Here is a 126,765-nt window from a genome sequence, read left to right as displayed (position 1 = left end):
CAGGAAAGAATAAGGGAACAGATGGCAGAAATTTCCCAAGGGAGAAAAGAGAATTACTAGAGAAGATCAGGATCAGACCTGCACAGGTGATCATGAAATCGAAATGCCTGAAAACTCAATTTCTCAAGGTCGATATAATCCATGCCTAGGTAACCAGCTTCTCTGAATTCTGAGGCAGTTGGGACAACATGAGAAAACTGGGAGGTGCTGGAGGACTGGCAAGAGTGTGCAATGTCAGGGATGACCTAGGGAGAATCCAAGTACATCAGAGTCTTGTCAGCTGGGTGGTTTCTATTTAATTTGTGTTTCTGCATCACATTCATTGCTGGAGTATCTGAGCACCTTCAGTAAAAACAGTCATAGTGTCTCTCTCAGCTTCTCCTCCCAGGAGAGCCAATGTTTCTTGGAGGGGCTTGTTTTAGTAGAATCTTTTTGTTGTTGTTAGTGTATGTATTTTAGTATATTTGTTGCAACAGGATGAATTGAGAGAGGTGTCTTGTGTCTGAACTGGAAAATAGTAGGTTATTGAGGAGACTGCATTTCTCAGTAGCAGTTGCTCCTGGACTAGGCCTAGTTAGACTGGGATTGCTGGAGATTTAACAAAATAAGGACAGGAGTTCCTCTGCCCTTGCATAGCTGTTGACATTGTGTTCAGCTGATTTGTGCCTGCTTTCTCTCCGCTTTGGTGATAAAGAGTGTTTTCAAACAGGACCATCAGACTCCAGCTGCATAGAGGAATGCAGTTTTGTTCCAGTCCCACTCTAACAACCAGATTTTGTGAGATGTCTTGTTCCTAATGTCAGGGGAGCTAAATGCCTAAACATCTTTAAAATCTGTGTTGACTTTATTCCAGTTTTGTCCAGTGTACCCCTGTGCTTTTGCATGATTTAGGTAAATATTGTAGTATGAAAAGAGGAAATATCCACATGGAGGAGGCTGGAAAACCTGAGGAGGAGTACAGTGAGAGAGCTTAAACAGCATGATTTGATTATCCATAGTCAGCATGATTGCCTGAGAAATACTGTGTCTACCAAAGAGAAGTTGTTTTGTTTTGACTTCTCTGAGGAAATGGAAAGAATTTTGGTGGATTGATATTGGGATTAAAATTAAATTTACAAATCCTATGGAATAAGTGGATATTATAAATGTAACACAGGATGACCAAGTTTATCCAGTGCTGAGGAGCAGGTTTCTAGTTTTAGGGAACCTCTTCCAGACCAACATCCAGAGTGTTATGTTCAGAACAGATCCTTTTCCTCTCGTTTTAGTGCATGTCTTAGAGACTTCCCAAGGAAGGCATGAACTCAAGGAGTTGCTCAGAAAGTGCTTATTTTCACATCTTGTAGGTAATGACTCTTCCTATTATATCAAATCCTTTTGTCTGGCAACTATTGAACCAATGCCATGCTTGACAATCATCTTGCTGGTTGGACTGCTCTGGAAGAGTTAATGGCCAAAGTAAGGACAATTTTGGGGCAACTAAGAAAAAGACAGATGATATTTTGAGCTGGAACTAACAAGTTACTAGCACTGACCAATGAAGTGTGTTAGAGTCACATAGACACTCCTAGATTTCATACAGCCTCACTTCTGTCTCTTAGAATTAGTGATTTTCTTGAACAAAGAACATTTTTTCTGGTATTAAGCAACCACTTGGAATTTATGTTGTCCCTTACTCTTATGTTCTTACTAAGCCTAACTTGTAAATATTTGGGATATAATAAGCAAGTTACCCTCATTTAAAAGGTGCAAGCACTGATGCAAAAAGTCATTTGCCCTGCAAGTATGCCTGCTCTTGCCTGCAATAAATACCTCATTGAAGGAAAGAATAGATGGAGAAGAGGTCACGCATGGCTGATGTTGATAAGTTTGTGCCTGGTACAGTAAAGATATTGTTCAGTACTTATCTTCCTTGTGAAAATATTACTGTTGTAACAGTACCAACATATCCATGTGTGTTAGTTGTCTCTCATTCAAGCACCAGCTGGGCAGGTTTGTTCTACCCCATCACATGTTGTAAGCCATCCACCTGTATTCTGCACAGGTGTCAGCCCTCCCTGCATCACACTGCTGATGCTTCTAGCCTGACCTGTGTGCGTTTTGCTAATGTTCCTTACCAGACAGTGCTTCTGGATGAAGCTTTGCCCAAAGGTACTCCCACACTCATGGCTAGGTGGGGGAATTGGGCCCAGCTGTGAGCAATGTGATAGGGAAGGCTCACAAGCCTGGAGTGGCCTTTGCAAGTTTTGCCTTGCACTTGAGAAGCTCCTTCCTGCCACCACATTGCTCACCACGCTTGGTGGTTTAGTGCCACCATTTGCACAGGCCTCCCCCTTCCCGGCAGCACTGGGGTGGTAAATTTGTGCTCACACAGCGTCTCAGTCCAGATCAGAGGTGTAGCTTGCTTGTAGGATGCAGGTGGTGGGAGTGGGAGTGTGCAGCTGCTTGCAGTCGTGCTGGGTGACAGCTAACCAAGGCGGCTTCCTCCTCCCACGCACCGGGCCCAGCGCAGGGCTTTTTTCCTGTTCTCGCCTGCTGTCAAGATGTGCAGCGGGCTCTCGGTCGGAGCGGGTGGGATGAGGTCACGTCCTCTGTACCATGTCAGAATGGGAGTGATGAGCATCTCCCACCCCAGCACATGAGCAGTCAGCTTCCAGAGAAGTTGGTGGCACTGGCAGTTCCTGGTGTGCTGTCATTCTCTGAGGAGGAAGTTCCCATTGTTCAGACTTATTTCTTAAACCAAATACTGATCAAAGTTATATGCTAGTCTATACCAGCAGCAAATTTGTCCCTGGGGTTTTTATCCTTCAGTTGTTTAAACCATACTCTTGTGAATGATCAGTGAAGTGAGCCATGAAGAAGAAAATTAATTCTATCTTAGTTCAATGCTCAGTACTTGGTATACTTTAAATCAGCCGTATATAAAATGGTCAACATCTTTCCCATCCGATTGCAGGACTTTAGTTTTTTCTTGATTAGATATGGTGTCTGGCTTAATGTGGGCTGAGGCTGGGTGAGTAGACCTGGTTATTGTATTTGCTTGTGTGGTAATTGAGATTGATACACACTGAAATTTGAGCTGGAGCCAAATTAAATTTAATTCTATTGCAGTCCAAGGTGCTTCTTTGTATGCTGGCCAGAACAGTGGTTCATCACTGGGACTCCTCAGAGTACTTGTAATAAAAGTAATAAAGCTACAGTTGGTAATAGTTTAGTGAGGGCGTGTTGTTTGAATTTGGGTTTACAAGAAAAGATCCTTACCACAGCACCACATCTCTTGTCTACTCTTTCAAAGATGTCTTAAAGACATTTTTCTTTTTTCTTTCTCTTAAGTCTATGTTCTCTTTATACCTGTATCACTGTGCATGATGAGCATCAAGTATGCAACTCTTTCCAAGCTGAAAACTTCTACTATGGGTAGAATACCAGAAGGGATAATAAATAGAAACGGATTTTTTTTTTTTTTTGGGAAGCAATTTGCATGTTATGCTTCTGGATCCTAAAGAAAAGGAAATGTACTTGATGTTAAAATTGGCTTCATGGCTCCAGTTTTCTCAGCTCTGCACCAACTGCCTCTAATCAAACTGTCCAATTACAGGAAACAATTGTTTTCTTGCTTTCTATTAAGTGCAGAAATTAATTCACTAAAGGACTTTTTACCAAATGTTGCTTTAACAAAACTACCCTCACAATTTGTTTGAAAATAATGTGCTGATGTTTATGTCCAGTTTGTATGTTAGAATTCAAACATATGGTCACCAGGATCCACAGAAGGTCATTTACAAAATTGTAATATTTATCTTAGCTGATTGCAGGGTTTGGAAATCTCTATTGTATTGGGAGAAACTCAGTGGACATTAATAGTTTCACAATTGTTGTGGTAAGCTGAGAATCAGGCCCTGACCTATAATTATCAGTTACATGAAGAGCACTGATAATACAAAAGAGAAATTGGTCTCCCTAGATATGCTGCTTTAAATGTGAGACAATGACTTCAGGCTGTTTCTGAGCTGCAATTCTCCCAGGTGGAGTCTTGCTGAAGTAGAATAAACTAGAATAAAAACAAGAGTGAGAGGATCCAGCTTTGGTTAATAATGCTTTCCTTGCAAAACTGGATCTCAAACCAAACCATAACCTTAACACACTCAATCAGCCCTACAGAATTACATGAGATCACATGGAGAAAGCGAATACACAACATCCACTCTCATTTTAGCAATGATGTTTGCATGTCTTCACCTAACAACTGCTTTTTATCTGCAAAGAAACAGACTGATAAGGAAAATATTAACAATATACTCTTTATACAATTATATATATATAATTTTTAACAATATACAGTTTAGGAGCTTACTAATTATACTGTAAGTATTTGATCTCCTCACAAACTTTGTATGAAACTAAATAGACTAAATAAGAGTGTAATGATCCTAGTTAGGAGGCCTGTATAAAAACACATATAATAAACTGTAAAATTTCCTTGAGAAGCATAAGGCAGTTATTGGAAACTACTGAATAGAGGAAAGATGAGGAGCTACTATTCACTGTCTCATAACAAGAGAAGGTGGGGATTATTCTATGACATTGACAGACAATAAATGCAAAACAGATAAATGAGTGACTCACAGGCATTAACCAGTAAGCCTTCAGCATGTGGAATTAATTTCCATAGGAAATCTATATTAAACTGCAGCACAATTGGCAGCATTGCTACAGCCATGTTGAGAGGGGTGATGTACTAAAAACTGCTTTTTGTTTCCAAAATGTGTTTAATATGTGTCTGTGTACTCACATATGACTTGCAGCGATGCTCACTGGATCAATAGACTGCTATTTCCTCTGTTAGTTGAATCAATGAGGAGGTATTTGGTATACACCAGAAAAAGCTTTGGAAATTTGTTACAATGCCCTACCTAAGAATTTCTTTTTGTCCTTATAGCTGTACTTGTCTATGCTTTTTATTTTCCTCTCCCACATTTTCCAATTTTTTGCTTTTTTAATCAAGATTGAGAAGAGAACAATGCTGGAGATTTTCATGTTGGCTGGCTTGTACTGTTTAGCAACTTTTGTTTGTTGCTGTTTGCTGAAGGAAGGGTTGAGGAATATATCGCTTTATTCCTGTTATTTCCAAGTTTGCTTTAGGTGCACTTGACTGGTTGATCTTGCTGCATTTATGTGGATAGTGGAGTGGTATATAAGATAAGAACAAAAATTTGGTAACTGAAGAAAAAATCTCCATTGCTTTTAAAGGAGAATAAAAGAGAAGAGCAACCTAACACAAAGCAAATGTTGCTTGCAGTGCAGTAAAACACAGACAAAATCTGAAATGCTCTATAAAAAGGGAGACAGCATGTTTACCAATTGTTATTCCTATGACATGGGTCATTGTTTTGTTTTATTGTGTAACCTGTAATTTATTACAGTGCCCATCAACACAGTAACATTCATTCTTCATATGATAGATGCATATATATTTTATATGTTAGCCAAACAAGGATGAACAAATACAGCCTTACCTCTCTGGAGCACAGAGAAGCCAAGCTACTACCCTGACTGACAAGTGCTCAGGTCTAGTGGAAAGTAGGTATGGAGAGATGCAATTCCCAGCACTCTTAACATTGTAGTTTGTGCCTTTATCTGTTTCTGAAAGGTTTTGTCCTAAATCTTGGGCAATGCAGAGAAGAGGATTTGAAGAACACAGGAGGTTCAGGGAATTGGAAAGTGTTGCCTAAAGCTCTTTATATGCCTGAAAATGAATATAGGTATGTATGTTCTGTATGTTCCAGGTATGTAGGACTGTATGGAGTTTTTACAGCCATAAGAAGCTGGAGTGGTGGATATGAAGGTACTGGGGAAAGAGTAAGTTTAGTGGATTGCAATGCAAGGATGAGGGGTATGGGCATAGAAGATCTCCTCACATAGGCAGTGGAAATTCTGGGAATTACCAGAAAAAAAGTGGCCAATGATAATTCCATCATTATAAAACTTTGTCCCTTGTTATAAATTGACTGTTTTTCCTGCTGAAACAGGGAAAAGTTCTCCTCCAATTTTCACATTTCCTTTTCTATATTCCACTTGAATTGTCATCCACTGTTGGTGTCTTGCTTGAAACATGGTCATCCTGCCAGGCGTGTGCGTGCACAAGTCTGCAGGCACTGAGGGACACTGCCAGCCCAGCCCTGCCCCAGTGACCTGATGATCCCTGTGTGTCTGAGTGCATAGTCAAGGTGAGAAAACAAAAAAGAAATGTTATGCTTGAAGAAAGAAGGAAGGATAAAAGCAGAATTTCAAAGCACTGGAGATTCTGCAGGTCCCATAGTGACACTGCCCACCTGGAAACACGTGCTGCAAGTCCTGCATGTCCGCTGGCTGTTCAGCCCTTCCCTGTGTCAACGTGGGCAGTGGCAATGTGCGAGCTGAGACAGAGAATAGTGAAAGCCTCAGACTGCTGTCAGGACTCCCTGAAGGGGAAGGAGATCTCTGCACACCAGAAAAAGCTTTTCTCCAGGATTTCTGCTATTTCCAGTTGTTTCAGGTCCTGGTGCATAAACCTTCCAGTGTGCTGCACTGGAAGGATCTGAAGTACACAGGTCTACCTAGGCAAAAGGAATATATGTATTATGATGGTTTCACATCAGCTCACTCTGGGATTGTCCCTGGGCAATAAATTTTTTGTTTGGAAAACACAGGCACACATGAATCACCCAAATACCATCTTTGCTTCCTGTCCTTCACACCCTATCTTACTGCATATTTCCCACATTTGTCACTAACCATGCTCATATTTTGGTGTGGGTCTTGTAACTCATTTAGCCCTATAGAAATAAAAGCCTTTAGTTTAAATATGCATGTCTAACTTTCCACATAGGAAGAAAATGTTAACAAAAAGACTTTTAATGTATATGTCACATTACTTAGCTCTATAAGAATGTCCATCATTTTGCAAGAACTGGCCCAGAGTCCAGCAAGTCCAACAGCCAACAGGTGCCCCCAGATGGCTTCAGAAGAAGATGCAAGAAACATGACCTTTGAGGCAGTGCAGAGCACAGGCTGGGTTATCACCATGTTACCAAAGTTTGGCTGTGTGGTTTTAATGGGGTAATGGCCACGCTGTCACTGCCAATTACACCACCTTGGGAGAGACTGTCAAAGAAACCAGAGAGTCTAATTTGGAACTAAAAGCAAGAACAACTGGCCAGCCATCCCTGTAGCAATTCCTTTGTTGGTCAGAATGATATTTGGGTTTGTATTTCACTGTATTCGTTAAAAATGTAATGAACAAATTTAGGTTTTTTATTATGGACACTGTGCAAATAGTTTCTAGAAAGAGACAGAGCCTGCAAGATTACGATAGTGCTCACGTGGATTTTGAGTGGGCAGCTGAAACATTTTAAGTAACCAAAAATAATAGTAGGGGACATATGATAGCTTTTTGTTATGTTTTCTATTTTGTAGGACAGTCTTTAGATAGTTATTCATTACTTTGACGACTCACAAATACATTTTATGACTATCTAACAGCTTGTCTGCATATTGGAACACAATCTTACAAACAGCAGCACACAAGCATTTGTAAAATTAATTTAATTAGTATTCTATCAGCTCTGGAGCTTAACTACTGTGAATAGGTGTTGCACAGGCAGTATAGTTTAATGGTTCCTGGAGTATTTTAGCTCAGGACTCCATAACATACTTTTTCAATTTCTATGCTTGTGGAAAGAGGGTCACAAAATCTTTCAGGCTGCCCAGCTGTTAAATGGTATGCTTATATTTAGGTAGCTTGGCTAAAATTGGTAGGATGCATTGAAGTATTTGGATGAAAGCTGCTTTACAGTGTAAGCATAAAGCATTATTATTAGAAACATTTTTACATTATCAGCAGTGTGACTTACAATGAAAACTCAGGAACTTCTGTCTTTAGAAGAGAATTTTTTGTTTTTTAACATAAGTATTCAAGAAATATAAAACAGAGAAATAAAGACATAGATGTAAAACAAATAACAGTGATGTTAACTTTATTAAAAAGCTTCATTGTGGTATCAGGCAGGAAGTGAAACTGCTTTCAAACTGCAAATATTTCTCAATCATTTCATGCACCAGCAATCTTTGTAATAGGTTTTCTGTTGTTTTTTGCAAAATGTTCAGATGAGCAGATAAAAGTTCAGACACAAGGGGAAAGACAGTAATTTTTCTTGCATTCACTAGCCATGTATTTAATTCTGTGATTCAAAGTGACCTTAGAGTCTGTCTCAAAGAGCAGATGTGCATGCTGAAGGTTTGAGCCTTAACTATTTTTATAGGGCCATTCCTTTTTATAAACCAGCAGAGCTGTATGCTGGCAGCCCGCTAACCGGCTTTGGGTGTTGACTCATGCTTGGTGAGACTTCAGTCAGAGGCAGCTGAAGTAGAAACGGCTCCAGCTCCTTTCCCTCCCCACCCTGTGTCTTGCCATGGGCCAGCGGGGTGTGATGTGTGCCTGCACCCTGGCCAGGGAGCTGAGAGCCTGCTGTCCTCCTGTGAGTTCCTGCTGACTTCAGGCTGTAAACCCTGCTGACTCAAGAGGGGATACTTGTTCTGCTAAAGCCTCCCTGGTATGGAACTTCCAAAAGAGGGACAGAGGCAACAGCTGATAATGGTGAATGCTTCATCAATCCCAGTTAAATCTGACAGGGAATGTGCATCATCACTTTTAGGTTTTGTGCTACTTGGAACTACTTTTCTGCCTCTGAGTATCATGTTATGTTGATCCCAGAGGGTCAAGTACAAAAGTATTGAGAACTTAGAGACTCTAAATGCCCTTACTGGGTAAATGAATGGCCTTGAGAACACTTGGCAATGGGACTGCTCAAAAAAACTTCCATTAAACTCTTGCTTGACAGAAAAACTGTTTTTTCATTAAAAACAGAAAGCTAGAAAACTGAAACTTCAGCTAGCATATTCATTTCTGCACCTGGGTCAGATGCAGAAGGTTAGATGCAGACTAAGTGCTAATTAGGTATCTCTTGACTCAGTAATTCTTGCTAAAAGTGCTGCGTGTGGGGCATCTAGAAGAGCAGCAGGTGTTGTGGTAGATTTTACTTGTCTAATCTTGTAGTTTCTAGACACCACGACCCCAGTCTTTGCATCTTTTCAACCAGCAATGGTTTATTCTTGTACAAAAATAGAAATAAAAAGGTAGGAAAAGCACATGCAATAAAAAATTTCCAAGGTAATCCCATTTCACAGTGTTCAAAAGTGATCTAATTTGAACACTTATTGTGTTATATTTCAGTCAAATGTTTGTCTAAATTTTGAAAAATTTAAATCTTGGTAAATTGAGAGAAGATTAAGTGTTTTAGAAAATCTTTGCAGACCCGTTCTGAGGAAGAAAACACCTTAATTTTGTAAGAAATTATATGTTAACAATGGCTACCAGGTCTAGGTAATGGCCTGGGGTTTAGGAGACCTGGATTCAGTTCTCTCTTCATTGTATGGTTTTCAACATATCACTTAGTTTTCCAGTGCCTCACTTCCGAATCTGTAAAACAGGAGTGCTGTATTTACCTTGCAGAGGTGTTGCAGAGATCAGTACTTTGAAGAGTGTGATGTTACCGTGTTATAGGACAGTGAAAAGTTTGAAGCCTACACTTTTGCTGTTCCCTGGATTCCTATTCTTAACATTTTGCTTTGCCAAACAGGGGAATCACAAAGCTCTCCAAAATCACAGCAATCTGCTGTTCCTGCTCCATTTGCTTGTTCCAAAGCCTGTAAAGTTTTATTAGAATCTTTGCAGTGACTTCATATACTTTGTGTTGGACTTTAATGACCTTGGGACCCATATGGACCACTGCATTTATTGTTGTGTGCTGAACGTCCTCACATTTCAGAGGCTGATCTCAAGACTGCTGAGAATTTGTCAAAGTCCTTCATTAGATACCATATGCTTGTTTGATATTGACAGATTTCACAAGTGTGACATTAACAGGAAGAAAAGCATTAGTACCTAAACCAGATTGCTCCATTTGCTCAGCCTGCTCCTCCAAACTTTTAGATAGGTAATGATAGTAAAGCCTAATGATACCGTGCTGGAGGGCAAACAGGCCCCTCAGTATCACAGGTGATATAATTCATAAAGACACACAACTAAAACAGATAAAAGGATGGGATAGAGCCTCTCCAAGCCTTGCAGGAAATTGGTGGCTGCAGGGTGTGCTCTGGATGTTCCAGGAGCCTTGATTCATTATTGTTAGTGCACTGTTTGCATAGCATTTGTGAATGCTGTAGAAAGGTTTATAAACAAGTGTCAGATAACAGAAGTACTTGATGAGCTCTCTAGTCAAACAAACTGCAGTTAGATGGGCACTGATGATGATGAGAAGCTGAATGATTTCTAACATAATTTCAAGGAGATGCAAGGGGATGGTGTGGTTTGCACCTGAATGAGGTCATCTGCTCCAAGTGGTTCAGTTTTAAATCTGTATTTGGTGGAGCAGGCAGGGAGTTTTAAGATCATAAAATCATTCTGATTAGAAGGGACCTTAGAAAGCCTCATGTGAAACCTTTTACTCAAAATTGGGTCAGCTAAAAGATCAGACCAGGTTGCTCCGGGCTTTGTCCAGTCAGGTATTGAAAACCCCCAGGAATGAAGGTTGTGTAACCTCTTTGGACATCCTGTTCCCCTGCTTGATTTCAAAGGCTTTTATTGTGAAAAAATATTTTCCTCAGATCCAGTCTGAACCCTACTTGCAATTTTTGCTTGCTGCCCTCCCACTATGTACTGCTGTGAAGAACCTGCCTCCATCTCCTTGTTGGTTATCCTCAAAAGCACTGGGGGCTGCTGTTTTTCTAAAGCCATCTCTTCTTCAAGCTGGACAAGCCCACCTACCTGAGCCCCTGCACTTTGGGCAAGTGCTCCAGTGCTTGTGGACTTCTGCTGAACTCACTCTGGTTTATTGATAAGCTGCAGTCATACAGATTTACAGGAAGACACCTAATTCCTTCAGAATCAAAAACTTCCATTGGAAATTTCTGTTTTCCATGTAGAAAACTGTTTCCAGTTCAGATGTGGCCCCAGCAGTCAGCCGATGGGCTGCGGAGCTCCTGGCCTCACCAGCTCTGCAGTGCTGCAGCCACAGTTGGGGCAGATTGTCAGCTGGCATTACCAAGGGTCTCACTCTGTTCCAGGACTGCTGAAACATTACTCTGGAGTTTCCAAAGTGAGGTACTGTATAATTTTAGGGAGGAGAATTTCCAAAAACACAACATTTTCTTCTCTGAATTGACTTCTCTGTCAGTTCCCCTTTTTCCTTCCCCCTCCAAGTAATTTTCTTCAGAACTGACTTTATGTAAGGCACAGGCTGAACCTACAGATCATTTTTTTTTTCTTTTTAATTATCCAGAGGATTGTGGGAAATGGGCAGGCGACCCTGTCATTAGTAAGGTGTTTGTTTAACAGAACAAAACTATTTCCCTCTTTACTGTAGACTTCAGCTTCTGAACAATTATTAACTTGTTGCCTTCCCTCTTCCTTCCTTCCTTCCTTTTCTCTTTATAGTTGGACTTGAGGTTTTGCGTTTCTCTCTTATCTGCTGCTTTCAACATGTTAAAAGTAAATTTTTGTGGGATTGCAGAGGCAGAAAGCAGAGGGGATGTTCTAGAAGGGAGACTGAAGTAACTATAATATAATGAATTATTGTTTTTTATTAATAATTGTACCATTATGGATATAATCCTAATTTTGCACATGCAGGCAAACTCAGAGTGTCCTAGATAAGCTTGAGAAGGGCTTGTGTTCCTGGTCCTGGTGCACCTTTTCAATTACTTCCTTTTCTCCTCAACCTCCCTGCTCTATCACCTGGCCAACATCCGTGTGGACTTGGAGGTGACTGCCTTTTTGACAGCATCAAAAAACTGTAGATTTCTGCCTGGCATGGCGTTGTATTAAGAAAATGAGGCAAAAGGGCCAGTAAATTTCATTCATCCACAGAAGGTGCCTCACAGCATGAAGCTGAGCTGGTGGACTTCTGAGCCACAGGAGGCTGTAAATGTGAATGCCATGCTGGATTGAAAAGGGCCTAGAAAACATTATGAACAGTTGTAACATTTGAAGTAATAATACAGGCTTAATTAAATCTCATATATGAGCACATTGGCTAGTCTCTGTAGGGATCAGGAAGGATTTTCCCTTATCCATATACAGCATTTTGTAATTGATCAGGTGCATTATGGGGTTATTGTCTTTCTCTAAATCTGAGGCAGTGATTAAATGCTTCTGCTAGGAGTGGGATGCTGAACATGAGCAGTGGGCCTGGTGTGGCATGGAAGATTTGGTCTTCCTTTAGATTGTTCGTTGTTTTCCCCTGTGATTTGTATTTTGATTCTTGTGACATTTTTTCTAGCTCCTGAATGAAGGTAATGGCAATGAGAATCTTGGCTTTCACTATGACACTAATTTTTTAGCCTATCAGTATAATAAGGTTGGAAGCACGACCCAAACCTCTGAAGTACAAGAAACCCCAGGCCATCTTTTACTGCATTGTATAATGCATTGGCTGCTGATAATGTCTTTGCATGTTCCAACTCAGAGCAACTACGTAATACATAAATTTGTCCTGTAGTGAAAACAATCAGGTGGGAAAATGCTTCTGACCTTTGAAGTGCTCTGGGAGATGGATAAGAAGGTATTTTTTATGCCTGTGTTTTTGTTATCACTGCAGTAGTTGTGACTACAAAACTATTTCTATACAGACATATTTGTGTAGATGGGAGCCTGGAAAACTTTAGTCTTTTGAGAGGGGTTGAGAGGATCTAAGCCCAAAGCTAGATGTTTATGTGTGCCTCCTAACTCCTGCCTGATATGTGACCTAGCTTCCTGGAGACTGAAGTAGCTGCACAGGTCTCCCACAATCTTGAAGTCCTGATGTGATCATGCAAAGGGCAGAGGCACCCGAAGTGGTGGTGCAGGGCAGATGTGAGACATCGGACCTCGGCCAGGATGTGCCTGTTATCCTGGTGGGAAGGGCCGGGGGTAGCAGCTGAGGGCTTATCTACCACTGAGTACAAAATGCTGATAGCAGGCATGCCACGTGTTTCTGACTGCTGTGTGCAGATGCACAACCTTGTAGAGTTTTGTAATGGGAGAGCATCCACCACTTGTATCCATCTGCTGGCTGCTCATGGTACCATGGAGTAGGAAAGGTCGATTTACTGGGGCAGGAGAGTGTGGAAGAGGGTCAGAGAAAGCTTGATCAGTCTGTTCTGTCTTGCCTGATTGAAGGAGGCCCATTAAAAACAATCCAATTCCTATGCTATATTTCTACAGAGAGGCCAAGATTACTTTAATTAAAAGACATCTCTCTAAAATCCTTTTAAAGGATTTATAAATCATTAAGATTGTTATTAATTGTCACTGATCATTGTTTACAGTGAAGTAGGAGTGAAATTATATATGGCACTGACAATTTCTTAAACAAGGAGAGGCCATCCCTACCCTGAATTTCTTACAGTTATTGCCCAGCATATGTATTGAGGGATGCAAGGAGTATGAAATTGATGCCCAGTGAGTTTAGTGTGGAAGCTTCTGATAATGTTTTAATAATACTCATGCAAGAATTTAGCTTTCTTCCCAATAACTGATGCTTGTGAAAAGTTTAATATGTATTTATTTGGTGTGTTGTGATACTGGCACATGAGCAGAATAATAAGGAGTTATGTATGCTTGAAAGGGTTTTCACCTGCATGTTGACTTTTAAATTATTTTTTAAAATGCTGAACAATAAGGTTTATTATAATTAAAAGAAGAAGATGGGTTATTCCTCCAGAGTGATTTTGGTTAAAAATTTAATTTGTCTTGTGTTAATTTCCTCTTAACTTTGCAAGAAATTGACATGGTGAAACATGGTTCCCCATGCAGAAAAGAAAAGTAAAGTATGTTTGCAGTATATGAAAAAATTCTTTGCAAAATTTGCAGAAGCTTCTCTGGTGAGCATATGCATCTGTGTATTGGTTGAATTATATGCTTTTAAGTGAAAGTAAGTGGAGAAAAATTACTAATGACACCCAGAGCAAATGCAAAATGGTTTCAGTTTCTTGAACAGGGGCACCAAGATGTGAATCATCATATTTTCACTGTCAGAAAAACCTGAGTGGTTTTTCCTCAGGGTAACAAAGGTACATGTCAACTGTCTGAATAAGAAATCTCAGCAAAGGCAACACACATTAGTTTTACCATGAAGTAAACTCCCTCAGGTCAACCCCAGGCAGGATACAACAATCATCTTGGCAAGTCACCTCATGGTAAAACTTGTAGTGCCTCATTGTCACTGTTATTTTACCTCGAGGTAGCTGACATGCATGTTGGCTACCCTGAGGTAAAAATGCTGCCTCTTTATCAGCAAGCACCAGCCCTTGGTGTACGTGCAGGCCAACATCGTGCTCCTTGGCTGTCCCCAGGTGTGACAGTCAGCCTGTACCTGCCTATCCGATCTCTTTCTACCTCTCCAGTGCTCTTCACAACTCAGAGGACGTCCAGCATCTCTTGTGAATTAATTTCAATCCACTTTACCAAATCCGTCTCATAAAAAGTTCTCAGGCTGTCAGAGGGACCCTGTTAACTAGTTCCAGAAAACTGTAATATTGAAAATCACCATATGGTGTGTATTCTACAGCCCTGAATACGGCGCTGAGACCTCCCTGCACCATGTTGTTCCCCTGTGGGCTCTCTCTCAGCTCCTCTCCCATCTACTGCTACTTGAAACATTCCTGCTGGCTGCAGGTTTGCCTTCTTGTGCTTGGCGTATCCCCACTTTCATCTCTACCAGAAAATAGGAGCCTCTTTATCTCTCTCTCTCATCTCTCTCTCATTTGCTGAAGGTCCCTTATGTGTTCCTGTGCTAGGAGCTGGGAATATAATTTTCCTTCCCACCAGTCTTATCTCCCAGGCAGAGCAAAAAGAAGTAAATTATTCAGCTGACCACATTTTAGCTGCAATGGTGAGAAGCAGATGGTTAATAGCCATTGTTATTTTTCTTTTCAGTATATAAACCGTTGCAGGGGGAAATAAAGGTATTGGTTTTACTGGGGAGAGGCAAGGGATTGCATGCATCCTGCACTTTTCTCTTTGGGTGAGCGGGTTGTCATCAAAATCATATGGTCTGTGCTTTGATTTGTAGAACTTTTCCTGAACATTGGGCTTGCCTGGAGATGACATTGAAAAGTTCCCATATTACAGGCAGACAGCTGAATGCCCTCGAGCTGAAAGTAAGACCTTGCTTGACTTAGAAAATGAATGTCATTTTTCTGGTGTTGTTATTGAAGGTAGTATTATACTCCTGTGTATCTGAACATGACAGCAGTTACAGCATGGGTAAGTGCTTATAATCAGCTGTGATAGTGTTTATTTTAGAAGTTGAGTGAATCATTAGAAACATGCTTGCTGAATGATTTTATTGGGGAAAATGATTGCTTTGCAGCTATGTAAACTCACAGACAACCAGAAAATTATGTGGTACCAAATTATCACAACACCTTAGATATATTCTCTGTTATAGGTATCCCCTCAGATTAGCAGGTTGTATTTGAGAGTGCTGTTTGTCAACTACTCTTTTTAATTTCTGTCCTAATTTTCCTTCCTCTGGTGAGAAATTCTGTTTTCCCATTGCCTCTTCCCTACAACTTAAAATATATAGTATTCCAGTATACCTCTGTCAACACTCTACATTCCTGCAACTGACTTATTCTTCAGCATTGATTATTGTTCTTCTATCAGGAAGCTGTAGCAGCAAAGGGCCACAGTATTCATGTCTGTTTGACTCCCTAGATTTGATTCTAAGCTCTGCGAAACATACCCAAGTTCAAACTCTCGATTTATTTGAGAATTCAGACTTCTTATCCCAGGTCCTGTGAGTGATCTCTTCATGTGGGTGGCCTGTGTGCTAAAAGGTTGGGCCTTGCATTTTTCTATCCAAGTCACGTGTGGGCCTCTGGAATCTCAGAAATTTTCCACTTGACAGAAGAAGGGGACTTCAGAAGCACTGCTATAAGTACTTAGAAAGATAGGCTAAGAAAATGTTTCAGTGTGCTGATACCATATTCTCCTCACTTTTGAAAAATGGTGGCATATTTCTTTGAATCTGCAGTTTGGCGTATTTGTGGGTATAGGCTGGTTTTGACCAGGATTTTCTTGTCTGTCTGCAGAAATGGCACAAGGGCTTAGAAAGCTGCAAGATCCAACTTTAACTTGCATCAGTTACCCAGTATGTTCTGTCTTCATTGAATTTTGAATTGGCCCTGATGTCATGAGGAGAGCTTACTGAGTTCCAGGATGCTGTGAAAAAACACTGTACTTTAGAAATCAGTATGTTAAAGCTTCAGCAGATGTGCCGAAGGAATATCTTTGGGGTTCCTGGGCTTAAGATGCAAGTCACTGGTTTTGACTAAGTACAGGCTTATTATTAGAGAATGGTCTCAGCAGAGGCAAATTACCATTTACAGGTGAGAGAAGTGGCCCATTTCCTTTGTCTTTAAGGAGAACATTGTCTTTTTTTCCCAAGTAGATATGAGTTTACAGTTCTTTCACACAAATGACTTACTGTGAAGTCTTCTGTAAGCAATATGGTGGGTCATTAATGGCCCACAGAGGAGGCAGTAAGTGGCGACAAGTATCTGCAGGTGAAAGCTGAGTAGATAAATATAAGGTACTTTGGAACCTGTTCCCTTATCTAACCTTTTAAGGTTGCCATTAACAGTTTCCTGCTTATCCTTCAGTTGAAATCTCTGCTCACCTTGAAGAAGCCGATTGTTCAGTGGGAAGACTCATTAGGAACTCTATCTTGCTCCATCTCAGCAATTGGGCGTACAGCTCTGAGGTTTTATTCCCACTTCAGGATGGGAAGGCTGCTTTAAGTTACAAAATGTTGCTGAAGTCTATTGTCTTTGGCTGTCAGGAGTTGCTTGCTTTAAAGAGAAAGACTGTGTAGTTATAATTTTTTTTTTTTCTTTTGGTGTGTATATCCTTTTTTGGGCCCATTTTGAGACTAAAACCAAGAGGTATCTCAGGGGGGTTATGGTTAGCAGAATTACACACAGTAGGAAATCTGGGGATTTCTCGCTCTTGCTTCAGTGACTCTAGCAGCTTGCCCAGCAATCCTAAGTGACATGTTGTAAGGGTCATGGGTTTGGAGCAAAGCCAGCACTAGTATTAGCAAGCAGAATTCCTTATGACTCCACCTTTTTTTTTTTTTTTTTTTTTTTTTTTTTTTTTTTTTTTTTTTTGTTATTGGCCCAACACAAGCAGCAAAAGTAACATGTCTGAACCTGTTTCCTTGTCTGCTCTGGTGGTTACCCATTTTCTTCTCCCCCAGTTCAGGGAAAGTGGGAAAAAAAGGTTTGCCTTTGCCCAGCAGCACTGCAGGTGTCTGTCCCTCTGAAAGAGTCCCAGCGGTGTGGGCGTGCTGGAAAGAAAAATCCCCAGTGACTTCACCCAGCTTGGCTTGTGGTGGTTACTCACAATGAGGTAATTTTTTTCTAATTTTTTTTTCTGCATGTTTAATGCTTCATCTGCGTTTTTGCATATAAGTGAAACTGCAGGTCTGGGACTGATTCAGGGAGTTTTCTCTGCAGAGTAATTTTGGTGAGTAAACACAGATAAGAGGAAGCTGGGTTAATCCAATAACTCCTCCTTCAAGGGCAGGTGCAGCATGTGGCTCAAGGTACAGAACAGAGGAAATGCCTTGTTGACACAGGTGATCAGAGCAAAGTGGCCAAAATTGATATAATGATATGAGTTTGCAATGCAAAGCCCTGCTTTCTCAAGGCTGCTATTTGCAGCCCTTCGTAGCACATAGAGGTCTTTCACCTCTGTTTGGTCAGGCATCCTGTTGTGAGTGACTTCCCAGCTCCTCTTCATGATCTCTTGGTAGCTGCATTGCTACAGTGTAGCTTGGACTGTGCTGTGTTAACCTGAGAGGATTATTAAAATAAACTCTGAGTCATATTTGAGCTGTATGTGGGATAAGATGGTTATCAAGGTTTATTTTTTCTTATAATTAGGTCTCTTAAATATTGCCTCATTAGATATCTTCAGTGACTGTTGGAAAAGTCCTCAGGGGACTAGTGGTTGTTTGTTTTCAAGGCAAGTTCACATGATAAATACAGAAGCTTGCAACTCTGTTTAGGTTTTTTTATTAATGACAATTAACCAGGCATTTTTCTTTAATCCTAGGTTCTTGTCCTGATTTCTCTCCAGCCTTTTTCCACTGCTATTACAGCTCGGGTATCCTATAGCAAGTAAGAACATAACATTACAACTGTTCACACGTGGGAGATGGAGGAACTGCATTAAGAGCCAATCAGATAGGAAGGTAAGAGGCTGCTTAGGTTTGTAGGGAGTCACTTCCAAGTTTGGCAAGCCGGGCTGGTGTGCCTTGGCCTAGGCTGAACTCATCAGTGCTGGGTTTGTAATGGCTCTAAGCAATTCTTTTCTACCTTGTCCTTAAATGTTTATCACCCCGGGGTTCAGACATGGCCTGCTTTGTTTCTGTGGTATTCCTCTCTCCATGCTTAAGGGGCTGCCTGGGAAATAGCAGCATATGCTTTCCCCTGCTCTGCAGTAGCCTGAGCTTTCATGTTGCCTGTCCCTTGCCCTCTGCTCACATGGCTGTCAGCTGGCTCACCTCCATCTCTCAGCTCCTCTATCTGATAAGACCAGTGCTGTTCAGATACATTTTGGGAAGTGTCAGAAAATATCCAAGGAGACATAGTTCTTTTTTCAGTCATCTTTTCTTCTAATCTCAGTTGGGAAATCTTGGTCTTCAAATTCTGCTTCTCCAGCAGTCACCACCATTTTTGCCTCCTCCTGCCTCTCCTCTCACTTCCCCTTCAAAAACAGGAATAACTGGCCTGGTGCTCCCACTTAGAGCTCTTGCTCCAATGGGCATGTGGGACACCACACATGAAGTAGAACTGCTCTGAGAGAAAAAAAAGGATGTTGCTGGCCTTTTGAGGCAGACCTCTGCCTTTCTCCTTTCCACTGCTGAATTATCTCTAACTGCCACAGGTTTTAGGTGAGGTGGTTAGATAGAACTAACTGCATAATATGATCTTTCCAACGATAGCTTTTACAGTCAAACGTTGCAAGGTTTTTTCCATTTCTTTCTTCATTATTTTTTTCTTTGTATTCTCCAATTGTTTTTTGTCTGCTAATACTGGCATATCTGAGATGTATTTTTAGAAAAACTGATGAATCTGGAATGCTCACAAATTTTAGTAAAAATGCCTTTTATTTTCTGTAATGCTTCAAAGGTGGATACATTATTGGATACTTATCAATATTCTCCTCAATTCAAGAATTTCAGCCAAGTAGTCGGGGACAAGGAGGAAATAACATGTGGTAGAAATGGTCAGTCTTGTATTAGGAGCAAGTTGTGAGCAAAGACTATGAGGCTGGGACTTGTTTCTCTGCACGTTTTGATGGATTGATCTGTGATTAATCTGCAAACAGGAAGAAAAAGCGGGTAATTAATGACAAACATAAAATTTGGAATGAATAATCTGATGAGTCAGAGACATAGATTAACTGTATTTTACATTTAGGGACTATTTGGAAAGGTTAAAGCTAGGAGGAATTCTGGAATAGGCTGCATCAGCAAACTGGTACATTATTTACTCTGGCAAGGTTTTCAGCGGTAGGGAAGGCTATTCCAGGAGGTGTTAGTCTGGGCATGGTCAGCACTGGCTCAGAGTTTGTGTAAAATGCAGATTCAGGAGATTACTGGGGATAGAAGCAGACTTTAGGAGTTGTAAGGCGCCTCAGAACATCAGCCCGGTAGACTATTGGATCTGCTGAGACATTCTGTTCCCCCCTCTGGAAAAGAGGAATTGGCCCATGCTGTGGAATGACTAACAAATTGTCCCTGAGGACTGGCCAGTTAGGTAGGAAAATGTTATTTACCTTAAAAAACCCACGTTTTTTACGCATATTCAGGATGCTAATAATAATCTGCCAGTGGAGCTCTGCCCTTTGCTCATAACTGTGGTCGTCTCTTCTCCACAGTGTGACTGAGGGCTAGCATTTGTCATTTCACCCAAACTACTCATACACTAAAACTAACAATCTGGCCATCACATCTCTCCTGGGAGGCTTGGACGTGAATCATGGAAGAGGTGTTGGGCCTGTGCCACAAGTCATGGGAATTGTGGAAGGAAATTATTATATGCTAGATTTGTTTTATAGTAAGCCATATACTGTCCTAGAATTAGACCCCTGTTTTATATTTTCAGGAGCCAAGTCAAGGAATCCTAACTCAGATGAAATTCCTCTTGTAGTTGGAAAGTTTGTCCCAAACATAATTTAAGTTTTCACTTTTCTTCTTGTTTACAGTCTTTTTCTTTCTTACATATTTTCTCTTTGGATTCAGGCTTATTTTTTTCACCTGAAAAATCTGCCTTGATTCCTAGAGTGTCTGGTCAGTACTTTTCTTTTTTTTACTTATTTCTCTTCTCTTTTATATAGTTAAAAATATTTGGCAGAACATCCTCACTTGAATTCTGGTCCATACATTTTTTTTTCTCCTGCATAAACTCACAGCTGAGGCGAGGGTTATGATTGTTCTTTCTGGAGATGGCAGATAGCTGGGTTAGACCCTGTTTAAGCCTGGGGTTTAGTATATACTGCCCCAGGAGCTAAGGGCATTCAGTACAACACACACATAAGCCAGCCAAAGGGCCAGTGAACTCAGCTGCAGCAGAACATCCATTTGCTACCTGGTTGTCCACTCTGAGTAACTCAGTGGTGGAAAAAGTACACTGATAAACTTGGTGCACAGAAGGTAGTAATTTCATAGCATGTCTTAAAAAGCAATCAGACACTTCCACCCCTCAAATGTCTAACCTTCCCAAAAAACCCCAAACTCCAACCATAACCCCCAAACACTACAGAAAGGAATGTAAAACTTCCAAAGAGATACTGGGTTCATTCTGCCAGAATTGTATTGTCTACAGTATCTCAGGTCAGGTCTTCTGCAGGAAACTAAAATAGTGCGTGGGAAGAACTCTTAAACCAGCCCCATAGAATTCACATGACATTTCATTATTTTGTAGAACTTGTTTTTAAATATGAAAAATAATTAAAAGGAGAATACAATTAAACTGAAATTAACTAAGGCTAGATAGATTTACCATAGGCAGTGATGATATCTGGAGCTTTACAAAAACCAACCTGTAATACACATCTAAATGGTATTTTGAGATGCGTACTGAGCTTAAAAGAACTAATATTCCATTTGAAAAGAATAAAAGATACTATTTTGGAACTTATTCTTTTCTGAGGCACAGCTGAAGGGTGAAACCAAGCTTTTCCATACAGCTGTATGAGACAGAATTCATACTCCACCAAATGAGACCTTTATGCTTCCACCTGCGTATTATGGCTCTAATAAACACGTTATCAGCTCATGAAAATGATGGCAAACAGGTGACTGGAGGATTTGATAAGTCAGCAGCAAAGATTAACAGATTTTTCTCAGGGAAAAGGTACTAGAGATTCCTTTATTTAAAACAATTGCAGCATGTGAATTGACTGCACTTAAATCATTACTGGCAATTAGTGTGTGTCAGAAAGGTTGCAGCTGGTTCCAATTACAGGTAGAACTTTAAGAAGCTGAACTTAATTGTATGTGTGATAGTGAGAGGCTGAGCAAATGCATACCAATACAAATGTGATCCCAGTGCATAAAGGAGGGCAAGATCCTATGAGCTGGGACCTGATTATTGTAGCTAGGCCTAGTTCCTGCCTTCTGGGAAATAGATATTGTAGGGGGAAATTGATGGGAACACAGAAGTTCACCTTGCTGAGCTTCTTCAGGTGGTGGGGAGAGCTTAAGTACTGCGTAATACAGGCAATACTTCTTTGTCTTTCTGTGGTAGGTTTGCCCATTTTAAAGTCTTGCCAGTCACATCCAACTTAGGCTGTATAATCAATCCATCCAGCTCAAGGCCAGCAACCTGGTGCTTCAAAGGCCCTGCAGATGTAGCTGGGGAGTGATTTGCAGACTGCGTGGGTATTTTGATGGGGCACTCCTTCTTGTGCAATTGTCCTATGTGAAAAACTCTTTCCTTGTATGATGGCAGTGTGTTGGACTCTGTGGTGTAAAGGCTTTTGGATTTACAGCTGTGTGCTTGGGGTGTTTCTGCTGTAGTCATTATCAGGTCTCTCTTAGTTGTGTTCCCAGCTATGGCCATGTGCCTTCACCCTGGTCATGAACCAAGGTGACTTTTTTGTCATTCCACTTCTCTGTCTGGTTGTGTGAGTGTGTTTCTTGTCAGGTGGCAAAATACTGGTGTTTTGAATAGAAGACTAGTATGTGTCTGATCATATGTTAGGAATTGGGATTATAGTATGTTGACTGCTTTTCATACCTCCATAGAAGCAATATGATCCACTTTGCCAGAGAAATTTATCTTTAGGCTCTTGAAGTTCCAGTTACACCAGTGATTGGTATCTCCTGATGAGCCATATTGCTTTGCCCAGGTCCTGTGCCCTGTTACAGGAGCTTTCAAGAACAGAAGGTAAGTACTAATATTCCCATTTAGGGCTTCAGTACTGCATATAAACCTGATGTCTGTCCTTGTGTCAAGATGATGCCCTCAGGTGGAGCCCAGGCTTACTGCTGGCTTTTGGAGAGGCTTGTGTGCATTTAGTGGAAGAAGGGAGAGCATAGAAAGCATTCTATCTTTTTGTCTCTTTCATTCCATCTCTTGTACGTCTGCTGGAGGAGAGAGGCTTAACCTTTGTCATGAGTCTTAGCTTCTGTTTTCTAATAAAAAGGTGTATCCAGATTACTACGTTTTTGAAAGATTTGGTTGAACAATTTCACAAGGTTGTTACTACTTCATTGGAACTGAGTAACGAACTGCAGTGTGACTGTATTCATGTCTCCCTGTTCATTAGCCAGCAAACGGTGTCTGTGCGGGCAGCAGCCATTCTGCAGTTTGCCTGCACTTGGGCTGATGCATGGGCACAGGCACCTTATTGGTTCCTTGTATTGCTCATAAACCCATGTTTGATCAGCGGGACAGCTACCACGAAACTCATTAGAGATGCTATCTTGGGAAAGCAGGGTGATGTTTCATATAACATGCGCTAATGTGCAAAGGCTGCCATGCTTGTAAAACTAAACTGGAACTTTGTTGGAGAAGCATTAAGCGTTCCAGCGGTGCACACAGACCAAGTTTCAAGTAATTCCTCCAAAGTTTTCCCTATGACCACTTTCCTACTTACATCCAAGTTCCACGAATGTTGCTATAATGGTGATAATATGTTTTAAATCCCTAGCTCTTCCTCCAGGATTTTGAGATGAAAATACTAGTCAAGTAGGAACTGGGAGCTGGGGAAAGAGAGTCTGGGATTCCCAAACTCTCCCTATGTTTATGTACTTTTTTTTGTATCAGCATCAACAAAGGTGCTTGCTGTGTAGTCAGCTGAGGTAGTTCTGTGGAGGTAATGTTAGTTTGGTGTGCGAGGCCTTTGCAAACAGAAACACTGCTGTCTCTGTCCATGTGATTTGTTCAAAAGCAGCACACCCATTTTTGATACAAGTATATCCTGCCTTTACAAGAAATGATCTGTCATAGGTCTGGTAGTTAATGATCTGTTCTGTCACATTTATTACAGTTCACAGGGTGCCCACAGTGCTGTGGGGCCTGTGGATGCAGCTCCTAAGCACCACTGTATTGCAAATTTGTAGTTTTCACAATGCAAGGGCCCATCCAGCATCACTTCAGCTAAGCTGTGTGTTTTTTGTTGCTGTAAGTTCCTGAGCACAGAACTGCCAACACAGGAGGTGACCTTCTGAAAGAAACTTTGAATATGTTAAAGCAACACATGGTACATCCCGTTCCTGGCTTTGTCTCAGTGTCTCAAGACAAAGGCCTGTTGTGTGAGTGAGAGGGATGTCATCACGTTCAGGGCTGTGCAGCTTGGTGGGAGATTTGGAGGTGAGGGTCTTAGCCATTATTGATGCTAAACCTGATATTTTATTCTGTTTAATTGTGATCAGAGAGATGAACTTCAACATGACCAGGCTCGGAGCAGAGCTGTAGAATATGGGAAAAGTAAGGAATAATGCTTGTTGGGACTGTATCCCTTCTCACAGACTCTTTGGAGACCACCAGAGGCTAAGGGCAGGGCTGTCTGAGATATTGCAGGGCCATGTGGCTGTTCTGTTGTCACTTCCCTGTGAGTGCCCTGCTGGCATTGTCTAAGGCCTGTGAGCTGCCTTGAACGTCTTTGGTAGATTGAGTGTCACAAGCTCCATGTAGTCCCTGAAGCTCTTGACACACACCAGAGACAGCTCCTTTTATTTTTTAAAATGAAAGCAGAGATGATCATCTAGTAAAGTAATTGCTGGGAGGATTTTGCCTTCTAAGAAACAAAGTATTTCTGTTCTTAATGCAAATTTAAACAAATGAAATACTGCTCTTAGTGGAAACTGCCATGGAATATGCAAGAAAGTTCATGTAATGAGAGAACCAGGATGCTAATGGACTGTCCTGGGTCTTGCTGGCCACATCTTCTCTTTGAGGACTCCAAGAACTGCACAGATGTCTTTTAATTATACTTCCACAGCTGAATACTCTGCTTACTTTGTGGGAAAAACCTCCATGTTAGGCAGTTCATTGTGAAAAATGGACGTTGCAAAGAGATTCCTCTCCCTTAGTGCATTTATTTCATGTAAGAAGATTCATGGGGAGTAAAGTTTTGGAGAAGTAAATCCAATATCACAGATGGGACATATTCTTTCATGTGCAGGCCTCTCATGATTTGTTCTCTCACTGCGCGTGTATTAGAATTTAAGAGCTGAACAAGGCACTTAGAGATACAACATTAGAGTACTTAATAAGGAAAGTATGTTGTTACAGTGGGGATACTGCAACACGCCTATATCAAACCAGGAGTCCCGTGGAAAACAAATATATACGGACGGATTCTTGCTAGATGTTTCAGAGATGTTTATTTCCCCAGCCGCATGGCCGGGCTCTGCCCAGGAACTCTTACAGTCAGGACCCGAGCTGCTTTGCCCGCGCAGGGGAACACAAACCAACCCATGGGGAACGAGGCTGACCAGGGGCAGGGAAACCCCGTGCCTCCCTCAGGGCTCCCAGGGCTACATGGCAGGGGGAGGAGACCCCAACAGTATGTGTCTTTTTTTAGTGTTGAATTGTTCTTCAATGTTTTCTTTTGTCTTTAGTCGTTATAGTCATATCACTTACCAGCATTGCCTGTATAGGTATCTTAGGGACTTTTGGTGAGACCTGGGGCTTGGGAGGAGGGATTTTGTGGTGCTTTAGCTGCTCTGACTGTGTCCTGGGGCATAGAATTTTGGCTTTCAGGACTCCTGTACAGTATGCCATGAAACAGCTGTAGGAGTAACTGCAAAGAGAGGTGTAGCGACATATGAGAACTACAAATATGTAAAATTACCTGTAAGTTCTTTTAAATCACTCTCTGCCTATTATTATTATTTTCAATTATAATCCAGTTATGGCTCTGGGCAGTGTAAACCAACAAGAGAGCTCTGCTTCCCTTCAACAACCCTCATTTTGTGAAGTTACTCTCAGTTTCAGAGACTCTAACTTCCTTACATGCCTCCTCTGCCTCTCTCTCACCCACTCCCAACTGAGATGTCTAAAATGACTATTTCTGACAGTTTGCATTACATTCATGGCTATAGCTTGTGTGTGGAAAAACAAAAAAAAAAGCTTTAAAACATGATTTCATTGAACTGCAATCCTCTGAGAAATGAGAGCTCTGGTGACAAGGCCTGAGGATGCTGGTGCTCCAGGAACAACACTGGCTGTTGCAGAACTTGGGAAGAAAATGGGAAGTCAGCAATACTTGAGGTCACCTTATTATTTTTTTTGCCCTCTCTGAAGATAGCAGCAATTGAGTTGATTCTTACTTGAAAAGAACTCTCCTTGTATTTCTGGCTTACTTTTAATAACCTGCCTTGTCTCCCCCCATGCCTCAAGCTGTGGTAGCATGCAGTTCACTGATGGCCCAGGCAGTATTTCGAAAGCCATGGGACATGTCTTTCTTCCTTAAAAATCTGTCTAGTGAAAAAGCACTTTCTTATTTTCACAGGTTTGTTATTCCCCTGTGTGGAGGCAGTCCCTATTTTGTTTCCTCCACTGCCATTCTCATCCCCCATATTTCCTTCACAATGTCTTCTCTGTGTTTGGCCATCAATAGCTGGGCTTCACTCTCCTCAGGGCTCTGACTGGTGGGGATTTGCCTTAACAGCCAGTCCTTTGGTAGCAGGGCTTTTTCTAAGACCTCTCACTCTCTTGGGACAAGCTGTCAGCCCACACAACTTGTCATGAACAAGGGAATATTTGAAGGTTTTTCTTAACTCGCTTTCACTTTTTTTCACATATTAGTATTTTTTTAGACCCTGTTATGTTGTTTTAATTGAATCTTGCCACCAAACAAATGAACATTGTGTCGCCACTTCTCAGTTCCTTTATACAGACATGGCTAAGAGAGTTTGGAGACCGTGCTACCTGCAGAAATGTTGAAGTCAATGCTGTGTATAATCATGATGAATTACTTTCAAGCTACTCCATACATAAATCTGGTCACACCAGAACAAGAACTGTGGAAAGTATATAACATTAATATATACTCATTACATTCGTCCTTTCACAGGCTCCAAGGCTGTCAGGCTGGCCATGGGGTGGGGAACTTGAAGTAATGAGGAGTTAGATTTAGGCATTTTACTAGAAAGCATTGCAGTTCTCCATTGAAAGGGTGATGCCCTTTAAGAAACTGTGCTTCTGTGATACAATGTCTGCTAAGGAGTAATGAGTTCTATGTTTGTTTTTGTTTTTTATTGGTGGCAAAGAAGCTTGTCCCATTTTGCAAGTTTTTTGAAAAAGGCAGGAGTTAAAAAAACCTGCAACACCTTGAAAACTCAGTTTTAAATTTATAGTGCAGCTTTCTACTCTCTTTGAAACCAAAGTCAAATTTCCTACTGATTTTATCAGGAGCAACATAAAAGCCTGAAAAGAAAAGTAATGCTCTTTCTCCCTCATATGAAAACATGTCATTGGGTTCCTCCCTGGATAGTTTTGGCTGTGTCATTACAAACATACACCAAGGACTGAATTTGGCCTCACAATGAATAATATTTTGTTTATTCAGTTTGCAAACCTCTACTCAGAATGAAGGCCCCACTAGCCCCAAAATGGGGAGGAGGAATACAGAGAAGGCAGCCATGCAAGGTAGGGTTACTCCTTCAGTGAATAGGGGCTGTCCAGAGCAGGAAGTCAGTACCCAGACAGATAATTTTGAGCTTCAGTGCCTCACGTTTGCCCTTACATCTGTCATATTGCTCATCCTCAGAGCTGCTGAGTGATCAGTGCCCCTAAAAATTCTTCTCTCTATTGCAGGGGAGCTAGTGTGGATTCAGTCATCTGCTTTAAGTCCCAGAACGGAAACTTTTGCTGAGGAGTTTTGCTGGTTTGGGTGGAGGATGTCGTGTCACATCAGGTGATTTTCAGAGAAGAGTAGCACTTTAACAGCCAGCTCAAAAGGAGGGAATTTCCTTTCCAGACAGAATGAGAAGGCAGGTCTTTTGTTGATCACCAAGTCTGTGGTTTATTTAATTGTTTTTTTTTTTTTTTTTTTTTTTTTTGTGTGCTGAAGGCCCTAGCTGGTGATAGGGCTGCCAGGCTCCATTGCCAGCAGCATACTGTGGCACTAGGGCTTATATCTGACTTCCTACAGCTGCAAATGCTGACAGCACTATATTTCACAATGCCTGGGACACAACCACTGGGATGAAGGACAGAGTCTTCTAACTGAATTCATGCAGTGAGAGAGGCTAAGGAAGAGTGGCTTTCTGCAGCTGTTCCTTGGAGAACTACCCCCTGCTTTTAAGTTACAAAGCCCGCTGCCATTGCTGAGTCTATTCTTGGTTTCTTATGCCTCAATGTGTTTTGTTCCTATTTTTTTACTTTGTGTCTTCCATTTGGATATGATTTGGCAGAATGATTCAGGTATCTGTTACCTTCAGACTGAATTCCTGCAATGGAGGATTAGGATGGAGACAAGTTTGAGACTTAGCTTGTGCAAAGAGCCGTGTGTTAGTTAACACCATTCTTGATTCACTAGAGCTAAGCCTTCAAGGTCAGGTCCTGCTCACGAAGGCTCCTGTTGAATCCCTTTTATCCTGTGGTTCATACAGCTGTACTGGCATGCGGTTACCTTCCTGCCTCTGACTTCAGTCGTGGTTTGCTGGTCGGCCTGCTCTCGTTATGTTAATTGTAGACGCTGGGCCCCTCCGTGTTGGGTATAGTTCTGCTGAGGTTTGGTATTGAGAAATGTGGCACACCCATCACTGGAGCTAAAGCAAAGAGCATTTTTGTACACAAAGAGAGAGGATTTTTAGTCCTGTATAGATATAAATAATATTTTCAGTTATGAACAAACATGGAAAATTCTAATATATCGATAAGCTTCAGCTTTTAATACTATTTTGTTCCTTGGCATTTAAGTTTTGTCTCCAGTCACGATCAGGTATTTTCACTGCTGAGAGCCTCAGGGGCTGCTTTCTGCTGTGAGCTCTATCTCGGTGATTCACTTCTCTGGTCTCCTAAGTAGTTGGTTTGCTCAAGGTGGTGTAGCTGTTGTTATCCTTGAGAAAAACACACAGGTCATGGCTGATATAGATAACAAAACAGACACTGTTTAAAAAAACCCTCAGTTCTGAGAGCCGATGTTGTTAATAATCCTTGATCTCCACTAGCTGCTTGTAAACTTGACAGTCTGCTTCAAGGGTAGACTTGGTATTTTCAGTTTTAACTAACAGGCAGCAGTGCTGTGGGATGCATTTTGGGATATCACTAGGATCAGAAGTATTAAACAGGGTTATAATCTAAACTGGGATCACATCTGAGATTTCCCAGTCAGCACAGGACTCCCTCAGATCGGGTAGCTGTTGAAGCTGTAGTTGGCAGTCACACAAAAAACTAAGAATTTGAAATTGAGGTCAAAGTTGGTGACATAACTCTGTCTGTAATGATGATATGTTAGGGATTTACAGACTTTTTGTACTTTTTTAAAGGTGGGCCTAGATAGGAAGACTTTCTGAGTTTTTGTGATTCCTCATGGTAATTGTATTCAACTCAGTTCTACAAGGGTAAATTGGCATGGGAGAACCCAGGCAGATGAGAAACATAAGCAGTACAAAGCAAATACACACCATGATACAAGACCATATGGGCAGATTAAGCCCTACCTAAATGTGGGGTCTGCACCCTTGCTGAATTCTCCCACAGCCCAACCAGTGCACAGTGCTGGATCCTAAGTGCTGGGGAGTAAAAAAGTCCTCTTGTGCACTTTAGTGAAACTGTATCTGTAGGACAGGCTGTATTTATTATGTGCATGTTGGAAAAATGAGGTAAAGAAAGGAAAAACGGTATAAACATTAAAAAATGTATACATTTATTTTCAATACAACATGCTACATGTAGCACAGTCAGTGTACTGCATGACTCCAGGCTCAGTTCAAATCCTGAAATTCCAAAACAGGAGAGTTTCTTTTGAACTCGCTAAGAGAGAGAGAGTGAATTTTGTGTGCATTTGAAGTTGATTTCAGATATGATCCTTGCAATAAAAACACTTGATGGACATCTGATTTGTGATGTGCCCAGGGCTATGTCATTCTGTGCCATGTTGATAATGGGCCCAGCCAGCACACACAATGCTTGTTGTTCCTAAATCAGAGCACATATGCAAGGATGGGAATGAAGGTTCAATGTGGAGAAGTCAAACACAGTCTCAGGCTTTTCCTATAGGCATGAACAAATCTCTTGATGCCTCTCCCTTTCTAATTTTAGTGATAGAGTTGTTGCTTTTGCAGGAATTTATAATTGCTGTTGGTTTCTTCACTTAGAACTTTCATGGCTTGTTTAAACAGCATTGCAGTTCTGGAGTTCTTTTGCAACATCTTAGGAGGGCACTAAAGCAATATAAAACAGACTAGGCCTGACCCCAGGGAAGTTAAGGCACAGGTTCAAAGAGTCTTACTTGCTCATTGTTTCTGCAATCCAAGGACAGCAATCGTGTTTTGCACCTGGAGTACTAGTTTGTCTGAGGCACAAATTACCCCCAAATTTTGCTTTCTGTCTTCATGCCTTTCTACAGCTCTTAAAGGATCTACAGGGTTTTTTCACAACTCTTCTCTGAAAAGATGCCTTTGTTTTTCCTGTCACTGCCATAAATGCTTCCCTGTGGGTCCTGGGATAAAGACAAGGATTGTACTTCTGAAAGTGGAATATCTAAATACTTCCCTTACAGCACACTAGGTTAAAGATAACATGATGTTAATTGCCTGTTGCTGTAATATCCTTGTGGAAAAACTGGTGTATTTCTGAATTTTTCTGAAGCATATTGCAAAAAGTCAGTACAGGTTTAATCTCCTGGTCTGCCCAGACTGTCAGTGTGCCCTTGAGCAGGTTATTTTTTCTTTGGGTGACTCAATTTCTTATAACTGAAATAAGAATATTTGCCTAATTTTTTTTTTTATGCTGGTGTAAGGAGTACATTAAAGACTGTAAAATCCTTGTAGTCTGCAATGGTCAAGCCACATAAGTCATTAAGGCAGATGTTAAAATATCTCAATGCACAATATGGCCAGAAGAGCCTGGGTTCTCCATGAGGTATTGCAGCCCTTGCTTTGCCTGCCTGTGCCAGAATGCTGTACCGCCTTGCGTGTCACTGTTAAACAGCATTTTCCTTCTTGAGAGGATTTGTTGGAGAGCACCATTTTACTCCATCCCAGACAATGCAGGCTGACTGAAATCTCTGGGAATGCTTACTGCAGACAGTAAGCTTTGAGGTGATGCTAATACCTCGTAAAGGACCCTCTAGCTAGAGGGATCCTGCTGGTGCCTGAGTGTTAACTGGTCAGGGTTTCTGTAGTGTCCTAGATCAACACACTTCATTGTAGTTCTCTGCATACTGTATCTTGCATCAGATCTGTCCCGTTAAATCAATGGTATTATTTAAATAAATTATTTTTATTAATTTATTATATGAAAAATTTTAGAGCAAATTCCTTTGATGTGTGATATCCTAATCACACCCGTAGGGCATTAGCAAGCACAAGGCACATCTGAATGTCTCTAATTCCCTAGTGGTGTGATTATATCTCATAATATTTGCAACCCCCTGGAGCTTCTTTACTGGTATAAATAAATCAATTATTTAAGTCAAATACTTTGATCATTAGAAGCTGCCAGTGAGTGCTTGAATGCCTGAGCTGTGCAATTCACCAGGAATGATCTTGCTTCTCAAAATGCTGAGCAGCCAAGCTGAGCGCTACCAGCACTTCATTTCAATCTGCTTTATAAATTAGATTAGAAGTCAGTTTCCAATACTTCATCCTGGATAGCAAGGAAGGGAGAACTTTACAGGAGTGGAAATATGAGATATTGCTGCCAACAGATCCTTTTATCATTTAACACTGCTGTCATAGGTTAAGTGTGAACTACTGTTCATATTAACTAATAGCTATTATACTGAAAACTGACACAGGGATTCCAGCTAATGCACCATGAACCTGATTCACACACACTGCATCATATTAACTATTATTTGCACATATGGATGGAAAGGAGTTTTGAGTCACTTGGGATATATAGCAAATTAGCATTTTATATCATATTAATGAAGTGCTAATTGCTCCTTGCAACCTTTTTTTGTGCAAATTGAATGGGTCCTATTTGCATTGTCATGTAACTGCTGTATTATCTTGCAGCACTTTCATTAGGATGAGGCAGCACAGAGTTCATCAAGGAAAAATATTAGTAATTGTGAGATAATTAGTTATGAAACCAGTATTATTTAAAGTAGACCAGAGTTAGCTGCAGTTAACTTTGTTTTAGCTTGGGAATATTTTTATTAATAGGTTATATAAAATATCTTTCATTTTGCATATATTAAACTGACACCTTTATGAAAAGAGGTTCCTGCTTCAATATTTTATTTTTCAGTTCCTGTTTGTCAAGGTGTTTTGCATCATCTAATGAAACATGAAATATAGCAAAAAATATTAAATAAGGGAGTAGTTTATTGCTGGTCATTTGCCTCTAAAATTAATTACAAGTCTGGAGCTCTTTGAAATTGCAAAATAAGGAAATATCTCTAAAGATTTTGAATTTACACGTGTCTGTGAGTCTGATCAAACAACAGTCAAGTCTGTAAAACAATTTAAGAAATCTTGAAGATGTTACAGTTCTAATCATTTGCAGAATATTGTTGATGATCACAGATACAATTCTCCATAGGTGTAAAATAAAGCATTTGATATTTTCAGCCAGTACAGGTATTTTGGAGAAGAGAGACAGGTGGAAAAAATGAGGTAAAAAAAATTGAAAGGTAATTTCATGCTAACTTGGGGAATGTTTCCATGATTGTGGAGGAAGCATGATTAATTTCTGAAGCCTCTGTGGGAAACGCACCCAGACAAAATGACATAAATCTCCATTAGAGGATTTAAATGCTTTTGCCAAGAAAAAAGTGAGTTGAACTTTTGGTACACAGCCCTTTGCCAGTCAATTTATCCAGATTTAGGGCCTGCACCTTTTCTTTTTCAGTGAAGTATCGGATATGGACAGATTGCAAGTTACAGCTGAAGGCGGTGTGACAACTTTATGGCTGTTGCATGGGCGACATGTTGTCTTTGATTGGGAAATAGGCTGTGGACTTCCAGAAAGGTATGTACAAAGAAATGCTTTCAGATATTTGTAGTATTAAAACAAAGGTTGTTAATACTGATTGACTAATACTTTCATTCTCTCTCTTTTGGCTGTGTATGCTATGCCTGTCTGTAAATTTAGACCTATGTGTTTATTGAAAAGGGAACCTCATCTTAAAAGACAACTGAATGAAGAAACTGTGCATAGTACAGTCTGTCAGAGTATATTCTCAAGAGTCTGCAGGGGAGGGCACTTAAGATTCACACCTCAGACATCCTGAGTACAGAAATAATTGCACAGGACCTTGTCCCAGGCAGGCATGAAGCAACGCAGCAAGGAAAGACCTTCTTGCTGATCTAGGCTTAAGACTTTTTCAAAACAAGCACATGCAGCTCAGCAGATTTTTCAGACCTGAAGTCTAGATAGGGACATTTGCAAACTGCTTTGTTTTGCCCTGTATGTCATCCTGGCTTACCTGATGAAAAAAATGTGGATCATCTGGATTTCAGTTGTATTCTGCCCACTCAAGGACCAAACTAGAAATACTTGATTATGGTACTACTTGCATCCAATTTGTACTCAACCAAAGGAACTGTATAAATGAGCAGAACAAAACTATCTTTATACCTTTGCAAAATGCTTTCTGCCTTGTCTACATAATCTTGAACTTGCTGAAGTCTCTATGGTGAAAAATATTTTCTCAATCTCTTTTTTTTTTTTTCCTTAAAAATACTTTGTAGCTCTTGCTATGGCATTCTGGGAAACTTCAGTAGATGGTTTTGAGAACACAAATATTATTTTATTGGTAAGTCTGAGTGCATCAGCAAAGTCTTACCTGACAGTACTGCACAAGCTTGCTGCATTGTGTGCGTCAGAGTTAAAGTTTTAATGGGCTGGTGAGTTATCACAACAAATGTGGACCCTGTGGAGAATTGTTTACTGTGTGTAAGAAGATGAGGAGATCCTGGGTGTGGACAGGAGAAAAGGGCGATGTGGCAACCTCAAGAATTTTGTGGGTTTATGTTAAACAAATAGCTGCAGTAATATAGGAGGTTATCAGGAGCCACAGGAGATCCAAGAGCAAAGCTCTGGTAGAGAGATAGAGGAATCAGATGCACAAACATTCTTCCCTGCTGACAGGTAGGACTGCACTGGTATATTCCTCTGCTAATCCAAATGAGTCTGGAAGAGGAGCTGAGCAGAAAAGGGAACTTTTGGTAAATGAGGAAGGCTGCTTCTTGCTTCACGGGCCACTTCCTATTACATGCTCATCTCTTTTTCCAGGCAGAGCTGACAGGAGTCCTTGCTGAGTTCCTGAAGCTGACACTGGGCTATGCAGCTGCTAAGCTCTACTTAGAGTGTAAGCTTAACTTAAGCTCGTGGCTACCAAAAGTCAGTAACGTTTGACTCAGTGTTTGGTGACCTGTGGGGAATGAATTCAACTTCAGTACCATTCCCTACAGTTACTTTGCCTGGTTAGAAAAGCACTCCTGATTTGCTCACCTGACACAGATGTTTTTTTTTTTTTTGCTGTGCCCAAGGAAGCAAAGGGCTCTGATCATGAAGCAAAGCCAGCAAGTGCGTGTCAAGGACGGGAGACTTCAAGTCAGGCTTGGAGACGCCTTGTTGCAATGGCTTGGAAGAGACTTAATTTCTGTTGCTGAGATCTGTATCTCTTATTTGTCTTAAAAAGGGAAAAAAAAAAAGAACACTTCCTTCTATGGGCTGATGAGTAAGAAGCTTTTCAGACACCTAAAATGAGTAATGTGAAAAATTAATAGTTTGGAGTCCAAAGCAAAGTTTGTGTGACCTCGGAAAGGGAGGGAGAGAGAGTCTTCAAGGGAATGACAAGAATCTAAAAATATTGATTTCAATTTGCCATGGGAGGGAGCAGGAGAAACAAGCCATTGGAACAAGTTCCTGAAGCTTCCCACTAGCTGGAATGTTGAACAGCAGAGTGAAAACAAACATTTCTGTAAGGTTTACCTTCTCAGAAAAGATTAAGTCCAGTCCCTCTTGTCTTGCACTCTGTCACTGGCAGCTTCTGGTCCTGTTTGAAACATCAAAGAAGGCAGAACTTTCAGTGCTGGTGGTTTGTGGAAAAAAACCCAAAAAAACTATGGAGGATGTTTTACTTTGGGCAGGGGTTTCAGGTTGCAGAAGGATCCAGCCTGTACACTTGTGAAGGGCTATCCTCAGCCTCTGGGACTGGAGGAAGATGAGGGTACAGTCATGCTCCATGTTCATCAGTGGTCTTCTAGGAGTGCCTGCATCAGGTAGCCCTCTGCCTTTCCTCAAATTCAGAGTCCTCAACTCGGATTTTGTGAGGCATCCTGAGCCCACATGATTCGATTGTGTATTTGGTGTGATTTAAGACCAATCACTGTCTCAGGAATGCTTCTCCTGGGTCAGTAGCCCCATAAACCCTGCCTCAGGTGGCCCACCTTTCCCTTGAGAGGGAAGAGCACAGTGTGCACATGTGTCTCCAAAAGGCTGGGAAAGAAGGAAGCTTTGATATTTGACATGACTTTTTCCTCTTTGATACAGTCCAAGCAAAATCAGTCTCTGTTGCTTTGCATCTTTGAGAATAATGCAATAACTAAAACAAGATGATAAATTGAAATTTGGAAATGGAAATGGCTTAAAATCTATGTATCTGAAGGTGACTGGGCTATTAACATGAGATGAACTTTCTTGTGACCTATATGCATACAAAGATTGACACCTATACAGGATCAAAGGAGCTTATGAAAGGCTACAGTACATGAGAGGAAATTGAAAGTGTGTAGGTTGTCGATCTCAATAGTGGCTTTTATTAGTTATTGTACATAATAAGTATTGTGTCAGAAATGAAAGGGATTAACTCTCACCCAAGGTACTGCACCTGAGCAAATATTGTCTTGCCTGGGTGAAATTTGTGCCAACACAAAGAAGACTTGGTATGAGGCTATGTACTGCTTAAGTCTCATTTAAGTCTTCAAAATGAGGATTACTCAGGATTTGAGTGGTACGAAATTATAAGGACAAATTTCAGCCCTTATATTGCTACAGTGTATATCCCCGGGGCTTCTGGAGTAATGTAGAGTCTCACCAGGAGACATCAAAGCTGTTGGAAAGTGCTTTCTGTGCAGACTGACCACTTTACAGATTTGGGGGGTTTTCAGTCACTGAACTGAAGCTCTGAAAGGCTGTTAGAGAGAAACTAAATGGATAAGTGAGTTTTAATGGCTGAATGTTTTATTCTTTGCTGTGTTTTCCAATGGCTCAAGTTCTTTTGTCTATGTGAGCCAGCAGAAGAGTATTTTGCTGAGGTCAGTAGTTTTTTTTGTGAAACACTGTAAATTTTGGAACAGCAGCTGACAGTTTGTTGTTGGAAGTATGAATAGAAAACTCAAAGTTTCAGAATTAAAGTAACAAGTATTTTCAGCCAGAAGAAGAAAATTCTATGTCTTGAGACCTAAGGAAATATTTTTCATGCTGAATCCTTCTGTCTAGATCTGCTTCCAGCACACGATATTCACCTTTCAGTTGCATTCTTGCACCTGTGCCCAGTTTGGACACCTCTTGCTAAATATTTTCTGGTTTATGGAAGAATGGTGAAATGGTTTCACAAGAACGCAGACCATTTACGTGACATCCATTCCCATATTTAATTGCCTGTCTTTAGTGATAAGGCATGCCCATGTAAGGCATAACTGTAACCACCAGAGGGGAAAGGAGTAGGATATAGTCTTGTACACACAGTATTTTCAGGAAAATGCTTCCTAGGTTTTTTTGGTGGTTCCCATATTTGTTATGTCTGCCCTTTGTCCTGCTGCGACATAGACTGAGAGGAAAAGAAATGGGGAACCTCACAGTGTCTGTGTAAAGCTGCCTCTCCTGTGTATTGACCTGTTTCCAGGGATGTATTGCAGCGATGCCTCTGTTTTTTCCATATATGTTCTGAGACACAGAGACCACTGATGGGGTGTGAGAGACTCTGGGACACTTTCATATGAAGCTGTTCCTTCTGAGAAGATGTTGCTGCATTGACAATGCAATATTTTTGAGGGGCTTGTGTCACCTGCCGCTGTCATTACAGCGTACACATCATGAGAATGCTTCCCTTCCCTACCAAGCTGGTCCCTAAGCCCTTGCTGTATGTCTGGCTTACTAGAGTTGCTGGTTAGTCTGAAGGATCATTTTGCACAGTTTTGGGGTTTTCTCCCCCCTTTCTTTTTTTTCTTACATCCTTTGCAACTCAAATATATTCTGATCTGATATTATTAGATTCATTTATTCTGTTTCTCTATTAATTTGATCTTACACATATAATTGTAAGCACTGCATTTTTATCTTGCATTGGTGTAGTAGTTGTGTTCTGAAGGCCATTAATGATCTGAGGAATCCAGGCCAATGCTGGTTTAGGTAAAATGATCACACGTGAAGAGATCTGCTGTGCATATCAGGAGCCCCATACTGCTTCTCTGGCATTTGTGAAGGCCATAGGGTGGTGGCTTTTCTGTCCTTCATCTAATATTTTCCCAGTGTAAGAACACTGGAAACATGTCATTGCCCTCACAGGATCCCTGTGAGGTTGACAATACTGCTGTCACCATGATGCCTTAAGGGGCCTCCTAGAAAGAGAGACTGGATAGGAGTAAAGGAATAAAAGTAGGTATTTATTTGAAGGGCCTTCTAAGGTACCCCCTGGGGAGCCAGAGGCTTTTGCCAAGATGGACCCCAAGATGGACGACAGGTCACGAGTTCTTCACACTTTTATAGGTTTGGTTCATTTGCATATCAGGGTTAATTCTCCAATTAAAGCTTCACTTTAATAATGTAATTTCCCCTCCACTTGCCCCCCTTAGAGGCTCTTTGGTTTATACTTTTTGGGCCTAGGAAGGTCTGGTGTCCTTGAAGAGCAGGCGCAGAGAGGCTTTGTTATTTCTACCTAGCATGAGAGAGCAGAAATTAACAGGTTACAAGAAACTAAGCAGAATTTGAAAAATATAAAAGTTAAAACCTAAGGTGTCAACCATTTTTCAGATGAGGAAATTTTTGACAGAAGAGAATCACACGACATAACCAGCATTCCTCTAACATACATCAGATAGTGATCTATAGAGGCACAAATTCGGTGTTGTAGTACCTTTTCCCTCCTTCACAAGTTTGGCAGAAGACTTTGTATTCTTCCTGACTTCTGTCCTAGTCAGAATTGTTCTGTCACCTGCTCCAAATTAATTTCTGTAACTTTCCATGATTTCCCAAATAAAAATGTTGTAAACCCCATGTTTACAATGTACATGGAATTGAGGAGAAATGTCAGAGGAGTCATATCATGGATGTTCAAGCTTGCATCTGCCTTGTTGTGACCGAGCTGTGAGTAAGCACAGAGCAAGCAAGAGCCTTTCTGTGCTAGGTGAATTTCTAGGGAGTCTTTCCTTTGCATGGTCAACCAAAAGTTTTGGAAAGCAGGATGATTTTGCCTTGGTATGTTTTTGATACATCAAGGCAAAAGTAAGGAAATATCAATTTCTTTATTATTAGGGGGAAAAGTGCATTTAGATTTTTGGTTTGACCAACTTGATCCCACATTGAAGAGAGAGAGAAGGGGAGACAGAGAAGTCAGAAGGTTTTTCTGTCTTACTAATTTCTAGAAAAACATCACTAGTGAGCTTATTAGTATGGCATTTTCAGTGGAAATACAGTATTTCTGCTGGACAAAATGCAAGAATGTTTTATCTCATGGAATTTCCCACTCAGGAATGGAACAATTCTTCATACTGCCATGGCTGCCTCAGCTCCTAATACGGATTTAGCAAGCAGCTCAAAAATACCCATCAGAACCTAAGGACGCAGTTGCTATGGTGGTTTTTCAAAACCTTAAAGGGCTATACCAAAAAAGTCAGGAAAAAACATTTGCTGTAAAAATTGTTGGCTGCAAAATAGGAGGGATCCTGCATTTTGCCAGATTTACTAGCCATTTGTTTTGATTTCTCCCACAGCAGGTTCTGCCTTGAATACACTACAAAATTTGATTCTGTTGTGTTTTATGTGCACTGAGCCCAAGCAAAAGCCTTCTGTGATAATGTCAGTGCCATTTTGCTCTTAGAGATTGTAGCTTTCAGCTTGATGCTTTCTTGTAATGACACTACTCTTGGTTCATCCTTGTTTTGATGTTCTTTTGATGTAAAATGTGTTTTCTGGATGAATGGGTTTGCTCCTTGTTTATAATTCAAATTGCTGAAGCCTGTTTTCACTGGATTTTTAATTATATGGCATTTAAATCCAGAGTTCATTTTCTTTGAGAAGAATCCTCATAAGGTTTTTAAATACCAGGGTACCACTTTTTGTTTAGGAAGTCTCTGAGTCACAAAGTGCTGCAGGAGACTGTGCTGAGGAGGTATCACTGTGTGCTTACCCTGATATCACACTGTTTCCTAAGTTCGTGTAATTGGTTAGTGATGGAGGCATGACAGATGTGTGCTCTTTTATATCCCCATACACAAAATGTGTGTATGTCTTCATTCCTCATGTCTTTTTAGAATCTCACTTTCTGCATTTCTTGTTATATAACTGGAAGTCAGAAAAGGGTAAACATTTAGGGTAATATCCTAGCAGAAGTCCCAGACTGTGGCTGTGTCAGTACACTGGCAGGGCCAGGAGCAGTAGTGTTGGTGACCTGTGGAGTTTGGGTGTTAGTACACTCCGGGGCATAGTTCTGCCAGTGCTCTCTGCAGTTGGGCTTCGAGATGGGTCAGGGCAGCAGCGTGAGCCAGGGACTATTCCAAGCAGGCAGATATGGATGAGAACTCCTCTTTGGGGAGTGAGCAGAAGGGCAGAGTTTAGCCATATGGACACAGGCTGTGCCATAAAACTTGTGTTCAGGGGCAGGGAATTGGCCCTGAACTGCTGTATTTTCTATTCCAAGGCAGGCCTGTTGATTTCTGTGCTGCAGTGCCAGGCTCTAAGACAGAATGCATTTACAGCTCTCTGTATACAGGACGTAATTTTAATGCTTGGCTCCTGCTGCAGATAATGTCACAGTGAACTTCAAGAGGATTGTTTTTGTCCCCAGAACCTTAAGCTGGAATAATGACTCTAATTTATTTATGCACATTTTGACAGCTTGTTATGTTTTATTCCATAAAGCTAAATGTGGTCTCAGCACCTTGGAGTTATTTCTACCAAGTAATGATGCCAGGGAGAGATAGGAATTTTTGTCTCTGAGCAGGGAAGATCTTTTCCATTCTGTAAGGATTTAAAACTACTGTCCTTGTGTCTGCCTATGTGTTTGAGAACATACAGTGAAGCTGAAGGGTGATGTGTCCTAGCTGCATAACTGAGTGGGAACACATCGACTCTACATCAACACTGAATTCTTGAATAACCCAGAAACCAGTGACCTTAGCGTGGGAGCTGTCACATTCATACAAGAGATGGGGAGCTCTGTCCTAGAGTAGAGACCTGTAAATGCTTGCTCTGTAATGTGATTCAGTTTGTTTCGGTTCTGCTGAATGATACATATCAGGTAGCCCCTTAAGAGAGACTCAGTATCTCTCTATGGAGGTCTGAAAGACAGACACTTTCTGGTCTGAAAGGGTTGTATCATTACTGGGTGTGTTTTATGTACCCATAGTGTTTCCAGGGTCTAATATAATGCTTTAAGTTTGTTAATATATTGACAGCTAATCAAGGTGTTCATAGGAGCATTGAATAGTTTTTTAAATGAGTAGAATATGATATTAGTGGGTAGAGGGCAGTTTTGATGAGGAATTTAAATGAAAACAAAAGAAAACAACTGTAAAACCAGAACACTGGTCACTGGATTCTGTATGATTTTGAGTTTCTTTTCCCGTTATCTACAGCAATATCTATTAAAGAAAACTATGAGGAAGCATCCCCAAGCACCACATTGTCTACAACTGAGTGTTAGAAGAGTCCCTGGCAGGCTTTAGACCTAGAACAACTAGATTTCTCTCAAATAATTTACAGGTACCATTCAGGGATGAGCTCCAACCCAGCACCTATTCTGAATAGGTACCTGACCATCTTGTTTTGGAGGTTAAGAAGGTTAAATAGTATGAATGGGAAATGTTTGCAGACAGTAGCTGTAATCCCAAAGAAACATCCCAGACTTGTTCAGTTGTCTAGTGCAGATACAGCTAATGCAAACTTACTTCTATAGCATATACATTGGGAAGCCCTGTTGAAATGGGGAAAGGGAGAAAGAATATGCTCAACCTAATCCAAGATATATGGGGATGACAGAAATCACATTAACACAGACTCTTAATTCCTTCCTGAATATCTTCTATTGGCTCGTAACAGTAGTAGCACAAGAAAAATAACATTAGTGACGGGCCAGTGTGGATCCCTGGAGTCTCAGTAGGGGCTGCTGAGAGACAGAGCTGTAAATATGTCATGAAGGACTGAAAAGGAAAAGGTACCACTCTAGGGGGGAGCTCAAAGTGTAAGTGTTGGCTCATGTCCACTAACCTGGGTGATGGAGCAGACCGATCATTGCCTTTGGGCTTTAGTCTGTGTTTTAATGCATTTTTTTTTATACTTTCTCTTAATCGACTACTCCAACAGCATAGTTTCCAGGGCCAAGTTTATTTATAGTCCACATGGAGAACGTGAGTAGTTACTGCTTCAGAAACAATAGGAGGATGTTGCTCTGCTGCTGATACAGATGCACTGATGAGAATGATCCTATTACCATTCAGTTACTAACTCCTTTATCAAAGCTTTAACTAGGTTTATAATCCAAGAGAAAGAGCTGTGGCCACACTGGGATTCATCAAATTCTAGTGGTAGAAGTTTGATTTTCTCACTCCTGCCCTGAGGGAACGATCAAAGTCTGTCTAACAACTGACCGTCTTTGCAGTCCAAGGAAGGAGATCTGCTTGAACGTGGAGAGTGAGCTGAATTCCCACCTTTTTTGGGTTGGCATTTCATATCAGGGTTTGGATCTCATATTGTGTGTGTCTCACAGGGATGGTGAGTTTATCAGGATGGCACTTGTGTGTAGGTCTGTGGTCACTGTGACAGTTTCCTGGTCTCTAAAGTAATTTCCTGGAAAAATAATATCAAAATTATGAGTGTTAGTCAGTGACTTTTAAGTAATCAAATGCAGCTGAAAAGATAGATATACAAGAACTTGGGCCAAATCTTGGTTATAACCTTATATCTGAACTATGTACAGTATGGCATGCTCCACTATCCTTTTTGTGAGAAGGTAGAAACTGGTTCCATTTCCTGAGACGGTTGCCATTCCTGTTAGCAGAGGCAGAACTTGAAGATCATTGAAGAAATGGCTCATTGGGAGTCTGATGTAAGTTCTACCATCAGTGAAGTGTGCTGTTGTCATCCACAGGCATTTTTCACCGTAGTATTTTAACCTTGGCTTCTAGTCCTAGCCTAAAATATCTGGTTTCTTTTCAGAAATGGCTGGTCCTGTCACATAGTGAATAATGCACAGCCTATATCTTTTTAGGGCCTTGCCCTGGACTCTGGTTCATCTTGCAAAATGCACATAGTTAATCTCTGTTGTGTCCTCTTTTCAGACAAAAGACCCTGGCAACAAGGAGTAGCTGATGGAATTCCTGACAGCAGGTGTTTCTTTTAATTTGGCTGCTATAGGTGTTTTTGATATACTAGCATGATTTTTTTGTCTGTTAATTCATGTGAAAATGAATTATGGAGCTGAGGCCTGGACTGTCGTACTTTAAATTAATTCCCTCTACAGTCAAATGGGACCTTTGGATGTTTGGAAAGGCCAGCCACTGAATGCTTTCCTATTTTCATATACTGTGGAAGGGAGTTCTCATCTTCATTCCTGCTCCAGAGAAATTGACCCTGCAGGACAAGGGGGTGATTAGTTTTCTGTCAGATAAGTAAATATATTGTGGCAAACTTGAAAGCTCATCTTCTTTTCTAACTTTTCCATTAATTTTGTGGCTAGACAGCTAAAAATAAACTGCTTTCTAGATACCCTAGTCTCCAGCCCATCAAATTGTGTACTTGCGTATATTGAGCTACAGCCCACAATAACTTTTAGCATTTTGCAGTGTATGGACAAATGGAAGTAGGAGATTGTGACTTTTATAAGGAGTTGGCACAAGGTTATATAGTTTAATTCAGGCTATATTTTGCTAGCTTTGGCGCATATGGAATAGCATTTTTCTCTGCAGTAATCTTACCTATATAATGCTGTCAGAATCTGTCCTACCAGCTGGAGTGAGCTATTTCACACTGTATCTGATATTGTTTCCTTTTTATCTATTGAGGCAGAGTGCTTTGCTGTATATCCTGATATCCCATGGCTCCCCTTTTGGAGCTCTGTTCACACATCTTGATTCCATCTGTACTCTTGAAGAGGCCTGCTAGGTAGAAGATGTATCTGTCAAACACATGTCCACTCTGGACAGCAGCCCTTTACGGGTCACGCCTTGAAACATCGCTAATTTGATTTCAAAGGGAGCTATTACAAAATGCCTTTTGTGTTGTAAGGCCTCAGGAGAAGGACCTCAGTTGGACACAGCGAAATGCTGCAACTGCTATAGTCATGGAGTTCCTTGTTGGAACAGATATAAGAATCAGTCATGTCTTTGTCTTGGAGATCTGTACCTCTTCAGGAGAAGTCCCCTGATGTGAGAGGGGGATGGCTGAATGTGTGTTAAAAGGTCCAGGGGACAGAATATTAGTGATCCACAGCATCCATCAGATGCTGTCCAAAGCTGTTGAACAACCTCAGGAAATGAGTGGTAATCTGACTCTTGTTTGACTATCCTGAGTCCTGAGAATGGCGCAGTGGGTGCAGAGGGTTGACGTACACATCTGTGCACTCCCCGGCAGCGCTTTGAAGATCTGTGTTGCAGCCTGTGGCTTTTTATGATGCAGTCATGTGCATTTTTAAGACTTAGAGTTAGACACCTTTGTGCTTGAAGTTAAGCATGACTGTGACACATTCAGCTGTCACTCTTACAGACTTGGTGCGAGAACCATATGGAAGGGAAGAAGTATCCTAGACCCAAGATGCAAGTTTATGGATTGCATGATAGGAGGCCAAACACTGAAACAGCCTCTAACAAAAGTGAGTACTTGGTCAAAATTTCCACTTCTATTTGGTCAAACTTCCAACATAAATAAAACCATTGTCTTGAAGTAGTGGCTTTTCCTACTGGTAAGCTGTGAATCTTCCCCCACATCTAATTCACTATTTTCAGTTAGTTACAGTTGCTCATAGGCTGCTCAATCTCTGAGCACATTAGAGCCATAGTAGTAGCCTGTCTGGCATTTGTAAACAGGCAACACTTGGGACTTCATAATACTCTAACTCAGTGCAGTACTGTGCCAAAATAAAGGTCATTTCAATTTCATATTATGTCACGCAGTTTTGAAGTGACGTGTTTAATGATTTTTCTCCAGTAAATGAATGATAGCAAGTATTAAACTAATATGCTTTGATGATATGCCCACAAAAAAGGCAAAATCTTTTCAAAAACATTAAACTAATATTTCACCAGAAAAAAACCCCACAGCACATAACAAGGATTCCAGCTCCTGCCCAAAGCTTCTGCAATGAAGAAAATCAGACTTCTTGGCCCTTTCCAGATGACAGTTTCCAGAAGTCTCACTGTAATTTATTTTGTGTGTCCATCACTACAGAGTGAGGCTGATGCCTAGGTTTTAACTTTTATATTTTTCTGATTCTGTACTGCTTAGAGTGTAACTCTGAGGTTTCTTGTAGCTTGCTAATTTCTGCTCACTTGTGCTAGGTAGACATAACAAAACCTCTCTAAGCCTGCACTCCAAGGTCACCCAGACCTTCCTAGGCCCAAAAAGTATAAGCCAAAGAGCTTCTAAGGGGGGGCAAGTGGAGGGGAAATTTCATCATTGAACTGAAGCTTTAATTGGAGAATTAACCCTGATATGCAAATGAACCAAACCTATAAAAGTGTGAAGAACTCGTGACCTGTCGTCCATCTTGGGGTCCATCTTGGCAATAGCCTGTGGCTCCCCAGGGGGCACCTTTGAAGGCCTTTCAAATAAACACCTATTTTATTCCTTTACTCCTGTCCAGTCTCTGTGTCTAGGAGGCCTGATAAGGCATCAAGGCTGATCTTCTGATAGAGACAGAAGAGCATAAAGGGTGCAAGTGGAACTTGTCACAGAATCTGTATCACAAACCTCATAACAGGACCACTAAAGGAGTGAAAAACTGGTCCTTATGTGTATGAAGCCTATAATTGTGCATAGATATGTTTAAAGTCTTCTCATTTAGCAAAGCCTTCCTGTCTTCCAACTCTGCCTAGTACTCCAGGTAGTTTTTCTCTTCCATCTTTCTAGCAGGCCATGGGCTCAAACAGGCACAAATTGGAGCACAGAAGGTGCTATCAGAACATTAGGAAACACTTTTACATGGTGAGTGTGTGGTCACTCACAGGTTGCCCAGGAAGGCTATGAAGCCTCCATCCTTGGAGGTTTTCAAAAGCCATCTTGACATGGTCCTGGCAACTTGCTTCATGTAGCCCTTCTAAAGCAAGGTGGTTGGGTCAGATGACCTCCCAGAGGTCCTTTCTAATGCCAACCATTCTATGACTGATTCTGTGGCTGCTTGATCAGGGCTGCTGACATCTTGTTATTCAAAGACATATAGGCATTGAACAAAATCTGTTACCCAGTCTTGGTTTTGAGAATGTTGCTTTTGGTGTTAGCAGCTGGTTGTGTGCCCCATTTAAGAAACTATCAGTTCCTTCAGCACAGAATAGGCCAGAGAGCTGTTTTGATTCTTGGTGGTGTAGCTTTTGAGTGTGCAGGAGGAATGGTGGTATTGAGGCTGCCTCTTCTAGGAGGAAGTGTGAAGATTCCAGGAGGTAGGATGAACACTAGTAAATGGCTGGTAGTGTGAACACTGGGGATGTACACCTCACAGCAGTTTGCAACAAAGCCTGTATCAGCTGGTCCTTGCAAAATTTGTTCTTAATATTCTACTTTATGTTTAGTTGACAGAGGTTGAGCTGTCTCTTGAGCTGGTCACACACCAAGTTGTGTCTTCTGTTTGGTCACTACTCCCATTGAAATAAAACTGATGATAAACTGTAGCTCAAGAAGTCAATACTGAATGCATTACCTGTCCCCTTGCACCTCCTGTCTGACCTCACTGAGCAATAGGAAGAGATCAGGCAAAATTTGGTATTAGGCTGCAATCCTAGAATGAGGCAGCTAAAGTAATCCCAATTAATTTCCTTTGGAGACAAATTTTTCTGAATGGCACTTTAGGTACTCAAACTTCAAAAAGTCTGCAATGTTGCATACAGATGATAGACCTTCCTATGTTGTTCAACTGATCAATTGCTTTTTTGGGTCAGTGGTTATATGACATTATTTAACAGAGGACAGCTAAATCCATATAAATAATATTTTAAAAAGCAGAAAGAGATTGTGTACTTGCTGTCTTAAGTACACTGGGCCAATGATGAAATTTAATAGTACAACCATTCCTTACCACTCAATTGTTCTTACAGCCTGTCCTAAAATGTTTTACTATCAATAATCATGACAAATATAATATGATATTCTTACTTTTCCAGTGCATGGACATGAGCCCTTGCATGAGCTTCGATGATGATAATATTTGGCTTAAAAATTATTTTAACAAATTTTGAATTGTTTCTAGTCATATCAAATTCAATGCCAGAAGATAAACAAAATGGTTTCAGGAATACTTTTGATGCTGTGCTTAGTGCATTCATAGTAATAAGAAACCAAAGGTGTTATCTTTTGAATGCATGTGCCATGAAACTGAGAAATATCTTAAGACAACAAATTACTATGTCTTTGTTACTTTTTGACTGATACAATCCAAACAGAGTTGGTAGAAGTGCTCTTTTGAGCAGAGATAGCAGGATAGCACGGCACTTCTCTTCCTTTGCCATGAATTCTGTAGATGCACACGCATGGTATCGCTGGTTTTAATTGTCTCTGTTTTCTGTCAGGGTAAGTTAAGCTTCAGGTCCCCTTTTCCATTCCAGGTGCCTCTGTGCTGGGTACTGTGGCTGCCCAGCCCCTGGCACTGGCACTGGGACACAATGCACTCAGATGAGGGGCTGAGACAGGAGGAACTGTGCGAGGGCTGGTGCCAGGGATGTCAGAGCCAGTAACCAGCCTGGTGCTATGGGCTCAGGGAATGCCCTCCTGGGACTACAGCTGTGCTGTGGGACTGAAGACAGGTTGTATTGCAGATGTATAGTAATGCTTAAAGGCTGGCTGTGCTGTCAGACCATCATGTCTCGTGTTTCACATGATAATTGTATGCAGTCTTCAGGCCTTTCATGTATTGTGTTTTATCCCAAGACCCATCTCCTTTTGAAAAGACATTAAAAAGGTTCTAATATGTATGTGGATAGGATTATTTTGTTCCTAGTAGGAGAAAAAGTTTTCAGACCTTGCATGCAAATTTTTGGAAAGAGAGAGCACACTGTTACATAAACTTGGAGCATGAGAAATGTGAACATGTTCTGTAAATGATGCATTTGCTTGAATGAGTGATTGCAATCAAACAATGCATCTCAATTGTTTTCTTTTCTTTAGAGTAATCTTGCAGTCCTAGAAGAAGTAATAAGAACACCATGAAAACAGCCTCCAAACTTTTTTGTTGAAGTTTAAGACTTTCATGAGAATATGTACAGACAGTTACTGTCATAAAATCAAAGCTATTTATTCCATAATAACCATAGCTTCACGAAAAATGGAGAGATCCTATATCTATATCAATAGTTTAAAAGACCAAGGCTGGGGAATTCTCTTAATTACTTGCTTGTAAAAATATGAGTCACTGGTCAAAAAAAGGTGTAAATTCTTTCTGTTTTTACTTTTGACTTTTGCTGTTACATAGAACTACTACTGAGTTCGCATTTTATATTAAAAATTAATTTTTTTTGGGAGGATTCCCCAAAATTTCTAGTGTGCGTTAAATCTGTTTTCCTCTGCGTGCATCCTCTCCTCATTAGTGATTCTTTTAAATTCCAATATGCTATATGCTGCCCCTGGCAGAAATGTGTATCTCCCAGTGGAACTTCCCATGCTGGTAGATTTTGAAAAAAGGCAGTGCACAATCCTTCTGACTTGATTTACATGGGATAAATTGTGGCATTGGGATACATATCTAAGAAAATATTTCAGGTGGTATTGGAGTGTTGGAAGTGGTTTTGTTATACAGATTTGGTTTCAGTACATTGTGAGAGGAAGATGTTCTTTTCAGTGTTCAAGGAGGGATGACAGATTGGAAGTTATGTTTGGGATGGGCTCTAGTTGCTACTGAAAATAACTGTGGAGTCTCCAGGGAGTCTTCTCTGCCATATCTATGTTAAAAGGAAAACATGTCAATTGTACTGAAGAACTTGGATAAGTTTTACAAAACCACTTCAGTGTGACTTAGTTTTTTATCAATTTTAAAGAGTGATGTACCTTTTTCAGACAGGATAGGGATATGAAAAGTAAATAAACCATTCCTGTATCCAGGATGAAGGAAAAAAAAGTGGATTAGGAGGAGCATGGAAAAATATACTATAAATATAAGTTTTATTGCATGTAATGTCTGTAGTGCTGGCTTTGGGGACCAGCTTTCCACTGTCCTGCTCTGTGGGGCTGTGAAGTGGCTGTAAAAATCTGCTCAGAGTGACCATGTTTCACAGTCTTTGCACAGATTTAAATACTGGTTATGTGCGACAGCAAAGACTCAGACCCAGGTATGGGTTATACAAGTACTCAGTAGACTCTGTCTCAGATGCAGGAGGTTTCCCTGCTCAGGGCAAATTATCCTCAACCCACTCAGCAGCTGCTTCACTTAATTGTTCCATACTTTTCTTGGCCAAAATATTTTTCCTTGCATCAGAAAGAGCACCTTTAAAATTAACCAATGAAAATGATTTTTAAGATGCTTTACTTGCCCTTGACAGAAAAACTCTGTATTGGAAGATGTGTCACAAAATGGGAGCTGTGGTTCAGACTTGGTCATGCTGCTCCTAACTTTTCCCTGCATGACTATATTGTAGCTTGGATTGATCATGACAAGTAAACTGAAGCTGTTAGTTCATTTAATTGTCAGTTCTGTTCCTGTGCAGTAAGTCAGTCAATGATTCTTCTGAAATGACTGCTGCAACATCACATAGCTGTTCACGTGGCCATGGGATGTGTATCGATGGGGCTAATGGAGTCACTGAACCAAGTTCACATCTAGCAATGTCACAGCTCCCCAGATATTGGCCGTGGTGGTGATTTGTTCTGCAGAGCATCCTGAAAGCCCAGGCAGTATCAAAATCCAGCATACTGGTCTGAGTGACAATAGCCACAAGGCTGAAGAGGCTACATGAAACTTGCAAGAAGACAGTAAACAGCAAAACCAGTGGTGTTGATGGTGGTACAGGATGCACAGGCTAGCTTTACAGTCATTTAGATGCAGCATCACTTGGGCTACCTTAAAGTAGGAATTTATTAATGATTTTTAAAATATTAAGCCTAATAATAATATTTTAATTAAAAAGAACTTTATGATGGACTGTGCTGGCCATTCTGAACCTAGCGAAATAGATGGTGAATTTTTTATGAAGCAGATGAGAGGGGAGTCTTGATGAATGTTAGAAAGACCAGCAGCAATCATAGAAGTTAGTCCAAGGAAAATTTGTCCTGAGTGCAGCAATGGACCTATTACTCATCTGAAAACATCTTGTAGAAAACAGCTGTTAGATCACTAGTTCACCTCATCCAGAAGATAGGATTTCTCTTAACTGTATTCTGTCTTGAGATGTTTTCATGTTATTTTGAAAGCTAATATTAATTTAACCCTATTTTCCCTCACCTCTGATACTGCTGTTAATAATTTCTGCCTCTTGGATGTTTTGCAGCATTTGCAGACTCACCACTTCTGATCATTGACTACCTTGGCCATATGTGAAGTATTGATATAGAGATGAAAACCTGTGTATTCCACTAGTGACCCTTCTCTTCCTCCTTTGCATCTAAAGAAAATTATGTTTTTTTAATAGCTTCTTTTCTTCCAAGATTGCTCTCTCTCTTTGCCAATCTCCTTAAAAATGTCTTTGAGACTTATCCTGGGACCATAATGATTATCTTCACCAAAGAACAAGAAAGCGGAACAACCTATAGCCATCAGAGAATTATTCCTCACATGTACAGTTGTCTAAGATGGGATTCATGCAACATCTCAGAAGAACTAATTTCTTTTGGAGCAGAGGTATTTAGTTGTTATTTACTTTGATAACGATTCCATCATTCTAAGAATTCTTCTAGAAAACAGGGTTCTGTGTATAAACCGAAAACTTCATATTTCTGGGGGGGGAGGTCAGTGATGATACTTAGTGCTGTACAAATGATCTGGGATAATGATAAGTAATTTGCAACCACCTGGCACTGTGTGAACCAGCCAGAGAAACATGCCTGGGGTGTACTAGGGAGAAATTATACAGCTGCATACTTTTTATGCTGAGATCAACTGCAGGTCTTGACCAAGAATTAGTTCTTTCTCTGAATGAAAAAGATATAAAAAGGTGTGTTCCACTGGGCAGCACTGGAGCAGCACTTAGCTAATGAAGGTGCTCTAAGCTGATGGAAATGTTGGGAGTTAGTCTTGTTTCCTTGCTGCTTACTGTGCTGAAGCAAGACCATTATAGGACCAATGCAGTGTATCCATGGTAACGTAGAACTCAACTTTGAGAAGCTCTTAAGAAAGAAACTGTTTTTTTTTTTTTTTTTTTTTTTTTTTCTTTTAAAGTAATTTTATAACTAGTATTTGCAGAACTTAACAAATGGTCTAAATATGGTACTTTATTAATGTACCTAGGGAACAATAGGTATGTTATGATACTTAAACAGGATGTTACATCTGGCTCACCCAAATCAGGATTATTTTGTAAGAATAAGGATTGATAACATGAATAAGTATTTTCAGGATCAGATTGCACTCTGCATTGGAAATTTCTCACAGTTAATGGTTCCTCCAGCTAGTTATTCACTGCCAGGAAAGCCTTCTTTATTGATTATTATTGTATATTAATGGAGCTATCAGATATTTATTTGGCAAGTTTCTTGGTTAAATTTTCTTTATGATTTCTCCCAGGGGTAAATGAGTTGCAGAAGTGGAAATAGGCAGTCCTCTTCTGCTAGGTCTGGATATTTAAATGTATTTTCAAAATATCAGTTCTATTACAGGAGCATTTGGAACAGACATTTGGATTCCAATAGCATAGTGGATTGCAAGACTTTTTATTATATAAGGATTAACTCAGAAAACAGATGGATGGACTATGTCAAGAATCCTAGTATCGCAGGAATCACAGGAGGGCAAATTTCCAGCAAAATTCTAGATACCTGTCTTCGGAAATGTCTGTGAAGAAGTCAAAGCTGTGTATGCAAATCAAACTGCACATTTTCAGCTACTGCTGTTGTGTGTGCAAATGCAAGTTTAGGAAACCTAAGTTTAGTAATTTCCTTTAAATTGATTGTGCCAATATCTGAGAGGTGATTGGATGAATTTATCAGAGTTCCAGATATAGCTTGTAATTGCTGCTTCACATTATAAAAAAAGCCATTAACTGAAACATATCTACATTTACTGAAATGAGTTTCATTCATTGAAGACATTGGGGCACATTTAATGCCTTTTTGCTTTGTGTAAAGACTGCAATAAATTTTTCATACTTCCTAATATTTAAATCAGGCTTCAAAGTTAACTCAAATGATTACTTTGATGGAGGAGCAGGTTTTATGTATTCAACCAAACCCTCTTCTTTTACATAAACATTTTTATGGCAGGTTTATTTTTGATAGGACCTTGTATAAAGACATTGCCTTCAGGAAGAAACATTGGAATTTTAGGATTGTTTGAAACAAATGTACAAGGATATGTTAAATGTCGTGACTATGCAACCTCACATACAGTTGGATCAAATGGACAAACAATAATGATGGACCAAACCTGCAATTAAATTCTCTAATATTTCAGTGGACATGAGCATGTGAAGCTACTTCAGAATGAAGCTCCTGATCCTGGACCTCTTTTCTGAATATATGTATGAAAATGCTTCATAAAACAAATCATAATAGAGGACTTGTTTCAGTGTATGGAATTACATGCACAAGCAGCATGCAATTTAACCTTATGCATGTGTACCAGGATTTACATGATTCAATTTTACTGTAATTAAATGTGATGGTAAAACTAACCTGTGGATCAAACAATAATTGCAGTGAGGGGGTAGGCTCATGCAGTGTTTTTGCTACCTTGTCCTGCAGTAAGATAAAATATCAAATGGACAGTATTTGCAGAGTTACTATTACTTCTCATAGGTTTATCCTATTTTGATTATAAATCTAAGAAATTTAAACTTCAGGTAACAAATTTTGGCAATAAAAACTTGGTGTTTATTTCTCAGTAATTGATCCAGAATAAAGAATAATTTTGAACTGCTAGAGAATTAAAGCAGTTGTTCAGAATGTGTGAATTCACTAACTTCTATTTTGGAAGCAGTTGTCAGGATCACTGTTTTTTACACAAGCAGTTGCTATATAAAAGCAAAACAGGTTCTAAAAATTAGGCTAGCTGTTACCTAGCAAGAATTGTTACAACTGATTATCTTTATGCCCACACTATGAACTTCAGTATCGTACTTTTCATACAAATACTTTAATATGAATTTTCAGACAATGGGCACAATAATTCAAGGCTTGCTGCCTTCTTTTGGAAGTTAATTTGGATGAAAGTAAAGTTTGCATTTAAAGCACAAAAGCTGTTCCTGCATAAATGCATGTGTGGACATTCATGCATTTGTGAATGTGTAATTCAGGAATCAAAGTGTCTTTTGGTTTCACTTAATCTGCTTTGAAAATAGTAGTGTTTAGCTGAATCCTTCATAGAACTGGAACAGGTCTACTTATTCCAGTCAACATCTGAACATTTCAACATGTTGGAAAGGGAGTAGCTTTTGAATAACTACTATTAATTTCAGAAATATTTTTGCAACTTTTAGGTCTGAGCCTGATCTCAGCATACATTGACATGTACTGCAACCTTTCAAATCTCAAGTCTAAATTTTTCAACTCATCAAATAACGGTCTGCAATTTAAATGCTCAGAAGACTGGGTTCCAGAACAGAACCTAAGTTGTACTGTTTATCTGTGACAGAAGTGTAACTTAGATTTGTGGCTTTTACCAATCTCAAGCTACAATTGGTTTTCTGCTAGTTATAGGTATAGTAGTAGCAATATTTAACAAAAAAATGGCAGTGATGATAGTCATTAATTGAAAAAATTGAACCATTGATTGTTTTGGTACAGAGAAAATCAAGGCATGTGCACAAATCCCATCAATCTCACTTAAATGATGCTATGACTTAGGAATAATTCCTTGCATCAAGACTTAAGGCTGTCAGCTCTAAGGAGCAAGCTTTGTTATCTTCAAGTGTCTGAACCATGCTTAACCAACTAGAACTGTTATATGGTTGAGAGCTTCAAATATAATTGCAAAACATTATATAAGCATCTTTTTGGCATTTCAGTAGATTCTGAGAGTTAGACATAAAACCTTTGCACTTAGTCTTTTGGGGAACTAAAGTCATTATTCTTTCTTTATTTATTTATTTTAAAATGATAATTTAACCTCCTTATGCAGTTTTTAGAAAGGCTGATGTACATACCTGGGTTACTGTGAAGGTCAAATACTCTGCATATTGAACATTTCAAGCTGCTGTCCTGCTTAAGTTCCAAATCATTAGCTTAGCAAATGGGAGCCTAAATATAAGCAAAGTCAATAGGGAGGAAAAAAATCCACTGCACTGTATGTCTAGTGATAGAAAAAGCTACAGAATGCAAACATAAATTTTTAATTCAACATTCTTTAATTTAAAAAAAACCCCACACCACCTCCACTCCCCTCCCCTCTGACAAGCTTGCGAAAACTAGGTCTGAATTCCCAGTGGGAATAATGAGCAACAGCAAGAGTGAATGCTGGGAGAGTAGAATGCAATTGTATTAGTCTCCATCACAATGGGAGGTAAACCCAAATCATTTATAAAACGTAAATGCTGGCAGAACACAGGGAGCTCAGAGCACCACACTGCAGGTGTGATTTATGAGACTGGGGACTGGCTATAAATCAAACCCTTTTGTTTTAAATAGTACTGCTTCAACGCAGGAGATCAGTTTACATGTAGAGGAAATGATGAAAAAAATGCAGTACATTGCATCCCAAGAATATTAGAGAATCAGCTTTACAATGTGACTATCAGGACCACGCTCAGACAATGGGTATCTGATGTGCAATTTAACGAATGCTCCCACTGCTGAACAGAGTGCCCTAATCTAGCAGCTCAGGTTTGTTTCAAATGTATTAATCATGGGATCTATTTTGTGAGACCAGCTGTTAAAATCTTTGCACTTAGGGTCAGGAATACATTGGCTATTCCTGTTAGCTAGCTAGAGGTATCTTTTTATGCCACCAAAAGCCCTGCCTGTTTCTATGTTATCTGTATTTTTCCTTAATTCTAAATGTTGATGGGTCTTGTTATTTAGTGGCCTTGTCCTATGGAAATGGCTGAATAAAACAATTAATTCCTAAGGATTCAAATAGAGAGTAGGCATCCTGTGAAGTTCTGCTCAATTACATGAAAATGCACGTCTGGCAAGGAAAAGTGCTTTTCTCCCTCTATTGGTTATATAATTATCAAATGGAAGAGATTTTAAAGGTAATGAGCAAAGTGATTTCTTCAGCTCTGCTTTCTGGATCTGCCAGAGTTTATCTTGGCTGCATATTTTGCATTCATTTTACATGCATGCCACTAGAGCCTATGCTATATGCATAAAACCGCACTGTGTATCCTGCAATGTGGGCCAGAGAAACACTTTAAAAAGCTGAGAGAACGAAAGACCTACATAAATGTAGGAACAGCAGTTATATAAGTTTTCAAATAAGTTTATAGTGAAACAAAAGGTGCATGTGTTGCGCTTATGCATATCCTGACCATTTGATGTGATGGCCTTATCATGGAATTGTAGAATGGCCTGGATTGGAAGCGACCTTAAAGATCATCTAGTTCCAACCTGCCTACCATGGGCAGGGACACCTTTTACTAGACCAGGTTGCTCAGAGCCCCATCCAACCTGACCTGGAACACTTCCAGGAATGGGGCATCCACAACTTTCCTAGGCAACCTGTTACAGTACCTCAACCACCCTCACAGTAAAGAATCCCTTCCTCAGATCTCATCTAAACTGACTTTTTTTTTTTTCCATTTGAAGGAATTCACTCTTGTTCTGTCACTACATGTCCTTGTAAAAGTCCCTCTCCATTTTTCTTGTAGGCTCTCTTCGGGTACTGTAATGTTACAATTAGGTCATCCCTAACCCTTGTCTCTTCCATGCTGAACAAACCCATTTCTTAAAGCCTTTCATCATAGCAGAGGTGCTTCATCCCTCTAGTCATCTTGGTGGCCTGTATCTGGACTTACTCCAACAGGTCCATGTCTTTCCTGTGCTGGGGACCCCAGAGCTGGATGCAGCACTGCAGGTGTGGTCTCACCAGAGCAGAGCAGAGGGGCAGAATCCCCTCCCTCACCTGCTGCCCTCACTGCTTTGGATGCATCCCAGGACATGTTTGGCTTTCTGGACTGCAAGGACACATTGCCAGGTCATGTCCAGCCTCTCATCCACCAGCAACCCCAAGTTCTTCTCCGCAGGGCTGCTCTGGATCTGTTCATTCCCCAGCCTGGATTGTTACTGGGGTTGCCCTGACCCAGGTGCAGCACCTGGCACTTGGTGATGTTAAAACTCATGAGATTCACTAATGATTTAGCCATGTGAAAGTAAGAAGTTGCACTCATAAGCAGAGTGCCTTTATGTAAGCAAGGAGTCAAGAGACATCTTGCATTGAAATGCTTTATTACTTTCCAAGAGTCCAAACTGCATGCATTATGGAAACACATTCACAAAATTTCCAGGATTTTTCAGAGGTCCTGGTGTTGATAGAGGCAACATCAGCTATTGCTGGAGGCATTAATATCAATTGCTTGTGTGAGAAAAGTATCATTTCACTGAAATAATTGATTTTTTTTCCTTACTTACTGTTATAAAAACACATCTAGTGCCATAAATTTATGGGGCACTCTATAAATGTAAAAACATATTCCCTGCTCAGTAGACCTTGTAGTCTAAATTAGGCCAATATATGAAAAAGATATATTGATCATGAACAGAGAAAAGAAACAAGTGGCTAAAATTGCTTTTACCAATTTCTTTCCAGCTGATAATGGGCCAGACTTTTAAAGGTATTTGGCCTTCTGTTTTTTGAAGATTAAAGTGCTTAAATATCTTTAAAAATATAGTCATTTTACATGTAAATCTAATGCATCACAGAAAGCACATTATGTGGGAGAGGAGTAAAGGTGGATTTGTGTTTTATGAATCTTACTCTGTCCTGGACACTAGAGTCAATTTAGATACAAAGCCTTGAAATGGGCCTGCCCCTGTTATGTAGTCCTCTCAGGCTGCAATGCCAGCTGTAATATTTACAAAAATTTGCTTTGTGACTGAATTCCTGAAAACTCTTTCCATCTTTGGTGTTTTTCTTGTGGTCGTGTTTTTTTTTTTTGTTTTTGGTTTTTTTTTTTTTTTTTTTTTGGTGGGAAAAACACTGTGTCCTTTCTTTGTCTATTATGCACTGTGAGAGAAATAGTTCTGTGGGCCAGAAGTAGTGTTTTAAAACCCATTTGTGCAAACTTTTCTGCCTTTTAGACAAGTAAGTTACTCAAGGGACCTTGTTGCAACACTCAGGAAAATATATAATTAAAGCTGGTTTAAACATTGAGTTTCTTTACCATTATAAAGGTTAAATACATGAAAAAGAAAAAGAACATTTATATAGCAGAAGTGATAATGAAGGGTTTACATCTGCAGCCTCCATGAACAGGGGAGGTTGTGGCTTTTCCTATGTAGAGTCATCAGCAATAGCTGGTAATTACCAAGTTCAAAGCCTATTGTCTCCTCTAAAAAGCTAACTTGTTTTTTTGGGGTTGTTTCAGAATGACGTGATGTCTGATGGCTCTATTCCTTTTATAGGACTTCTTGATATGCTTTGAATTCTGACTAGGGATGGAAAGTAATTTTTGTGAACATATTAACAGAATGATGTGTAATAGACCTAGCAAAGGTTGAAGGCTGGTGACTGATGTAGTATCACAGAGAAAAGAAATCTGAACACTGCTCTCTGAGGAGGCAAGTGAGGAGTGAGGTAATAACAGTTTTCATTGCCCAGTTGGGGTTGACAGAAGGCAAGATGATTTTGCTCCTCAAATTGCGCTCAGAGGATGGGAGGCAGCGTATATTTTATATACATGCGGTAGGGGATGGGAGAGACTTGCTCAGTGATGTAGGAGGCATTGTGATATATACAAAGGTCTCCTGCAAAGCTGATGAACACTTTTTCCTATTGTGGAGCTGACAAGTTGAATTCCTCCCTACAAATCTTGAGTCCAGCCTTGATGTGGTTTGCTTGCTGTATAATCTCATTAAGCCAATGGGTATGGCACTGAGGTAAAATCACAGGAGAGTTTTTTGTGTTCTGTAGCTGATGAAGGGAATGTCCTGGACACTTAGAATTTATTCTAATGTTGTGGTTTTAATTTCTGGTAGGTGTTGGCTTGCACAAACTGTTTCAAAATGTCTGCTGCAATGACTGCAAGCACAGAATGTTCCAGAGATGCTTACGCCTGCTGTCTGTGGGCAGGGTGTGTAGTATTAAGAGGGCGATTCATGACCTTTGCATCTTCAACCATACCCTTCCACATAGGAAGCTCAACTAGGTCATGTACTGAAGGGAGCCAGGAAATGTACATGCATGTGTGATGTGAATCTGATAGCCTGTCTAGTAACCAGGAGTGGCCACAGATGTGCATCCCAGTTTGGCAGATGTGTTTATACATTTTCTGAGATGTTACAGATATAAAGTGTATATCAGAGCTTACAATCTGACCTTAAAAATTAGATACCTTTTAAGATTGTATTCATGTTCCTTGTGATACAAATTAGTTTTCCAACTTAATCACCATTTCTGACTTGATTCAGCAGAGCATTGAAGCTGTACTTATGGCAATCACCATTCAGCAAAATTTTAAACTTTAAATACATGCTGTGGGAACAGAGCTTAAAATTAAATGTGGGTTTACACAAGTTGCAAAACTGGGTTTTGACTTTGAGCCTCTGAATGGGAAAATTAGTCATGAAGGTTTGGTTCATAGTGTGAGATTTCTCCTTTCTTACTCAGGAGGGAACTGGCATAAGAGGTGTCACTGGAAACCACGGTGAACAGTTAGCAGGATGTTTTAGCATCCCTTTTGAAATAAAAGCTAAACATGTGAGTAGGTATAAATTAAGCAGAAATAGGGTTTTTTTTAACATTTGGATATTAAAAGAAAATTTTTTTGAAGACTGACATTTCAGTTTAAAAATTAAGTGAAAAATTTGTAATTTAAAAATGTGCTGTCATTTGCATCCCTCAAGGTCCATATGCCTACAGACAGATGTTCCTTTTTTAAAGTCATTTTTCCAAGATCCTGGGTTTGTAAAAATATAAAATAAATGAACAAATAAAGGCACACGTGCTTTGATAAGCTTCACTCTTTTTGTGATATTACCCTGTAGGATGCAATAGAGATGCAGAATCAGACTAAAGGGATTAGAAGTATCAGGAATAAAGTCTTTATTTTATTCCTTGTTAGAAATATAGACCTGAATCAACACTTTGGAGGGTGCCCTGTTAGAAATTCCCTCTTCAGCTCTGCTGCTAGTGGAGTTCTGCAAAGTCTGCTCCACAAAGTTGTTTGCAGGCTGAACACAAGACCTCAGTTCGATTCAATGTGCCACTGGCAACAGCAGTATCTTGCTTCCTTCCCTGACACCTGCAGACCAGAGTCATCACTAGCTCCCAGCCACTGGAGCAAACTGGAGAACCTGGTCATCCTCATCTGCTCTCAAAAATGTGAACTGTGAAGGATGTCACAGAATTGCTAACTTGCTGAATTGACTCAAATGCTCCATCCTGACCTCAGAAGATGGCTCCTGAATTTTTAAGCATTTGTACAGTTTTTTTTAGCATTGATATGAAATTCTCTGACAAAAGAAGTTCATTAGTTGAACAGTGCTCTTTTACAGCACTGTAGTAATTAGTGCTCCCGATAAGAGCACTTTCTGGCGTGGTGCCTATCTTCAGATTTGCCAGAGGACAACACTGTGTGGCAACTGGATGATTCTTTCAAACCTCTGCTTAGGCATGAAGTCAGGTGTTAAGTTCTGTCTTTAATGTACCTCTGATAAATTATTATCATAGTCCAGTGATTTATAAGGTTTAAAGTAGGCTATCTGGTGGCTGTGAGAGGCATGGAGAATCCCACTGGACAGTCCATCTCAAGTCTTACAAGTTGCTGGAAGTAGGGTTTCAGAGTAGGAGTCTGAATTTGTTTGTAATTATGTATATACATTTTTAGTTTAATAGGTATGAAGAGTACAAAACAGGGTAAGCAAACTGTTGCTTCAAAGGGAAGTGTTTAAAAAATTTAGAACACCTTTTCTAAATGTATGACATTTTAATTTCTAATTAAACTCTGAGCTATAGAGTATCTTCCACATATCTGTTCTGCTGGTCACCCTCATATTACGGTAAAGAGCATGTTTTGCTATTTTTATATGATTTGTTTAAAGTCCTTGTAAAATTTAATTTCTCTGTCTTTAGTTCCAACCCTGCTAAGGATTTCTTTCTTAAACCTCATAAATTAGAGAAACTTCCTATTAATTCCTCTGTCATATCCAATGTTAGTAATACTAGACCTTCTTCCTTATGTATTGTGTAATTGGAGATGGATCCAGTTTTGTCCTAAGTATCAGAAGAAGTAGAAATCCCTCTAATTCCAGAATCTGCTCCTCAACTCTGTAGACTCTGTATATTCCAGTCACAGTTTCTATCTGTGCAAAATTTGGGATAAATATATTGGAGTCAACAAAGCTGTTTTAGTTTAACATAATTTAATTATAGACTCTGTCCTTGAACTTTATCATTCCAGCACTCATTAGGCATTCTGGTTTTGTTCATACTAGGACCCATCATAGGCATTCTGGTTTTGTTCATACTAGGACCCATCATAAAGAAATTGATTTCCCCCTGTTCACTCATCCAATTTATTGCAAGAGAACTCCATGTTCATTTGCCCATTACACAGCGTTTTGTGGGGCGAGAAAGAAACAAGCCAAAAGAAATCAGCAGAAGAAGTAGTTATCATGTTGGATGAGGCTCTGCTCACATTTATTTTTGGTATAAATGCAGAACAGCTCCTTTTCTCCCAGAGGAATTCATTTGCATTTGGTGGGTGAGAAAAACTCCAGATTAATATTCTGTTCCCCAAAATTCACCCTTTCTACCCCTATCTGTTGCTCTGAATTACAAAAGAAACTACTTAAGGTGATGCAGCATATGTTTTATGATTTCCATAACTTCTACAGTTCCTCCCCCTCCTTCATTGCTAGTTGTGTTGCCCAAGTTGGGCAGCTGAATAATGTGTCCTCCACGGCTGTAAAAATTGCATTATAAATAGGCTGGAAAGAAATATTGTTGGAACAAAGCAACTGGCACAGTCCCTTTTCCTCTCCCCAGTGGCAAAGTGTTGATGACCACAACACAATTGGTCTCTGTTATCTGGAGAACATGACCATGTGGTTGTTTCTCTGTCTGGGTCCCTCACAGGGTTGCACAAAGCACGAGCATTTCAGTCAGGATGGCACCACCAGCGTGCTGAACATCGTAGAATGACAGCAACAGAAAATGAGAGCCCTCTTCTCACACATTGCTCCATGCTGCGAACAAAATGGCATTCTTGGTGCAGCCAAATTGAAAACTTCTGCACAGTTGGCTCAGTTAGAAATTTGCAGTGAGGAGTGTGTTAGCTGGTAAACCTGTAAGCTGTGAATTGCGTTGAGACTTGACATGACAGTAGATGAAGTGATCCAGTAGTAGTTTTGTTTTCTTTCTATGTCACTCATTGTCCTCCTGTTTAGCTGTACCACATGAAATTTTCCCGACCTCATCTTCAGGGCCTTACAGATGTTGCCCACACTGCCACGTCACCTTCCTGTACTAGTTTAGCAGCTTCATCTCTGTCCCCTGCATACAGCTTTATGCTTTCTCCCATGAATTTTCTATCCCTGGTAAAATTTTTCCCAAGAAAACCCTCCTCCTGTTATGTGTCAGTAATTCTTTGCTCACCTACTATACCTTCTGTGCCTTCCTCATCTGTATCATCAGGACTTTGAGTAATGAAATAATTTATTTTGGCTTGTCCTGTGTGCTATGTATTTATACCTGTTGGGTGGGCTAAGATCAGTACTATTCTTGTGGCATTGTGCTTTTGAAAGCTGTGTACAGGATCCCTGTAGACCACAATAAAAACTCTGAATATATCTTAGTTTCAATGATGTGAGGACAGGGCCTGAGACCAGTACTTTGTGGCATGATCTGCAGCTAGACTAATTACAGCAATCCCTTGCAGCTAAACAGGCAGATATTGTAGATAAAGTATTTATACATTTGTGTGATTCTGAGAGAAATATCTGTTTGAAAATTTTGAATAACAGTTTTGATTAAATTAATGTTGCAGAGACTTTCCCTTTGGAATAATGATTTGTCAGTGGCTTAGAACAAATGAAATAAGAATTTTATACAAATACCAAACTGTTACTTAAAATGTGTCACAGCATTGGTAGGGCACCTCTGAGCTGGTGCTAAACTCAGCTTTCAGACTTATGGTGAATTCCCAAGTTCCATTTTGACTGGGTGGCTCAAAACATGGTCTCTTCTTTGGCTTCTCTGGCAGTTTTCCAGTAAACAGTCTGTCAGCCTGTTATGCTTTCACAGCTGTATTAGCCCCTTTGGCCTCCCCACCAAGCTCCTGACTAGCATCAGCTCATCTTTGCTGAGAATGTTGGTCCTACTGGAAAAGTCAGTTTACAATTTGTTCTTTGGGCATGTGACAGCTGAGAGCAAACAGACAAACACTCTTTGCACTCTTTGCACACCAGTCCCTTTTTTCTGAAATAGCACAAGAAATAACACATGCACTCATGTACATGTAAGGATATATAAGTGTACATGCATGTTTGTGAACACAAAAGTGTGTATTATACTCTCCTTGCTTTTTCTTTCCTCTGTTTCCCTACTGCTTTTTCAGGAGCTGTCTGTGTCCAAGCCTTCCTGTGGTGCACAGCTCTTCATGGGCTTGGTGTAATTTGGTTCCTACTTCCTTACTTGGCCCACTGCCTTCTCCATTTCTTTGTCTTGATTTCTTTGTTACTCAGTTTGCCCTTCCCAGATTCTTAATCTGTGAGATTTTATCAAGGCAAAGTATGCGCTTCTGTAGGACTGTATCAATGCTTCATTTCATTCTTCTGCCTGTAGGAAAATTCCCAGGCTCTAGCTCTGGCAGCCAGTGCAGACATTCTGCCTTTTCCTAGATTTGAGTCTTCTCAGTGCCCTGCCCTCGTGCCCAGACAATAACCCTTACAAGAGGCTTTTTCAATGATAGATTTTTTTGGCCCCACTTCCCTGCTTATTAATACAAACTGTAATGAACCAAGGTATGGTGAAGACAGATGGACATAAAAGTACAAGTGATGCCTACACTGAAGCTAGGCTTTTGTACCGTGTGTAGACATGTCCTGAATGACTCCCTGGAGGTTTTGGAAAAAAGACTGACCTAGGGGGACAACAAGGCCCAAACTAAATTAGTAACTCAGAAAAAAACCTCTGAGTTTTGAGTATTGACCTCTCAAGTTACTAAAAACCCCAAAGTCTTAAACAATACAGGATAGGGATAGTTTTCATTTTCATGCAGTGAACAGCAGTTTCAGGAGTCATTTGGTTTCAAGTGAGCTGTACTTTACAGAAAAACTCAAACTGAAACCAGAGTGGACTGTTTGTGAATGCACTTGGGCTGAAACTGAAGAAAAGCTTTCCATGAATTGCTAAGAGTGGAAACCACTCTGCTGACCTAGATGGGTACCGTACTTCCCAGTGGGGCACCTGTCTGCTTACTCCCTGTGGACTAGCAGGACAGGAGATGACCCTGAGCAAAGGGCTCTGCCTCAGATGCAACACTGGGAAGGAGCTATTATTCAAACACAAACCACTTTTTGCTCCTCTCCCCTGTGGGATGGAAGATAGGGGAAGTATAAACTGTTTTGAGATCTTTCTTTCCTCTCCGAGGTGCACTTGGCATAGTCTTGTCCCCATCCTGATGATGCTATTGGGGTGTGCAGCCTGTGTGGGCAGCACATTTCCATGCAAGCTGTTGGCTGCAGACCTCACTTATATCTTCTCTGCCTGCATTTCTAGGGGCTTCCTGGGTAGCACCTCTCAAGGATATTTCAATCTCATTTCACTTTTTCACATTTTCATTCTTTATAGAAAAAGTAGGAAGGTTAAAAAGTGCTTCCTGCACCAGCTGATTTCTTGCAGTCTGTAGCCATTCCCCAATGCATAGCCACTCTTGGATTGAAAAGTAAAGGTAGTTTAACAATGCACAAAAACTTCACACCATGTTTATTGCCATGGTGCGAAGGAAAAGTATATCTTGTACTGCAAGTTTATGGCATAGCAAAGGATCTTTTTTCTAAAATTATGGCAAGTTTTTATTTTCAGATCACTTTCCAGAGTTGTAGACTTACAAGATAGCTAGATGTATCTTTAATATTTTCCATTGTTGGATTGTAATTCTTTCTGATAGAGAATTTAGCTATTTTTTTTTAATGAAAATTGGGGAACTTCTAGATCTCCAAGTGATTTCACTGTTAATTTTAGTCTGAGCAGAGTCCAGTATATGTCAGTTGTTCTGATTTGCACTGGTTGTTGCACACCAGCATCAGTGCTGATTGACTGAAATGGAAAAATGCACAAAGACTGAAGTCAGTATGGCTGCTTTATTGCTGCCCCTCTTGCCCCAGCAAATCCCATCAAATGTGTTGGAAATCCACTGTCCAGCCTGTTGATCAGGTTTCACTCAGGTGCTGTTGGAGAAATTATTTAAAATTTGTATGTGTTTCCATGCTACTGTCAGCAAAGCCACAAAGGGAGAAACTGGGACAAAATTGAAGAAAAGCCAAAGAACAGTAGTTTCTGCACAAGTGGACTGCAGTTCCTTCACTATCTTTGTGACTGTTTGCCTGATGTGCACCAGTATGTCTGTTTCTCTTGAACTGGGGAGTTCAGGGCTAGACTCAGCACATCAGATGCTTTTCACCAGTGCTGAGCAGAGAAGGATCATCTCTCTTGACCTGCTGGCAAAAGTGTTCCTAATGCAGCCCAAGAAGTTGTTCACCTTCTTTGATGCAAGGGTGCATTGCTGGTGTGTGTTCAATTTGACATCCTCAGCAAGATATTTTTCTGCCAATCTGCCTTCAGTCTGGTCAGCCCCCAGCATATCTTGGCACATGAGGTTGTTCTTCCTCAGCTGCAGGACTTGGCATTTCCCTTTGTGAACATCATGACTTTCTCCTTGGCCCATTTCTCAAGCCTGTTGATGTCCTTCTGGATGGCAGTACGAATATCTGTTTCATCAACCACTCCCATTGGCTGCAAACTTGCTGTGGGTGCACTGTGACCCCATCACCCAGGTCTGTAGTGAAGAAATTAAACAGTACAGGTCCAGATATCCAAACTATAATATTCCACTAGCGGCTGGTCTCCAGCTGGACTTTGTGCTGCTGATCAGAGCCCTTTGATCCCAACAGTTCTGCCAGTTCTCAGTCCACCTCACTGTCCATTTAATCCAGTCTGTGCTTGATCAGTTTGTCTATGACGCTGTTTTAGGACATAGTATTAAAAGCCAGGCTAAAATCAGGAGAAAGCCTCACTATGGTCAAGACTTTCAGTCTGATTCTGTCAGGTGACACCTTGTTTTTTTCTGAGTTATACTGCTGTTGATATATTCTGCCCTGGGCAAGTCACTAAGCCTCTTTCTGTGCTATGCTTTATGAAGCTGGGCCTGAGGTAATATAGAAAGAAGGAAGGAATGATCTTGCATAGAAAGTATTTTAATACTGTCAAGTATGATCGGTTTACATAATAAGATTCAAAAGCAAGAGTTAGGCATGGACCATTCATACCAAATATTTGAAATATAAAAATAAAATAAAAGTGCTTATAAAACTGGGGTAGTTTGTGAAAGCTTTTGAAATTTAGTGAACTTAGCATCCACAAATATTAAACATGTATAGTTTACCTTTAAGAGGAAAGGCTCTGCAGTGGGCATTTAGCTAGATTTGTACACCTACACACTGCAGATGGTTTAGTTTTATAAGAGATGAAACTCCATTTGGTGGAACTGATTAAATATAAAAACACCACCATCTGCCATTTATTCTAATATAAAATGGTTTGGGCAGATGCTGACATCTTTTGAGATGATTGATTCATCTCTGACAAGTGAAGATTCTCAGAGGGTTCCAGCTGCCCACTGCTCACACAATACCCACTTACGAGAGCAAGTGCCAATCACCACACTGTTGATTTGGATGTAGCAGGTGAACGAAGGGCACTTTAATAACCAGCAGTCTGCAATTCCTAACTACAGCAGTGGTGGTTTTTTTTTCTCTTCCTTTTCACTCTCCCCCTACTCTTCTGGTGCACATTATACTGGGAGGATATTTCATGCACACAGCATACTGTATTGGAGCACAGCGATAACTGGAAGAGTGTCAATTTCTGGCACAAATAGATCTTTTTCATTTTTTAGAGTGGAAAACCATCAGATACTCTCCACATATGCTATTCATTTTAAAATTATTTTTGCTAAGTGTCCATCAGGATTACATTTAAACTTCCTGGAATATTATTTATTGAGTATGACACCAAATGCTTTGTAATAACTTGAATAACAGATGTCTATCTTGTTTTATTTGATAACATTGTCACACTCTCTGCTGGGGTATTTCCTTAGGGTAGCTTGCTGTAGCATCATCTTTTTTATAGGTTTTGCTCAAACTTTTTAGAACATGCATGATAAGTTATGGAAGAATTCTTAAAAAAGTTCTCAGGACCAGACTATGATATTCATACCCACACTGAATAGCTGCTTGCTCCAGCAGTAAGTCCTAATGCAGACAGACCATTTCTTATGAAATAAGGTCCTGACCCAAAGCTAGATTTGTGGTAACTGCAGTGGACTTTTGGTCCATCTCCAAGTGGGAGAAAGTGCAGCACATTTAGATTGTCATGCAATTAGGAAGCGGATCCAGTCAGTCCTAACACTGCAAGTATATAAATGGCAGGACTTCTTCAGAATACCTTAAAATAGGATGCTCTTTTTGTACGTGCTAAAGTGTAATCTTTGACTGTGTCCCCCACTCAGAAGTATCATGTTGAACAACTTCTTCACTATAAAAAATTAGTTTAAAAAGGAAAAGAGTCTGTTTATATGAAATGACATGAAAATATGACAGTTTAGTGTTGTGCTGGCACAGCAGCATATAACACATATATATAAATTTGGTCAGAGGGATACTGAGTGATCGTACAATCATTTGAATGTACTTGGAGTAATTCCAACAAAGTCTGGAGTAAGCCTATTGTACAGGGAAGCAGTTGTTACAGTATGGGTAAAAAACTCTCTGTGGGGCATTTTTAAACTATTGAGAGAAGCTAAAGCTATATAAAAATATGGATTCTTATTATTGGTACAGAATCGATTCTGCTCACCTGTTGCTGTAGGTAAAGCTATAGAGAGCGTCATTTCATTGTTTAAAAAGGTAAGGGATAAAATTAAGTCAGGCAGATTCTTATCTGGCATAAGTTGTGGTTTGAAGTCAATGAAGCTAATCTTATTTTTTATCAGTACTACACCTAGGGCAGAGGATTCAGAAATTTCTTTTTTACACTTCTTTTTATTTTAACCCCTCTTCTACTTATGATGTTTTCTTCATTCAGATATTCCCATTTACTTTAGCCTCCTTTTTCTCCAAGTGCTCTTTCTGTAGGAAGAGGCAATATATTTTGCCTCAGAACAATCTTATTGCCCCTTCCTGGATACTGGTTTGTAGGAAGCACTGGTGAATGCTCCCTGAGTCAGAGGAGGACTCTCTCACTGAACAGAGTGACTGTGTTATTTCATCTAATGATCTGGGAAGCTGGGTGTTTGGAATTGCCGCTGTGGTTGGTTTTATTGCTGGGAAAGAGCAATGTTTATGTTAAACTCAAAAAACACCACCTTAATTTGAGTGTTCAAAAGGTTTGTTTTTAAACAATGAAAGAGAATCTAGGAAAGAAGTGTGTTTTGGAAGTCAAAATGAAAATCAGAATCCTAATGAACATAGAATACTTAATATATGGCATGTATAGCTGACTTTAGGGAAAAGACTTTCTCCAATTTGGCTCCTGTTTCTTCTGATATAGAAACATTATACAAACCTAAAGTGTCAAATCCAAGAAACAGCCACCAGAACCTTTATAATGCAAATGATCTGACTGTTTTATAGTGTCTTTCTTCCAAAAGGGTCCCAAAGTGCTATACAAATTACATGTGGCCACATGAATCAGTTCCCACACCACTGAGTTACCGGCAGCTCTGGGGAGCAGAACACCTTTCTACCAGTGCACACAGTCATTACCCAATATTTTATAGTGGCAAGCAGAAAATACAAAGGAGGCAAAACAACGAAACGCGAAAAGGTGAAGCAGATATTGAAATTAAGATTCAAAGAGGACTGAGGAAAAGGATAAAATCAGCTCCATGTTTTTCTTTGATGGTGTCATCAGAGCTGGTGATGCATATTGTTATTGATAGCTAGAGCTGACCTTCACAGTATTTGTCAAGATCCTGGTTCTTAGGACTTGGTCAAGGGTATCTGGGCACTGCTCCTTGTTTCTGGCTCATAGATCATTTCTCTCTGCAACCCTTCCACCTGAGTGTCTGAGTTTCCACAAAGAGGCCTCCTAGTACAAGGGTGCTGGGGTACCTCTAACCTGGCCAGATGTGATTATTTCAGAGAATGGTCTCAGTTTTCCTGAAACAAAGGGTGAGTTTGGCTCCTTGTGCCACCTACTCCGCTCCCAGCTAACCCCAGTGTCAAGCAACAGGGCTGACTTCTGGAGCTGGAGCCTGGCTTGAACTTCACTGCTGCCCTTAGCAAGAGTGGTCTCCTGGCTGCCATTGCCCCAGCCAGTCCCTGGAGCAGGGAGAGGAGGAGGGACCAAAAAAAAAGGGAGGGAAAGGAAGAGAGTTTCCCACAAAAACAATTCAACAAAAATCAAGTATCCACAATCCTATATTTTTCTATTTCTTTAAATGAAATGTATTGGATTTTTTGTAAAATTTAGAAAAGGGTACCTTTTTTTTTTTTCTCTCAGGCTATTAGCATTGAAAGGTGAAACATGAAAAATCCCTCTGTCTGATTTTACATCAGCTGAAAATTTTGTTTGACAAAGCTAAATTTTACCATACATCTGAGTTTTGAGACATGGGTTTTCTATTGACAGCACTGAAGTATTGTCATTAAAACTGCTGTTTACCACCTAAATTCTGTTAAATGTTATGTTGAAAAGAGGTTTGTTGGTGTGTGTGGTTGTTTTTTTTTCCTAATGGATAGCTTGCAATTCACTCTTGTAAGAAATTACGCTGGGCTAATAATTTCCAGAGTCTGTCTGAATGCAGTGATGGTGACAGTGCAGTCACTCTGTGCATAATAGTTCCTTCACTTGTGGGAGACATGCTTGGTAATTAAAAAAGTCTGTAACAAAAGCTGATGTGCAGCTTCTCAGCAGAGTGATGTGGAGTGACATTGTGGTAGATTAGTCTTCTTGGGGGCAAAATCAATGAAAGCAGCAGTTAGTCAGATGGCTTCTGACATAATTTTTCCTGTGTGCAGGTGAAGTATTTTACAGTAGTCTTAGGAGCTGTTGTTATTTTCTACTGGCTCTAAAGTCAAAATTTGCAAAAATATCTAAAGGATTTAAGTGTGCTCCTTTGGGTGAAACAGGTATATGGGATTTAGACAGGTAGGAAAAATAGAAAGGAACAAAAAAATCTCATAATTTTCTCACCACAAACTCTCATTGAAACTTCCTAGGTTTCTTTTGTTGCTGCTGACTCCTTCCTTCTCTCACATGCTGCTTATCTGGGTGAAGAATCATGGCTGGAATTTATAAATGCTTCTCTGTTGTGCAAAGGAACTTTGATAGCATGAAATGAATAACAGGTAACATAATAAGAAAAAGTATCTGGCTACAGCTTTGGAAATGTAAATTCTTTTATCAGTCCCCTTGCTAATTGGAATTTCTGTTTGTTGTTTCACATTTAGTGGATTTCATTATAGTTTCCTTGGTAATTAGATATTTTAACTATAAATGAAAAATACCAGACCAAATAAACCCAAAGCAAAACAACAAAATGCAACACCAAACTACCAACAAAAAAACCTTCATTAAGATGCAGTCAAAGTTGTATATAGATAGGACTTTAATTAAAATATTGTTAGAATGTGCTGTTAAGGAAAACAAAGGAAACAAATGAGCCACAAAAATTGAAACTTGGAAAAAAAAGGACCCAATCCAGTCATTCCCAGTCACTGCAAAGGCACTTGCCATCTGCACTGTGCTTGGGAGGAGTCCACATCCAAGTGAGAGCTTGAACTGGGGGCCAGGTCCAGGAGGTTTTTGCCTCTCTTCCTCAGTCTCCTGGTGGTGCCTCTTTTGGACTGCCTTCCTTCCATTCTGTATTCAGCTCCAGCAGCAGCCAGCTCCCAGACCGATGGGGGCTACCAGATACTCCCTGTCTTGTTTGGATACAATAGAGGAGGTGTCAGAAGAGGATTTTTGCATCATTTGTCATGTGTCCATGTGGAAAAGTTTTTCCCAAAATGATGTTGTTCCAGGAAGGTGTAGAAAGGACTTTGTAGACCTGAAGAGTTTTTGAAATGGGAGGTCTTGTGGTTTTTTTCATCCTTTATGGCTTTTTAAAAATATGCGTGATGGTAAAGGTATAATGAAAGTTTTTTTTTTTTTTTTTAAATCTGGATTCCTCTATATTATTTCTTATGTGAAAAATGAATATGGTGCATTGCACTCCTATGCCCATAGCAAAGAGGTGTTCACAGACCTGCCCCTTACTACAGAGCTAAGTGCTTTATAAAAATGTATTTTGGAAGGCAAATGAGCCTTACAGCTTTTGCAGCTTCATGTTTAGAGCTGGGTTCAGACATAGAGGAAGGAAAACTATTTCACAAAATGTTCATTCTTTCCGAGGCTGATTTCTGTCTTATTAGCCCAAGGAAAGGAAACCCAAGAAGAAAGTATCACAGACAGATCTGGGTTCAAACTTTTCACCAAGGCTGACCTCTGCTCTGTAAGTGAGGCCTGCCAGACAGAGGCAGTAGTGTCTGAAAGATTCTGAGGTCTAGATGCCAGTGAATGAAAGCAGTTTGTCTTTAAACAGGTGGAAAAACCCACCATTCCTTACTCCCTCATTTACTTCTTTGTCCTGTGTGAACTCCCTCATTTATTAAGCTTTCAAACCAAGCTCTTTTTGTTTTGAGATTAGATTGCTTTGTACTGAAAACGTTAGATAAATATGAAATGTACCAAAATCCAAATGAATCAAAAGGAATTTTTTTCTTCCAGCTGAAGGTCAGCAAGAACACTGAGTGCATTGCCATGCTTCCAGAATTACCTTCTTAATTTCTAGTGTCTCTCTGCAACTCAACCTCCTCCCTTTTGTGTCACCCTTTCTATTAGTTTAGTAATATGCTGTCATCCTGATTTTTCTTAATTTCACTTGTGATATTACTTCTCCTTTTCCTCCTCCTATGGGAACAGATTTCTTCTGCCATATGCCCATTTAAACCTGACTGTAGTGTCTGAACATCTTGTGTGCTTAGCCACAGCATCCCTTGGGGTTCAATTGAGGCAGGGTATGTATGTGACCTTTAAAGCCATGTCAATGTGAGACTCTCTCAGCACATGGGTCTTTAAAGCCTGGATGTCTATGCTTTATACTAACAAATTTGACCAGCATGCTTTTTTATGAGGATATCATCATTTTGGGCAAATTCCAGGTTCCATATTTTAAATCAGCATGTAGAGCATTTTTAAAATCTCAATTTCCCAAAGGTCAAGTTCCAGTAGATTAAAAATGAAAAAAATCAAAGCAGTTGTTATTTTACTTATTCATTCCAGCAGATTTGTAGTAGTAACTACTTGAACGTGACTAATTGGCAATTTGTAAAGTGGACTGTTCTCAGTAGCAAAGTTTTAAGTAAATCAATGCTGTAACTGTTTCCTTATTATGACAATTCTTAAAAAGTGTGACAAGGTTGTTATAGGAAACAGTGAAAAGTCCCTACATTTCTGGGGATAATAGATTTTGTATTTGTAGCCTAAATATTCTTTATTTTCACACTTTTTTTTGCATACACCAGAAATAGGACTGTGCTGGGTAAACAGTGAGCTGCCCTAATAGTCCTGCCATAATAATGCTTTACTGTGCTGAAGTCTTATAAAATCTCTTCAGCTCAATGAACAACGTTTCACAAACATCCTTAGTTTGGATCTTGTGTCATGCCACAGCATTGTTGCTGAGCTTTGCCTTCCCAGAGAGTCTCTGACAGTTCAGTACATAAACTGTCCAAATTTCAGTGCATTGCTAATGTAGACATTCTTAAATCTAAAAACTCAGGTGTGTCACCAATAGATATAAACCAAAATATTACAGCACTTTCCTTATGAGGCAACAATAAGGGTCTTAAGGGTATTTTATTATGCAGCTGACTGGAGAGACTGAGAGAAAGCAATGATTGATTTGTACTCTGAAGTAGAAAAAAAAGTTAAATTTCAATTAAAATTGATAGTAAGTTCTAGTAACATAAACATAGCATACATTGTACATGTATTGAAATTAACCCTACATTACATAAGTGTGTAACACAGGACATTTAGTACTAAAATGAAACATTTTAGGCTATGAAAATATATAATGATGATATCCATCCAAAGGATATTAACTTTGCTCAATAGTGCTATATATCATGCAATTGGATTTTGACTGTTAAGCATTTTAACTCACCAATTAAAGTTACTCATTTCAATATTCATCTTTTAGCTTATCTTGGTTAGTTGCTTTATAAAATATAGGTACATGACCACTTTGTTACTTTCTAATCCTTTTATAAATGAGAATTCCTTATTTAAAAGCCCTCAGCTTTGAAATATTTCTAAATATAGAATTGGTCCCAAATCTAAGTTTTGTAGAGTTGACTGTTTTCTGCTGAAAATGTAGTAAAGGAGAAACTAATAGCATTTAAAAAGAAGACAAAACCAGCAGCTGGAATTGGCAAATATTTTAAGCTGGTTTTAGTCCTTTTCTTGTTTTAACTCAATAGTGAGGATCTGGGAAGAGTAGTAGCCTTTGTTGTGCAGATTATGAACAAAATTAAATGCTAGGGAACTTATCACTAATGTTAGTTCGTAAATCAGAAATCTTTTCCATGCTAATCACTTTCTGAACCTGATTATAGCATCTTTCTGTCCAATGAAGAACTCTATTGATTTTCCTCTTTGGAAGCAATTTTTGAGGGGGATTCTCAAGCGGAGGAGCTTGAGCAGTGAGTAAATCTTTTGGGACGGGTAGGTTTTGTATACTCATAATGTGTGACAGCCAAGCTTATGTGTTGACTGTTTGCCTTATTGAACTACTGTTAAACTCTGAATTCCTGGAAACACCATCAAGCTGGAATAAAAGTACCACCTTCCCCTGAAAACACCATTATTTATTTTGGTCTCCTACAAAATCTTTGAGATGTGTTTTTTTCTTGCACATGTTAATTCATAATGAACAATATTTCTAGGGTGCCTTGAAAAAAAAAAGGCATCAAAGTTTGCGTTTTCACAGAGAATAACTAACTGGAATGACAAATAACCTCTTACTTTAAGAGAAACCCCAGACGCAAACTCACCAGAGTACAATTACAGGTGATGTATAGGGGTGTGTAGGGGTGAGTGTCTCATGTTATTCATGCAACAGGGTTGCCACAGAGGGGCCCCCAGAGTGAGTGGCTCTTTTCCTTCTCAGCTGGTTGGCAGAATCTCAGGGGGATTGTGGGGCAAATGAAAACAGCTTATGAGTGGGAAAGGGTCCCACCCCTGCATTCAAGTGATGACACAACTGAGTGACTGCATCTGCATCAGAGGTGAGTATGCTTATGTTGTTAATACTGGCTCACAGCTGCACTTTGATTTTACTTGCTGTCTATATGATGAACTACAGCCAAGATTTTTTTCTTATAATATCTTATAGTATTTTAATATTATCGTATCCATATAAATAATAATATTATATAAATTATATAAATAAATAATAATATTATCTGATAATTTTCTGATAATATCTTAAGATAATATAATATTCTTATTTGATATTAAATCAAAGGCAAGCTACCTTTTAATTAATATTATATTCTCCTACACGTAATTTTCTGGTGTAAAGAAGGGTTATCTAGAAGGTCAAGGGCCAGAGAAAAAGATGGTATCTTGTAGCTTGAATTAATCTAAAAAAAAAAAAGGAAATAGATTTTTAGGGAAGAGAACAGTATGAGTCTGGCCTGAATTGGATCAGACCCAATATCCTTCTGAGGAAGAAATAAAGGGCTTGAACCTTCTCCCACTGAGAGCAATTACAAACCTGCAGTTTGCTATAATAGCTGTGTGTGATAGGGGCATAATAAATTTAAGGTCTGAGATAATCAAGAAAGACTGTGTAATCTTCTGCTAATGCTTCTGAAAGATACTCTAGTAAAATGCTTGGTAGGGAGAGCCCTGCACTACCCTGTTATCAGAAGAAATAAGTTTAAGGCACTTGCTTGTTGCACTTGGCTATAACTGATCCTATGATTTTAATTTGACAGTGATTTAAAGTGAAAAAGTTTTGAAAATTTGTGGAATGATGAATCTGAATGCTGTAACTGTGAGAGAGTGGGGAGTATGAGGGGAGAGGGAAGAAGTTTTACGAAGATACCTGTCTGAATTTCTGTATAGTGCATAAGAAAGTTCAAAGGCCATTTTAGACAAAGGTCCCCAGCTTGGTGTCCTGTTTTTGATGGAGGATGACAGGAGATACTGGTGGATGGTACAGGAGCAGGGCACTCCCACAATGTGAAGTCCCAGCCTCCAGCAATGTACAGTTGGGGGATTTCACATCAATAATGTGCTCTTCAAGGAAAAGCTATTGTTATCCATTTAAATGTCTTCCTGAAACTCACCTTATTCAGAGCATTGCTTATTCGAAGGCATTCATCAGGCATTTGCAAAATGTAGGATTCACCGAGTTTAACAGAGCGAGCTAAGTTCCTTTATAACTTTAGCTTCAATTGGATAGAAATCTTAGTTCTGATCCAAAGCACCACTGTAGCCATTACATATTGTTCTGCTGCCTTAGGCAAGATTTGGCTCAGAACCCCTGTGCCCTCTATTATTATCAATTTAAACTAAGTGTGACAATGGAATTTGTTTTTCCTTTTCCTTAACTGGGAAACTTTTGAAGGTGTTGCTGCAGCCTCATCTCTTTGGTTGATTGTCCCTAGTTATACCTTAGCTAAAATTTACATTTTCAATTTCAAAAAAGAGACAACTTTTTTTTTTCTTTTTTCCTCCATTTTGAATCTTATAAAATAATAATAGTAACGGATTCTAGAATTTTGCCAATATATTGTATGAGAGCGAAAATATATGCATAGCTTTTCTGCTATGGAAAACGTATGAAGCTCTATCTGTCTATCTATCTATCTAATCTATCTATCTAATCTATCTATCTATCTATCTATCTATCTATCTATCTATCTATCTATATGGCAGAGTTACCTACCAGCAATAGGAGAGTCCTTTGAAAAGAAAACCTAGAAGTTATTTCAGCAGAGGCTATATTTTCTGCTAAACAAAATTTGTTCAGAAGACACATTTGTTCATGTGCCACTGAAGACTGTTAAATTTGAGTGAGAGGATTACATAAGTTCTTATTAATTATTTTGATATTATGTTTGAAAAATAATTATTATAAATGATTTTTATTGTCTTTGTTTTCCCTTCTTACATTTTGCAGCTTTTGCATTTCAATTGGTATAATCTGGGAACATGAAAATACATGTTGAATCTCTAGTGAACAGCTGATGGATAAGAAAAAATTAAAAAAATTGTTTTGGCTTATTCCAGATAAAGACATTGATGTCCTTAGTTGACACTGAGCTAATGTGCTTTAAATTTCAAAGCTGAAACACATGTGAGGTTGTATGTGGAAACGCTGCTGTGGTTACAAGAAGTACAAATGGGTTTTAACCTATTGTGTTTCATAAGTTCTGTAAACAAGTTCTGTAAATACCTGGATAATGGGTATATGCTAATCTTGCTCTCCTAATAACAAGTAGATTTCATTCTGAAAGTGAAATGAAGTACATAAAGTCATGCATTATATATCATAAATGTATATATCAATTTCCATGCACATCAGTTTTTGAAAGGTCATTTCTCTATAAATTTTCTGAAAAAATTTGGTTGATTCATATACTTATTTAGCATATGCATTTGTATGAATCAGGATTTTATCTGCAGACTGAGAGTCTCCAGTGCTTAAGGGAAATACTGACAGCTGAATGTCTAAACCTGTTTCTGGTTAAATGTTATCCTTGGTTGTCTTCAGGAGCACAGACTTTGCAGCCAATATTTTTTCTACAGTTTTCCTAGTTTGTGCATCATGTTTTACTTATCCTTCCCTAGACACATCAAAAATGGGCTCCATTTTATAAACACGGTAGTCAGCAATTCCTAGAAATGTGAACATTTGTTTTAGAAAGGAAAACATTGCAAGTGAATTACTAAAAATTCAGAAGTTTTTAATTTTCTATTTGTAACTGGAAAATTGAGGGTTTTTTCATCGTCCGTGGTGTTATAACTGAGCACAGCTAGAATGTTATTTCTTTGGAGTATTGCTTTGGACCTTTGGGGTATGATATAAGGCACAGACCATTCAGAGCACTGCAGCAGATTTCTGCTTACTGAATAACCAGAGGAAGTAGCTGCATTTTGGGAATGATGGTCAGCAGTAATTCTGACTACACAGTTTTTCATTGGCAAATGTCAGAATGCTGTAACTGTGATGAGTTTCTGGTCACCTACCCCAGCCTGTACCCCGGACTAACCAACAGCCCAGTGCTTAGAGGTGGGCAAGCAGTGCAGTTCTCTGAAGTGACTGTGAGCCTTTTGGTCATGGGCCTCACACTTTCCTGAACAGAAATTTTTCTTTAGGAATCAGGGAGAAAAACACATACTTTATATAGTGAAGAACTCCATGGTAGGTGGAAGATGGTGATTGGGATTCCCTTTCCAGTTAATATGTTATTGTTTACACAAAATGAAGTTATTCCAGCATGGGAGGTGGATAGTGTTTAGCCCGAATACCCCCAAACTAATGATTCTGACATTCAAAGGATGGCAGAAGATTAAGGTTTAATATCCAAGCCTGTATCTGACTTCTAGATGCCTCAAATACAGTTTTTCCCATGGTGTGCTGCCTTTTATTTTGTATGAGAAGTATTCAAAGCATATAAGGAGTGCTCAGAAATACAGAGCCCATGTTGCCTCGTGCCTGGTTTTTGGTGTCAGCCCTGCGAGGCACAGGTGTCTGTACAACACAGCTGCTCTTGTAGATGCTCAGATGGCCAGACCTTGTTTCCCTGATTTCCCCAGACATAATAATAAGAAGAGAAGAAAACTGCCAATAGTACAATTAAACAAAGAGATATCTCCCTTGCCACCCTTGCATCTCGTTATTTCCTACATTGCTGGGTAGTTTACTCTGTGGTACCCTTTGGAGGCCTGTGGACCCCTGGGCACTGCAGGGGTGGCCAGCACCACTCTTGCTGGAGCATCACTTAGCTGTAGATGTGCCTGACATGGATCTTGGCCATCTGTGTCTCTTGAGGCTGTTGCCCATCTGAGATCTGAAATAGGGCAGATTTGGACCTGCCTGTCATCCTCTTCAGTGGAGATATGGTGTCTGCCTCCCACAGCAGAATGTTTCAGCCTTAGGTTAGGCACCTGACCTCCACATGCACATTTTGGAAGATGCTGATGCCCCAAACCTCTCTTTACAGACATCAGGACATAAAGATGGCAAATGTCTGTGTTAGAAATCAGCAGCTCCTCTTTCCACTTAGCATCCTCTACCAGGCTGAGATGCTGCCTTTGGTAAATCAGGGGATGTAACTCTGAACAGCTGTCCAGGTTTTATCTTGGCCCACTCTAATTTTTAGGAACCAGCTAAGAGGAAAGATGGTGACAGGTGCTGATAGAACCCTGGGAAAACAACCAATGCACAGGACCTTCTGCTTCTGCCTCCCTCCATGCACTGCTCAACCTCCACAGAGACTGCAGGCACTAGTTTCATCCCTGCATCCAAGTGAGTGAGCAGTGAGGCACTCTTCAGCTCTCTGACATGTTGGGTGTGTTTTGAGGACCACACTACTCCATGTAAAGCTGTTTTGTATGTCAGGTTCCAATAGTGCAGGCCTGTATAGTACCTGCACTATTGGTGCAAAGCTGGGCTGTGCTTGGCTTGCCTTTTGCTGTGAGGGGGGTGTTTTTAAGTACTACCTTCATTCAAGGGGAGGTTTGTTTTTTTTTTTTTTTTCTTTTGTACATTTGCCATCTTAGTGGTAAATGACAGCACTGAGGAGTGAGAGCCTCTAAATGACAGAGCAGCCAAATCAAACTCTCAAGCTAGAGCTACCATAAGTTTGTTTCCACCTGCAGAACCGGAACAGTTTTGAATTCTTAATACCAATATTGCAGGAGCATCAGTTCCTGCCCTCAATAAAAAAACTGTTGAAAGGACCCTTGAAAGGATTTCTCTGCATTGGTTTTAACAAATCTGGTTAGTGGAGGCAGAGTTCACCCCTTGTGTTTTCCCAAATTGCAGTACCCCAAGTTGTGATCTATTGGCAGAGTCTGTCTGTGAACTCTGTGCCTGTCCAGCAACCCATCAGAGCAGTGAATGTGGACATCAATGAAGCAGTCCTGGTTTGCTGCTGCTGGGGGCCTGTCCAGCATCCGTAGCTTTTTACCCTGTGGGTAGTATGGACAAAGTAATTCCACAAGGAAAGAATCACAACTGGATCCCAGCTTTTGTATTCAGGGGATGGGGGGACGTTTGCGTTTCATTAGTGCTAAGTTTGCTATTTCCAAGGATTGGGAAGAAACATCTCTTCCCTCTTCTCTAGAATATAGTGGTGTTTACTTTCTCATTTTGAAATTTTTGCATCTTGTGTAACAGCTGTGCTAGGGCAGGACTCGCTCTCTGCTGAACTGCTGCTTTTTTCCTTTGGCCTTTGTTAAAATTTCTGATAAATAACAGACTGTCTACAGCTGTTCAAATGATGTTGCTTTTTCTAAGTGTTACTTCGGTGTTCATTCCCACCAATGTAGGCTTTGCTTTAGAAGGTAAATAAGAGAGGAATAGGGCTTGCTGTTGAGTAAAATTGAACATGTGGGCAGTGGGAAAAGAATCTGAAATGTGAATTGCCCAAGCCTACAGAAGCCATCCACCTCCAGCTGTGATGGAGACACTGTAACATCTTGGCAAGATTGCTGTGTGCAATTTTCTTTAAATAACTAGTAGGTTTTTTGTTTGTTGCAGTTGGTGCAATTTCTTCACATTTTCTCATTTGAAGGTAATCTGTTTCTAAGGAGTGATTAGTGTGATTTGCACATGGAAGGCTTCACTGGGCTTTGAATTTTTGCCGTGGCATTACCTATGCCAGTGCTACTGGGCTCACTGCTGTAATAAATAATGAGAAGATAATATGTGTGACTTAATAGTATACTAATCTATTGTTGTAAAGATAACTTGTATAATTTATATTAATCCATTATTTGATTTATCTAGAAGCTTGCTCTAAGAAATTTATAAAATCACAGTTCTTGAATAAACGGATCTTATGAACAAGGATCTTATTTTTTACACACCGTAACTCTGCTTTACACGGCTGTTGTTCTGTTCATTTTTTGTTCTTTACCCTTATATACAGATCACTCTAAGAAACTGAAGGACAGAATTTGATCTGGATTTAAAAAACATATCAACAATTTTGAAGAAACAATATGAATGCAAAGTTTTATCTGTGTTTGAGATTAGAAATTGAAATTCTATAGTAATATTTAGGTGAGGTAATTATTCAGATGAGTTTGATTTATTTCTAGTTGCAAACTTCTTCTAAAGATAAAAATATATAATTTATAATTCCAAAGAGAGAGGATAGGGAATGAACTGAAGTAACTCAACTCTGTCCTTTCCACAGCTGAGAACACAAAGTAATAATTGTTGCTTAGCTAAATTATCACACAAAAGAACAGCAAGTCATTCATTTCCACATGAAAAAGCATAAAAATAGGGTTTCTGTAAGACTGATTGGAAGGTTTAACATGAGAATGTCAATGTGAAGGTTTCTTTTTAAAGGTGTTAGATCTGCTTGGGCTGGAATTGGTCTTGCTTTTGCTCAAGCATAGCTTGAGTAAACCTGCAGCAATTGAAAAAATGGAGAGCCGGTGACATTGTTTAAACAATTTTTTGACAAATATGACAGTCCAGATCCTCAGTTCTTCTAGTTTTTGAAAACCTTTCTCAAGGTTGTTATTGTTGTAACAATATACATCACATATAAGCCAAATGTGTTGGTTCCAGTATAGTGCCAGCATTTACTGAGAGATAGTAGATCCAAGGGTCCTATAATTTGCTTGGTGACTCTTTAAATACAAGATGCTGGCTTACAGCCGTGCTGCAAGACAGATAGATATAATTCTGTTGGTAGACATCAAATTCTGGTGCTTTTGGAAAGAAGCTGGGTTTCTCAGTCACAGGGAGATCTCCAAGAGAAATTTGAGAATTTTGCGAGCATGTGCTTCAGGTTTGCTCAACATTTTGAGGCAAGTGTAAATCACTTCTAAGTAAGCTGTGACGAATGAAATGTTCCTAATTACAAGCTGCTAGCCAATCTTTACACTATTTTTGCCTTAGTACTCCTTAAATTTCTACAGCATATTTTATAGACAAGAAAGTGTGACTAAATACCTGCAGCATCATAGACTCATGTAGGAATAGCAGTGACAAGAAGAACTAACCCCTCCTGTTGAATATGTTAATTATTTATTGGATTAGAGGTGATAAATTGGGGATCTCAGCCCAAATCTGGGTGATCAGCCACTTCAGGCACTTTCCAGCTTGGCAGAGAGGCCAAGGACTTAACAGAGGTAGAGTGTGAACTACACTCTGGTTTCCTGAGATGGCTCCATTTCTTGAGGCTTATGAGCAAAATTGTGACTAATGAGAAATGTGTGTCCTGCTGGATCACAGCTGTCTATGTTCACTGGATGAGTGAAGACCTGCAGGTCATTTTTTGGTTGCAAGTGTTTTAATGGTGTCAAACACTGGATTTTTTAATCAGACTTTCAAGCAGCATCAAAAACGCATGTGCAAATTGCTGATCTTGGTTGATCTTGGAACCCATTTTTCCTGTGACAGCTGGGGCCATCTTAGAAGAAAGCAAAAATAACAATGCGATAAAAGCATTTCTTTAGACCTTTGTAGTTGGTGAGAGAGGATGTTCAGTTTACCCCAGATAGTGGCCATAACGCACAAACAGCAGTGCTGGGGTGTGCTATTTTCTAGTGTGTGGTTCAGGGGGCTGACCACCAGCTGCTGCTCATGGGGTGGGACAGCCACACTCCGAGCGTTGGGCAGATACACATCTAGGCCTCCGCTGCCGGGAGCTAAAGACGTGTGGCTGCAGCCACCCGGTGAACCTATCTCTGATGCTGCTCTTGCACATCTCTAACCATTGTACTGAGGCCCTACATCTGCAATGAACAGGATTTTTGGTTCGTTATTTAAGTGTCTTTGAAATGGGGCTATCGTGCCAAAGAGAAACTAGGGTTCTTCACTGTGTTCATGCAAAAAGGTACTTCGTGAATTGGAAGATTTTCTATGTTTATAGGGACAGTTACTCACTTTATTATAGATATATTTGTATCATAGAGCCACTTTATTAGCTGACACATCAACCCTGTTCAGTCTCAATAACTTGTAGTCTGTTTTGAAAGCAGAAATGAAGCCAGGAATACCAGCAGTGGTAGGAATTAGACAGGGCTTTGCTGTGTCAAAGCTGGTGTTGTCTGGCGTTTCACCATGAACTGGCTGGTGAGAATTTTAAATGTGGAGATATTAGCCGCATCATGGTTATGGTATGTTCTATTTTCATTGCCATGTTTTGTCATGAAAGGTGGCTTTTCTGTACCTACATTTGGAAAGCATTCATTCCTCATGTGTACTGTGTGGCTACAAATATTGTATCTGGAGACTGTGTTTTTAACAAATAATTACCTCTTCATAATAGGTACAATAGATAGAGAAGATCTGCTTGGGCAGGCAGTCCTTTGCTTTTCCACAGAGGTATTCTACCTTTTGCAACTGAATCATAATATTTGCTTGTGTGTTCAAGTGAAATGCCCAACTCAGGATTTTATATCCAGAATTAGAATTCAAGGGTTCCCGATTATCATTCCTTTTTCACATGAATTGTTTTTTAAACCATCTCCTAAAACTCCTGTTAAAAAAAAAGGAAACAAAACTCAACCATCCCCCCAATGTTTTACTGTGCTGATATTTGTGGAAGAAAAGCTGCAAAAACACTTTATGCAGAGCATATGAAAGGGAAATGGTTTTAATTTTTAACCATAATATTTTACTTTCCTGGAATTTGTCTTCTCTCTTGGAGGTTCTGTACAAGGAAAGAGAATCTGTAACCCCTATGCTAGCATTATTTGGAATATCTTCCACATTTTCTATAATTACAAATGTCTTTGATACATTGATGAAAGAATTTATTGGAACAACATGTTCAGTTAAATTATGAATATTTTGGCTTGTTCCATATCCCAATTCTGTTTTATTTGCCTATTTTTTCATGCACATAACATTCCTATTAACTTCCTACGGCATTATATTCTCTGCTTCCCACAGTAGAGTAGGCTTTCCTTACCACTTTTCATTACAGCAGTGAGCTAAACGCGCTAAAAATGTATGTGTGTGTGTGTGTGTGTTTGCCTGTGTGGTGTCCGGTGTTTACACTTTTAGTGGGCATTTCACTCCCAGCCTTTCCATCCTCCATGCTTTATGTGGTCAGCTGTGGCTCCACAAACCTGGCCAGCGCCCTGTGGGAAGGCATGAATAGCCCTTGTTGTGCAGCACACCTGTGTTCTGTGCACAGCTGTTTGGTTCACAACAGGGTTGCTGTTAGCAGTTATGAAACGTTTTCACACCACCCACCCACTATCCACTGGCTTATAACATTTGCTGGCACTTCTGTCCGGCTTGAACTTTTTTCCTTTTCTTTTTTAAATTTAAAGGACACCAGGATACTTTATGCATAGGAATAACAAGCCAAATTGGCACAGCACCTTATTAAAACTATTCCCTCTCTCCTGTGTCAAAGATTGCTCTTTTTCTGTCTATGGGAAATCTCCAACTATTAGAAAAAATGTTACTATTTATTTTGCTATTTTTATATAGTTTGCTATTTTAAATTTTTTTCCCTAGTTATCAGACAGTTTTGCGCTGGCCAGAATTTAAAGAAGCTGGAACATTACTTTGTTTTTTTCTACATATTATTGGAGATGCAGAGTCACCCATTTTGTTCTATATTTTCTCTTTGTGTTACAATAGGAAGTTGAGACACTGAGCAATAAAAGTCAACCAATGTACCACTTTTTAAACCCCCAGAACTGATTGGATGGGTAACTTAACTCTTCTGAGAGAAAGAAGGCTAAACTCACTTTTCTGGTACTCAATTCTTCAAAATAGAAACTAAAAAGAAAAAAAACTAAATACAAAATGAGGTGGCTAAGTGAAGCAGGTGCTCCATATGGAGGGGAAGAAAGACAAATTAACGTACAAACTGCTTCACTTCTATAGGATAACTCCATTTAAATACATAGACTGGGAAGACAGCTGAACTCTTCTATGCAGTTTTATCAGCTGTGTTTTGTATCTCTCCATGACACAGTATGTGGCTCTTTTCTGAAAGCAGGACAATGTGTTTTGACAGCCCTTGGCAGTGAGAGCAACAGTGAGAAAAGCAAACCAAAGTGATTCAAATTAACACGAGCTGGCTGTTGCGAAGCTGGTCCATCCAAAGCATTTCCCATGAATAGAGAACCTCAGATATTTTAAGATGCAGCATAGCCAACTGGGTTAGAAGCACTGTGCTACCACTGCCCACCATGCTGCCACCTACGAATAACTCCATTTTCCTTTGCTAGGGAATGCTATAGGAGCAGTTAGCTCTAGTCCTGTTTGACAAGGTCAACAGGTCCTATACTGAGCTCTGTGTGCAGGGAAAACAGCATCAAGCAGAAAAGCAAATCTCAATTAAAATTTCTTTGGGTAACCCTAACCATTTCTGTAGTGGATGGCTTGCATGGGAATTTGTTGTTTTCCTACATTACACATGGCTGTGTGTTTATTTAGCCATAACGTGACTGCTGATGGTTTTTATATTTTGAACATTTTAATGCTGATGAGAAGGAAAAATACTGAGAATTTCCTATGTCTTATTTGTTTTTTTTTAAATGCTTTCTAATTCAAAAGAGGCAAAAATCTTAGAATTAAGGATTTTCTGCTCAAACTAGAGCAATTTCCATGAGGTTCAGTCCTGCTGACTTTATTCAAATATGACTGGTTTGAGGAATTCAAAGAGGTCTAGAAAAGAAAACCCTTTAGAGTTCATTGAAGCTGAAAAATCTGGGTTTTGTCATTCATGTCCTCTTCTGGCCTTGCAGGACAATCTTTTCCTTTCATATTCCTTTCCTGATGATAAGAACATGTTATTTTTTGAAGTGTACAATCCTATGACCCATCTCTCTGTTTTGTGCACCACAAAGTTACTTTGCCTCATGTTCTGACTTCCTAAGAATACTTTTACTTAAGATCTTTTCATTTTGCTTCTCTTCTGAGTGCCTTCTCCCACCTCATCACCAAATAAACCTTAATTTAGATAATTCAAAGTATCCGTTGTTTTCTTCTAGTCCGCACACCTGCCCACATTCTACTTCTCATACCCAGTGCCTTCCCACTCTCATTTCCAGCTGGAAGCCCTCCTCTTCCCATTGTAGTAAAACTCCCTTATGAGTTATGAGGAGGAAATTAACCCTTCTACCAGTACTTCAGTCTCTCATGATCCATAATAGATTTTATCTGCACTGTGCCCTGTGAAGAAGAAATTGTTGCAGATGCAAGAAATTAAGTGATTTGCCCAAGGTCATCAAGAAAGTTAATGGGTAAATTAAGAGCAGATCTCGTGGATCCTAATTCGGGCTGTGGAAGCTATAATAGCAATGGTGAGGAGGGTGGAAAGTCCAGGCAGATGATTTGTACTTCTTACTTACAGCCAAATATGACACAAATAGAGGCAACCCCCATTCCTGATGAGGAGAGGCGGGAGAGTGGGACATAATTCAAGCTATTCAGATTCTGCTATTTAGCATTTGCCGATCACTAATGTGATATTTGCAAAGTATAATATTTTCTAACAGCTGTAAGAACAAGAGAGCCTAAAATTTCTCCCTATACATAATATCCATGAAATTGCATTGAATATTGTAATGATGTGTTATGCTGCCATTAGCTCCCTGTGAATACCTAATTTGGAAGGTTAATGAAATTGACAAATGTGTGTACTGTATGTGCATTGTCAGTACTAGTTAATGGCAACTCTCACATTTTTATTTGGAAAATTATATAAAACTGAAAGTGACAATTATTGTAACTTCATCTTTTTTGGAATCTAGCAGAGCATGCAGTTTATTTAAATAGGGTTGTATGTGTTTTAAATTTGTATACCATCATATGAAGTCCTTTGCTCATCATGTGATTATATACTTAATTTTTGTATGAATGAATGCATGTATTGTGGTCTTTTACAGCATATTGGGCCAGTTATTTTGGCTTTTTTGTGTGTATTCCACACTAAAATACTATAAGTCCTTGTCTTCCTGTTGGCTCAACAGTGCTTGATTACAAAACTTGTGCCAGTTAATTCAAAGAGACATCACACATTCAAAATGAATTTCCCTGGACAAGGAAAGTATGCACAATGGAAGAGCACACTCTTGTATTTTATGAACATGACTGAACACCAACAAGGTCACTTGCAGCTGCTTTTGCTTCCATATATGAATTTGATGAGATCCTTGAAGTTTGGTCCCTAATTATTTCAGTGTCTTTAGAGAGTGCTTCTTTAGGTCAAGGTCACATTTTTAGGTTTATAGAGTCCAATTTGATTTCTTCTTTCGGTCTAAAGCTGTTCAATTAGACAGTTTCACATAATGAATGATCCCTTATGGTCCTGGAGATCTCAGGTTCATCTCCTGGTAAGTGAGAGGAGACATTATAGTAATCCTCTGTGATGCACTACAGAATGGATAATGTTGCCATATCTGAGCCTTTCAGGCTAGAAAAGGGTGTATGGATGGAGTGATAGCTGCACAGCTCACTTCCACTGTTATTTAATTTTTGTGCAGCTCTTCAACTCCTTGTGGAGTTTCTTCTGAGGAAGCAGGTGTCGCAGAGGAGGGTGGCTGCCCTGAGGAGACCATATGTGTCCCTTCCAAGAACAAGGCAGTCTTTTAAACCCAGTGCTATATTGAGCCTGTGAGTCATGAATCTTTAGATCAATAACCAAAATGTTTTTAAATGTGGGGGCAGCCCCAAACAGAGTGACTCAGCGCTGCAGTTCCACATTCAGCGTGCCTCGGTGCAGGGTCTGGTTTCAGATAACTGGTCTGGAGCGGGGCCAGGTGATGTGTGGGGGCTGAGGCACTGGTGCAGGCACAGCCGAGCGGGGCTTGCTTTTTGATACTCAGCACACCTGCTCTGGGTCAGCTTCAGGCAGGAGCTGTGCTCTCAGGCTATCTGAGGGTCGCCTGCAAGTTAGCAGCCCATCTGACTTCCTGGCATTTTTTATAAGGTGACTTGGACTCACTGAGGCTTAAGACATTCTTAGGCTTAGATTCTGCTGTGGCTTTTCCCCCTTTGTCATGTATTAATAAATATATGTCAGAATCTGATGGAAGAATACATCTATTCAGATCCTTTGTGGCAGATGCCATGGATTCCTGTAGCCTAAAACTCTGAAGAACTATTAAATGCTTGTCCCTCTTACACCTGACAACAAGGACTCTTTCTGCTTTGCTCCAGTCCTGGTGGCCATGTCACACTGGGCTCATGGTAATGCTCAGGGAGAAGCTGGAGTCCATTAATCACCCCACAGACCTCTTCCCCAAAAACAAAGGTCATGCTTTAATGTTATCATCAGCTGTGATTTTCTATCTATGCACTGATTTGAAATAAGAAATTTGGAGCCTGGAAAAGTGTCACACTGAGATTTGTCTTGATAAGTGGGAGTGTTCTGCTCCTTTGTGGATTAATGATTTACTGATAGTAAAGGATAAGAGATATTTGCACCTGGCCTATTGAAGGGAGATTTGCATTTGAAAATGTTAGGCCAGTAAATAATCCAGGGAGATGACATTGAAGCCAACACCTGAATGAAGGAGGGGAGATGAATTTGAATGAACCTTCATGCAAAACTCCAAGGACTATGGAGTTATAAGTTAGCCTTCCTCCTTGGCTGCAAGTTCCCTTCTGCGAATATATATTTGTGGTGGAGAGTGTACAGCAACTCTGAGACACTGTCCCCATGGGCCAGATGTGGTTTAGATCTTGTTTGGCAGTTAGATACAAAGTGAGACAAGAAGGAAAGAGATAATAGTGGGTCTCTTGGACTTGTTTGTAGAGAAAGTTTTCTTTCCTTTTTGCCAGCCATATGTTAAAAATCTCTACAACTGTGTTGCTTATTTTGAATTTTATAAATAAGTATTTTCCTTTGCTTTTTACTTGGCTTGTGCCATGATTTCTAATGTTGGCTAGCATAAAAACCTATTCTGAAAACTGGTATATAGGCACAGCATAGTAACATCTAAGTCCTCATGATCTCCCATATCAGCAGAAGTTGCCGCCTGTGCATACTGTGGGACAGAAAGGCAGCTGGTAAAGTAGGAAAACAATACTAATGTAAAATATTTGGTTGGTCAGCACAAGGCAGGGAGGTCTTGTATACACACAGGGGGTCAAAAAGCATATTGAACCTCACGTTTTGTGTTCCTTTCCAGGGCTCTGGGGGACCACATAAAAAAGCAGTTGACATACTTTAGCTTTCCCTGAAGAGCTCTGCCTCTTGTATGTAGAAAGATATTTGGTGGTTCCTGCAAGCCTGAGTGTATTTGATAGGCATATGCATTCTTCTGCTCTTTTCTGACCAATATGTTTCTCTATTATGTGTGTGCAAGAGGGAGATAGATAAAATTTCTGCTGATGAATCAGATTTCCTTCAAGGTCAGGAACTAAAGTTATGTGCTCTTAACTCATGAAATCAAAGGAACTTGGAGAAAGAAAGTAATAATAAGGAAATGTTTCAAATTAAATTATTTTTCCTCAAGAAATAATAATAATAGGGCCACCAATTTTTTCCAGCTTTTTGACACTTCAAGCAGAAGTGGAAGAAGATTAATGGTGAATTATATTGAGAGACAATGCTGCAAGGCCACCATAGGGACTGGGCCCAGAAGTGGCAAGGGACTCCCTGGGCTGGGGATGAAGGAGTTTTACCATCCAGGGCTCATCCCATCACCTCCAGCAGTGATTCCTTCTAGGAAGCTTATTCCCATCCTAAGGGTAGCAGGTGTGGAGCCCTGACTCCTCAAAGAACATTGACTTTGTCAGCAGCTAAGATGCCACCAAGAGAAAGGAAACCTCTCTAGAAGAATGATTGCTTCCATTAAACAGAAAAAATTTCTGCTGGAAATTGGGCTATAAGCAGAGAGCGTTCACACAGGGCAGTAGGAAAAAATGAAAGTAGCAGAAAATTCTCATAGCAGAAAATTCTCTAAATATCTGCAGAATATAACAGAGGTCACATCTATCAAACAACTGTGGATAATTATTGATTCATTATGATGTATCTGAACGTTCAGTGAAAAAACTCATTGACCTCAAAAGATGCCAAACTGAACTCAGTGAAGGATAAGATAATCCCCACGTCATTTAGCTGGTAAAATTTGGAGACTTAAGGTTTAATTTGCTTTCTAACAAAAACCACCAGGTATAACATAGAGTCATTTATTTTCTAATAAAACCTACCAGATATAGCACACAGAGAACCATGTTATACTTCCCCTTTCCTCAGCTTGAGACACACAATAAGTGAATGTGTGAATGTGTGATACCTGATGTGTAAGAAATGATACTACACTAGAAGAGGCAAAAATTAGAGTTCACAGCCCTGGGAAGGGCAATTATTCTGTTGCTTCTTGAATTTATTTCAGCATACTTTCCTAAGATGACTACACTATTAAAAAAAAAAAGAGACAGGATGCCATTTCTCTGACTGTGGTTAGTACACGCCACAGCTCTGCCTATGCAGCTGTGTCCTGACCTAGAAGGAAACATAATGCTTTGGTACTCAAGACTGAAGAGTCTCAATAAAAAACTCCTGGTTTAACCTCTGGCTTGCTAACCTTTGGTTTTAAATGTAAGGGGGGAATACCTCAGCAATATAGTTTTATTGAATCAAGGAGATACAGACAAAAGACCAATGTTTTTGACGTGAATTTGTGTTGTGGTACCTTCTAACTGGGAGGTAAAAATTGAAATATTGTTTCTATGTGAGGTTAGGGCCAGACATCTTACTAAATCAAATCCATCCAGATTTCTCTGCTAATCTTCCGCTTTCACAGCTGATGAACTACAACTCAGAATATTTAGCTTTGTTCAGACACTGACAGTATGGAAGTTTTCATGGCTTTCATGGTTCTTCTGATCTTTTAGCTATTCTTTGATTAAATGTATGTTACTCATAATATCCAGCTTTCAAAATTTCCCTCTATTTCTTCCATGGCTAGGTTTGTCATAGTAAAACTGGAATTTCTGCCAGGTGGAAGTACTCTATCCATTGTCTACTCCAAAATGGTTTAGACTATGTGGAATTAACTTTCCATTACCACAATCAAGGGTTAGCAGTGTCTGTCACAATCCCCTTGTCTTCCTTGTTACCCTGGTAGAAAATAATCTTTCTGGATCATACGCAAGGAATTCAGGTGTCACAGGGATCAGAACAGAATTAGCAAAGAGGTAGAGGAGGCTGACAGCTTCACACCAGCACTTCTGATGAGGTTCAAGTCCTGGCCATAGTGTTGTATGTCACATCCTGCCTGAGCTGGTGTCCAGTGTATAAAAGCTGGAAATAAGTAACTGTGCCTATCCCAATCTCTTTCTTTCCTATCTGGGCTCTGTGGGTTTAGCTCACTGTACCAGCCTTTGCTGAGTTTCTAACTTGTTATTGTTTCCAGGACAATGATTGCTGTCTGAACAGGTTAGCCCTGTAGGGGCAGGTTTCAAGTGGCAGCTGTGTGGGATATAGGCACCATGTGGGATACAGGGCCTAAGGGATGCTCAGCACCCAGCATTACAGGATTCTGATTTTTTCTTGACTTTGGTGAGTCTGCCTGGATGAATGAGGCTTACCTGTGGGAGTTGTAAAGTATGTTGCTAAGTTTATTTTTGGTGTTTCTTTTAAAAATCTTCTATGCCTGTTGCCAAACATAAGACATTTGTTTTCAGACTCTAACTTCTCAGGTAAAGCTGTCATGTTTATTCTGACTCACTACATCAACGCATAAACATGAGATTTTTGTTTACATTTATTGCTCTTTGTGTATCTTTATATAGCCCGGGAAACCTTTTTCAAGGCTTTATTCATTTCCAATATATGAAAGAATGAGGAAAAAAAGTGTGCTATAAAACCTAATCTCAGAAGTTGTGTTTGAGCTATACGTTGGCTGTGACACAGTAGGATACAGTTAAACCTGAGACAGGTTTACATCTTCTGGTATATCTAACAGCCTTAGCTTTGACCACCCCATGACATTAAAAATAATTTTCCACTTTTCAACATGAAAGCTGTGAGTCATCCTTGAAATGCGTGTTGCCTGTGTAGTGCATTTGAGGAATGGTTTGGGGCAGGCTAACTTGCATTCACAGGATCTACAATCTATCATCCACTTTGCAGTGCTTTAATGTACTAACATTTTCACAGGCTGCAGACAGTGGCTCTCTGCTCAGATTAACCACAAGCTCATTTTGCTTCACCATAGTTTGACCGCTCTGATGAGCCACACATTAATGTATTTGCAGACTGTGTATGTATATTTGGCTATAGATTTGTCAAGGCACACAGAGCACAGAAATAATTTTTATTTTTAAATGTGTTTGGTTTTGACTGGGATCTGGTTGGTCATTTATTCCCAGGAAATGATTTTTGTGGTGTCAGATAGTCAGTTGTGGAGTGCTGTTAAATATTGGCCCATCGTTTTCAAAAAACCTGAGAAGATTATCTATGGAAGGTGTTACAGAATCAGGTCAGAAAAGACCTTGCCAGGTTATCTAGTCCTTCTGTGTTGCCTTAAGGTAGGCAGTCTGAACCAGTTAGTCCTCCCAATGTCTGCTCCAGCTCACTTCTGATACCTTGTCCTGCTCCCTGATGTCCAACTGTGCATGCTCAGCATCCTCTGACTCACCACATCTTATTGGAATAGAACTCTGTTTGTTTCACAAAGGTGAGCTGCAGGCTTGTGGAAACCAGATGAACCCTCCTGATCCATATCCTTGACTAGGGAGGTAGAGAGAGGCAGAACAGGGAGCTGAAGGTCAGGACTGAGCTAGGATGGCTGAAGCTCTCTGCCAGGGCACCTGCATTCACACCCTTGGCCTGGGCTTGTAATGCTGAATTTGGGCACCTCCTTCTCGGCTGCACCAGGTCCTTCACAGCTGACCTCAGCCAAGGCTGTTCTGAAATGAGGAGCAAGCTGATCCTGCTGTCCATTAAATTACTACCTGCAAGTAGCCCCTATGAATGCATAAATGATCAGATGTTTGAGAGAGACTGTAGTACACCACAGGAATGCACGTTCTCACCTGAGGCACCAGCCACTCAGAGCCTTTGCCATGCACTGCAAGGTTGGCATCTCCAGAGGATGACGGGCTCACTGCTGGTGAGGGACATGGTTGCTTCCAAATGTCTTGCAGTTCTCTCCATCCTTAGTAACCTCTCCATACTGAAACATGCTGGGCTGTTGTTGGCAGCACCTTCTCCCAGTGAAAGGTGAGCCAGAGGAAAACCTGGATGTCCATCTTGCCAGCCCATCACAGAGTGCCAGTTAGGCTGCATTTGGCTGCTGTGCTCTACAGTGGTCAGCCTCACCAGTGTCTGTTGCCCTGTGCTGGGGTGTGGGCTGAGGCCAAGGCCAGGCATAGAGGTATACCCCTTAGACACTACCTTCTTATCCAGCCTGGTTTTTAATTTTTCATTGCTGTAGTTTCAAAGGAGTTTGTCCAAATGGTCAAAGAGCACTCCCAGGAGCTCCTTCAGGGGTTTCAGATGGTTTATTTTTGAAGAGCACTTTCTCACTTGCTTTGACATGAGCTATACAAAGGTAATGTGCTCCTCTCCCTTTCTGTCTTTTTTTCCCCCAGCATGTAGGAACTTGTTATTGGTTTCATTGTGCAGATGAAACACATCTTGAGCAACCTCTATAAATGTCACAGGGATGGTTTTTTTTGAGTGTTTACTGAGAACATATTATGTTTTAGTGTCTCTATCATAAATACCTTTTTGTTAATCTTTCACCCTCACTAAATATATTACAAGCTTTAATCAACCTTTCTAAGCAGTAATAAAATGTTATCAGCAGTTGGCAAAGATTATAAGTGACAGACCCTAATGTTTTCTAATGATTGTCATTATTTAGAGGGTTGTTTGTAGTTTTACAGAAAAATAATTAGATCTATCACATACATTTGAAGAGAGGGGAGTGTACCTCCTCTGATCGTTTACTCTCAGTAAGTCTAATTTTTAAATAATTACTTAAAAAGAAATAAACCAACAATCTAGAACTAAATGGAAATTCAAGATCTATTTAGGCAAATGCAGGCAGAAGAGAACATGCTTTATGCTTATAAGACAAGATATTCCCCAAGGAAATACATACAGTTCCAGGTTTTCACCTACTGTCGACAAGACCTGAAGTCTGAATTTCTAAGTCTACAGCACCTTCTTTATCAACTTGCTACCTTGTTGCACACACAGAAATAGGCTTTATGAAACTATTACTTTGTATTATGCAAATGATTTTTCCCTTTAAGAAACAGTCAGTACTGTTTAACTTACATGACTTGTTTCTGCAACTCAAGAAGTGAAAGGTTTGAAATAAATGAAGGTGAGAATTTCTTGGTCTCCTTAAAGTTTAAACATTTTGGGTGGGTTTCTTTAAATTTGTTTTATTGTTTTGTTTGGTTAGGTTTGGTTTATAAGGGAATATCCTGTAGGCAATATGTTCTGGATGAATTTCATTATTGATGTACTCAAACAAGATACACTTCTGTGAATTGTCAAGGGTGTGACTGTATTTTAATTCTTCCTGTCCTGATCCAGGTTGTTGCTGAGTCTGGAGAAGATGCAGCCCTAAGCTTAGCACAAGCCAAGTTTGATTTGTGCTCCATGCATGGTGTTCAGTCAGCTGTCCCACACCTCCTGTCTCGAGTACCAATCTAGCATGATACAGCAGCTTCCTGCCTCTAGGTTCAGCTGTGTCCTGAAGCTATGGAAGTTTTTACTGCACCCCTGGTACAGCCCTTGGGCTTTAAGAGGACCACAGCCAGGATGTATTCTTGGGCAGCAGTCCAATGGCATCTTCTTCTTCCCTTTTTGTTTTCTCTCCTGTTGTATGACCCCCAGATGTGTGGCAGTAGAGGAAGGCCACCTATGAAGCAGCACATCAAATACTCGTAGTGAATATATCTACAGTGCTCCCAGATACTTGCTTGTGCCACAAAACTGAAATCCTCACCAGCACCAGGCAGGGAATGTTTTATAGTTTAATGTTGTTTCATGCCCAGTGAATGCTCACTGCTGACCTGCTTTCAGAGGGTGTAAAAAATATCTGTGCAGGTGTTTAGGTCTTATGGATGTGTACCCATAGCAAGCACACACATACACAAAATCCTTTGGGCTTAAACCAGTTTAAGCACAAGTGTGGACCAAATCTAATTAGTGTAACTGAACTGGATCTTAGCTTTGCAGATGCAGACCTCATCCAGTCTGCTTTTAAGCCTCGAAACTGAAGCTCATTCCCCAAGTACACACTTTTCCCTGAAATCAGTTTTCCTCTTGCTCAGCATGTGGATCAGCTATGTGCTCAAGATGAACTTGCAAATGATTATTAATTTCTGTGTATTTTTTGAAAAGCTTTGTTTATTTCTTGTGGTGGGTTTCTGTTGGCCAGTGTAGATGTTGACTCTTTATTCCTGTCATCACCTCTTTGGCATTTCTAGAGTGTTATGCTGACTGCCTTTTTTGTCTCTAGTGATCTCTGTTTCTGCACATCCCAGAAACTTTCCTGTTTAATTCTGTTAACAGAAAAAGAATGATATGTTTAAAAAATTAAGCTGATTTTTTGGTCCTTAGTAAACACTAAATGGTGCACTTTTTCTAAGCCTACTAGGCATTTTTAGTGATTAATTTCTGTTCTCAAACTCTCCATTACTGTGGAGAAGGATGTGCATCCTAAAGATATTATAAAGTAAGCAGAAAACCCAACTTGAAAGGACTGGCAGTATTTAAAGTTAGCATTTGGAGTATATCTGCAAGAAGCAGCAGCATGTTTAAATGGGAAATTCCAGACTATTAATTCTTTTTCAGCTAGATTATATGCAGTACAAGTGTTGACTTCCAATTTATACCTTTGATATGACTCATTGAATGTTCTGATTCTTAGTTTATTTGTCCTGTCTTCAGCAAAATGGATCGAATATAGGGTTATCCAACCATGATATGTTGTCTCTGTGCCTCAGATGTTATATTGGTGAAATCTTAGTGTCTGGCACTATCTAAGAGGAGTATAAAAATTTGATTTGGTCTGCAGCCAGTTTTCCTCCCACTCTGGAACAATGATGGAACATCTGGAGAACACTGTATTCATTAACCCAAATCCTGAACACTTTGCATAATACCTGATCCTGTAAGAATCTGCTTAGTTTTCCAGCCTGTATAATTTGTGCTGGATGCAGCTAGAGCATATTTAGTCAAAGGACCTTGTCTCTTACATTTTTTGAGCTTTTATGTGACATTATGCTTTGTCATAATTGATGATAACAAGATTTCCATTTGTTTTCTGATTTTAAATGCCAGTTATGTGCATGGTGGCTCACTCCATTCTCTCTCCTCTAGAAATTTCTCTTTGTTTGTCATTTGTATTTTCAGCTGGAGACCTTAGGGTTTTATTTTATCCATGGTCTCAGCTGAAGCCATATGCCAAGAGGCCTCTTAACTTTCGTGAGGATGGATCTTGGAATATCAGACTGGCACCAGTGTGCCACCTTTATTGTTTTTCTTGCTTTCATAATCTCCCCTTCTCACAGTGGCAGATGCACACCAGTATTGTGGCTGTCAGAATAGCCATTTTCCTCCTGGGGTTTGATGCTGTGCTCTGGCCAGCTGCTGTGGGGTATACAAAAGGGATGCAGTTGGTACATCCCAAGGTTTGAATATCCCCTGTGATTTTACATTCTGTGCTTGCCTAAGAAAGGGATTGTGTTTATGTCTTCTCATGACCTCAGATCCTCTGCATGGATTTGACTTTTGATGAGACTAAATAAAGCTAAACTCCTTAACTCTTATTTTAAAATGACAGTACTAATGCAAAACATGGGAGCTCAGCTGTCTGTTATAGGAAAGGAGGAATGAAGCAGTGGTTAGGGCACCCTGGAACTCTTTTCTCCCTTTGAAGTATAGGTACGATCTGTGCTTGACCTTGTGCAACACACACAGGCTGAGATCCAGAAAATACTTGTGCACCTGAATCCCACTGTGGGATTTAGCCACCTGGATAGGAGAAAGGTCCAAATTTTCAAAAATCTTGAGGTTTTCAAAGCACCTCATCTGCAAAATGAACATGGAAGCTCATAGTTTTCTTCAGTGGGGCGTCATGACAGCAGATGTACCATATTTGTAACATGTAAGCTTTTGTCAAGCCCAAATGCTGAATCAGAAGGATATAAAAGTGTATGTTATCCCACTACCTGCCTCTTCTACTGATGTTTTCAAAATGTATCATTGCCTTGCAGGGTTTGGCAGGAATGGAAGAGGGTTTGGGACCAAGCTTGGAAATTCTGTCTTTGTGTTTTATCGATACAGCCCCCAAAGGTTTACATAAAAAACAGCTCAGATGGGCCACTTTTCAAGACCTTGACATCAGCATTGCTGAAAGAGTTAAGGCCATTAGCTGTGTGCCATAAAAATACTTAGTATCTCACATCTTCAAAGCAATGTACAAATACTAACTAATTAATCTTCAAAATAGCCTCACCTCCACACCCCACAGTCAACCCTGATTAAAAAGTAAATATTCCTCCTGCACATGTAATCAAGGCTCAGAGCTTTATGCTCTGAGAGTGTAATTGACTTGTTTGTGATTTTGATAAACAATTCAGAGTAGTTCAAAGGATGCAGAGCCAGAGGGAAGGTCAGTAGCAGTGTTGAGGTATGGAGTGAGAAGTACTTCCTCCCCAGATGTCATCAATATTTCTGGACTTAGCTTTCTTTTCACATTGATGTGAGAGAGACAATATTTATGGTACAAAATACTGTGCCTGGCAAGCCTGAGCTATGCTGAGAAGAATGGTATAGATTTTAGGTACCTAAAATTTGAGCTTGCCATTGCTCAGTGTTTATATTGATATGCAGATGTGCACCACAAGTCAGTTCACTTGCTTCAGTTCTTTCCTGGGAGTGGAACCATCTCTGGACCCATCTAGTGACAAAGTGTAATGTTGAAACCAAATTGATGGCTAGTGCACCATAAGGGGAAATTGCTGTACCTAAAAAAGATACGTATTAATTTATCTCAGATGAGCTTGTGTCTCTTAAATCTCTCTGATCCTAGGAACAGATAGATGGGAGATGCACCATCACAATTGATTTGACTTGTGCAACTATGACAGTGACATTTAAAATAAAATCACTTTGTGACCGCTTACTGAAAACTGTTCTCATCAGACCTGAATGCTGCTGCATGGGTGAGACTCTTGAAAGAGCACTTACTACTTTTAAATGTTTTGGTAGAATAGGGATGTACAAAATCCCCTTGCAGTAGCCAGGTATTTACATCTAGGAGCATCTCAATGAATAAATGCTAATAAACACCAAAGATAGCCTCAACCTGTGCCAGCAGATGTTCAGGTTGGACATCAAGAGAAATTTTTTCACTGAAAGGGTGGTCAAACATTGGAATGGGCTGCCCAGGGTGGTGGTAGAGTCACCATCCCTGGAAGTGATCAAGGGATGACTGGACTTAGCACTGTGGTTTAGTTAGCATGGTGGTGTTTGGTCGAAGGTTGGACTTGATGGTCTTGGAGGTCTTTTCCAACCTTAATGATTCCATGATTCTGTATGGAAATATGAATGTCAGGTCTGCAGCCAGCACCAGGCTTGCAGATTCTGCACGTGGCAAAAGGGAGGTCCATGGCCCTGTGAGTCAGTGCAGGGAAGGGAGGGATTCAGGATCTACCAATCAACTCACTAGTCTGTGGGATCAGTCAGCTGTAGGATCAAGGTACTGCAACAAGTTGCTACTGTTTTGCTCCTCCTTGATTTTAGAGCCAGGGTACACTGTCTGCTGAACCTTAGACCTTGTGTGTATTACTACAGATTCATGTTGCTATCTTGTCTGGCTGAAATCTGAGACTTAAAAGATGCCTTTTTTTTTGTTTGCTTGAGAACACAGTCCTCCTGAATGACAGTAGGAGATTGCTCTGTTCACTCTGTTGCATCATGTGGTTAGTTCTTTTCTACTTCATGCTTTAAGGATAAGCGTTTCAGGTCCTGAAGTGTATTATGTCTGGGTATCAGAGATTATTGTTGTGCATGAATTTAAAAAAAATGTCTCAAGTCAGGCAGTTGAAAATTGTGTAGCTGAGTTGGCAGGGATGGATAACTGCATTAAGAGATGAAACGTACTTTTATATGGAGCAAGTTTAGATAATAACTACAGTTGCATTGTGACCATGGTATTTGGTATTTGGAGGGCTCATCTTGGGACTGTGAATTACCATTGCAGTGCCTGTATAAACAAAATGCTGATTGTCTGGTCACATAAAGCCCCATGTATATCTTCTTGAAAGACTAGAGTTTTAAAGATCACAAAGCAGTTCTAGTAATGAATAATATTTATAGAAAACCCAGTAAATTGGAACACTTGATAAGGTATTAAAATATGCTGTATGAAATTCAGGTGTGGTTGGTTAACAGAGTTAAAAATAATGGATTCTTGCTGTGCCCAAAATGAGTTTAGTTTGCAAGATATTCCTGGTCCTACTTTTGAATATTAAAAATTCAGCATTTGTCACATAACCACTTCAGCTCAGTTCAACACACCTGGGTGCATGCCACAGTGGGATTATTTCTGATCTAATCACTAAGGAAAGTGGTCTTTTCAGGTCAGGACTGAGGTCATGATTAGACTGTAGATAGAAAATTATTCCTCCTCTTTCTGAAGCATGCTTATTTACAGTATCAGGTGGTGTTCACTCATGTCTCCTCATTTCATCATTGAAATGCTAATACTCATTTATCAGTGTCACTGATACTCCATGTGTGTGTGGGAGCATGTTTTATACCCTCAAATAGGCATTGCAATATCATTTTCAAAGGTAGACCTTCGTTAATACATTTAGGTAGCTCTATAAATTTAATTAGGTCGATGGATTCAGTGGACATTAAGTTTCCATCCATAGTAATACTAGTGGGCCTTTGTATCAAGTTTGTTTTTAGTAAAGCCGGGAAGCACATACGCAATGCTCTAAGCAGTTGTAAAACATAAATAAAATGTAAATTCTTATCTTTGTGTTGAAATGTTAAATGTTCACGTCATAAAGCTCCACATACCAAGGATGCTCCAACAGTATGAATTAACTGCTTGTCTACTATGCTTTCTGGTTTACATCCTCCCATAGCCTTTTCAGCATGTATTTGATTAAAATACATATATTTAACACGGACGGCATTCTTATTAGAAATGAGATTAATATTTTGAGATAAAATATTGGAAACAAGTTGAAAAGCAGCAGAAGGTAATAGCTGTAAAATCTTTTGATCCTTTCTGTCTCCTTGCTATCAGTTTGCTGGATCTGTTTTGGTACAGAAATATCCAGAGGCTGTCTCTCACAGCTCCTCCACTCCTGCAGACTGTTACATCAAAAGTAGGCATTTCGCTCAGCTCTTCGAAGTCCTATATTATCAGCTTGGTGATCCTCACCTTAGGATTTAACATCCTCTGCAAATGCTGGATCCAAGCTGGTTGTGATACGGAGACAGGTTGTAGTGTGTTTCTTCCACTGGCCTACTGCCATCTGCATGCAGAAAGTAACTGATTTTCATGGGCATTTCAACATTTTGAGACATGGTGCACTCATCAAATTATATTAGATTCCAAGCTGACATGTGAGATTAACCACTACCACCTACCTTTGTCGAGGGATGTCTCAAAAAGTGGGTCGTTTCAGGGAAAATGGAAGCTGGGTGTATAATGGAACCTGGATGTAGATAATGTCAAAAGTTATTAAAACTGTGGCTAAAAATAGTAAGGATGCAAGAAAAACAGGGCTCTCAGCAACAATGTCCATGAACGTGGGTGATAAATTGGTGGAGAACATGGTAGAGCATAGATGAGTGCACTGTGACTGCTCAAAGTCTAAGCTCATTTTCTAGATATACTTAGCAGTCCTCAGAGAGATATAAGCACTGCTGGGGCATGATTGGTGTCACTCTGAGGCTGACATCTGATTTCAGGTTAGTGAAGCCTCTGTTCCTCCCTAATGACTGGAGTCTAGCCTGCTGCATCAGGCACAAATACCTACTTTATAAACAATCAGAAATAGGTGAGGTGATTTGTACTCTGATCATGCTGGAGACACACCACATGCTTTTCATCCATTCCACTGTGAAGGGAGGGTCTGAAAGAGCTGTTTTGTGCTAGTAAATAATAAAGGAGAGGAACCCTCCACAGAAGGCCAGGTGGGTTTTCACGGCATCTGGAATACAGCAACATGAACTTCCCACAAACAGTGCAGTTTATTTTCTTTCTATTGACATCAAAAAGATTTTGCTGCTGCATCTGGTGAGGGAGGGTACAGAGTTGGGACCAGAATTTTCATTTTGGAGCCCCTATTAACCTCCTTTTGGAACAGGTGAAGAGCAGAATGCAGGTGTTGCTGGAGAAATAAATCCTACATTAAATATTACACATGTATCTTTGCATTAGTCCTGCTCAAATATGCTTGAGGGACAATGTGTGTGTTGAACTCTGTACTTTTTCTTGGGCACAAAACAGTAATCTGGGCACTCATGTCCTTAGGCACCATGAACACCTGATACAAAACATAATCAAGTTTTGTCATCCAAATCAGAAGGAATGTTTTTTAAAGCTGGCAGGAAAATGTGTTCTTCGTTTGTGAGTGTACAGTTGTTTGAAAGGTATTTGATAACTGGAGACTTGTTTTTCTCTTTTCCACAATCTCTAGTTTCTGTAATTGATTTTCTGCTCACATGTATCTTGGGCTAATCTGCACCAGTGTCAGCAGTAAGCACTTAGAGCAGCATGGCTGCAGTGCCACTGAAAGCCTTCCTGGGGCTCATTCCTGACATCACAACAATGCAATGCACTGAGTCAGGAACTGCTGGTGTTTCAGAGGTGCTCAGTGCCTTAATTTTCATTGCCTGTGATCATTTGCTAGAAAACAAAATCCAAACCATTCTATTTTGCAATAGGAAAACCTTTTTCAAGTCAAGCCACACATTCCTGGGGTACTTGGATTAGCAGTTAGCCCTCTCTTTGTTTATAGACACATATTCAGCTGGTAGGAATCTCTTTCCACGTTTTGCAGCTTAAGTAGTGTTCCAGAGTAAGGCTCTGTAATCAGGCAGCACAATTTGCTTTGTGCTTAAGAATGGGGAAGAGTACCTGTGTTCTATTGGAATATCTCCTAAATATTGTCAAGGTTAATCTCTTTAAAGATAACATTGCACAAGGCAAAAATCAATCATCAAATTGTATTGTCAAAGAATTTTTATATCTGACTAGCACGCAGATCCAAATCCTATTAAATAGAATGAATCTTCTGTACACAATAGACAGGTAGGATGTGTAGCAATTTGCCACAATATATTTTTCACGTTGAGTTTGGTAAGATTAAAAGTAGGCTAAGCAGACTCACACTCTGAGAAATGCAAACTCTGTTTTCTTCATATGTGAAGCTGTAGCCAGCTGATGTATCGTAAAATGGTACATTCCTTTTTCTGTCTTTAGTACAACCACTGTGTGACAAGTGCTTGTGTGCTGCAGAAATGAGGACCATTTAAATATTTAGCTATCTTATAGCTCGGAGCTTCTCTGCCTGGGACTCCTACACTGGGAGGCATATGTTCGCAGAGACCTCTTCTTTTTTGCCACGCAGTTTGTACCTTCCTGTGCACGTGGTTACTGAGCTGGAGAAATACCTAGTGGTACAGCTGCTTGACTTTAAACTTCTGATTAATTCAACAGAAACTGCAGACACAGTGAAATCAAATGTGCGTCTTAGGGTCACTGAACGTTTGTTTATTTTCATGTTTATTGGGGCAGATATGCACTGGAGAGGATAACCACAGGTGTAAAACTCAGAGGAATGTAAAGATACCTTGCTCCCACGCCATTCAGGTGTTGTGTGCAACTACCCCTTTTGCAAACACATTGAGAATGGTTTGTTATCTCCGGGAACCATTTGGACTGTGCAAAGGAGCCTCTCTGGCATTCATGATGCTTGGAGATGGCTCAGGATCCCAGCCCCAGGGTGTGGCATGAACAGGTACATGTGGGGCATGTGAACTGATATCACCCTGTCATATCACTCCAAAGCTATGGCCCTGTGTACTGAAAACAACCTGCAATCTCTCCCTCTTTAAAGCCTATAACTTTTCATACTTGTTTGGAAGGAAGAAGGAGAGCTAATGATAAATGTGTAAGAAACAGTAAGATCTGCTGTGCAGCTGTGCAAAAATTTTAACCTGACATGCTTATTTCATGTAGAGTCACCAAAGACAGAGAGAGAGGGTTAAAACATCAAGAACTGCTATTTCCCACTGGAAAAAAAAAAAAAAAAATCAGTGAGTGAAACATACTTCCCAGTGTGAAGATTTTCATTAAAGAATTGATACGGTGTGATATAAAAGAAGAAATCAAGGGTTACACTTTTCCTAAAGAAATGTGGAGATTCTTTTAATGCTGAGGCACTTGTAACTTGATTTTCATCTGTAAAAGTCAAGGTTTGATTATAGTTCCTGCATTATTATTTATAGTTTAGCAGTTATACATGCCACGTCCTTGGCTGTGGCATTGCAGTTTGCACCATCTATGTCTGCTTCCTAAATTTATTGATCTCATTAGAAGATAAAAATGACAAAGATAGCTCATAATACTTCTGAGAAATGTAAAACCATTAGCAGGTCATTGTCAAAGCTATAACATGTCCTTTTAAGCTGCTTAGCAAACTGGTGGCAGCCTATGATACAGGGATTAACCTGTGCCAGGAGTGACTGAGAGGATCGCAGTGGATGGTTAATATTCAGCCTGCCTACAAAGCTCTGAAACTGCCTCACAAAATGATACAATGAAGTGATAAACAGAAATACATTAAAAACAAAGGGAACAGAAGTTTTCTTTTCCTGTACTTTATCTTGGTCTCTAACATATAAGAAGCAGAATGGGTGTTAGACCTTCATCTGAAATTAGGAGTTACTTTTTATAAGTTGGGCTATGCTTCCACTAGGCAAAGGAGCCTCTTAGGCTTTCCTCTGAGTGCAGGCTGACCTTGGCCAAGACCCTAAGCCAGCTTTTCCTGAGGTGGGACCTTGCGCTATCCTAGAGCTGTGTTTAAGGGCACAGTAATAATAATGAGTATTTCAGACACACAGTGCACCGCTGTATTTTGAAGCCAGCATTTGTTGCCTGTGACATTCCATACTGCCCAGGATGCCCACCAGTGCAATGGACATAACAAGACCTGCTACTTTTTTTGCAGGAGACCTATATACCTGCATTATTCTTACTGTTTACATTTCTTCCCTTAGAGAAATGGCTGCAAGCACTGGCTGATTGCTCTATTGCTTACAGAACTGTCTGGACTTACAGAGAACAAATTTAAACTGGCAGAACACATGCTGCTGCATAAGATTTGGGCTGGAGGGCTGGGTTTTCTACATTGGTTCTCAGGGATGGAGCAGGATAGGTGGTTAAGGAGAGGAGGATATAGGCAGAAAGCCTGATACCTAATGGGTCTTCTCAGGATCTCACCTGACTGTTCACTCTCAGTGGAGAGCCTGGCATTAGCATTAGACACAGTTACTGCCAAATTCCTTACGGGGTGGATGAACATGCACAGGTGGGCTCAGACAAGAGGAGTAGGAAGAAAGAACAGAAACCCAAGCCCCCATTCACTGTTGTTGAGTATCGTGTGCCCTGATTTACACCAATGCATTATTCTCTTTTAGGAGCAATTTATATGCACGTTCCAGTAACAAGTAAACAAGCATTAGGGCACTGATTAATTAGCCTAGACAACAGTTTACAGATCACAAAGGAGAGAATAAGGATAATAACAGTATTAATCATTTCAGTTATTCATTCTATTTTTAACCTATTAATGGCTATTTGTTTATTTTACCTATCAGAAAGTCAGAACTACCAGGAAGGGGACCCTTGATCACAAGCCTCTCCCAAGAAAACTTGTTTCTGTTTTCTTTTTCCATGTACACAACAGTAATTTCAGTTTGGTGCAACTGTACAATTTTGGCTAGACCACACATCTATAAATTAGGTGTGATAGTGTTCTATTGTCTAAATCACGAAGGTGATTGTGGGTTAACTGGTGAATTTAAAATACTCAGAATGCTTCATAACCATGTTGTAATAATATTAATGTATATAGGTGTTCTCAGCCATTAATTGCCCTGTCATTGGAGTCTGGGCTGCTAATACTTGATTGTAATAGAAATCCACTTGATTTAGCAAAACGATCTGTAAAGTTTAAAGAGATATTTTCCCAATCACAGATCTTGTAAATGCTGTCATGGGATGTAGTCAATAAAGAATGAAAAAAAAGCTAGTATCTTTAATAAAATTGTGTGAGGAAAGCTGAATCAATTTTCTAGACATTTCTGAGCTTTAAAACAAAATTGTTTGGTTCTAATTCAGATTGGAAAATATCCCCAAAATATAAATTCTCCTGCTGAAGAGTAATTTCTAGTGACTCTGAAAGTCTTTGTCTTTTCTCACTTCCAGCCACTGTATCAAGAGAATACTTCAATTTCCACCCTAAGACCAGCCTCCCAGCCTGATTTATCTGGGGCCATGCAAAAAACTGATGGTCACTGATTTTAATACTATTCCCATCATTTGTGCTCCAGAACTATGGGTGTTTCTCATGGGTTTCTATCCCAGAATCCTGTAATCCTTTTGCTCAATATCCTTACTTCTGAAGGATTAAGGCAAACTCGAAAGGTTGCAGAAAAGAAGAGCAAGAACAATTGAAAGTCTGAATATCCTGCCTGACATTGAGAGATTAAAGAAGATCAGTGTACTTAGATTATCTGAGAGAAGGTTAAGGGGTGGCTTGATCATGGTCTCAAAGTCCCAAGCACAGAAACAGTTTTCCAATACATGGGGAATCTCTAATTTAGCACATAAAAGCCATAGCAAGGTCCTGTGATTGAATGCTTAATCTGGACAAGTTCACACTAGATGTAGCACTTTTGAGATTGTAGAAGCTTTTTTTTTTTTTTTAGGTATTGTTGGATTCTTAGTAATTTTAAGATTTCAAAACATATCTTTTCTAAAAGCTGTCCTACTTTGACCAGAAATTATAGGGTCTATGCAGAAGTCCCTGGGTAAAATATTATGGGTATATGTTGTGCCCAAGGGCAACTTATACAATCATAATTTCAGAATTTATTAATTCTTTGGTAATGAATGTTCCCTACTACTACATAAAATAGGCTCATATAACATACTATCATTTGCACTTTTCTAACCTTAATGTCATTATTCAGAAGCTATCAAAGCTGTTTTTGTACCTCTGTGTGCTTAGCCCAAAGAAAAGGAAAGCTAGTTAATATAAAAAGGTATTTTTAGCACTTCTGAAAGCTTCTTATGCCAATCCTTAAAAAGAAACAAGAAATTTCTCCAAAAATGCAAATGCTCTGTCTAGAAGTAAGAGTATCATTTTAACTACTTCATCATTATGTGTCACTCCCTATGTATAGTAAGTGCTGCGTGACAGTTGTTTCTAAGAGACATTCGGGGACTTTTCCAATAGGTACATAATTATATTTCATAGTACATATATTTGTGACACATAGGGCTTTATGTGTTCAAAGGACTCAGGAGTCATTAGCTAATGCTCACAGCACCTCTATGGAATAGGTAAGACAGTATTATAAGGGCAGATGGCCTTCAAGACCACATAAAACATTGCAGGCAGAGAAAGAAATAGAGATTGGTACCTTCCCATTTCCAAACTGCATGTTCAAATCTCCAAACATTGTATTAGCTATATAGCTATAGGAACAGTGCTTTTAGTATTATGTCCTAACCCTCCATCTCTTGCACTGATTTTGTTGGCCTCCTAAACTAATACAAGGAGTAATGCTATGACACTCTACCTAATTTGTCAAGATCAGCAACATTAGCCTCTGTAGTTCTTACAAGGGCTTGACCTTACTGAGCTAGTCCTACTGAGCTAGTCCTACTGAAATTAAATCGCTGCATGAAAGGTATGTTTCATTAAAAATAACTGTGAAGAGGAAGTGGTACTACTTCTTTTCAAAGTTTGCCTTTATTTTACAGATCAATGGCTTTATGATTTGGCAGTAAAGTCCATAGAGCAGCAGGGACTAAGTGCTTGCTCTGCCAAGCCCAGTCCTTGCTGTTAAAAGAATGCTTTGTGAAAGGGACCACTTAAGAAACCAATAACAGGACAGCATAAATAAAATTTATGAAAGAACCTCCAGACTATTTAGAGTCCATTCTGCCCATTTTCATGTGCAGAAGGAAAGAATATCTTTCTGCCATAGATGAATAGCCTTTCACAAGGGATTTCTTGGGCCCAACACCTATCCATAGGTTTTCTGTCCTTGACCCTGCATGTCTGGCAAAACCATCTTGAAGACACATGCAGCTGCTGTGATAGCAATGCAGACTCCAACCAATTAAGTCTTATTCATGAATAAATCTCATGCATGACAGACTTGGAGGAGGAACTGATCCCATCTCATCCAGAAGATTTCCAGTGACATATTATGTGTTCTTACTATGTTTTCTGTGAATTTGGGAAGTGATTGGCAAGGCAAATGTGAAAGACAGGGCTAGGGTAGAAATGTGTGGAAGGAAACCCTTTGTTCAAAACCTGACCACTTGTCTGGATACATTTTGCCCTGAGGTTTGGGCTCCATCAGGCATGGCTTCTGGACTTCCTTGCTCCTAGGGATTGTAAAAAATGATGATTAGTCAAAAAACTACTGAGTAATGGACAAAGGGGAAAATGGAAGAACTGCCATACTGTCACCTCACAGCCTATCACAAATATATACTGTTATATTTCAGAGATGGATGACCAGATGAATAACTTCATACCAGGCTTTTTCATTTTGACCACTTCTGATGGAGATTAATCCAAAAAACCTAAGAAAATACAAATTCTATCAAGCTGCTTATATGTGTGTTTCAATTACAAAAACTTACCTCTGAAAAGACCAAGTTTCCTTTCCTCTTTTTTTTTTTTTTTTCTGGCACAAGACATGCAAATGTCAGAGGGAGAAAATATCACACTCAAAAGAAGAGAATCTTGGGAAGTCAGCAATATAAGAAAGAAAAGGTTCTTGAAAAGACCAAACAACCCACAAACACAAATTCAGTGTTTCACTATAAAATTAAAAGCACAGTACAGAGAAAGCAGAAATCACAGATCTGTTTCTTTCATGTTTTTAACTTGCCTCATTCCAGATAACTTCTGATCAGCTACCTGCCACCTAGGTTCATCTCAAAGACTTAGACATGAAGAGGAGACAAACCACAATTTTTGCAGAATATGATCCTGACATGTGGAGGGATCAGCACCTTTGCAGGCAATGATATAGAGAGCAAAAGCAGATCATTAGCTTCATAAATGAATCAGGTTATTGTGAAAAGAAAATCAGAATAATGATATTGTAAAATACGAAACAACCTGGTAAGATACACATGTCCTCTGCATGCTTATTTAAATGTAATCTATGTTACGGTATCATTTTATGGCTTGCCAGTGCAGCTTACTGATCATATAATGCCTCCAAAGGAATCTGACCATTTGCAAAAATCAATAATTACCAATATTCTGCAATTGAAAAGGGCTGGATAATAACCATTCCCTAGCACTTCCTGTGGAAGGGAAATAGGACATTTAGAATTTCTAAAAATGGGTGTCTAAATTATTGGTTAAACTGCTCGGTAGCATTTGAAGCCCAGATATTAGATTTCTTCTGAACTCCAAAATTACTCAGCTCAAGAAAAATTAATAATAATAATAATAATAATAATAATAATAATAAATTTTTAAAAGCCCAAGAATTGAAAATAGTGGGAGATGATTGAGTTTTTCTACCTGTATTTTGCAGCTGTTTTTGAAGGGCAATTTGGGGGCTGAATATTGAAGCTCCATCATTGAAGTTTGTGGCTATGGTGAACACTGAGAAATAGTACCCAGCCAGAGTGCTCTGCTCAGAGAGAAGGGAATAAGGCAAATCATATACAACTGCTATTAGTCACCACCCTGGCACCATTTACACGTTTAAGCACTTTGGGTTTTGGGGAATTTTATTGAGAATATCGTATTTTCAGAAGAAGAAGATGTTTTTGTGGAAAACTGACAGTATCCCAATACAAAAACCTTTCCAGAGCTATTAATGAGAATTTTAATGAAGGGTTCTCAGTTAAAAGTAATTTTTTTTTTGACTTCACAACATAGCTGCTTGATCAAAGATCCTTAGTTCTGTAGTGTGGAGTGTTTTAGGAAGAACTTTTATTTTGTGAACCTCATGGCACAGGTACCAGAAGAAGCACAAATAACGAAACTGGCAGCACTTCATCATAACAGACTGATTCTTAATATTTATTTCATCCCATTTTCCTGCCTCTCTGCTTCTCCATAAGGACTAGTTAAAAGCATAAGAATAAACAGTCAGCTTTTCCAACAGAAAATCATCAGTGACGTCCCTCAAAGATATAAGTGAGAGCTAGTCAGTAGAAGATCTGGCAAAAGAAATATTGAAATAACACAGTTTTCAAATAATATAAAGCTTTAGAAAAAATGTGTGCTGGAAAGAATTGCAGAGGAATAGGGTGATAGTGACTGACTGGCTGACAAAATGTCAGGTACAATTCAGTAATTAGAAGTGTAAAGTGGTGTTAACCTTATATACACAGTAGTGGCTTTTGAACTGGCTCTTATCACTCAGAAGGAATATCTGAGTTCTCCAAAATCATCAGCCCAGAACTCAACAGTAATGAAGGCAAGAGAGGTAGTCAAGCATGTGGAACAGCTTCTTCAGATGGAGATAAAATAGGCTGTGGGTCTTTGGTATGAAAGGAGCAAGTGAAGGGAATGCCTGAAATCATGGAGGGGGGAGGTGAATACAGAATTATGATTTAACTCTTCTTGTAACACTGGGCCTAGAAAGCACCACATGTAAACCACTGGATGGGAGGTTTGAAACAAATTCCAGGTGTGTAGTTGAGCTGTGCCACTCATTATTCCGTGAGTACAAAAGAAGTTTAGACATGCATGGAAAGCTGTTACACATGTTCGTGGAATAAAAATCCACTGAGAACTCTTAAAATATCTTCTTATCAGAGAGTCCCTGACAACCTATCATGAAGGGATGAGTGAGCCAACCAAGAAACTAGAGTATATATTTGCCCTGGTCTTTTGCTCTTCCTTAGCTCTTTTGCTGGAAATGAGATAAAAGTCTGTAAGGGCTCTTGGTCTCATGCAGAAAAACTGTTCTCATGTTGAAGGGTACTTTCTGTTGTTCTGTTTTGTAATCTGTATGATATGTAAAGCCCACATGTGAATGTGTGTGGTAGCTGATGGCAGTTGCTGTGACCACAGTGGGGAGATGCTCAGAGCAGGGCCACTGCTTCCCAGGCACAGCTTCCTCATCGTGCCCTTTGCTGCTAGTTAACCTAAGAACAGAGGGGGGAATTCAGGCTGTGTTTCTTACTTGATTCCAGTAAATTTGTACCAAGAAATGGTAATATTATTTTTATGAAATGGGGAGGCCAATATTTTGTGGTTTTGGCTACAATTTTTTTCCCCCTGTCCTGATTTAATTTAACCAGGCAGTCCGATTTCAGTAATCCTCATCACTTCTTAGCTCCCTGTTTTATGTTGATATTTATTCATGTTCTCCTGCTTGTACAATTCACCAGTTCCCTCTCCTAAATGTGTTGATACCAATGCTCAGAGATGATATAAAAAAAACTGGAGGGAAACACGGTCATTTACTCCTTCTTGTCTTGTTTGTTTGCTTCAGAATTACTTGCACTGACACAAATAGACTTTCCTTGTGCACGGCAAGAGATAAGGTTGGGGTTTTCTGCTTTATTTGTTCTGTACCACACATATTTTCCCCACCCACTCCCTCACTTGCTTTTATACATCCTCACACACAGATGTACTTGCATACTATAAGATTTCAGAGAATTTCACTCAGCTTAGGAGAATGTGACCAATGTCTGGGATGAAAAGTTTATATTTTCAGCATCACAAGTCATTTCCACCAATCTTACCATCACAGGTGGGTGTTTCTGGAAAGGGTGCTAAAGCACCTAACATTCAGTATTTAGGACACTGAAATACCATTAGTGAAATCAGTGCTATGAAGAGTTGGGGTGTGCCATGTTGTGATAAACTATTTGCTGCAAGCTGAGTTTAGCTCCATGTTCAGAAGTGGAGAAGTGATTTAGCTAATAGGTGATGCAGTTGTCTGTGTTTTTCTGCCTATTTCTTTCTGGAAAATGTTGGTATGGCTCATAGCTCTGCCTCATTGCTGTATCTTTGACTACTACTTCTCATATGGGAAGCTGCACACAGATAATTTGGGTGATTTTATGAATAGAGGGATTTTTCTGAACCTGCTGCATTTTGCTCAAGTGTTCTCCCAAAGCTGTGTGTCTCTGCTGATAGATGAGTGCATCTGCAAGTTTCAAGATGTGTGGTTTCTGTGGGTGGAGTGGGATGAGTGTGGTGGGTTGAAAGAAGAGAAGAAGAAACGGTCTCCAGCATCGATAAAGTTTCTGGTGCCTCATGAATATTTGTTCTCTTGCAGGTTCTGCCTTTTAAACACTGACCTCAGGAGAAGCTCTGCAGGATGAAAGAGTTATTTTGTGACTGGACACATTGAGTCACTTGGGATAAATTGCTACAGTCTCTCAGTTATCAGTTAAGTCCTTGGGTTCTGGTGAAATCAGTGGAGCTTGTTTTCACTGGTGTATTATCTGAGCTATCAAGCTTAATGAATCATTACAAATAGTTTAATCTGCACTTGCAGGTGCTATTAAAACTAGTTTTTTTTGTTTTGTTTTTGTTTTTGTTTTTTTTTTTTTGCCAGGAGATTTTTTTTTACCTGGGAAGAGCAGTCTTTCTCAGTCACAATGGTTTAAATATGGAGTAGTGGGATAGGTTTTGCTCATTAGAAAGTCTGATGCTGAATTTGATATTCCCTTCTGCTAAACTTACCTCCTCCAGGATTTAAGACTCTAAGTTGCAGAGGATAAAACATAAGGCCCTGGTTAATTGCAAATAAATAGTGCCAGAAAAACATACAGATGGTACCTGAAGTTCATTTTTGAAGACTATCCAGTAAACTATATATAATTTACATGAAAACTATGTAGAGTAAGCAGGAGAACAACTTTTTTGTGGTTTCTTACATTTGTAAAACAACAAAACAGCAAAAAAAGAAATAACAAATGAATACCCTCAGTCAGTGAAACTTCTTGTTTGGGAAAACAGCAACCTGTATTTCTATTTATTTACCTTAATCAAATTAATTAATTTAGCAACTCTAAAAATGTCAGCATTTTACAGGATACAGGTATAAATATCTGGCAAGTAGAGTGTATATATTAAACTACATCTACTTAGCTAGTAAATATTTTGCTGCATTAGTTTGCTCATTCCCAAGCAATCAGTTGTGAACTCCAGTGTTGTAACGGGTCCACAGGGAACATTTGTGCTTTGGTTGGCACTTAGATTAAATTCATCAAATTATTTTTTTCCCTGTTCAACGCTGACATTTCAGAATGTTTTTTTTAAAAGGTTTTGTGCCAACTGCCAAAGTCAATTAATTAAATAGTAAATCTGAAATTTGTAGGGGAAAACTATCATTCCCTTTTGCTGTGCAACCTTGGAAATGTGCACGTTTAATCCACAAAACACATGGTTTACCAGAGGGTCCTGATCTGCTTGCATTGAAAGTAAAAGCAAAGCTTGCTGAGATTTTTTGTGAGATTAAGGATTACCTCAAGGATGGCATTTTACCCTGCATTTTCCTTCTCATTTTGATACTTGGTAGTAATGACAATATCTTTTGAAGTCCTGCTATGCTTGAGAGCTTAAATTTTTCAACACAAATACTGGAAGCAGCACAAATTTATGGACTCATTTTCCATATATTTGAGATACCCCAGATGAAGGTATGATGTGCAGTCCCAGAATTTGCTGGCCGAAGAACTCTCTCTTAGATCTGTAAAGGAAATCTAGAGACAAAATTCAATAGACCTGAGCAGATGGTGATCATATTCCTACATAGCAGAAGTATTACAAATCTCTTCCCAAAACACACACTTTCCAAGGAGTGTGTATACCCTCATTGTCAGCAAAGGCAGTCTGGTTCCAAAGATTTGACTGGATCTTGCTTTTCTGCCTACTTGTATGTCTCTTTTTGTACATCTCAGTGAAATCCTCATATTTTATTTGAAGCTTTATCATCTCAAGGTGCTTGGAAATGAGAACAGTACACTGACTGTCCTTCAGCTGTTAGTTCTCTGTCATTAGTTTATATTGATTTGTGTTTGTTTATTTTTTCCCTGCCTGAAAACTGTGGTGCAGATCAGAACCCTGTATTTGAGGCCCTGTATATGCATGGACTAGAAACACAGCCCAACGAAAATGTAAGAGACAGTAAAAGTAGTGATAGGATAGATGGGTAAAGGCAGACCAGATACATGACTCTTATCCATTTGCCATTTACAATTGTCTCATTCTGTGTTTTGCTATAATTTTAAGTTCAGGATTTCTTTTGGGTCTTCTTACTCCCCATTTGTTTCAAGAAAGTACATGTCTTTTCTTTAGGAAGATAAAAGATGTCTAAAGAGAGCGGCTTCCAGCACATTCAGAAATTCATTAGGATTTGGTCCCTCATTTGACAGCATGGCATGAGGGGGCCAAGAGTTCAAAGAAAGGTACTGGTTAGCACTCAGTAGCAGGGAAAAATGGTGAAAAATGCTAGTGCCAAGAGTGTCTCTTAAATACCACACTTGTGAGAGTGAAGGCACAATGGGTAGCAAGATACAGGAAGCTAATTCCTAGGATTCATTACCTTATACGTTCTGCTACCACTTTGCTTTATATAGTGAAAATATACCAGTTCTTCCTATCAAAGCCTGTATTGCAATTCTTGGAATTGTCCTGCCTGCCCAGATATATGCCATTTTGCAGAAAGGAAATCTGATGTGTTACTGTTGAAAAAGTTGCTCCTTGTGAAAGAGATTACAGACTAACACTAATCCTAACCCTGGCCCTAACACTAACCCTAACCCCAAACCATAACCCTTACTCCTAACCCTAACCTAACCTCAACCCCAACCTTAGCCCTAAACCCTAGCCCGAAACCCTAACTCTAACCCTAACTCTATTTATAATATCAAAAAAATATACCAATTCCTTCTATCAAAGCCTGTACTACAATTCTTGGAATTGTCTTGCCTGTCCAGATATAGGCCAATTTGCAGTAAGGAAATCTGATGTTTTCCTGTTGAAAATGTTCCTCCTTGTGAAAGAGTCTTACAGTTATGGTGGCTCAGACCGACCAAGTCACCTCTGTATGAGCAAAAGTGGGAGTTCTTCAGCTATGCTTTTCTGAGATACTATTGCTGTATTTAATCTTGGGGATATTTGATGTAAAACATTGGCAAGAATGCCTTCAGGAAGAAGATAAGGATGCCAAGTTGTGGACAATGTTTGGAGTCAAAGCTTTTGGGATTCTTGGGGTTCTTTATACTGTAAAATTGAAGTTTTTCTATCTATGTCTAGAAGGAAAATCACTGAGATGACTAGGGAAACTTTGGTCTTAACACTTGAAGAACTTCAGATGGTGCAAAGGCTAAGCAGTAGACGAGGGAAAATTTAGAATATTGAATTAAATACTACTGGAGGCATCTAAAGTCCTGGGTTAGGTCTAAAACTCAGCTGATGTGTGTCTAAATTTCCTTTCTGGAGGATGGATTTGTTATTTATCTCAAGGCAATGTTGGGCAGGGAAATGTGTAGGTTATTATTACAGTTATTATTACAGTAATAACTGTACCATGTATGGACTTGGAGAGATAGAAAAGCATTTTAAATGGTTTGTAAAATTTGGTAGAGAACAAATCTCATGAATGTTTCTAGGTGATCACTAGATTACTAAGTTGTCCTTAACCAATGGTAGTTATCTACATAGTTTCTGTGCAAAATGCCTGTATCTCCCTGTGATAAGTGAATCCAGTTTTACAAGAGATAATTAAACACGAAAGAACTAAACATCCTAGTTTTTTTTCCTTAATGTTGTATCTCAGCATTGTCTCCATCAGTAGCCTTGTCCGCAGGAAGTGTAAAGTTTCCTGCTATGATTGTTTGACTGCTGCCAATTATCAGATCTGCTTTTGGCAGCTTTCCCTCCCAACCTGCTGATTAGCTAATGTGTGGTTGCTAATACAATATGGGAAACTGGTGTAAATGAAGAAGCAAAAGTTTATTAATTTCATGTGCTAATTACTGTTTGTAATATAATCATCAATACTGCGAGAAGAAATCCTGGCTTAAGAAATAATCAGGTTTCTATGTCTTGTGAAATGAGGCACAAGAATTTTGTGCAGTAAACAGGCATATTTTCCCCTTGATACATGCACATAATTTTCATTAGATTAATAGGTTTCAAAGGTAGAGGTGAGATCATTAGAGCTTGGAATCTAAGTACCTGTACAACACAGGCTAGAGAATTTCATCCAGGTACTCTATATCTGAGTTAATAGAAAAGAGGAGCCAGATCCTGCACTGGATTTACAGCAGTTTTACTCCACTAAACTGGAATAATGGTGATTTATACCAGCTGAGAAATTGGCAGTAGACTTAAATGACAATGGATTCTTTTTGCATAAACCTAAATGAAAATGGTCACTTATATTTTAATAGCTGTGTTGAAAGAGCCTCGCTGGGAGTGAGTTTTTGAAAAGTATTTTAAGCTTTAGAAGAAAATGAGGGCTTTTCCAAACCTTTATGGGATGATTGCGTTCCCTGTTGTAATTTAAACTTGTCCCTTCACTGAAGAAAAGACATAAATTTAGCAGAAAAAAAAATTCTCTTTAAATTGAAACCTGTGCCAAAATTCTTATTTGTAATTAAATCAGGCTCTAGGATTTTAGTGGGGGAAGGAAGAACAAAATAATATAATAAAAAGCTGAATATTCTCAGAGCCAAGAGGAACTTGAACTCAAATGTTCAAAGATTAAAAGTCTCAAGAGCTAAAAAGTAGTCTGTGATTTCTTTCATTAGGTTGTATATTTGGTAAAACAAGATGCCTCATTACTCTTTTGTAGCCATCTGCATGTGTGTGTGGATGATGTTATTATATTTATAGCAGATACAGTCTTATCATTTAGGTACAGACAGAATCCTACCTGCTCAGAGCTACAGGGAATGCACTCAGACAATATTGACATAGACAATGCCATAACATCCTGCAATCTGCACAGAAACTGAGACTTTGTGAGGACCAAAGCTGAAGAAAAGAATTTCCTTCCTGCTCTCCTAAAATGAGAGTGTTTAAAGGAAAATACCAGTGTGGGGAGAATATCCTTCAGATTCCCAACAAATTTCTGTCAGTTCTACTCAGGAGGAGGCTGTGAAGGCTTTTGTGTTTAGTGATACAGAAATCTGTGACTATCATATAAACATGTAGAATATATAGAAAGGATAACAACTTCTTATTAGAGTAGCTGCTTATGTAGACAGTAAGCAGAGAGAACCTTGTCTCATAATATTCCCATTCTCATTGATAATAAATCAGCTGCTGGTTTGGCTGATGAACAGTTTGAGGTGCTTTATATTTGCTGAAGAAAACCTAAACAGAATACACATTTTAAACCTAAACAGAACACACATTTTAATGTGTTTACCATACTTTTTCCCCTGAGTGTTTTTCTTCTTCAGAGATGGAAGTCTGCCTCAACATGTCACAGTATATTTTGATGGCACTGTCACATGGAGAAAAAACTGATAATTTACTGCACAGGTAAACATCAGAAGACATGGTCTGAAGCTTATAAATCAACCCAAACTTTCTCTCTCTTTCTTTACTTTAAGCAGAACTAGAAGAGCCAATCCCTCCTTGAAAAGCAGGGTTCCTTTTTGTCCCTTACCCAGAAGGATTCAAGTGTTCCCCATCCTTTAGGACTGTCATGTAACTCCATCCTACCACTAAGTATTTGGTAACATCACACTTGCCTACAAAGTTTGTAGCAACATCACATCCTTCAGTCTGTTGCAGACATCTGTCTCATGAGGAGCATGCAGCTGCTGGACTGCTCTTCCCATTATGTCTAGACCCAAAGTTCATTCAGCTGTCTGTAAGAAAACTGAGAAAAAATAACTGATTGTCTGTTTTATGCAGCCAGGCAAGACCAAACAGCTATCAGTGCAATCTTGAATACTCTCCCTTTATGAACATCAGACTGTTAGCTTATGTTAGATACTACTGTAAAATGAATCTTGAGGGGTGAAACACTTGGAACAGTGGCTTGTGAAGGAGAGCAACCCTTCAAAGCACTGTACCAAGTTTGGTGATGTACTGCAGCATGTAGAGGCCACTGCTCCTTCTCATCCTGCCTCATTATTGTGTCTTCTGCCCAAAGGTGTGTGTAGAGTGTGTCAGCATATTGCCACTGTGATACAAGGAGAGACAAGACAAAACATGAGTGCCTTGCAGAAGCCAGGCAAGAGAGGCTCTGACTGAGGTCTGAACTGCATATTGTGTAATTGTATATTACTCGTTATGAGCCTGTGTTTATTGCTTGGGTCAGTCCTACAGTTCTCAGACCACTACACTGACTTCCAGGAATCTTTAAAAACATTGTTTTCCAAGAGCTGAAGTTAGGCTATTGTCATAGAAAAAATAGCTGTGGTTTATGGTCTTGTCAAATTAAGTTCAGCTTCAGTAAATATGACATGAAATCTGTACAGTACAGCCTCACCAGTGAATAAAAAGGCTTATGCAACCTAGTCATATATAAATACCAGTAATATAAAATTCTGACAATTGTAAGAGAATTTCATTCACAGAAGCTTTGTACTTTCAGCCTGGTGAAAAAATATCAGTCTGTATATAGTTCCATATTGTCATTTGCTTGTGGAGTACTTCCTTCCCTCACTAAAATTAAAATTTAAAAGACTTTCACTTTGGAAAAGAGCATCATTGATGAGAAATTCTCCCCGGTAAATTAATAGATAAGGTCTCCCATGCTAACTCAAAAAAGCAAGCAAAAGGTAAAAATTGAATCTCTTTATCACAGTTGAGTCATTTTTCTAAACTGGGGAAGTAATATGGGATGGAATATATAGGACGGATTCTCTTACAGAAAGTGTTTTTAAACTTTAAAAGATCCATAACTAATATTGGGAATGGTTATAAATGACAGTCTTCTCTTTTAGATTATGTTGCATTTATTAGATTCTACTGGGATGTTATGGAGACTCTCAAGGAATTAAAGTCATATTTATGATAAAAATATGGTGCTGCTTCTAAATAGCATTTTCATCATATTAACTGTTGCCTAGATAACAGGCATATCTCCTCGAGCACCTCTATTCTGGTTTAGCACTACAGCTTGCAAATTAATACAGTCATTATAAGACAGCAAAGCTATATCACTTACCATTTCATTATTGTTCAAGTTGAAATCCATATTTTTTCAGTTTTCCCTAGGGTTACAAACTGGATAGGGAAATGTTATCATCTTTCAGAATAATCTCTCAAGACTCCTCTCTTTGGTGTTAAGAGGAGCCGTTAATCATATTACAATAATTTTCATATTAATAGGTCCCATGTAAAGACAGAGTTAATGTTCTCCTACATTCAATCCTCCAATATAGTTTTTTTAATATATATATGCTCAAATATATATATATATATATATATATATATATATATATAAATACATGTATATATTTAAATCTCCTTGGAACTAGATTAGCACAAAAGATATCACGTCCTACTCAGTATATAAATCAGGGTCAAATCAACAGCAAACCCTTAAATTTTTAATCAAAATGGCAATCTGTCATCCCTAAGAGAGTTAAGTAACGTTTAAGTGAATAACATGAATATGTTTTAATGGAAAATACATGGGAGAACTTACTGCAGCACACAGAAAACATTCCATTAAGTATCTAGAAGATACATTAGTCCTTACATGAGAAGCTGTGATGCTAGCATGCATATCCACTCTAAATTAAAAATCATCTTTAGACCTGAATTTTTTTTTTTGAGGAATCAATACACCTTTTATTTTTGTGATCGTCTCAGATACTATAATTTTCTGAAAGCCTCTCATATGTTGTACATTTAATAATGTAATGTTACTTAAACTGGGGGCATTTTCTGATATTTTTCCTTTTTTCCAGTCTGCTGACCTAAGTAATGTGGTCTGCTCAGAAGTTGAGTGTGAATTTAAGAAGCTGTCCTAGGGGTCAGGTGTTCACCTAATTTTGAGTAGTCTGCATGTGAAACAAAGGTGGGTCAGATCTGCAGAGACATGAGGGTGACCCAGCTCTGTCCCTGCTCTGCCCTGGCTCTCTGGGAAGCTGTTCTGTGTGGGAGCCTGAGTGCTGTGTTGGCGTTGCAGATAATGAGCCCCACGGAGAGTAGAATCGAGCCCTGGGACACAATGCTGACTTAATGTGCCAGTTTGGCTCCTAAAGCCAGTCAGCTTAGCCCAGGGAGCCTGCTGCCCCTTCCTCGGCAGTGTGGGAAGATGCTCCCTTGGTAAACCTTCACTTGCTCTCAGCATCCGCTGTCCTTTTGCTAAGCCCTTTTACTGTAATGATGCCATCTCTCTCAATGTCCTTCATTATTCTCCTCTCTGTCTTTCCCAGGGGGTCTGATTAAAATCAGTGGAAAGCTCTCTTGGGTTTTACTGGCTTTGGTACTCTGGCTCTGCTCCTTAATTTGCCTTTCTTTTCTGTTTTTAACTACTTTCTGTTTAGGCTCACTTCTACTGTGTTCTAAACACCCCTCATCTTTCCCCACTTTTGTATTTTTATATTTTTATTCCTATTCCTGACCTGCTCGACAACTGTTAAATTACTTAGGCAGTGAGTAAAATGCAGATTAAAGAAGTGCTTTTGGCTTTGAGCTAAAATGTGTTGACAGGACTCATAAGAGGCCTAGAGGAGAGATGGGAGAGTGGCATCATTTTGGGAGAAGAAAAGCTAGAAAAATTACTCACATCAGATCTGAGGTCTCACCATGATTCTGTGGCAGCGCTCCTGGCTGCCGTAATGAGGTTGTGAATCCACTATGATTCCACAGTGTGTAGAAACAGTTTTAATTGGTGATAATTTTAACACTTGTTTAACAAAATTTAAGGCATCTGGAATGGGGTTCTATCCACACTATACTGGTGTAAATCAAAAGTAATGTTATTCAAACTTATATTCTTCTAGAATAGCATCACATTAACAGAAATCAGATTTTAAAGCACTCCTGAATTTCAGATATTATACTGTATTTCCATTTATAACCTGACATAATTCCCACACAGCATATGGTATTAATCTGGTGTAAACACCATGTTATGATGGTACTCAAACACATACAGCTGACATGAAAATGTCTTCAAGTACAATATTTCTAAAAGCAATTATGTCTATATGGTTGGTAGCTAGTTAGCTTGTGTGAAGTTTTATTTCTTATTCTTACATACATGAAGGTTCACAGGATGAAACTTTATGTATAAAAAAGGAGATACTTTCACTGTTTGCAGAAAAGTAAGAAAAAATCGTTACAGTCTACTTATTTTGGCCTGTCCAGCTTTTGTAAGGAAATCTCACCTTCATGTGAACGCAGGATTTTTATAGTGTTGGAATTTCCTTTTGTTTGCATTAGAGGGTACATATATAGATGACTGCAAGGAATACAGTGACACAAAGTGAAACTCATTATATTTCTGTTAGAGAAAATGAACTCCAAAATAAATATTTAGCAAAATTTTGCAATTCTCAGAGAAGGTAATACTCTTGCTGTGTGAATGCCCCAGACATCAATCTCTGCTGGTAAGCAAGCATTTTTCAATGCTCTCTGATGAGAGGGGTGGGAGACCAGCACCCCTTGTCCAGGTAGATGCCTGTGTGAAATCCTTAAAAAAATTGCCCAAAATTGGAGTTGAGCCAATCGTTTTGTCAAAAGGAGATAAAGAAAAGCATGTCTTTTGGAAAGTAAATGCTTATGGATGGTAATATTTTTGCGTGAACACTTGACAGTAGGGCCAGTTTCACAGGTAGTATAACTTTTCTAGTGTCATCTCACCCATTTGAGATAAACATTTATTAGGATGAAGTGTAGCTTTTTCAGATGGCTTCTAGTTCCACCTGCTACCTAGCCTTTCCTAGTCCCTTTTTTTCTTCCTGAGGATCCTTTCCTAAATACATTCCTAAGACAAAGAAAATAAGCACCCTCAGTATCACATTCTCATAACAGAAAGGAACTGCTAGAAACTGCTTAACAACCAGCTCTGCACTCGTTAGCTTCAGTATAAATCTGCAATGACTTTATTTTTATTACTTCATACTGGCACTACAGTGAATAACAGTAGGCTAGGCTGTTGATGGCATGATATTAAAATGAGTGTTTCCAGCTCATTCCTATTATCCAACATAATATCCTAGTTTTAAAAGAGACAGCTAAAAAATTTGCAATGGGACAAGAATAAATCTGGAATAACTCCACTGAAAATTTACACCAGTGTGACCAAGAATTGAATTTAGCCCACTCCGTTGAATTCCTTTTAATGGTTTTTGCACGTTCAAGCATCCACCAGAGATTAGATGGGAGGCAGCAGACTTGCTGTTATCTGCGATCCAAGCAGGACACCCGGGGTGAAAGGGTAACGCATTATCACACTGCGCCACCTGGCCCATCCAACACAATTTGAGCAACCATAATTGTATTGATTACTTCTTGTGCTCATGACTAATGACCTCTAGCTGCAACCTTGCATTTTCTAAATCTTTTATATTCTGATTTAATAATAAGATTTGATTAAAAATTGCCATTAGCCAATGCCAATGATTAGTCAGCAAGACTCAATGCTGCCAAGTTCCAATGAGTTTCATTATTCTGGAATTAAAAAGCACAGAGAACTTCTCTGGGTTAATAATACAATGATTCTGTCTCAATCAGGAATGAAAGAAAACAGCTCTAATATATAAATGCAGCAAAATGTGTGGCTATTACTAATAGCCACGATTTACAGAGAAGTGTTTGAAGAATTAAAGGGACTTTGTCACAGATGGTGCGGACAGTTTGCTTTTACTTTTTATATTTGATTGGAAAGGCAGTGTCAGATGGTGTGTGAGGGGGCATTTTCCTAAGGAAAGACATTTCCTTTGGTGCAAAAAGAACATGGGCCTTATTCAACTTCTCCATGAGCATCCCTGCCACAAAAAAACAAGGCAAAGTGTATGTTGGCAAAAATGAATTGTGATAGCTTTAGAAAACGACAAGAGGTTTGTCCAGGTAATTTACCTCCTGAGAATATATTTAACTATGTGAGGTTTTTTTGCTTTTTAAAAATATGACTTATTATTTAAACAAAAGAACATATTGTCACATCTTTCACAGAAGATAAAAAAGTATTCCATCTTCTTTCAAGAAGGTAGGATATTTAAACACATACTAATTTTTAGACATGTAGCTAAATCCTGAAGAGTGTTAGGCTAAGGAGGGACTTAAGCATACATCTAAGAGATCTGCTGGATCTGAATTGAGGTGTTTCTGTATTTGGGGTGCACTAGAGGAGATGCTCTGCGGGGTAAACATCTGCTATGGGATGCAATGTTCCCTCTGATCCCACTGAAGCTAATTGAGGACTGGGTGACATTGAAGTCAGTGAGAGCTGAGAGCACTCAGCACCTTTCAGGTTCAGGTCTCTAAATAATAAAAGACTCTTGAGACACTGTAAAAGCATTTCCTGCCTGTCACACAGGAGCAGAAAAGCTGTCCTGTCTCACTGTCATCCTCCAGAAAACATACCATGTCCCAAACGTGAGTCCCGTAAGATTTTTAAGGTATTTGAATAAAGAAATACTTTTTTAAAATACTGCACACATAAAATCTTGTATTGGGTTTGCATGGCAAGTTTTTGGTAGAGGGGGAGGCTACAGGGGTGGCTTCTGTGAGAAGCTGCCACAAGCTTCCCCGTGTCCGGCATAGCCAATGACAGCTGGCTCCAAGATAGACCCACTGCTGACCGAGGCTGAGCTCATCAGTGATGATGGTGGAGCCTCAGGGATGACATGGTCAAGAATTGGGAGAAAACCCCGCCAAACTGGGGTGCAACAGCTGCTGGAGGAAGGAGTGAGAATATGTGAGAGGAGCAACCCAACATTCCCCAAGGTCAGTGCAAAGGACAGGGTGGGGATGCTGTAGGTGCAAGAGCTGAGTGAGACAGGCTGTCCTCCTGCAGCCCATGGAGGTTCATGATGGAGCATAGATCCACCTGCAGCCCATGGAGAAGAAGGGGATGCCTGAAGGAGTGTGTGTCCCCATGGGAAGACTACACTGGAGCAGACTCCACCAGGAATTGTGTCCCTGCGGAAAGAGGAGTCCATGTTGGAGCAGGTTTGCTGGCAGGACTTGGGACCCTGTGGGGATACAGTCTGGAGCAGCCTGTTCCGGCAGGACTTCACCCCATGAAAGGGACCCATGCTGGAACAATTAATAAAGAACTGTAGCCCATGAGAAGGACTCACGTTGGAGAAGTTTGTGGGAACTGCGTCCTGTGGGGTGGACCTCATGCTGGAGCAGAGGAAGAGCGTGAGGAGTCCTCCTGCTGAGGAGGAAGGAGCAGAAGGGACACCATGTGATGAACTGACCACCGCCCCATTCCCCGTCCCCTTACACTTTTGGGACTAGAGAATCTAATCCTGGGAAAAAGGGAGGATTGGGGGGAAGGTGTTTTAAGATATGTGTTTATTTCTCTGTGGTTTGATTTGTAATAAATTAAACTAATTTCCCCAAGTGAAGTCTGTTTTGCCAATGACAGTCACTGGTGAGTGATCTCTCCCTGCCCTTATCTTGACCCATGAGCCTTTCATTACACTTTCTCTCCCCTGCCCAGCTGAGGAGGGCAGTGAAAAAGCAGCTTTGGTGGGCACCTGGCGCCCAGCCAGGGTCAACCCACCACAAATCTTTTGTTACCTTCCGGAATATAATTTTTAAGCATTCTTTGCTATTAAAGTTTGCTTTTGGCAACTGTTGTTTTCCTGGCTTATTATAAGTGCCTTTAAAATGTTTCCATTAATTAAGGCTGCTTTTATGGGATACATCCATTTAGCAAAATTGCAGAAAGAAGTGCTGCCGACACATCTGCCATTGACTTCTGTTTGCCTGAGCATTTTATACCCCTGTGAATAGCACAGTGGGGAGAGAAAGCCTGCAAAAGAGAATGACAGAAAGTGGTGAATTCTGTCCAGCAAAACATGGAGGTCAGGAGAGACTCAGCTGATTACATACTCATGTTTTCCAGGATTTCATGAGGAGAGTGGAAAGTTGGTTAAACTCTGGTTACACCAGAATAGCTTTCTTAAAACATACTAACTGAAATACCCAGAAAATAAAAATGCATAAAATGTGAGTTTGAATATGTGAGATTGTGTTTTGTGGGATCAGGCAGGAAGGAGGTTGATCTGATCATCTCTGTATTAACTTACCAAGGTTTTTATACACCCTCAGCTGACAGCATTACTAGCCAGATTATAATTATAATTACCTTGGCTTCATCTCAGTGTTTATCTGCCATGACACCCACCCAGCCACCTGCCTGCTATTAATTCATTCAACACTAACTTCATCTTTTTTTCCTTTTATCTTGTTTTTTTCCTGTTATCCTTACTTTAAAAATGTGTCCGTTATTAGAAACAAACTAACACAATATTTGTTTGCCCATGACATCATGTATTCCTTTGTTTGAAAAAAAGAGAAAAAACTAACCCAGAATTCTTCTGATTATAAAAATAACCTGTTTGTATTTTATAGTGAAAACTGGAAAGATCTGGCATTTGACTCAAAAACTAGGAACAGCTGATAATCTTCTTTAAATTGAATCTTTTTTTTCATCCATAATACTGCCAGATATTCAAATAAGAGGAAATTCATGACAAAGGGCAATAAGCACCATACACAGTAGGCTTGTAGGATTCCACTGTGGATGCAGTTCTATATGAGTGCTGGATATTTGTTGCTGTTGTTGCTCCTGAGGTGCTGAAGTTTTTTATTTGTTCTGACAGAACATTGAATGTCTAAGTCTCCTGTAAAATGATGCTTAAAAAACCCAGGAAAAACTGGAAAGAACAGCCATGCTTAAAGACTTAACACTGTTCTGCTATGCTGTTTATGGGACTGAAAGCACTTCTCCCCAGTATGCCAGGAACCGTGAACTGGTGCTGTTGTGTGGATGTCCTTTTGGATGTTTGGTGAGTGGTAGATTGAAGAACACACTGTAATGTGTCTGAGGAAACTAATTATAATAATGGCTTGGGGTCAGGTAAATGCTTCACTATTTATCTGACCCCATCCACTGTTTATTATACTCTGTGTGTCAACACATTTTTACAGAGTGAAAATTAGCAACTAATTAATTTAATTTCAGGAGTTAATGCCACTGTAGAGAAAAAAAAAGCAAGGTTTATATTGAATAGTGATATGTCTAGAAGAGAGCATTATAAACATTGAAGTGGAAGGTCTTTAAAAGCAGCGTTGAACTGAATAATGTAAAGGTCTGATTCTGCAGTCATTCATCAAGCATCAGTTCATCAAACTCTGCTTAAGTATCTAGTCAAATCTTGTTCAAATCAAAAGCACCTGTTTAAATGCTTTCTGCACTAGGGTCTTAGACCCTGCTCATTTCTGACTTTGCTGAGCCTGTTTTCCTGGGGAAATGTGTCAGGGTGAAGGCCTATTTGCCCGTATTCCTCCCTCATCTGTTGATGCTCCTTTTTCCAGTGGCATTTCTGCTCTCTGTCAGTTAAAAGTTGACTCAGACCTCTGTACAGGTTTTGGGAGCACAGTTCAATCAAGCAAGAGAAGGAAGGGAATTTTCTGAGGGTGTATTATTGCTTATATTTTTCAGCTTCCCAAATTATGCAAGCCACTGTTTAGCATTGGTTCCTGATGGGTTTAAGCCAACACATTCTTCCCTTAGCATAACCCACAAAGACACAGTAACACCTTGTGTATATGGAGACAATAATTCTTAGCATTTTTACAGTCATTTTAATGTGAAGACTTTAAGTACGTTAGTATCTACTAAGCCTGGAGATTTTCCGATCTTTTGTACTATCTTTTTTTTCTCATATTGCCTTTCCCATCTTTCTTCTATCCTTTTATTCTTAGATGAGGTCAGTACTGGAGAATCTTAGGCACACTTTGCCCAGGTTCTGGATGAATTCTTTGCTTTCGCTCCAAACTCTGTGGCAGGATGAAATTTCATCTTCTTCCCCTGAAGGCCATAAGAGAGCCTCAGTGTGTCCCAGCTGGATCCCCATTCCAAGTGACTGAAGGTCCAGGACTCCAAAGCACACTGCAGCCTGCAGCTGCTGAGCAGTTTTCTACAGTTTAAGTAGCCAGCCCCAGGAGATGCAAAAAATCTGTGGCAGAGCTTAGAAAACAACCCAGATGTCTTAGCTGTTCTTCCTAGATATTAAACAGCTTTCACTCTCAATGCGCAATCAATGATTGCTGGATTGCTATGTCACCTTTTAAAATTCTGGACCACTGCATGCAGGAATCTTTATTTTTAGCCTTAGTTTTTCCAATGATAAATTCAGGAAATATTTTAATACTGTGTAATTATCAGAACACAGCTATCAGTCTAAAACTTTCATTCAGCCCTGTGCTGATTTGGCACTGTGTGGCTGGCCTGGCTCTGTCTTCAAAGTCATCTTTTGTGTCAGATAGCAACTGCTGCAAGGGAAGTATGTGCAGCTACAGCTTTCACCAAGACATCGACAGCTCTGAGGCTGGGGACTGACAGGGCAATGCATAGGTCTTATGATCTTCCTCATCTCGTTGAAAAAGGTCATAGAAGTCATCAGATTGACTGCAGAACACGCCCTCTGAGCAACGCACCTTTTGTACTGCAGAGATGCTGCTATTTTTGAAGTTGTGGTCCATGTGGAACACAAATCTTTCTTTACCATGTATATCAATGCATCACAAATGCCCTCAGGGGACAGGGAGGGGCTTCATGTTCAGTGCAGTATTTCAACAAAATATTCTAAATTAGAGTAATGTAAATAGGCAAGAAAATCCATTGCTCAGTTTTGTTCCTTCTTTCCAAAAGCAAGTCAAGGAAGGGGGGAATGGAGATCCTTGACTGTAGTCAATAAATGTGTTCTTTTCTTATAAAGAGGTAATAATAAGAAAAAGATTGATATACTGGAAGCCTTTGGATTCTTTCTACATTAGGTTCATCAGGTTAAAATGGGCTGTGAAAGATGGTGCTGTAGGGGCAGCACAGGATACCGTGGACCATGCGTTTTAGAGGAGAGCTTAAAATGTGTCCTTTTTACCCCATGAGCCTTGTACAAAATCTTGTAAAAAGATCTCTCTGTGCAAAGTACGAAGGACTTAATAGAGTATATAATACCCTTGTTCAAGAAGTATCTGCAACAGAATCACCTGCCTAACAGACAAATCTTCCATTATACACTTTACAGGGATAGAAAATGGCTTTTCATTTCACATATGGATGGGAGTTACAAATGGAAAAGCTGCTAAAAATGTGCAGTCAGATGTGTTCCTGAGTATTTTCTTCTGCACTGTCAGAAAACATTTTTGAATCACAAATATTTTCCTGTTCGTCTGTGCCCCATGGAAACACTTGATGAATAGATCAACCCCCATCCTGCATGGGTGCTTGCTGTGTCTCACTGTAGGTTTGCTACAAACACTGTAGGTTCCTGCCACAAACAGATTTTTTGTCTTCAGACACTGGCCCTGGCCCCTGGCTGATGCATAAATCCCAGTCCTGCCAATCACTTGCACTGCACTTGAAAGAGAAGAGTGGCTTCCTTGAGGCCTGATCCTGCAATGACATCACATACTAATCATGAGTGACCATCAAGTATGACTGTTTAGTTCAGTCTCTTGATCACTGAATGAACACCATGAAGACTCAATAAGGCTGAGCTTTGTTACTAGGCTTGTTTGATCATCAATATGTGAATACTCAGAGGTGTGAATAAACCCAATATGGGAGGAAAAACCTCACCAAACAAATGATATTTAGTGCCTAAAACATGCTTGCTGTTTTTTAGATACAGCATTACAAATTTTCTTTACAGGATTTAAAATCAATTTAGCGTTTGATGTCTATTTACATAGAAACCAGAAGAAAAGCCCCCAAACTTTTTCAGCTTTCTGTGGCTTTTCTATGGGCTCCAAATGTTATTTATGGGTAGGTCACCTTATCAGTCAATGTTTCATAAATAATATAACTTTTACTGTGACCTTTTAAATTTTTTTTTACATTTATTTTTTGTTTGTTTGTTTCTCGTGAGCTTCTGGAAAGCATGGACTATTTTTTGTCATGGTATTGGAAGATATATGAGATGCACAGCTGAGTAGGAACCTTCAGGCATGACTAGAATAGAAAGAAATAATAAAATGATTGTTAGCCATTGTTTTAGGCTATGGGAAAATGTGCAGGAAAAAAATCATGCTAAACTGACACATTAAAGCACTGGAAATTGACCCAGATAAAGTTCTCAAAACCAGGATAAGCCAAGGCTGTTGCTGGTTGCTTCTTAATTAACTAACTGAAGCATACACAGCCAATAAAAATCTAACTTTTGCAAGGCAAATAAGCCTGGACTTTTATGGATGCCAATAAAATGAATGCTGTCTGGAAGATATTCATTAACCAAGAGAAGATGTCTGTAGAGGCTATGGTCCAGAAAGTTGGTGGATTTAATGACACAGGCACAGAGGATTGTGTAATAAAGGGAGTGGAGCCGGTAAAAGAAAAGAAGTAGCATTTCTTCAGTGTGAATATGTTTCATTAAACCAGCAGTAAATTGCATGG

General features: G+C 39.6%; 1 protein-coding gene across 1 annotated transcript; it reads left to right on the top strand.

The window, feature by feature from the left end:
• The first annotated feature begins 21,674 nt into the window (after positions 1–21,674).
• LOC138108627 (uncharacterized) lies at positions 21,675–113,220 on the top strand. The gene is made up of 6 exons (XM_069011548.1): positions 21,675–21,896; positions 22,505–22,542; positions 32,635–32,754; positions 43,711–43,816; positions 68,893–69,021; positions 109,474–113,220. Exons 1-5 carry the CDS (start codon positions 21,675–21,677, stop codon positions 69,007–69,009), a joined length of 603 nt encoding a protein of 200 aa, XP_068867649.1. The 3' UTR covers positions 69,010–69,021; positions 109,474–113,220.
• The last annotated feature ends 13,545 nt before the right edge of the window (positions 113,221–126,765 follow it).

This window comes from Aphelocoma coerulescens, chromosome 3 (assembly GCF_041296385.1).
Source record: "Aphelocoma coerulescens isolate FSJ_1873_10779 chromosome 3, UR_Acoe_1.0, whole genome shotgun sequence".
Taxonomy (NCBI): domain Eukaryota; kingdom Metazoa; phylum Chordata; class Aves; order Passeriformes; family Corvidae; genus Aphelocoma; species Aphelocoma coerulescens.
The sequence above is the reverse complement of the archived record's forward strand: the minus strand, read 5'-3'. Positions and strand labels throughout refer to the sequence as shown.

Coding starts and splice junctions, on each gene's coding strand:
- LOC138108627 (XM_069011548.1), top strand. CDS start 21,675: ATGCATACCAATACAAATGTGATCCCAGTGCATAAAGGAGGGCAAGAT. Junction 22,543..32,634: donor GGAGCTTTCAAGAACAGAAG/GTAAGTACTAAT, acceptor TTTCTTTTTCAG/TGAAGTATCGGATATGGACA. Junction 43,817..68,892: donor TGAAACAGCCTCTAACAAAA/GTGAGTACTTGG, acceptor GAAACTTCCTAG/GTTTCTTTTGTTGCTGCTGA.